The 138,870-nt window shown below is 38.4% G+C and overlaps 5 protein-coding genes across 8 annotated transcripts; 2 read left to right on the top strand and 3 right to left on the bottom strand.

The window, feature by feature from the left end:
* The first annotated feature begins 38,713 nt into the window (after positions 1 to 38,713).
* Positions 38,714 to 41,672, top strand: LOC124208647 (trophoblast glycoprotein-like). 2 transcript variants are annotated; one of them, XM_046606496.1, is made up of 7 exons: positions 38,714 to 38,811; positions 39,530 to 39,585; positions 39,662 to 39,940; positions 39,999 to 40,570; positions 40,634 to 40,725; positions 40,796 to 40,880; positions 40,987 to 41,672. In XM_046606496.1, exons 3-7 carry the CDS (start codon positions 39,712 to 39,714, stop codon positions 41,173 to 41,175), a joined length of 1,167 nt encoding a protein of 388 aa, XP_046462452.1. In that variant the 5' UTR covers positions 38,714 to 38,811; positions 39,530 to 39,585; positions 39,662 to 39,711; the 3' UTR covers positions 41,176 to 41,672. The 2 variants fall into 2 exon arrangements, with proteins under 2 accessions (XP_046462452.1, XP_046462451.1); XM_046606495.1 differs by lacking the exon at positions 38,714 to 38,811 and having other exon boundaries at positions 39,530 to 39,940.
* LOC124208644 (E3 ubiquitin-protein ligase listerin-like) lies at positions 41,124 to 47,510 on the bottom strand. The gene is made up of 12 exons (XM_046606493.1): positions 47,370 to 47,510; positions 46,504 to 47,308; positions 46,405 to 46,439; positions 45,931 to 46,335; positions 45,230 to 45,867; positions 44,906 to 45,153; positions 44,108 to 44,838; positions 43,009 to 44,036; positions 42,408 to 42,938; positions 42,104 to 42,343; positions 42,019 to 42,043; positions 41,124 to 41,952 (listed from the first exon to the last, which is right to left on the bottom strand). Exons 1-12 carry the CDS (start codon positions 47,415 to 47,417, stop codon positions 41,725 to 41,727), a joined length of 4,962 nt encoding a protein of 1,653 aa, XP_046462449.1. The 5' UTR covers positions 47,418 to 47,510; the 3' UTR covers positions 41,124 to 41,724.
* On the top strand, positions 47,491 to 48,766 carry LOC124208648 (dynein light chain Tctex-type 1-like). The gene is made up of 5 exons (XM_046606497.1): positions 47,491 to 47,601; positions 47,680 to 47,750; positions 47,843 to 47,868; positions 48,091 to 48,230; positions 48,513 to 48,766. Exons 2-5 carry the CDS (start codon positions 47,718 to 47,720, stop codon positions 48,659 to 48,661), a joined length of 348 nt encoding a protein of 115 aa, XP_046462453.1. The 5' UTR covers positions 47,491 to 47,601; positions 47,680 to 47,717; the 3' UTR covers positions 48,662 to 48,766.
* A 931-nt stretch (positions 48,767 to 49,697) lies between these two features.
* On the bottom strand, positions 49,698 to 54,180 carry LOC124208646 (leukocyte elastase inhibitor-like). The gene is made up of 5 exons (XM_046606494.1): positions 53,578 to 54,180; positions 50,782 to 51,626; positions 50,473 to 50,677; positions 50,213 to 50,379; positions 49,698 to 50,019 (listed from the first exon to the last, which is right to left on the bottom strand). The coding sequence occupies exons 2-5, from the start codon at positions 51,624 to 51,626 to the stop codon at positions 49,833 to 49,835; spliced, it is 1,404 nt and encodes a 467-aa protein (XP_046462450.1). The 5' UTR covers positions 53,578 to 54,180; the 3' UTR covers positions 49,698 to 49,832.
* Positions 54,181 to 56,981: 2,801 nt separating this feature from the next.
* On the bottom strand, positions 56,982 to 64,663 carry LOC124208643 (kinesin-like protein KIF7). 3 transcript variants are annotated; one of them, XM_046606492.1, is made up of 19 exons: positions 64,295 to 64,558; positions 64,025 to 64,211; positions 63,797 to 63,942; positions 63,589 to 63,711; positions 63,337 to 63,508; positions 63,025 to 63,269; positions 62,582 to 62,940; positions 62,235 to 62,518; positions 62,086 to 62,174; positions 61,668 to 62,004; positions 61,398 to 61,567; positions 61,018 to 61,325; positions 60,735 to 60,940; positions 60,401 to 60,651; positions 60,159 to 60,335; positions 59,955 to 60,083; positions 59,736 to 59,873; positions 59,101 to 59,658; positions 56,982 to 58,001 (listed from the first exon to the last, which is right to left on the bottom strand). In XM_046606492.1, the coding sequence occupies exons 1-18, from the start codon at positions 64,352 to 64,354 to the stop codon at positions 59,110 to 59,112; spliced, it is 3,930 nt and encodes a 1,309-aa protein (XP_046462448.1). In that variant the 5' UTR covers positions 64,355 to 64,558; the 3' UTR covers positions 56,982 to 58,001; positions 59,101 to 59,109. The 3 variants fall into 3 exon arrangements, with proteins under 3 accessions (XP_046462448.1, XP_046462447.1, XP_046462446.1); XM_046606491.1 differs by lacking the exon at positions 56,982 to 58,001 and having other exon boundaries at positions 58,976 to 59,658; positions 64,295 to 64,458; positions 64,522 to 64,663; XM_046606490.1 differs by lacking the exon at positions 56,982 to 58,001 and having other exon boundaries at positions 58,976 to 59,658.
* Between the last annotated feature and the right edge of the window lie 74,207 nt (positions 64,664 to 138,870).

The following is a 138,870-nucleotide window of genomic DNA, read 5'->3' as shown; positions in this document are numbered from 1 at the left end:
TCCTCCAAGAATTTTGAAAGGTCTCGCGGCTGTCTAACCGAAATGTAGGCTATTACATTCGCCATTGATTTCCCAATTCAACACGGATTTTTGTTTTCTTTTTTCGTACTTATTTCAAAGAATTTTCTTCCCCTTATCTATGCAAATTTACTATTATTATGTACTATTATATTTTTAAAAACCTGGCGAACTTAGAAAACGTTGAGTAAATGATTTTCATAGCCAAACAATTCTTTGCTCGAGTTACCTTATCGACTGTTTTCCCCCACCCTCCTTCTCCATACATTTTGATTGTATTTTGGGTTAAATGAATCCCTACTAAAATATATTCAAATGGCTACACGCAACAATAATTTATTCGGCTTTCGATTCAACAACAAGTAGAGTTAAAAAAAAGTTTCAATGATTTCCCCCGTAATCTAGACCAACACGATTCCAGCAAGACCAAGTACTTGATAAAATATACACGATACTAATGGAAGCGAAAATCATTATGAATCCTAAAATGTACGGAGACTGCTTCGCTCAGGTCTATTATAATAAAAAAAAAACATAAAAATCCAATGAATAAAATATCCTTTTCCTCCACGATTGCTCAACAATTTACGTGCGAAATGTTAGTAAGGAAAATATGCCAAGAGGATCTTGTCTTCAAGCAAGGCACGAAAATAAATGCAACCAAGAAAAAGAAATGTGAGCAGCTCCAGTCCTCTGCAGCGTTAATTTATCACACACTTGTGTGTGTATGACTAATTTAACTTAATAATGTGTATGACTAATTAAATTAACTATGAGTTTTGTATCAGAATATCGGTTGTCGGCTTAAGTGTACAATTATCGTCTCTTTACCCAATCGAAAATGATGTTTGGAAAATGTCTTTTAGGCGTGTAAAAAAAGATAGACAGGAGATGTACAACAGACAAAAAATTGTAAATATCTGTGACAGACATAACAACACACATGAGAGAGAGAGCGGGAGAGAGAGATCCTCAAGGACATTTCTAAATACTCTGTAATATCCGAAAAATTTAAATGTTTGACGGCCACAGAACACCCCGCCAAGCATTACTGAAAAAAAAATTGGGAAAGCTGATGAAACAATTCAGTAGTTGATTAAAGCGTGAAGCGTAAGGCTGTGCATTTCGGCCAACAAGGCTTGTGGTTATAACAAAAGTTTCGATTTAGAATTTGAAGAAGATTGGGTGTTAGAAGAAACTGAAGCTGTTTCCGTGGAAGTGAATAATGATGCTGTTGAATACAAGGTAATTTATCGTTTTTTATCAAACTTTCATCCTTCCTCGACATACGAACGTCAGCGTGCGCCCCTGCGTTTTTCTCTTCTTCAAGAGTCCCAAGAAGATTTTCTATTTACAGAAAAAGAAGAAGTGCACGAGCATTTGTTGCGTGAAAAAGAAAAAAAAAAGATTGTTGGCTGTCACCGTGCCTTCGTCCGTCGAGGTCACATTCCTAAGCCCGCGTGAAAAAAAGTTTCATTTTCCCGGTTCAAAATGACGACCCTTAAGTACGCTGTCGATGCTAAACTTCGAATTGCGGAGAAAATGTGCACATTGCACACGAGGTAATATCTACTCGTTTTTGTTTACCGCGTTTTGTAACACGAACCAAAAAGAGTAAAAACAAGAAAACAATCAAGACAAATCATTTAAGCCAAATAAGAGCAGCAGACGGTTGGAATCGGGCGTGATGAAGTCGTAACCTCTTCGCGCCGCAAAGGTAAATAAAAAAATGACAAGATCTCCCGTTTATTTTATTTGGTGGATGGGAGTTACTGGAAGCAATAGGCCGTCCAGATGAAAAAAATAGTTCCAGGAATGCCGCCGCCCTAGCTTCGTTGAATTAGGCAGAATTTTTATTTTTTTAAGTTGCAACCCACCGAGCTCTAATAGTTTTATCCTTGATTTTAGATGCGTAATTATTCCCAATTGGCATCTAACTTAGCGGGCAGGTCAAACGAAGTGTTTGATTATTTATGCCTGAAATGCTCGTCGCATACCTCAACGTCTGGTTCTTGACAGCACTTTTCGAATCCTTAAAGTGGTTGCGGATTCCAGTGGACTGTCTTTTGAGACAGTTAAAAAAGATTGGTCTTGTTTTTGCATAACGAAGTGATAAAAATTTCATTTTGCAAACAAGTTTTTTGCCTCCATTTCTCCCAGTTACTAAGATTGAAAATGCCTTTTACCGCCTTCTTAACTCATTGCCTTCAGTCACCATCGATGGTGATTCACAAAAACTTATAAAAAATGGTTTGGATATGTGCAAAATCTATGGATAACTAATGCAAATCATGATAACATGCAAGCATTTCCTCTTGGTGTCAACACTATAGAAAGATGCGAAAAAACAATGACGTCGAAGGTTGGCATACGCGACTTATCGTGCACTGTGGTCGCCAACAACATGGCAGGCGGCTGCCTTTGTGCATGCTTATTGATGTATTAGCTAAGAAGCTCGACTTGTGAAGCTTTATGAAGAAATGTTACTCCAACATCACAGGTTAAGAGTTAAAAGAAAAATTTACGCGTCCTTAAATTCTTAGCTGTTTCAGTTGTAGGATGACCACCAAAATAATAGCTTGAACACCAAAAGACTTTTATTTAACTGCGCAAAGTTGTATTAAGATTTCAATTCTTTAAAATTTTCTAAAAATTCTGATGATGATCGTGAAGTTGAATTAGAAGTGTAAATGTTTATTTTTGTAATTTCTTTTTTTCTTAAAAAAGATGCATTTTTCATATCACTACTTCGACTAGTACCGAATTTGTAATAATTCAGTGCGAAAATGGTAGTCGAATGTGACTAACCTACTAGTTGGTGCCAAAACGTCCGGTAATCGTCCCAAATAATACTAATAAAAAAGCGGTACGCTTAAAAATGCCGACAAAAAGAATAAATTAACTTTGTCGAAAAAACTGGAAAACAAGAAAAGTATGGGAGAATACGGACAGAGGTATTAGGGAGGTATTAGAGGGGCAAGATAAGGGCTGATGGCTGCGATCATTTATATGAATTCACTTCTGACCGGGTGGGAAGAATTAGACAATTCACCATACCATTCGTTTTTGAAATCAGAAAATGTAAAAAAAAAATCTCGCGTAGGTGCATAGAGAAATAAGAAAGGGAGGAAATAAGAAGATCACGTGATTGGCAGAGGCCAGCAACGATTTGTATGTTTTATGTTTTTGTGCACATACGCTATATACACACCCGTTAACAGTGGACGGACTGACGGGGATCGTGAACTAACGCTGTTGAAGACAACTCTGCAGGATCTCACCCCCTCGACTTGAATTTATCTCATACAAACGAAAAGTAGGCGTGAAAACACACAAGCTTACCTCAACACGAAAAATTGCTCAAATAAAGTACTATGTAGACTGAGTCAGCAACCGTGAAAGTCCAGCATCGTGAAAGTCCTGATAACCATGCTCTGGAAGATGACTCGGACCTAAGTAGGACTCAAAGGGATGCACTTGGAACTTCAACAGCTAGGTAATTTTGCAGGGGAGCACGTTTGTTTGACTTTATCAAAATTGTTAAAACAATATTTTCCAAGACTATTTTAAATGTAGTTCTATTCTAAATTCATTTGTTTTAATTTCAAATATAGGGTTTCCGATTTGGAACTTCACAGTCTAATCAACGTTTTCCAGCTATTTGATATTTCTGAAGAAGAGAATTACGAAGGGAGTATTCTGCCAAACTCCTTAAGTATGAACTCGGATTCCTATATTTCTGTAATTCAAGTAGTCGATGAAGCAAGACAAGTTGTTTTTACTAATCTAATTGAAGAAGAAAACATTGTTTTTGCTCTGGATGATGATATCGATGAGGTTCGCCACAGTTCATCATTTCTTGCGTTGAAAAGTAAGTAAAAATTTTTTATATTTCGGGTGTTTATGCATGTAAGGCATTTATATTTGTCAGTTCAAACGTTCTTTATTTAATAGGAGGGAAGGAGCTATCAGTGATTGATATTGGTACTTAATCTAGAATTCAGATTTTCCAATCACAAGTCAAGAGCCTAGAAGCCAGGAGACTGGAACTGGGATTCTGAACAAAAATTAGGAATGTCATCTAAAAAGGTAGATTCAATACAATCCTCATTGTTCGCCTTCAGTAATATTAATGATGATTTCGGGTGAAATTCTAAAACCACCCGAAATCGACATAGGTTTCTCGTTGTGTTATCAGTTTACTTTACAAAATTAATTTTTCTAATTACATAGGAAATTGCTATTTGGGATATTGATCTTCATGCAACCAATATTTTTATTATCTCTTCTGAATGGGAATCTTATGAAGTATAAATTTTTCAAATCGATTCCACATGCAATTGAATCCTAGTAACTGGAAAAAAAGAACATGACAACATGCTACATTTCAAAATATTTTTGTTTTCAGCCGAACGGAACATAGAGGAAACTTATTTGGTAATTATTTAAAAAAAATTCCTTTTGGAAAATAACTGAGGCTTATCTTACTACAGGTGGAAGCTGCATCTTTCTTAAGATTCAAAATCGAAGGAAATGATGAATATTTGAATCTGATCTGCTATGTTTTGAAAGAAAAAAACCAAACCACCTTTACAGTCCATAATTTTAATTCACCTAATTATTAGCAAAGTATTTATTTTCAATATAATATAATACAAATTTGGAATGGTTTACCTGGTTGCCAAACATGGATGTGTATCGGCAGTTGATTGCAATTCGGTGACCAAATATTTCCACTGATTGTTGCTTCTCGTACAACGTAATCTGGATTCAATGCTCTTACCAAAAAATGAAAAGTTAGTATTTTTAAATTATTGGTAATAATTGAGCATCAATTGATGATCAAAGAATCGTTACAATTTCAGAAAAGACACAAGATGCACTTTTGGCTCATAGATTTGCCAATATTATTCAAAATCATAAGTAAACACATTTTTTTAACATAAATGTATGTTGTCAAGTTTTGTTTATTATGAAAGAAAGATGAGTTATTGCATGGGTTTTTTATTCAAAATTGGGGGAGCAAAGCGCAATGCTACATTAAAGATGCTTCTTGTCATTTGGAAAACAGCTCGAGCTGGAGAATCCCTAAACAATGTGGACTGTTCTACGCTTGTGAATGGTTGTGAATGGTACTTAAATTCCCTACTCCTGCTTTCTGGTATCTGTCATTATAATTTTTTTTTACAGGATCGAAAATTTCAGCCAACTGCATGAAGAAGTCCTGAATGACGAAATACGTGAACCAGACCCATTAGAAGATTTTTGCGAGGTTCTCAATAGTTGGCTAAGAATAGTTGGAAAAGAAAGGTCTCGCCATGCCCTACTACATATGCGTGGGAACTTCGGGTTCTGGCCCATATTTGAATTTCATCATGACCTGCCAATGCCATCATGGCTCGGACTTGGCTATAGGTAAGGTTTTCCTACTTTCCATTTCCCTGAACCCAGCCACACCTTTATCACACGAATAATAACACTTTATTTTTTACCACGTGAGGGGAATACGGTAAAGATCGCAAAAAACGTCGCTGCCGCTCAAATGCACAAGATGCTGATGGAAGCAGGATATTATGGCGCAGGCCTTTAATTTTTTCATTACATTTTTTCATTTTGCGTTTAATTTCGCTGTGCGAATGTAAGAAATACAAAAATACTTCTCCAGAAACTCCAGAATCTCACTAAATTTACCCCATTTTTTAACTTTAAACTACCCCAAAACAGTCGAAGATTCAAGATATTTAGTTAATTTGATCTTTGAATAGCTCAAATTTACTTACGAGGAGACTAAATGACTTACGAGGAGTACTAAACGTTTTGTCAGAGCTATAGAATAGCATTTTCACATCCAGATATTCAAAATTGTTTCATCATAGATTTGTTTGCTTGTTTGCCATCATAAACGACGCGTTTAGCAATTGCGCCGTAGTGATATAGGCATGCAAACGCATTGATGATTAGTTCGACCAATACTGTTCCAGCCACTCCTTCCTTCGTACCGAGCCAAGCGAAAGGTTTTATCCATTTAGCTAAAAGTGGCCAGAAAACAAATACAAGGATTTGGTCTGCAAGACCATTTGGAACCATGATGGATAATTCTCCACCATAATCTACAATTCCTTTACAAGTGAGAGTTCTTGTGTCTAAATCAATTCCCTTAACACTGAGCAGTTGCACATCCTGCGTTGACAGGTCTGGAAATCAATTTTGTGTCCAAAAGGGCCAATCAGCGACAGCCTCTTTAAAACACTAATACAAACACCAGTTTTTTTTTCCAAAGATGATTTATAAACTGGAAACGTTTCAGATGTACAATCTAAAAAAGACATACATACAAGTCTTGACTCGTGGTCTATAGCAATAACACTTTGCTTCTTTCGTCTGCTGGTTGAGATGGAACCCTATCCGTGTTACATCGTATCCCTGAGCCCTGAGGGTATAATCTTATACATACAGAAACAAAATTTGTAAAATACCTGGTATAGATTTAAAACTACATATAATACAACTATGATAAGGTACATAATTACTATGATTGTAAACATTTGATTATGAAATTTTTCAAAAATTACTATTTGATAATAACTAACAAAATAATTTTATTTTAAATTGGGCGTTAGATGGCGCCATGTATTGTCTCAACGTCGTCTTCCCTGTCAAAATACTTCCCAAAACTTAGGACTCCCTCTTTCCCCAAAGGTGTGACGTCATGTTTTTTTAAAGGCAGGGTATCAAGTCGATTTAGTAATTATAGGTAGACATATAGTACAGAGTCACACTTTTCTATAGGGGGAGGGGCTTAAGACCGCGTAGAATAAACGGTACATGTATATCGTGTAGTCTTGTATTTTGGTTGTTTATGGATTGCTCTTTATTCGTTGATTTTAAACTGATTGGCGACTTTTCTTTTAAATATTACGAATGTCAATCGTATAATTTAAGATGTGTAGCTAGATAGCTACTTATATAATGAAATATTTAAAAAAAACAGTAGATTAGCAAAGCAAACACTAAATGATGCAAGCTGAGTTTAACCAAATTTTCTGACACTTGGGGATAAATAAATCCTGTGTCTGGTTTCTCCTGTTGTTTTAATCATCTTGATTGGTAAGACAAAATATTTGTGTTTATTCAACATGAATGTTCATGAATTTTTTGTTTGTATAGGTGTCGGTGTCCCATAATCACAATAATAATACAATCATGTACCTAATGTTGGTGATGTGAACCAAGTTATTGTGCTCGTAGGTGATGTGGACTAGTATGGCAAGATATGATGGATGTTGGTTTTATCATTTTCCACTTGTTTAACTGTTACACGGTTCTATCCCATCAAATAAATCAAAGGGGTGCATGAAGATGTCATTAGTGGACATTAAGTTTTATCGTACTGGTAGTAGCTAATGCTATTACTCTAGGTGTCTGTTCCTTTACCAAAATTCAAGCATAGACCAAGTTGTTATTTGTGTGAATTATGAAGATAAGGATGTGAAACTACATGGCTGATCATTATATTATCTATGTTTAACAAATTATATGTTATAATAATATGTTTTCCATACATAAAATAAAATAAACTTAACAACAATATTATACTTACTATATATTAAATGAATAAATACTGATATCCAGGCTATATTTCACAACTTAAGTCCAATCATAATGTACTAATACTGAGAATGAAGATTGAGATGTGAACTTTCCCAGTCGATCACAATAGCCTGTTATATATTTTTAATATAATATAATAATATATTTCCTGTATATAACATATTCATATAAATAAACATCAAATTAATAATTATACTTATGATTAACAATGTATAAAATATATTGCGAATAACTAGATATTATAGTTGGACTTCGCAACTTGTCCCAGCCGCAACAAGTCCCAGCATGGACTATTGAGAAAGAAAGAATGATAGGAGTAGTTTCTTGGCCAATCCTATATTTCCTATATTCAAAATTAAAACTCTTTTTATAAAAACTAGATTGAGACTAGACTTAACTAGACTAGACGAAAAACAGTAGAAGGGAGAGCATAAAAGATAGTGGGCTGTGTAACCCTCCTCTGAAATCTTCTCCGCTCACTATGAAAGAGAACATAATAACTTCAACTTCTTTCATTTCAGTTATTTCTAGATGATACAAATAGAACTGATAAAGGCATTTCCCCATATTTCACAGGTTGAAATCATCGCCAAACGAATCCACTGCCATTCAAGGTGATCTAGTGCTTCTGCGCCACGCTGGCCGATACGAATCCGAAATCGCTGTTATAACAAGTAAGACAAACAAGAAAGAGTGGGTCTAAAACCACAACCGCTGCTACTTCACATGCCACGACTCGTTTTTCAACGAAGAAAATGTCGAGGACGGACATTTGAATTCCGACACTTTTTACGAGTCGACCATCACCAGCTACTGTTCCATCTGCCCGGATCAGTGCAATTTGATTATGCTCTCCATCCAGCCCTACCGTTTGGTGTTGGTGTAGAAGAACACAAAACTATCACTGTTTACTGATATGTATCTGCTGGATGTCCTTTGTATAATTATAAATCTTCCATTGTCCATCACTATCTCTCTGAGCTTTAATCCGACATTTGTTTTTGGCAGTGCTAGACTGCTTCATCAAACATTTCATATCATTTTCTTTAATTGTAAACAAAGAAGACATGTTCTGAAGTTTCACTTGGTTTCCCAAAAAAGGACTTAACTTGAATGGCAACTGATTGGCAGTTTTGGTTGCCAAATAAACATTATAAACAAATAAACGGTTGAAAATAAACATAAAACTTATAAGGTATACTAGTCATTGCTTTAAACTACTTTCCAGAAGCGAACGTTGCTGATTTAGACTTATTCTTTTCATCAGGGGACAGCACACTTTGCTAGCTTTCTAGAAATTGTTTACAGACTTCAATGAAGACGAGAAGAACAACTTTGACTCCAGGTAAGAGCGTAAAATGTTTTGGGTTTGAAGCAAATGTTTTGCCAAATTGTTCTTTCCCATTCTACAACGACACGTTCTTTGTTATCTAAACCAAAACTAATATTTTTCCCACAAATTCTTCTATTTCTTTCATGGTTGATTCGTCAATCCTTGCAAGGACACAAACTACGATCGATACTAAGTAAAATCGTCTTCTTTTCTTATTTTTTCATTGTGGTAACGGTTACGAAGATTCTGTCAACAACGCTATAAGATTTTTTTTAATAATTAAAAAGGAGGAAGAGTGCCGAGTTGAGGACAAGGACGTGATTTCGTTTTAGAATGTATTGAAATTGGGCATGTGCAACAAATAATGCTGCAAGACAAAAATGAAGAAAGAAATGGTCCACTAGACTTACTATTTAAATATGCAATGGATTTTATGCCGACACATTAACATACTTAAAAACAATATTGGGACAGCATCTTTTTGTAGACGTCAAATATTAGCTTAAAATTATTTTTTATGAAAACCTCTTCTTTGATATGTGTATTTGTTGACTTTTGTTTCAGTTGGTTATTGCCACCTCCCACTTTTCACTCTTCTTATTTTCGACCTTTCGGTTCATTAAATAATGTGAACATTTCTTCGCCATTCACTTTAACATTACTACAAACAGATTAAGTTATACGTTAAGGTTTTGAAATAGACTACGTTTATAAATTGGAAGAGAGGACATCCCCCCATTAACTCAACGTAGTCCATGGAATATTAGAAGATCCTCGGTATATTTCGTTTATTTCTTAACTTCAGAAATAATATAAAAATTCCAACTGTAATTAGGCTTCTTTGGAAGAAGGTGAAGATAAAGATTGCAACAGGAAGAAAAATGCGTGTCAACGGCAGAAACGATTAAACCATGTTGAATTCGAGGCAGAACGCGAAAAGAGTAGACTTTCTTAAAATTAAGGGTGAGTTGAGACAACAGGGCCAGCAAAAAAAATTAATTTTCTCAAAAGTCTTGTTTTCTTTTTACTCTTTATTAATTGCATGATGGATTCTGGCCCAACGCCGATAAGCATGCCCTTGTCTACTGCCCAAAATCAATTCTTTCCTTGCCTTCATTTCTGAGTTTTTTATTCCGCTGTGACATTTCACCCAACAATAGCTTGTGCTCTTCCCTTATCTCTTTCTTTTCAATAAAAAAAAAACACAACACAAACAACGATTGGCTTGAATTTTTTTTTTTTTTTTGCAAAGCCCCAAATAAGAGAATGATTCCCGGCAGTGGCGATTGATTCAAGAATTCCACCAAATTCCACCAAAACTCTAACTTCATGCTTTAATAATCATCTCTTTATTTTTAGGTTCGTGGAAAACCTGGCGTTTCTTTATGACAAAAACTCAAGAATGCAATTGTTTGCATTTTTTAACCAGACATAATATAATAATTATAATAATATATTGCACTTAGTAACGCGCACTTTTCCACAGCGTGATCAAAGGCGCAGCTCCATATTTTAAGTTTACACAATACTTTACAACAGTTTATACAAATGACATTGAGAATAGTAAGTCTTCAGCAGCGATTTGAAAGTGGTGATGGAGGAGGATGAACGAATGTTGACAGGGTGGGAATTCCAGATGCGTGTGGCAGCAACCGAGAATGCTCTGTCTCCATAGGTTTTAGTATGAGTACGAGGAACCCTCAGCACTGATGTTGAGGATGATCGCAGACAGACATTAGTGTCTTGCCGGTAGAGCACAAGTAGGTCTTGAAGATACTTTGGCGCATGGCAATTGAGACAGCGATAGGTGAGAACGGCAATCTTGAATTCAATCTGCTTTTCAATGAGGAGCCAATGAAGAGTTTTCAAATAAGGTTTTACCGGATCCAGCTTCCTAATACCAACAATCACTCGCGCAGCCGCATTTTGGACTCTCTGGAGGGAGACAAGGGACTTTTTCAGGAGACCGATAAGTAGAGAATTGCCATAATCAAGCTGAGACGTGACAAAGGCATGGATGAGTTGGGTCAGTGCAGATCGAGAGAGAAATTTCTTGATTTTTGCGATCCTTCCTAAGTGGTAAAATGCCTTTCGACGGATGTTAGAAATCTCAGGCTCCATGGTGAGATGAGAATCAAGGATAACTCCCAGGTTGCGAATTTTTGTTGAAGGGAATATAGTTGCCTCTCCAACGATCAACGGTATAGTGATTGGATCAATCTTCGTTGTGCTGTCCCTTCTGATGATCTTTGCAGATATGACCATCGCGTCTGTCTTATCGTCATTGAACTTAAGACGATTGACCGAAGCCCACTCTTTCGTGTCACGGACACAGTTAGCAAGATCAGAGAAAGCCAGTCGTTGTTCGCCACTCTCAGTGGTCGAGCGGAATGAGCAGTAGAGTTGCTCGTCGTCAGCATAGTAGTGATCCGAGATTCCGTGTGCAGAAGCTATCTCATGAAGAGGGCTGTTGTACAGGGTGTAGAGGACAGGCCCCAGAACGGATCCTTGAGGAACACCAAAAGGCAGAAAAACAGAACGGGACGACTTTCCCTTAACACTGACTGACTGCCTTCTATTGAAGAGATACGACTTAAACCAAGCAAGAACACAGCCAGTGATCCCAAATCGTGCCGTCAAACGATCAAGTAAAATAGCATGATCAATCGTATCGAATGCAGCGCTCTGGTCCAACAGAGCAAGGACGACAGCTTTACCTTCGTCGAGAGCAATCAAGAGATCATTCAGCACCTTAAGCAAGGCAGTCTCTGTCGAATGATTCGCTCTGTACGTTGATTGCAAAGGGACAAGTAAACTTCGTCGCTCAAGGTAAGCAATCAGCTGACGAGCAACCACTCTTTCAAGAAGCTTTGATAAGAATGACAGATTAGAGATAGGCCGAAAATTGCCCAATACTTCAGGGTCCATGCTGGGTTTCTTCCACAGTGGAGTCACTAGCGCCAGCTTCATCTCATCAGGAAATACACCAGTTGAGAGAGAGAGATTCACCAATTTCAACAGTTAGAGAGCTAGGACCGGCAGCATCTCTTTCAAAAGAGAGGTGGGAATTGGATCGCGAGGAGATGACTTAGTTGGGCAAGCCAAGATTAAAGACGATAGTTCGGACAATGTGACAGGAAAGATAAAAGAGAACAATCCAGGATTCCGCCGCTCCTCAGGAATCCAGTCCAGACCTAGGGCATCAAGTCTTATATCTCCAATCTTTTTTATGAAGAAATGGTTGAACGTTTCTACTAGTTCCTCAGGAGAATTGTGAGCAGGAAGACGAAGACTAGAATTCTTCAGAAGGAAAGAGTCGACGATCTTGAAGAGGGATTTTTTCCAGTGTTATCGGCGATCTTGGTGTTCAGAGAAATCAGCTGCCTTAGATCGGAGAGGGCAGTTACTAATAACTCCTTGTCAATCATCAGCCCAGTAGATCTCTTTCTCCTCTCGATCCTTCTAACATTCCGCCTGGCAGTAAGAATCTCTTCTGTCATCCAAGGATTGTCGGGACGGACAGTATAGGTCTTCATAATTGTTGAAGCATGGAAATCAAGGACATCTGTAATTCCTGAGTTGTATTGCTGCAGCAAAGTGTCCACCTCATCAGCAGGGGCAGCAACAAATGGAAGATCAAGAAGGTCTGATAGGAGCAAGCCGCGATCAACCGTTTTTAGTCTTCTCAGTGCTACAGGCTTCCTCGGTCGAAGAGGCCGATTAGCCTTGAGAATCCAATGAACAGCTGAGTGATCAGACAATTGATCAGAAACAAAGCAGTCAGCAAGCAGATGCTCCTCCCGGTGAGTTAGCACCAGATCCAAAGTGTGGCCGGCAATATGAGTGGGATCGAGAACATGCTGAACAAGGTCGAATGATTCGATGAGGGAAATGAACTTGCAGCTGAATGGGTTGCCAAGATTGTCCACATGTATGTTGAAATCACCAACCACTAACAGACGACCAGGAAGAGCTACCAATAGTTCCAGGCAGCCAGCAAACTCTTCCAGAAAAAGTTCAGGCTTAGTTGAAGGAGGCCTATAGACAGTCACAATATTAATTCAGACTGAGTTAATCTTAATTGATACCGACAGATGCTCAAAAGACGCCACTTCGACGTTAATTGAGAGTGGATTGACACGAAGAGTAGAGCGATGTATCAAGGCAACACCTCCTCCTCTCCTAACGTGTCCTGGTCTGTGAATCGCCACGTAACCCTCCGGACAGACATCGCGAAGGATATCATCACCATTTTGTTCGTTCAGCCAGGTCTCTGTTATCGAAAGTAGGTCGAGGTCTGAGATAGTGAGATGATGTTGAAGTGCATCCTGGCAGCTGTTGAGCGAACGAGCATTCGCAAGCCCACAATACAGATATTTCTTGGCCGCTCTCTCTCTCTTCCAGACATGTGGTGACTGCACCAATGGTGCGATAAACCAAAATAAATGAAAATCATTTTGCCACTGTTCGAGTTCGTTGTAATTATTTGCCCCAACATTATGTATTAGATACACTTAAAATTACATATTTTTTAATACTTAGCATTGCTGTATCTCGATCACCTTCACCGCATCGGTGCCATGACTCTTGACTTCCAACCTGGAACGTTTTGAAGCGTACAGAGACATGATCTTTGTTTAACAAGATACTACAGGAGGATACAGCTTATAAAACGCCAGGGCTAGAGTCGAACAGTTTGTAAAGCCTTACGTAAACCGTACTGAACAAGGCAGAATCCAATGGTGGATGGTGCTATAAATCCCCCGGCAGAATGACACTGTTTCCGGCGAACGACCCCAGCCTACTATCAGCCCATCTCTGGTAGCCAGGCTTTTTACTACATATTCGGCTACCAGCGGTAGCCAAATTCTACTTTCCTCTCCTAACCAGAAATTCCAACGAATTCTTAATTAATTCTTTGTTGTCTTTACCATTGGCTTATCAAACTTTATTTGCCAGGTAGATGATAGACATGGGCTCAACTATTTCCACAAAATCAGCTAGCTCATCAAATTGAGATGATGTTGGATCGAATTCAAGTTAAATGATTGATGGTTCAATAGAATCTGGTTTTTTAACAGAATTGGACGATTGTTCGGACCAAAAAAGCATGTGTTTGCACTTGGATTCTAATGTAATGAACTCATATTTCTTTCATAAATGGGCTAAATTTCCCCATTAATTTGGTTTTTCTTATTTTAAATCGTTCCAAACTTTGTTGATCTCTTTTTGAACAACTTATTTTCTTTTATTAGGATAAGCCTATAATGAAAAATGTTTTTTTCTGTGATACACACATACACCTCAGTCAATAATACTCTCGTATCCCCTCGAGCAATTTCGCTTGTGGCGTCACATTTTCCAAAACATAAATAGTAAATATTGGGTTTTTATCCAAAGAATAGAATCAACAGAAATTGTTCGGAAAGCGTACAAGACTTTCTCATTAATATCCGCCTGCCGGTACATATGTATGTTCCCATGCCCAAAATCGTTAGAATAAATTATGACGAACACGAATGGACTGAAACTCAAATCCTCTCCCAAAGATTTAGAGAAAACAGCTCAAGCAGCGACCACCTTTGCTGATTTCTCTACTCCAGTGTGGATGGGCATTGCTGCCACTAGCCCTACTGAAAATCCGACGAAAAATCTTGTACTGGTTGTAAATAAATGCATATAGGACAGACATATGGGACAGGCAATGTCGTCTGTCGGTGATGTATTTGGATGCTAAACGTCATCCAAATTAGATTAAACAAATTTTGCGGACTAATTTGGAAAAGCGGCGGACAAGTTCTATGGTCAATACGAAAAAAGGAGACAAAGAGAGAGAGAGAGCAGCATCCAAAATCGTTTCCTAATTGTACTGGTGACAAGTTCTTCCATAGGTAGGGAAATACCTCTTGAAATTTAAAAATTTCTAAAAGAACAAACTAAAGTGGATTATGAAATCCCCATTATCCAGGAGCCACACTTCATGGATTGATCCTGAGCTTAGAGAGCGACAAGACTTTCCATGATAGTTCTGCTGAAGACACCAATGAACTTCATCTTCCGATTTCGCATGTAGCTGATTTTTTCAAGTATCACTACCTGCTTAATTGGAAGTTAGGATATATGGTTAATTTCCATGGATATCTTAATGGCAATATAGTACGGATTAAAAATATATTTTCTGCAATAATCTAATGAATTAATATTTCTTAATTAATAATTTTGCATTCCATGTAGGCTGCGAATTTAAAAGATCTGAAAAAATATCTGGGATTAAACCAGCGGGCGTCATTTAAATGTAATATGGCTTGAGATCTGCGGAGCAACTAACGACCTAACCTATGGAGTCATTCCTAATTTCATAATATTTTCTGATTATGAGTTGTTCAGAAATAATGTCGAATTTCGTTCGCCCCCATCAATGGAATTCCGGAATGCAAGGAACCATTGTTTGATGGGTTTCTTTCCACAATCGTAACTATTTAAAGGAATAATCATGAATTTAAAATAATTGTTTGCTAAATTACATGAGCTATATATGATATAACACGGATGGTTCCAAATGCTGGAGGCCAGAAGATGCGGGCAGTTCCCAACTAATTTACGGGAAATATTGTTTCTTAAAATTGTCAGAAATTTAAAACATCTGACCTGGAAAGAATATGCCACAAATACTGTTTCGTGTAAAAAAGAAATTAAGAAATGTTTCGTTTATTTCAGAAGTGTTTCTCAATGACTCTCTCTTGTCTTCATTCTATTTTTCTTAATTAATAATACCAATTAATATTATGTTAATTAATATTCTGCATAATGCGTTGTTTTTGTGTATTTTTATTTTCTGACTGAAGGTTCAAATATTTTAAACACAAATTATTTTGATTGTTTAAAGATGTCAGTACAAATCTAGGCCTGATTTCCAGTATAAATGCATTAATTTAGCGAAAATTTTACTAAGTAAAAGAAGACGGAAAGAGAAAATTGATGCCACATAGCTCAGGAATATTCGTACTAAGTTTCGATGGATAGTCAGTGCCAAAATAAAACAGTCAAAAGGGAAAATTCTAAGAGAAGGGAAAGGTGTAAGGCATCGAAGTGCCCCATCCACAGAATAAAGTTGAATCTATCTGATGGGATATAAAAAAGGTGGACTAGTGAACGTTAACGTAAGGTGAAAAAGACATATATTTTTTTAGTTTGTGTGCGTATATTTTGGAATCCTTGTATTATTTCAGAATTTGCGATGAGGGAAAATATTCGTCGAATTTCTCAATTTTGTAGATATCATACATGTTATGTTAATTTATATATTTCCCAGTCAAACTATCTTGAGTGCTACTTTTGTCCATGTCTTTTCATTATTAATTTTTTTTTTAAATTCCAAGTCTTTCGTCTTTGCAATTAATTTGATTGCTAATTTACCTAATTTATTATTAGATATCAAATATAACTTTTCCTTTTGAAAAAGGATAGAGGCAGAGATTTTTTTATTTCTCAACACATCGTGTAACAACATCAGCAACAATTAAACCAAACAGCTATAACGGTGTTTTCCATTCCTGTATTCGTGTGTTTGGCATTTTTGTTGAAGAAGCAATTTTTAAACTAATACTGTATTTCCCAATTTAGGTGACAAAACTTTTTTCGATTATCGCTCGGCTAATAAAGAGACAAGCCAGCGTTGGTGTGCGACGTTATACTTGAACTATCTACACGAAATTGAAGCAATTAAAGAAAGTTATCAACCCGGAGAGAAGTTAACAGAATATCTTTTGAGGATCCAAGCAAACGAAAATGTGGTTATGAATGGTGGATTTAGTCATTATAATGCTCGTGTTAAGGTTAAATACATTTCAAATAATTTCTCAACTTAAGCGAGTAAGGGGAAAATGGCGTCTTCATTACTTTTCTAAAATTCAATAGATTTGGGGAAAGCAAGAGTTTATCTTTTTTATGTTAACATTTAACATTTAATTTTTTTTTTTAAATCCAGGTTTCACAGTGGAATCATTCGGAAGAGTGAAGAAATTTTCTAGAAATGAAGAATTTTTAGAAATGGCCTGCAAACTATACCAGGTGGTGTATTTCCCAATGTTCCCAATGTCCCCCTATAAGTTTTTTTAGTCATCCCTTACAGATATCCTCGCTTTCCTAACTTGCTACCCAACTAAAATTTAAAATCACAGACTATTTCAATAAAATTCACTGCCTGTTTTCTTTTGTGGGGGGGGGGGGGTCATCCATTTAAGACTAGAGTTATTATGGAAGTGGGGTGGCTATACTTTACTGGCCTGAAAGTCCCCTGGTACTGGCCTGAATGTCTCCCGTTCAGGCCAGTGGCCGGGGACTGGCCTGAATGTCGCTGGCCTGAACGTCACTGGCCTGAATGTCACACATCCGTAAACAATGTTTACTTTGAACGGGCTAAAATTGATTTTCTGCTAAATCGAAATGAGCATGACCATGCGGCAATAATTAGATTTCAAGCAGAAGGGGATGTTGGAGGATATCTAGAAGAAGTGGCAGTTGGAGAATTTCAAGAGGAAGTAGGGGATGTAGGTGTTAATTATTATGTTTTTATAGTTAATTTTTGTTTTTCTCTCTTTTTTTTTGCTCCCGTTTGTTCACTATCTGCCCCTCTGTTTTTAATTTTCCCCTCTTTTCTGTCTCGGCCAAGGTTATCGCCCACGGAGATAACGTCTTCCCCCTTTTTTTTCTCAACCCCCTTTTTTACACCAACAAACAACAATGTGTTGAGAACAACAGCGATTTGGATTTCCAAATGATGTTCTGAAAACCCTTGAATGTGTGCAATATTTAAGTGTCGATTTCTACACCAGTGTAAACCTACGTTTCTCAATGTTTCATTATGTTCAAGTCAGCTTTGGCCTAAGGGGATGACCACATATTACCTTTTTGTTTGTTTTCCCCTGTGTTTATTTTTCTCCGGTTTGTTCTCCATCTTTCAAGGTTATCCCCTGAGGGAATAATCTCAACCCATCATTTTTTAGTTCTACCCTCTGTTATGGCTCGAACAAGGTAATCGCTCACGGGTATAACCTCTTCCACCTTTTTTTGTCAATTCCCTTTTTTTCCTCACTCGTTCCCAAGGATGTCTTCGCCCTCTGGCGATTTCATTGCTAAAGACCACCAATATTGTTCATATTTATATATAAAGTTATTTATTAATTAGTTTTCCAAGCACTTGCCATCGGCCTCGACGAGCCAAGCACTAACACACAAAGAGGCTACCAAGTGACCAGTAGATGGTAGGGGCAAATCAACTGCTTCGAAAGACGTACGACTGCAGATCCCGAACATACTGGTTCTGCTCAGCCCAATCTCGCAGAAGCCGACGAAAGGCAAAGTGCTTGTCGTAGCTGAAGAATACAAGGCAGACAGCACGCCGAAAGGTACGCCAGAAGGCCGGGTAGAAGCAGCCCAAACAAACAAACAGTTGAGCATGATTCTTAAAAAGGAAGACGCCCAGGTAGCACACAGAGCTGTTACAGACTCCTGTAACCGATCTGTTTCACGTACTTGTATGTGTAATATCACTGCAATACCATGCAGTAAGAAGTTACACTCTAATAGTAAATGCAGGGCTAATGGCTATGAGTTTAGTTCAGTAGGCTTACTCGAACAACAACAATAGTTGTTTATCCACCGGACAGAGAAGTATCACCTAAATAGGTATAATAAAGACTTGTAATTGGTGTGGGGCCAATCTTGGTCTTGTTACTATCGGAAAAGACCAGTGGTAGTCATATGTAGCAATCAGTTTCGTGAGAGAGACATGTCAGACTGTTTGTTGAATGAACAAGTGTACAACTGTGAAATATAGATCATTATGAAATATATCTACAATTAAATATCGAATTATGGTGTAGTGGTTAGCGTACTGGCTTGTGAACTCAGAGGTTAATGGTTCGATTCCAGAGGGAGGCAAATCTTGTTTTTTTCTTGAAAATCTGTTTTTGGTCTGTAAATCGTGATCCCGTTTTACGGATCTGTCACAGACCTGTATGACAGTCTGTAAAAGTGTGCCACTCCAAACAATTTACAGACTCTCAAAAACAGATCTGTAACAGACCTGAAACAGAGTCTGTGTGCTACCTGGGCGATAAAGTGACTGGTGCCACGCCAATGAAAACTCCGAAACCCCGTAGAAAATCAGTGGTTGACCAACCCTCGAAAGAGTTGGTGGAGGCTGCAGCTAAACAAACGGCTCGACGAAAATGCCTCAGATTTTCGAAAGATTTTTCCCAGACAAGGGTAAAAGTCCTATAACCAAGCCTGTAAATTAGAAGACTCGGCCAAGCTTCTCTTGGGGATAGTAAGGATGAGTTGCTCAAAGAGCAACCAATCCCCGTTCAGTTCACAACTCAGGCCCACACCCCATCGGCTAAAAGACCAACCCAGGCAGCTACCGAACCACTGCCTCAACCGGTCCCAAGAAAATCGGGGCTTAGGATCGACTCAGACTCCGAGTCGTCCGAGTAATGAAGAAAAACAGAAAAGTCTGAAAATTTAAAATCCACAATGAACTAATAAAAAAATTTATTCAATAGCAGGGTAGCAGCCGAAAAAAACAATGTTCAGGGCGGAGAACATAAAAAAGATTGCTTTTCTCGAAAGTCCGTCCTCTGTACAGAACACCACAATACGTTCGTTCCCCCAACGCTCGAGATGATGATGATCATTCGACTACTTGAGAACAGCCCACTCGTTCCAGAATAGTGTTCCTCTCCTGGAAAACTCCTACGGCAATTATACTTTGTTTAATTTTATTTTTCGCCAAGGTTTTTTGTCCTTATCAGCTTTGTGTCGTGTCTGATCCACCCGGGTCAGCACATAGTCAGCGGCAGTTTCCACCACACTTTAAGTTTTCAACACACTGATTATAGAATGTTTGCACCGTCACAGAGATTCAGATAGGGAGTCTTTAACACTTACAATTTAAAATTTTTACAGGAATGCAATGTAGCGTTTGCCACACAAGGGGTCAATAAGAGCGAAGTTTGCCCCAATAAAGATGAAGTTAAAAAATAAAAGCAGAAGGTAAACTATACAGCTATTTCTGTGAAAAGCATAGACATAAGCACCCGGACTGCCCTCAACTTAGTCTTTGGAGATTGCAAACGGGTGGAAAGCAAGAGATGGAAGATCTGCTAAAGCTCGGTAGTTTTTTCACATTTACAATATAATATTAGATCCCTTTTTTAAATACTAATATAACGATATTGTTTTTCAGACATACCAAATTAAACCGTACCGATCTGGTTTGCAGCACCATCAGATTTTACGGATTTCATTTCTGGAAAGTGGAAGATTGATCCCCCAAACTTGAAAGATCCTTGGCTACATTTCGATGTTTTAGTGCAGAATCAAAGTTTCATAAATCGTCGCTCTAGAGTCTACACGGCGAAATACCTGAAACCATCAAAAAGCAGAGTAGAGCTCTTCACCCAAAAAGCCACTGTTGCCCAGCTGGAAAAAGCTGGCACTCTTGACCTCAGCAGCACTGAACAATTTTGGAATTCTGCATTGCCGATGATAGACGAGATATCCGTAACGAAAAAATGGCCAATTTACGTAATTAACAAGGAAGTCACCTTATTCCCAGGCAACAGTCTAAATTACTGGTTCCTATTTTTTATCATTTCTTGTATTTTCAAAATTTTCCCACATTTTACTTCTATTTTCCCTCTTTTAACAGGCAGTCTGCTACTTATGTGAGCAGCATGGTCATAAGCACCCGGACTGCCCAGAACTCAGTCTGTGGAAATTGCAAACGGGTGGCAAGCAACAGATGGACGTCTGCTAAAGCTCGGTAGTATTTCCCCATTTCCAATAAATTTTTAGATCCCTTTTTTAAATTCTAATATAACGATATTATTTTACAGATATACAAAATTCAACAGTACCTTTCTGGAATGCAGCACCATCGGATTTCACAGATTTAATATCTTGTATTGAGAAAGCCTTTAGGCATTGTTCGCCATACTCTGGTGGAGTCTTAATACGCCCGAAATGGAAAATTGATCCTCCAAACTTGGGGGGTCCTTGGCCACGTTCCGATGTGGATGTGCAGAAACAAAAATTCATAAAGCATCGCACAGGAGTCTACACGGTGGATTATCAGAGACCCTAACCCAGCAGAGTGGACCTCTTCACTCAAATAACTGCCGTTGCCCAATTGGAAAAAGCTGGCAGTTTTGACATTTCTACCACCGAAAACTTTTGGAATTCTGCCTTGCCAATGATGAATGAAATAGCTACAACGCAGAAATTGCAAATTGACGTTATCGAAAAGGAAGGCACCTTATTCCCCTGGAACAGTCCAAATTACTGGTTCATATTTTTTTTAAATTTTTTGAATTTTTTAAATTTTACAACATTTCCCATCTATTTTCCCTCTTGTAACAGGCATCTCGTGGCGTTGAAGAATACCTTTACACCATTTCTCAACAATGCTGCGCAAAACAACTGGCTCAATCCCAAATGATTCCAGGGAAAACATATTGATTGATTCCCGAAGATTCTTTCGATTCTTTCTATGAAGAACTAGTTCGAGTTCCTTTGGCAAAGAAGCTTGAAGACTTGGGAGTAAAATTTAAACCAAAGTCAAGACCTACACCCAGGTCAGTTTCAGTTTCAAGTGGAAAAGCTCTGCCAGGACGAGATACCGTTTGCTTAGAACTAAATTTTAGTGATTTTCACATGTGTTTAGGGTGTGGAATCCTGGAAGTATTGCTGACTGCTAGCTCCGGTCTACATTTGGCCTTGCTGCGGATGTCTTTTTTGCCACACTTTCCCGCCAGAAGCCGTTCTTTAGTAGCCGATCTTATCTCATACCCGCAGCAATAGAAGATAATAACCAAGCAACAAACCAGGTAACGCTGGGACCAAAACCAAGGGGAAGTAACGATCCAGCCAGGTCAACTAGCAGTCCCGAAGAAACTTAACATCCAGCCCCCCAAAAAACGGAAATGGAATATTGCGGAGAGCCAATCTTATAAAAGGTTTTGCCTGGAATAAATACAACTGTAATCATGATTGCCCAAATCATGAGCTACACAGCTTGGTAGGTCATCCCTAACAGTTTTGCGATCTTCTATAGCAGCATCCCTAAAATAGTTGTTTTTTTCTAGGCACGTGGAGGACATGAATTTACATAGTGTGATCTACCATCACTAGGGAGCGCCTAAGTTTTGGATTATGTAAGCTATCCATTTCTTCACTTTTTCTTTTTTCACCATCATTTTTTTACTCTTTCGTAGTGTGCCTGCAGCATTTGCAACTAGATTGATAAACCTTTTCAAGGAAGAAGTTCCTGATTTTTATGAGAAATGTGAAGCGGCCGAAAGGTAAGTGACACATCTTAAACCTTTCCTTATATTACTCATGTTATCAATTATTTCTCATTGTTCATGTTAGGCAGAAGAACATTCTCCTCTTCCTCCAAATTCTAAGAGCTGCGAACCCGCGGCGTGCGTGTGTGTGTGTTTGACGTTACAATATGTTCCAGTTGCGCGTCAAGTGAAGCTTATTAGAGATTGGTTACGCTTTTATCGTTCCATTACTTGTGGAACATTTTTGTTGGAAAACTCCAGGAGGTCCTGGCACTTTTGTGTTACCTTACTTGAAGATTTTTTTTTCTTTTCTGGTCGTACACTGTGAACTTGTCGGATTTCATCTTAGTAAAATAGGCAGGATGTTTTTGAAAAATTAGATTTTTGACTTCGTCTCGTTTTTTAAATTTAAATTGAATTTCAATTGAAATGGCCCGCTTGTATTAATTTTTTTCAATTCCCGCTTTTATCCTAAATGAGGCGAATCTTTTTTTCGTTCTCTCATATTGTCGAATGTGCACTTGTTCAATACCCCGCAACTTTGGCTGACAGACACAAAAGTTCATATGAAGTAGTAAGCAAAGGGGGTACCGCTAGAGTTTTTAATTGATTTTCTTCTTTCATCTTTTGCCATCAGCATCAGAGATCCTTTCATGTTTTATTCCCTCCTTATATATATTTGGGCTTAAATGCTCTTTCTTCTCTTCGTATGGTTCCATCACATCGTTTTGAAATCTCTCGTTTGTATTTCCCGCCTCCTGGGGCCATTCAAAATCCTCGGGAAGAAAACGGCGACCGAATCAAATGACCGGTGCACTCTTGCGCGACTCTTTTTCTCGACTTTTATCGCCGACCACTTGTCCACTTGTACCACTTTGTCCATATACTATTCTATTCCACCATCATGCAACTCAAAGAGTCCTTTTACTTATATCAGAGATTGCCCTAATAGTTCACTTACATCTTTTACACTCTGAAATCCTTTTTACTTCTTCCCCCCGTTCTTTTCTTTTGTCCGGTTGTTGTCATCTGTTTAATAGCTCCGCCGTGTCCCAATATGTAATACCCACAAAATAGGCCCAAGTCGCTTATAAATACTCACCCCAACAATTTCACCAGCACAGACACTCGCGAGTGAATGAATAATGCCTTCCGATCGCACGGCGGTAGCAATTTTTTGCTTTTAACCGGCCCAGGGTGAAAACCCATCCGACAAGCCAATGTAATCCGGAGCTGCTGGGCAGTAAAAACTGTCTTCCGCTTTGAGTCGACGACCCCACGTAACTCTGATAAATAGACCAACCAGCGCGATTGGAAACCTTTTTTTTACGTCAAGAAATGGTCCATTCCCTTTTAAAGAGCATAAAGTATGACATTAGCACACACACACACACCCAATGTATCTGTGTGTGTATAAGCGCCTGGACTTGCATAGAAAGGGAAGACCGTATCAAGAAGTTTTCAATACAGATACGTGGAAATGTAGAAGAATGTCTTTTTTTCCTATATGGCAGCCAACCTATAAACAGTAGCGGACGTGACGACTGTGTGTATCGACAATAGCCCGGAATCTATTCCCGTCTTCACATCAGTCAGGGAGAGAGAGAAAGCTGTGAAAAGTGGGGGATTGAACCGGCCAGAAATTTCGTTCCGCATCGTTTCGTCTTATAAGGGCGCATCACGTTGTGTATTAGATTCAATCGAAATCCTCCTCCTTGCAACCGGCACAAAGCTCTCTTTGATGGCCAAAGATGGGTCCCGGTTAATTTCACGCTCGGTTGTGTGTTGTATGTCGAGCAAACGGCCGTCTGGGATTACATGCGCTTACAGTTGGGTGGGGAACGGACCCAACAAAAAGTAAAAAAGGATTGGGAACTGGTGGAGTGGAGAGATGCGCATCAATCCACCGCATCAAAGGGTGTCTTTCGTTTATTCGCTATTACTTGCATCAAACGTATTTAAAATCGTCGGTTTTATAGTTTTTAATATTTAATTTATTTAAAAAAAAATTTCTCTTTTCTAGATAAATGCCTAGATATAATCAAGTGCCGAAAATACGGAAAAATGTTTCCATCGATAATATTGAACCTTATTCCGCCACGAAGCCTTTTAAATTTGAATCCTTTTTGGACCAAGGGTAAATTTTTAAAATTGCTTCGCAAAAACTAATTTAATCATTCTATTTATATGAACTTTAGATTACTGTTAGCTGATCCTAAACAACCGGTATACCTTACAAAATGGAAAGGCTATGACAACAGTTTTAACTCTTGGGAGCCAGAATCTTTTTTTAAGAAAGAAAAGAAATTATTGGCAAAATTCCAAAAAGAGTAATTTAAAATATTTTTAACTGTTTATTGTTTTATTGCTTAATTTTTTTATGTCCTTTTTTTAGTTTCTTAGAAAAAGGTGGAGACCCAAACAAGACGGTAACGGCCGAAATGGTAGCGCACCAATACGACGATAAGGGACGTTCCACCAGAGCCAGCGGTTCAGAAGATCCTCAATCCACCGACAACACTCCACAGCCACTTCCGAAGAAAACACGGTATAGCCTTCGGAGTGTCCCAAAATCCAAAGAGATCCCACAAGCCCACTCGGGGGCAAGTGGTTTTGCACGGCAGATCTCGGAGCCATCAACATGCAAAGAGATCCCACAAGCCCACTCGGGGGCAAGTGGTTATGCACGGCAGATCTCAGGCCCATCCACAAGCAAAGAGATCCCACGAGCCCACGCGGAGGCAAGTGGTTTTGCACGGCAGATCTCTGAGCATGAGGATGATGATGTGATGGGTAATGATGTGGATCAAATGGATGTTGATCGAATTGATGAGATCGATGAGGATCGTCCTCCGAACTTCGTCCATCCTTATGCAAAGTACACCGTGAACCACATATTCAGCAAACCGTCAATCGATTTTTATAAAGATCCTTTGATCGAAGACCTGATTATGGAAAATCTGGTGACTTCCGTAGAGGTAATGCAATCTTGAGGATTTTTTAATGAAGTTTTAAAATATTTTTAATTTAATTGATTGTAAATATTAAATAGGATATTCGTATTGAGCCGGAACATCAAGAGGATGTCAGATTGGAAGTCGATAACCATGATGATGATTCATTGGTAGTCGACGACCATCACTAAGAGCAACAACAACAGCATGCAATTCCAACTACTCCTGCTTCACCAATTCTTCCCCTCGTTGCCGTAGCAGAGCCTGCAGCCATGCCTGCATTACAGGAAATTGCTGCAGCCCCTACGGACAGAGAAGAAGAGGAAGAAAATCTTCAAATTATGATCCAGCTGGCTACTGCTTCACCAATTCTTCCCCGCGTTGCCGTAGCAGAGTCTGCAGTCATGCCTCCATTACAGGCGATTGCTGCAGCCTATGCTACGGACAGCGAAGAAGAAAATCTTCAAATATTGATCCCCCAAGAAGAACGCCTTGATCTTGATCCAATGTTTATCCACCTTCCAATGCTCAACCAAGCGCCGCCTGTAAAACCTAAATATAAACGACGTAGAAATTTTCGCAAATGTGGGAAATGCGGTGAGCGTACTCATCATATGGCTAATTGCCCTAATTAATAAAACGTAGGGGGATATTTGCAAATGATGAAATGCCCCTTATTCTTCCAGTTTGAAATCAATAAATAAGACATAAAAAAGCAATGTCTTTTAAATATAATATTATATATTATATTATAATATTATTTATCATTTAAGTGTATCAAGCAGTGCGTCGGGGACTATGGTGACAATTTTGAATTGAAAATTTTATCAGCGACAGGGAGAATTTTATCTACGAAATAATCTGTCCAATTTGTCATCCGAAAATATCTTGTACCGTTTTGAAACCATCATAAAATGAGAGATACTGAAGAGGAAAAAAATATATGGATCTGTAAAAGATGCACGTTAAAGAACCACATCCGGGATGAAATATGCATAGCGTGTCTGAGCAAGAAAAATACTTCACCATACAAATCTGAATCTCATTCATCCTCAGCACCTCGCTCACCACTTAAGATGGTGTGAATAATCTGGTTCACATAAACTAAACCTGACGAAATATAAATAATTTAAACATTGGACGGCAGTGAAGTGTATCATATTTTTTCTGCAAGCGAAAAATTTTAAGGATACTTGTAAAACCCAGTCGCAGTTTTCAAAACAATTTGAAGCCCTTGTAACAACAGCCCCTTTCAATTTGTAAATCATGATTTGTTGTTCATTTATTTTTTTGTTACCAAACCTGGCGAGCTGTTTAATTCTTATTTTGGTTTTGTTACATCATTGTAAATACTCCTACTATGGATGATTTCTTGTACGTCATTCGTACCATACAGAAACTTATCATAAGTACGAAAAACGAATACGGAAAGAAAATTTGCTAAAAAGTGGGTCATAAATCTAGTTGCAGGGCGATGTTTTTGCAAAATATTCACGCGAGTTTTTGAATATCTACCCCACCATATCAATTGTGAAAATCAAAATCAGTTTTTAAAACTTTATAAATGTATTTAAGAATAAGAATTTGGCATGCAGTAAAAATAAAATACACTTGAGTTTATGTTCACTTCCCTTCCCCTTATGACGGAAAAATTCGACAAAATGAAATGTTTTCTTATGTCTTCAATTTTATCTTTTAACAGAGCTATCTACTGACGACGCTGTCGGTTCATTAACTGAGATACAGGATATAAGACGGAATATACAGCAATGCCGATGTTACAGAATGTGATTATCAAAACATGACATTTAAGAAATCCTTATTCGACAACGTTGCCTATATTGAGCGGGATTAAACATGGAAAGATATTCTAGAGTAAGGACAGAACAATTTGACGTTTCTTATGTCGTCCATGTAATATTTTTTTCTCGGAAATCAGAATAAGTTTGGCGCACCATAAGCGTCACGGTAAAAACGTAAAAAAACAAAAAAAGCCGCAAAGCCATCTAATGGCCAAATTAACAACTATACCTTAAAATGTTTGCTTGTTTATTTACAACAAAACGCAAACAACATTTCCAAAGAAATGTGGAACTCACTTACAATTATTACTAGTAACCTGTTTACAATGAAATGCGGAACGCAATACTCTTATTATATCACGACACGATGGTTGATGTTAGAAAATGGGATGGAAAATGTCAGAAATTTAAAGGAGTTGTTGTCACAAGTTAAGTTCGAATTATTTTGAAAACTGCAACTGGGTTTGTTTGCTTTCTTGCAGAAAAAATATTAGACACTTCACTGCCGTCCAAAGTTTAAATTATTTCGTCAGGTTTAGTTTATGTAAACCGGATTATTCACATCAGCCATAGCCTAGTTTGCATAGCACTCGGGTTGTATAGCCATGTATAAGATGGATATAAGTTAATGGTCTCGGCGAAATGTTGTTCTAAATGTTCATGCATATGACGTTGAAAACATTTTGTTATGAGGTATCAAGGATAATTTAGTAGTTACAGAAATCGATTGTTCAATTATTGTTCAAGAAGGTTCCGAAAACGTGCAAAATATTTTCCGCTGTAATGGAGTTAAAATTAATTGGAACAATAATTTGAAATCCAGAGTAGAAATCATTCGGAGCAACGACTTCGAGTAAACAGAATTTTTTATTGCCCAAGGAAGCGCGAAGCTCTTCCAAAGAGCAATCTTGATTGCACACAATAAATGGAGGATACCTCAACGGTGTTGACACAGTGTATTTAGCCCATTAAAAAAAAAAACTCAGTCCCTCTAGCGGAAACACTGAGCGTTACCCCTCTCCCCATCGGACTATTCTCAGACCTTAAGTCTTGGACCAACCGGGAACTCCAGGGAATAGAGATCAAAATATGAAAAAAAAATAATAAATATATGGTTTGTCAAGCTCAAAACATGGGAGCCGCGAAATAAGGCAAAAACAAGTAAAAATAATAGATAGATGATCTGCTTAGCTCCAAACTTAGGGGCCGCGTAATAAGGCGAAATCAAAATGTTAGAGGAAGCACCGGAGTGATGAATCAACGCAGGCCACGAAAACCACCACGGCGATCACGGAAACTGTAAAACAGACAAAATATTAGCGAGGGCTGGATGTGGGTGGGATTAGGAGACCGTTGAGGTCTCCTCCATTTATTGTGTGCAATCAAGATTGCACAGAGCCATTACGTCAACCTTAACAGTGACTTTAAATCACAGGGCGCTCCAAGAAATTAAAGACGGCCCCAGCCACGGTGGGAGTGTCCAGAGAACGATGATATAATCTTGCAAATGTGGACTGGCTGGACCAACTTGCCGTCGCCAAAATGGAGTCTATGGGGACACCCATAGATTCCGCCTTGGAAGATGCTGCCTCCCGCGTAGAATGAGCGGAAAAATTAAGTGAATTCACTCCAGCTAAGGAAAGATAATCCTTGACCCAAAGGCCAATCGTTGAATCGGAAACCTCTTTATGAGGTTTACGAAGACCAATGAACAATTTTGATTGATTTTCAGCATTTCTTCAAAAATAGGAACGGAAGACATATTGGCTCAAACAATCAACTGGGCAACCGTTTTTTCCGTTTTTTGTGTGAACGACATTTTTTAATCATGAATTTAAAACAAACGAAGCAGATATGGTGGTTGAAATTATTGTATTAAATCACAAAAAAATAAAACTACGTCTTAAAATTATAAGGAAGACTGAAATTGTATTCGCCATAATTAAAGGAATAAAATTCTGGTTTAACGAGAGTTCAAGATGGGGACGAATACACATCGTTGGATTGGTCTGAATTGTGACATAGCGCAACAGAGCATCCGCAAATTGTCTATAGAGCTCATGTGTCTCTACAAAGAATTCCAAGTAGTCAGATCATGAAACATTAACTATCCTCTACAGCTATGTCAATTGAATAGATTTCCTGTTATATTTTTATGCAAAGTTTTGTATCATGTGTTTTTCCGAACTGGCAAGCGAAAGATTAGCGCTCCGTTATTTGCCATGAGAGTTCATATTCTATCGCCCACATGTAGAGAGACATGACGTTTTAAAGTCAAATTGAACTTCAATTCGATCGAGAAAATGGCACTGTAAAGAGTGGTGGCCATAGCAATGGACCAACTTGCAGAGGTCGATCGGCGAGTCAGAGCCAACGTCCGTGCAGTACTAGTCGGGAATGACACAGGAGTACGAGAAGCGAATCATGGTCACAAGCAAGTCGAATGGGGCATCGCTGATTTCGTAAACGCTTGGCAAAGGAGGAGACGAGCTGTCGAAACAAAACGTGTGCGGGAAGTGGGAGCTAAATGCACGCAAAACAGGCGTGTGGGCCTTGGCAAAAAACTACACTCTACGCCTTTTTTTAAATTCCAGAATTTTTTTGGGGAACAATTAATTTCAGACATCAGTTTCAGTTCAGTTTCCGTTACTTCCAACATTTCCAAATAGTCGTCCCTGTCCAGAAGAGTACAATCAATTTCAAATTCTTTGAAGCACTTAAACTTAGAAACACTTTCAGCTTCATTGGGAACACTATCCGGTGGCGAGCAGTAGGTCCGACCGCAAGAAAACTTGAACGTGAGTTAGCAGCATTCCTGCAACTCGAGCAGCTCGTACAGCAAACTTGGGGATGGATTGAAAGAGATGGTAAAGTGCAATTGCAGAAAAGAACAATCTTAATTTAGAGTCCTTGAAGGTCAAGCCCCAATAGCCGACTGGTCTGGTGTCTCGGATGGTATGTCGAGCAAGTCTTGATCGCCCACTTCCAGAGAGATGGTGCACGGGACATAGTTTGGAATGGCGCGAGCTGCACCGATTGACTTCCTTCCAATTTCTACACTTTTCACTGCTGGTTCCCCTTTCTGTCATTTTCTTTCATTTATGGGTTTCCTAAAAAAAACAAATGACTGTTTTGATAAAATTGAAATAAATGTTTGTCTTACTTATTTAGACGGTAATTTTCCTGAACGAGATTGTCATGTTGAAAATATTCTCCAGACTTAATTCATTCATTTTACTTTCAACTCGTTCCCTTCCGTCTTGCTCAACCCCCTTCTTTTGTCTTCAACACCTTCTACCTATTGAAAGGTTTTGTTGTACCTCCACTCGACGCGTGATTTATTTTGATAGGCAGGGTACAGAATTTATTGCAGAAACATACATGGGTTTACGGGTCTAAATGCGAAACGCGAGACTTCTCTAGCATGAGGCAGGCAAATACAAAAATATAACTACAACGGGAAAAGAAGAAGCGATAACCCGACAGAGTGTGACAAGTGAGCAAGTAGAGAAAGACCGGACTGCACAGTGACATTCTACAACGGGTGAGCCAGAAGGACTGAGCTCCAGATTGACTTTTTGTGACGAGTTTTATACCAGTCAAAACTGGGTAAAACGCGGTCATCGACAGTAGAGTCAAAGTTAGCGTGGGTCATAAAAAAGAAGGGGGAATGACTGTTATCGAGGTCAGCGAGAGAGCAATAAACAAACGAGGGGAATGAACTATTTTTGCCGAGAACTAGAACGCTGACAGCCAATCCTTACACTATACCAGATTCGACTGCATTTTTTTATTGTCTAAAAGTTTGTCACCCCTCTCTTCATTCTTCAGTCTGATCTTCTTGCTTGTCTCTCGCAGTTCTCCTTCTCTGACCTGCAAATCTTCTTTTGGGTCTCAACGTTTGGAACAATAAACGCTGAGACTATTCACTCAGACTCAATCTCTTAATAAAAAAGCACAACGTAGGGTTCTAACAAGGTGTACGTGTTTATTTATTTGCGTATACCCCTCTCTTTCTTCCCCACACAAGTTAATCGCACACATTGTCGTTTTTTTCCGACATGTCAAAATAGAGGTTCTATTTTAAAATTAAAACTTAAAAAAGCATTTCATTTTTAAAAACATAAACAGTAATATGATTTATTTTCTATCAGTAAAACTCTTTACTGAGTCTCGTAACGGAACCCTTTAGTTCAGAAATTTCTGTTGCCATCATCAGTTAAGGGTTTTTAGGGGGCAGCAGCGTCTATTGGGTCCCTCTTGGAGGATGTCAGACATACAGGCCCTGCCATACGAGCCCCGACTAACGGGCCAATTTTTTCAAGCAACACGGGCCCAAACTAGATGGCATACAATACGGAATTTCACGTCTAAAATATGAAATGTTACATCTGAAACGTGCATCGAGGAATCAAATATGTCTTGTATCCAGTCAAACGTTTTATTTGTATTTCTAATTTTTTGGGGGGGAGGGGGGTTAAAAGTCTAAATTTTTCCACTCTGGTCAGCGACGTTAAATTGAGTCAATTCACCGAGGATTTAGTGACGAAGAGGTGAACTGAATTCAAGTACTGACCAAAGTGGTTTTACTTTTTCTTCAAATGAGTTTCCTGACAAAAAAATGAAAATTTCATCGACGAATCAAATATGCCTAGCATCTCGTCAAACATTTTTTTCTTTCTCTTTTTTTTATTGAAAAAGTCTAAACTTTTCCTCTCTGGTCAGCGACACCAAAGAACAAAATTCGCCACATAATCCATACTTAGGCAATGAAGAAAGAACAAATTACAACTCCAAAAAATGTGATGGTGCTTACAGTCGCAATCTTAAACGTTGTATTTTGCCTCGCATTTCCAATGCTTCTCAATATCCTTCAGGTAGTCCAGTAAATTTTCTCCAATTCATTTGTCATGTAAAAAATGTAAATGGAAATATACGTTGTAATATAAGTTGTCATTAAGTGGTAAGTCTTGTAGTGATCGTCAAGTTTCGCTTTTCCTCGTTTTTTTTCGTGTTGTGAAATTCCTTTTCCGATTACTTACAAAGATACTTGAGGGAACACATGGGTTTTACAATTCGGTTGTTTATTGGGAAAATAGTGTTTGCTGTGTCTGATTTGAATTATCTTATTGAGGTACTGGGTATTGTTCTCAGATATTTGCTGTTTCTAGTACAAGCTATTTTTTGGCACTCACAATCAGTGTTTCCATCACAATTTCTGCCAAAACACTACCCTTGAAATAAGACACTGCAACGTCACCTAATGGGCTGCCGGTATATCACTCCATTAATTGTAGTGATGGGCCGTTAAGTTTAACAATTTACGAAAACCATTACCGTAACGAAAACTTTATCACGATGTGATTGATACACATCACAGTATGTTTAACGTCATGTTTCTTGAAAGCATTCAAGAAACTTTTTTTGCGTGCTGCCACTATTGAGAGCTTTCTAACATTTTTATGACGAGTTCAGCAGGGATTTGAACCCAGGGCCTCATTACCTCTTGATTGAAGCTTTGACCCTCTCATAATACACCCCCTATCTAATATCTAGTCTTAAATTCTAATCTATAACTAATAATCTAATATTGGAGATGTTTTTATGTGCTCGTCATAAATCACTTCATTGCCTTTTTTCCTTCTGCGCAAATCGGTTTTCAGCAGATCTTAAATGAAAATAAAGAGCTTCGTAGGCAACTCGAGTCTGTATTGGCTACCGCTGGATTTGTTCATGTTGTATTGGCTCCCGCTGCATTCGTTCATGCTGCATTGGCTCATACTGCATCGGCTCCCCCTGCATTGGATAATACTGGATACAACGACAGGTGAGGCGTCTTCTGAGAGGGGAAATCGGTGACGTTGCATGCTGCCAATTTTGATCGACACTATCATCAGAGGACTGCTATTATAAAAAAGCAATGGTAACTACAAGCATTCCCTACCAATCATTACTTTTTAACTACCGAAATTAACAACTGTTTAATTCAGTAATGTACTCACGGTCAAAGACTGGCATTGCACATGAAGTGAACAACACCAACCAACACCCAAAGCCACCCCCTTTTAATGTAGATTCAGTTTGCTGCAAGGAAACGCAGAACATCTGAAACTTGGAACAATTTCCCTCCCTCTGTTTTCCTCCCACTTAACTGTCAGTCAACATCGTCTGTCAACCACGCTAGATTCTTAGCTTTCATTCTTTCTTCCTCGTTCTCATCTGAACTGTTCGTGATTGTCCATAGATGATATCGGGGTTTGAAGACACTTTTGTGTTTCTATTATCTACAGGTATGTCAATTGAATTGATTTCCTGTTATATTTTGATGCAAAGTTTTGTATCATGTGTTTTTCCGCCTAAGACATTGGCACATAGTTATCTCAGGCGTATTACTGTATTCTCAATTTTCTTGTACTAAAAAAACTTTGATACGTTCCTTTTATAAATCAGTGTAAGTCATCTGAATGCTAACCTATCTTCCCCCTTGCCCATTCAGCCCCTGTTTGGGGTTAAATTATTAATAAATCAATTGCTCAGAAACATCCGGAACACTTTCCGACCGACCGTGTTTACTCTTCTGAAGCCACTTTGGAAGGTAAGCTACTTTTAGAAAACCGCCCATTAATATGGTGCGCCGTTGGTAGCAACGAAATACAGACACTTTTCTCGTCATCACCAGCCCTTGTCTGCTATATTCGTCTTCTTAGCAACACTGCCATGTATTCTTTTTGTTACGATTCTTTTTCATATTCAATGCCAAATTCTCCCCCTTAATTTCAGAATAAAACTCTAATTAAAGTAATTATTAATGAAATTATTCGTATTATTATTTCAAGGTTTTTTTTATATTCCCTAATTTTGCTGTTAATTAATCTCAAATGGCGATTCAGCTTACCCATCTCATTCGGCTGAGCTGTTGTGGTTGACTTAAAGGTTTTATTTTCTAATTTAAAGGAGCGCATCAATCACGCATCAGGTATATTTTAATATTGAGTCTTTTTATGCTTTATATAAATCAAATTTGATGTAATCTAGGAATGAGCTGGAAAAGGGAATGAATCGGAAATGTAGTGGTGAAGTACCCTCTCATGTGGAACTTTTCTCAACATGCCAATACAGTTAGACCTCCTTGAAAGGATGTTGGACCACCAAGAAAACTACAGCAACTATGAGCTTTTTTGTGAAAAGCAATTTTATGGAGGAAACCCTACGTATACCAAGAATGAATTGAGTATAAGTACTATATTGAATTTTCAATTGTTATTCTTCTGTGAATTAGTTGTTTGACCTTTATTACAGAAATGCCAGTTGAACACAAAATCATTTCATATTTAGTTTATTGCACTTTTATTTTTAGTTTTAAAATGGAAAAGGATTCCCTGCTGTTTTTCTTTTTGAATTTTGTGATACAAAAAATTTGGGATTTGGAATCAATAACTATTCCCATAAATTTCCAAGCTAAGTCACAGAAAGACAAACTCAAGTTTGTCGAAAAAGCAAGAAACGAAAAGACTGAAATTGGTGTGAGGTATGATTTATATTTATACTTGTAAAAAATGGTATGGTATACTTGAAAAATTTTTCTTTAGTTGGCCTAGTGAAGGTTGTGAATTGTCAAGTCGACCAAACAGAAGCACCAGTACTTCTAAAGAGAATGATAGCATGGCAACTCCGAAAGCAATCATTCTTAACTTTAGTGGTAATGTACCTGTACAAACATTAATGAAAAGGGCTAACTTAATTTGACTTGTTTCAGATGATGAGGAAGGATGTCATCAGCAAACAGACATTTGATGCGAGACTAAAAAGGATCTTTTGGGAACTATTTGTGTACTCAGAAAAGAAATGAGTGACTCGCAGCTAAACTTTGATCATGAAAGAGATCTCTTCATTGAAGAATTGTCGAAGAAAAATGATGTTATTGCTGAAAGGGACAACGAGATTCTAGCCTTAAAGGAGTCCAATCCTGATGTCATTGTCAAAGGTGAAATTAAGTCAGTATCGATATTTTAATTTTATGGTGTTTAATAACACAAACATTTTTTTTCTAGGTCTAAAATATGGTTTGATTTGTCTCAAATCGATAATTGAAACAGCGGTTTCTTCGCCATCACGTACAGTCAGGGTCAGCACAATTTCTCAAAGCCCTTCTTCTAATCAGTTAACGAAGCTGGACGAAGATTGTGACACGATGATATGAAAAAGCATTTTGAATCGGCACTTTCCTACGGAAAGTGTGGAAGTGAGTCACACTTTGTTTTGAACCAAATGTTTTGAAATCCTAACTAACTAATTGTTTATATATTCTTAGTGTCTGATTGATTTTTGTATCTTGTTTTTTATATCCTGTCACTTGTGTACAAGTTATCTTTACAAAATAAAACAGATCGAGTAACAGACTAACAGGATTCCGTTTTATTTGGTTTGGTTCTTTATTTTCTTTCATTTAATTGAATTGAAAGAATTAGCTAAGTTATAGTAGTTACTGGTAGTACCTAAGAATAGCTAGGAAATTGCAATTGCATGGATGCCCATAAATAGGTTTATAAATAATAGCTAGTAGAAGCCTATTCCCTACAGTAGCCTTTTTTAGCTTCTTTTTCTTAGCTACAGTTAGATCATAAAAACGGAGCTCCGTATTTTAAGTTTCTATGCTTGATTTCAAACAGCTAAAAGCATCCTAAAGGGGTAGCAAAAGTTAGTAATTTGTTAGCTAGACTTTTCGTACGGCGGGCCAGATGGGGAAACTATTTTTTTCATTATCTGGCGATGATAAAATCCTCCATAAATATTTTGTATTTCGTTGCTAACCTTAAACCTGACAATAAAACTTTAAAAAAATATACAAAAAAAAACACCATATGTTTTGAAGAACGCTGAAACTAATGTGCGACAGGCATCTTTCACGGAAGCTGACCGACTACGAAAAGGAGCCGTATAGTTTCCTCATGACAATGGAGAACAAGGTCATGGACACCGAGATATACAAATCCGACAACATCATTATTACGAAAATTCTGGGACCTTGAATGTACGCGGGAATCCTGCCAGCTTTGCCAACTCGTGAAAAAGACAAGGATCTAAATGATAAGATGGCTTAGTGTCCGACCTTCTGGTAAGCCGACGTCAACGACGTCAACGTGCATCACTGCTGCTTTGCCACTTGCAAGTTCACATTGCCGACACTGCTATACATCGCTAAAAAAATTCTTGCAATTTGGTTGCAAACTACGCCGTCAAGGCATTTCCGGAAGAACTTGAGACTACTATGAAGGCAATTTTTGCTCATTTCTCCCGAAGCAGCGCCCAAAGAAGAAGTTTTAAGGAGTTTCAAGAGTTTCCTCAAGTGGAAAAGCACGTCATCCTTAGCCCTGGCCAGACAAGATGCCTATCTCTTCATAATTGTGTGAAACGCTTACTTGGGCAGCTCCAACCATTGATTTTGTACTTTACGGCGGAGGTTACAGACGACAAAAGCAAGTCGGCGATCGACATCTTAACTTACTTGAAGCATCCGCAAACAGAGCCTTTCTTTAACTTCCTCAACTATGCCCTTGGTTGCCTCACGGAGTTCAACACGGTCTTCCAATCTGAATCTCCTCTTCTTCACGAGCTCGAAGAAAGGGTCGGTGCACTCATCAAGGATTTTGCAAGCAACTTCATGCTGTTGGACTACACAAGGGCTACAAGCCCGGCCAAGATCGACCCTTGGCTTGCTAGTAAATATCAACCACTGAACAAGATTTATTTAGGTATTATTATTAAATAATAGTTCTGTAAAGTTTCATTGCCAAAATAATCTTTTGATATAGGTCCAGATAACGTGGAGGGATTCAAGCACTTGTCGCCTTCAGATTTGGAGTCCTGTCAGAAAATCTGTAGGAGTTTTTACATCAAAGCCATCCTCCAACTCCAGCAGAGGTTTGATTTCAGCGCGGATTTTTATTCCATTCTGCAGATGCTCATCCCGCAAAATGTGAGGGACCGGAACCCGCAAACGCTTGCCGCAGTTTTCGCCCGATTTCCAGCCCTACACAACAGCTGTGATTCATCGAAAACTGAGACTGAATGGCGATCCCTTTCAGTGATGCCCATCAATGAACTTGGTTTGCAAACCGAAGATGATCTCAAAATTTTGTCTGCGAAAACCTTTTGGCTCTTGGTCTTCAACTTGAAATGTTCAACTGCATGCATATTTCCCAATCTGTCGGTGGTAGTGTCCTACTTGTTTTCACTCCCTTACAGCAACGCGATCGCGGAACGATTGTTTAGCTTTTTGAAGCTGACCAAAACTGATCATCGAGGCGCTTTGAAGGAAGACACAATCCTGGGATTGATGCGTATGAAGTACTTCATGAAGAATACTGATACAAAATCACACTCAGTCCAATTTCCAGATGAGCTCGTTCAACGAGTACTGCAAGTGCGTGCGAACAAAACGCTTGGGGACACAACTAGTCAACCAACCGGTGCGGACGAGCGATGAGAAAGACAAGCAATAAGAAATAATGGCATTTCGTGCACAATGCAGCATTTTATATTCAATTCAGATTTTTTTGTGTTCTTCCCCCCCCCCGTGTGTTCCTATTTGTATGCTAATTGATACAAAATGGTAAAATGTAACTAAATACAAATAAGAAAACCAAAAAAAGGACCGGATTATTTTAGGATAATTACGACTGAGCAAAAGGATAATTTCGGATAATTTGGCAATGTTGTGAGGATAGTCCAAGCCTCTGCCGTGGAAGCACTGTTTACAGGTACAGGTTCCTGCGTAGAAACTGGGACAGCCGCTAGGGGTTCTACGCAGGATAACCTCGTAATAATAATAATACTCGTAAGAACCACCTAGCGGCTGTCTCAGCTTCTAAGCAGGGATACTATACATGTGCCCCACGTTCCGTGAAAATTTCTCCACATTTGCAGAGTACCCGTGGCGAAACAAAAAGTCCCTTTCTTCCCCCTCCCCATTTCCACCCCGCACGCCTTTTTCTCTGTCGAACAGAGGAAACGCGCGCTTATGAGAGGGCGACAACTCGGCGTGGGTGGAAATGGGGGGGGGGGAAAGGGACTAGAAAGGGCCGAAACAAAAAATCTGTTTTCAATTCCCAAATGCGAAATTCAATATGACGCGAAAAATCCGAAAATGAAGACTGTTGTTCAGCTTGTAAAGCTCTTCTTCCCTATCCCGGTTTTAGGGTAAAAGTAGTCCGATTTGGAAACTTTAAAAAGCGCCTCCAGTGAGTGTGTCAGCTACTATGCCCAGCTACTTTTTAGAGCCTAGATGGCTCTTTTTAACGTTTGCACTTCACAAATTCTGACAGGCCCCACCCTAAAATCTCTGAAAATTGGACTACTTTTACCCTAATATATAAGTCTATAGCTCTGCTGTTGGCCTGTTGCAAGTTTGTAATTTTTAAAATTTAAACCAAAAACTAATTTGGCAATGCTGTAAAAAGGATCGGCGATTATCGTACCGATACTTTTTCGTGTATCGTACCTCATACTTCGTTCGATTACCGTTATTGGTATCGGAAATAGTTTTTTTTTACTATCTTATATTTTCTTCTATTATATCTATCTTTATTTTTCCGCTTTATTTAAATTTCAGAATTCGGGAGGGGCGGAGGGCAGTAAGTAAGCAATCTACTTGGTGGAACGATCGAAGTGAAAATTAAATGACTTATCCGCCTCGAATCCGCCTTTTAGTATATTCCATTCCACCATTCCGCTTTCACATTTAAGTAAGTATCCTGCTATCGTTCTTTTCATATGTAAAGTTAGGAATGTGTATACTGACATACTGTATCATGGCCTACTCTATGGTTAAGGCCTGTAGACTTGTATCCACTGCCATGAAGGCGAGAGGCGTGGCCAAATTCCCTAGCCCTGTCCCTGTGAGAGCCAATCAGGCGAAAAATGGAGGTTACAACTTCGCCATCTGGTGTTTTAAGATGTAAATTTCGTTGTAAACTAAATAACAAATTGTTAGATGCCACGAAATGCGTTTTTCCTACTAAGTTCAACAGCAGATGTTGAGGAAAACGACTAAATAGGATAAAAAGGACATGTGCATAATTCCAGCAAAATTTTTCGAATAAATTATTCCGTGAAACACAACCTTTGTTATAAACTGCAAATTAAAAAGATACCTCCCAACCGAGAATTGAACGCCGCGCCGTGGTGTGGTAGCTGACATTGCTATCCATACGGCTACCACTGCTATGACTTCGACGATCGACTCTGAAGAAAAATTTATTATATCTAGCTACCTAACCATTCTAACGAGATAGCAGTATTGAACGACAGATGGCGAAGTTGTAGCCTCCATTTTTCGTCTGATTGGCTCTTGCCCGGGGAAAGGATAGGGAATTTGGCAGATCCTCTCGCCTTCATGGGGCAGGATTCAAGTTTACAGGCCTTAACCATTAAGTAGGCCATGACTGTATATGCATATGATAGAGATTGAGACGTGGGTGTTTCCGTGTTTCCTTGTTCTGTCAATATAAGGTCTTAAAGTAAGTTCTAGTGGTATTATACAGTTCACTGTCATACATGTAGCTAAAGGAAAGTGTGATACATTCAAATTTTTAGTTTGTTCATAACACAAATCAAAGTTAGCATCCCACACATCCAAAACAAAAATGTGTTCCAAGAAACCAGCACCTTTTATTTATGTTTTCTTGATTATGACAATAATCAAATTCTCTTCCGCTGTAACTTGTCCGCCTGATTTCGGAGATCGATGTATTTGTGGAAAAGCAAATTACAATGGCAAGCCAAGGTTTTTGGTAAATTGTACCAACACACAATTCAATGATGCTGCCATGCTTGAAAAATTGCCAATACAAACTGAAGTTGTAATTTTCACAGGTAATTTGTTTACCTGTAATTTTAAATTCACCAACTTTAGCATTTATTTTCATTTTAGGAAACAACATCACTAGTATGCCATGGAATGTATTTGGGAAAATGAATGACTACCCTGATTTAGAAGTAATTGATATGACTAACAACAATATAAAAGAAATTAAAGGAAAAACCTATCACCATGTCAGAAATGTTAAGACACTCATTTTAAATCACAATCAGCTAAATATCACAGGAGACAAGACACATCCTAGAATCTTCTCAAACTTTGTCAACCTAGAATCTCTTCATCTGACAAATGCATTTTCAGAGAGTGTAGACTCCAAAGAGTATTTGGTTGCTTTAGAACAAATCTTTGTTGGTTCTAATTTGACAAAACTATCTAAAGTTCATTTAGAACAAAATGAAATTTGGTCTATCAAAAATCCAAATATCTTCTGCAGTTTACCATCACTGATGGATATTCAACTTGGAGATAATAACATTTCTGAAATGAACTTTAATGTTGGCTGCATTCAAAATCTTAGATTTATTGATCTGAGGAATAACAAAATCCATAACTTATCCAATAATACTTTATCAAAATTTGAAGAGTTACCTGAACAAGGTCTAGGAGTAAAATTAGATTTAATGGTAACTTGAATTAAATATTTTTCTAATTAATTTCAGCTATTAATAATTTTTTTTTTTTTTCAGGGCAATCCTTTTATATGTGACTGCCAAATTGCTGATCTCTTAAATTGGCTTCGGACTACTAAGGTTGATGTACTTGAAAAGGAGTCCTACAGGTGATAAATTGTGATATTTTATAGCAAGAATATTACCTGATGATAATATTTTTTTAACATATGGATTTAGTTGCTATGATGGTTTTCCAGTTTCTAACATCAATCAGCAGTTGTATAATGTGCATCAGATTCAATGTGCTTATGCCCCCAAACAAGTGAGTAATTGACTGAATCAGCAACCATATATTCCATACTTTTCTTATTATAGTTCCTTTCATAGCTGTGTCCTTGTCTGTATTAACTATTTAAACTTTTTTTCAGGAATATCAAGGAACCACAGTTCTGCTTGGAATTCTTTTATTTTTGATGACTTCATTGATTTTAATAATCGGGTACATGAACTTTACCAACGTTCGCGCTAGAACCGTGGCTTTGTGGGAGAAAGTTTTTCATCGAGGTCAGTATACCCACATCCTTAGCAAACCAGAAGAACAAGAAGTTCACGTGTAGACTTATCCTGGCAGCAATTAATAACGCAATTCATTTCATAATTTCCGTCCTCTTTTTTATATTCCGCCCCTTTTTCTCAATTTTGAAAAAATGTATGCGAGCTGATAGATTTAGATTTTTAGGAACACGGACGAGTAACATTAACAATCTTGTACAATCATGACTGATGTTTCAAACTTGGCTCGGTTTCTTGAAAACTGTCTTGTAATAATGCATGAATTACGTTCAAAGCTAATTGCCATATTCCTTTTTCTTTTAAGTGATACTGTGCCTTATTACTCCCAAGTATTTTTCGTGGCTCGATTTCACTGAAAATTGATGTTTCCATTACTGAGTCTTGGACTGAACAACTTCCAGCATACTGTTGCTTCCATTGTTTGTATTTCATTAATAATCATAGATAAATGTCTGAAGAAGACTACCGCCCTATTTTTATAACCTTAACCTTACATTTTTGTATTTCCACTTTACATGAAATACATTTTCTTTGCTTTAGAGTTTGGATCCTTTATAAATGTGTGCACCAGGAAACGGTGCACGGTGTGTTTTCTAGAACAAATTACGACAGAAAGGACATGTAGAATTGTTGCTGGTGCTGAACCATTTGTAGAGACAATGGGCATGAAATTTTTTGCGACATGTTCGACAACTCAATTTTGGCAATTGATAATTCGAACCGTGCAAAACATAATAGCAAATACAACACTCTTCAATGCCTTCAAATCTCTTGTCAACATTTCTTTTCCACAAGGAAAGGCCGTCCAAAATCGATCCATTCTACAATATGATAAAATGTATATAAGTCTCAAAATTCAATGGATGTAAATAAAAATATTTAAAAACCTGTTGCATCAAGAAAGTCTGCAACCTAAAAAGCAAAAGAACATTTAGAAAAAATAAAATAAAATTTAATTAAGGAAATCTTTACTGTAATATCCAGCTCCGCCATTGACTTGCAGTTACTCCCACTTTTCTTCCGGTCTCCACCACAATGTTACCCAGAGGATAATTAGCAGGTAACTGCATAATCAGTTCCATGGAACCTTCTTCATTTAGTTTGTATGTGGCGATGACTTCTCTTGCTGTGGGTCGTACGCGGACAGTCATGTTATCCCAGGTTTTGCTGCAAAACTGCAAGTCTAATGTACACAAAACCGGACTAACACACCTTTTGCAATGTAAAAGAAAATCAGTGTTCAAGAATAGTTGACGATGGATATAAAATATTTTACCGCGAAGTAAATTTCTCAACTAAGCTTGCCGTTCGCTTGTCAGCATTGTTGCACCATCGCCTGACAACGGCAGGAAGATGCCTCAGAGCAGAAGAATATACCATTACAGCCATATTTTGGATGACCTTCTCTGTTAATACAACATTAGGCAAAAATTCTATTTCCAAATCTGCTTGTTGCTGAAAGCTGGCGTGTGGTATGATGCAGAATAAGATGTTCATCAGCCGCGAAATGTGATTGGAGTTACTCAAATACGAAGCATATTGATAGCGCAACTCAGAGCTCGAACATCCGCATAAGCGAAGAATCACATCCCAGCCCAAGAAGTAGCCTATCAGTTGAGTACATTCTTCGCTGTAAGGTTCAGTGGTGTGCAAATCACCGCAACGAAGTTCATCGAGATCCTCCAAAGCGACTTTTTCTAACGGAAGCAAGAGTGCCTGAGGAGGGGGTCGTTCGGTTTTTTCTTCATCGCCATCCACCTCTTCTTTGGACTTTGCCAATTCTGTAGACGTGATTTCTGGGAGTAATCTTAATAAAAAATTTAAAAAAAACAGAATTCTTGAATTATTGAAAAAATATGGTGAAATGGTTACAATACTTAATAATTAATCCGTGAGCTGCAAATTGAATAGCCGAATGTTTAGCTAAAAGGAGAGATGACAGTTTTTCTGCAGTAGGTTGAACAACTTTCATAGGCGCATGGCGAACAGACAGTGCCAAAGTTTCCATCAAATAGAAGGCCGAAAGATGGGAAGGGTTGTTTCGGGACAGTCGAAGAAAGATTGGCAATACAGCATTATAAGTTGCGTCAGAAAACACATCGTTCCATTCTGAAACTAAGTTGGGAGGAATAGCAGAGATTAATTCTTCTTTCTTCTGCTCGACATCAGCCATAAGGGTTCCACAGCTCTGAATCAAACGACTGAGAGCTACAGTAAACGAAAGCAAAAATGGATTGGTATTTAGGTTGGAAGAAGACACTTCCGCCCAGCTCTCTTCCAGTGTTGTACACCATGATGTCATCGAACATAGGATGAAGTCCCACAAGGAATGCACAAGTTTGACTGGGTAAAGTTCAACGACAGTCGACAAAAGCCGAATTATTTCGATAACTGTCCATACCGCTTTAACACTTGAACCCGAACGCGAAACATTCTTCAAATCAAGACCAAAAAGAAAACTTTCGTCGTGTTCCAATTGCCATGATTGTAGAATTTTCATCGATTCAATTAATGCATCCATAGTGTCGTTGTTGATATTGGCCTTCAACTTTTCCAAAAGAAAGCGAATAGAGGTTAAAATTTGATATGATTCCGTCCAGCTGTTCGTTGAAAGGGTGGACAACTTGGAGATTTGAGATAAGGTGATCCTATTTAATTTTTCATCACTGAGGCTTGATAAAATCATTACAACATCTTCTGTTGTTTCGTTTTCCTCGAAGCTTTGAGGCAAAATGGTCTGCAACTTTCTGGCCACTAAACACCAAATCCAACGATACTGGCGGGAGTTAAACACGGTCTTTTTAATTACTTCCGTCTTCTCTGAAGTGGAACAACTGGATAACAAAATGTTGGCGTTGCTTTCCAACACTCCACTCATTTTCTCGATGTCTTTTAACATTGCGTCCTAAATAATGGTAATAGGACATTATAAATAACGCTATAAAATTTTGCGACTGTTAAATTGTGAGTGTATACCTTCGTGCGATTTCTGTTGGTTTCTTGAAGAAGATCAGCGACGGCAGATGCGAAGAAAATGTTTGGAATTATTTCAGTCCGATCTTTCTCAAATGTGTCCTGGTTATGAACCATAATCGATGAGACCACAAATGCAGCGTTCAGAAGTCCAACCCAACTATTGAGCTGAACAGGCTTAAAGTTATTTGTGATTGGAACAAAGTGGCAATAATTGCCACTCATAATTTCTTTCGCCATTAGATCACAGGAGGTCGCTTCTTTCATCCAACCCGTCCATTCGGCATCAGTGAGCAAAACTTGACGTACTATTAAGCACAATGCTTCCGGATCATTCTGTTGTAATTCCAATTCTAAAATATGTTGAAAGACTTCGACCAAGCGTTCAGCCATACCGCATTCCGGGATTGCAAGTAGTTTTCGCTTGATTACAGTGACAGCCGACTGGCATCGACAATGGATGGAGTAACTAGCGCCATGTTTCCACATTTCTAATAGCATACTGAAAGATTCTGGTTGGATGTGCTTGGTAGAGCACAAAACGTCGACCAAAGAGTCAAGCCATTCATCCGATGACTCCAACAGGAAGTTTGATTCAGCAGCAGATGGCTTCAACATGTTTGAAAACTTTTGAATAACAAAAGCGATGGAATCTTCTTCTATGTGCTCATCCCTGAGAATTTCAATGAACGCATTCATGATACCACTTATGTGTTCTTTTGGAAGCAAATGTACTGTAACGAAATAAACTGCATTAATGAAAGATGTTTTGAAACTAATTATCGCGGAGATTTTACCCACCTCGGCTTGACAGTTTCTTAGCATTAAATGCTGCGCGAAGCAATCTCCAAGACACGGCGCAATTTTCGTCTTCGTTATGGAAGTTACCAAAACTCCTGGTAGTGGAAATGAGCAATTCTCCGATGTTGGCACTTTCAAGCCATTCTGAAACCACTTGTTTCTGGGATAAATTTGAGTTCTCAAGTGCAGTTGTGGCCAAGGATATGTATGTCAAATTGTCAAGACTGAGTTCCTCCAAGATCTTGTGCCTGCACCCGTAAAATAAAACACGTATTATATATCCAATCAGTCAAATAACATTTTTAAAAAGTTAGAAATACCAACCTAAGATCTCTATCCACACCATCCAAAATTGAGAGAAACAAAGTAGAGGTATTGTTATCTCGTAATTTTTGAAGCAGCCGCTGGATAAGACACAACATGCTTTCAATCGAACTGGCGCTTTCAACAGCCAATAATCCGCGCAAAATATCTTCACATTCCATCAGAGAAGCGAAAAGACGCAGAGAAGGGTCGCAATCGCCTATTTCACATCGCTTTAAAGCATCTTTGCAGATAACTACGCTCATGTTCACCACTTTTTCTTTGAAAAGAATAGGCATTTCTGGTAGCTGCACAACTGACGCTTCCTGCACTTTGCTATCGCATTCCGCGTTTGCATCAGCAAACCGTAGACGAACGACACGCTTGGTCATTTTTGCGCGGAGGTCCAGTTTGGAGTGAGAATTCATCAACACCAAGATGATTAACGCCACGTTTTTGAACACTGATGAGGATTCAGGCTGCGGAGGTTGAGCAGTCAATGTCTTGATAAAAACCTCTAGTAAATCCCAGAACTCCGTTGCTATTTTTTCCTTCGTCCTGAACCAGGAATTTAGAGTCGTTGACATTTGACGAATCACAGCAGATACGACCGATTCGCTGCATTGCGATTTTATCATTAAATCAAGGGAAGGTATAAACTGCGAATATGAAAAATTCATTTAAGTTTAACAGAAGTTTTAGGAAAACTTTAAGCAAAATACCGTGTTTTTGAGTAGTTCAGTAACGTGAGTAGAATCTTGCGTCACTTCGATTATGTAGTCCAGTAACTGGAAAAGAGTTGAGGATAGAGCAGAAGCCTCTACACTACTGTTGGCAATGTTGCGGCATAAGAGGCCTTGAAATAGTGCCTCAATCACTTGGCGGTCGAGTTCTTCTTTTTCGGTGGAGGTTTTTTTGTTGTCCCTCAGGAGTCGCACATAAGGTACCACTAGAGAACAAATTTTGCTAGCGTTTCCAGAACAAGCGCTTCGAAGAAGATTCAGGAATCTAGGGGTCGCATGAGAAGGGAGGTTGACATAACTTGAAGCATTCTCTACGGTCATCAATATTTTCAACGTAGTTTCCCATAGCGCCAACTGAGATGTTGACTCGGAGTCATCCAAAAACTGGAATATTTAATATCTGCTTTATTAAGAAATATTGAATTTCAATTTATATTTTTTCTTCTAATTTACCTTGAAAACAGATGGCAAAATTTTTTTTGAATTGTCTGTTACAGAATAAAAAGTTAGCATTTTTTACTCAGAAAATTAAAATATAATGAAAAATCATACCTTGTGCAACCTTGGGTAAATAATGGACCAAATTGTATATTAGGCCAAACCATGCTTGTTTGATGATTAAGCTTTTACTTTTTTCAACAACTTTGTAGAGGTTGGCATTTTCCCACACCTCAGTATGACGCGGCAGATTTTTTTCGGCTTCTATAACATCGGATTTAACTTGCTGGAGTAAAAGAGAATAACCACCGATTCCTCCTATAGTAATCCGTTCTTGTTGTTCGTCTGGAAGATTTTCTTCTTTGAAAATAGAATCTTTAATATAATCCATGATCTCGTTGTGACAAAATGATATTGCATCTAATAGTTTGTTGCCAGGGAAGCAGGTCTTAAGTGAATGAGAAGCCAATGAAGCTGCTGGAGCATATGTGTCACATTGGGAAGTGAACCAAGCACCCATCATATCTTTTAAATGTGGGGCTATGTTTCTTCCAAGTTGACTAGTTAACTGTGAATGTGATTTATGGAGATATTCTCTCACTCTTCTATCTCCATCAACAGCAAGGCGAGAAAAAATTCTTGGCCAGAACGGCAGAACACATTTCAGTGTGTCCACAGAATTTTGTTTGCAGAGTTCAGAAAATTCCTGCAGAGCTTTGATTTTTGTTATAGAATCACGCTTTCCCATTTTTCGTAGACTAAGGCGGAAATCTGCTGGAACATTTAGATCTGATGATGCATCCTCAATTTGAGAATTTATCCCAACAATGGGTACATAGGATCCTTCAGGTAAACCACCAAATCCAACAAATTCAGGGATGTGACCTAGGAGTTCTGCACTTCTTCCAGAACTGGAAGGCTAAAAAAAAAAATACAAAATAATGATGTTTAATGTATGACAGTGAGTTTGTGTTTCATACCTTTGTATTGCCTTTAGTTCTTGGTCCTTTTTTATCCTTACCACCCATTATTAAAGAAAAAGTAACTCAAATTTCAATATTGCGTAAAAATACCTGTGTACACTTTTAACGCTTTTAACACAATCTTATCGCACACTGTTTTCGAAAAGCTGTCTGCTAAATTTGGTGTCATGGCAACAGACCATTTGCAGCACCAAGGCCTGACTGGGCAGCAGTCTGACGTTCGTTTGACGTAAGTCTTTATCTTTAGTTGTTTTTTTTTTCTAATTTATTGATGATAGTGTAAATTTGTGTTATAACCTATTTATAGGATACCTTTGATTCTTTGAGTACACACAAAAAATAACAATGATGGAAGATCCGAATTCTCAACCTGAAGAGGTATGACCATGGCTATGACAGTAGTATTTTTTTCTATGTTTTATTAACTCATGTTTATTTTACATTTATGTTGGTCGGTCATTGTCCTGCAGAGTCAGTTCGTTGTTGATGAAGTTAGGTAAGAAGACAATTTTTATCATTTTTGATTTTAAATTCCAACCTAATAAGGCTCATGCATTTCACAGTATCCATTGATGAGTCATCCTTTTTAGGATTTGTGTTTAAGTTGCTACTTTTAAAATAACAAAACAGATTTGTTTGCATACAGTAAATTTCCTAACCCTCCGATAAACTTGCTGATTGATTAACACATTGTTAAAAATAATATATTTTTTCACAGTGCTGCAATCAAAGAAGCCATTGAATCTGTCATTGGAGGAAATACATACTTGCACAATAAAGTCAATCAGTGGTCATCTTCTATAATGGATTGCTGTTTACAATCTTTGGTCAAATTGCAGAAACCCTTTAAATACATTGGTAAGTTCTTTGCAATATAAAAATGCATTATATTGATTGTATCCAATAGGTTGACACTAAGAACATATTGGTGGTAGATTAAAGAAATGTGGTTAAATCATGTTATCTTTTGCATGGTAAAATTAATGGTCAGATTTCATAATCTGTTCATTCGACAATGGAACAAGATTTTCTCTGCACATTTGTATCAAATTTTTAAATTAAAGAGAAAACTCATTTGATTGCTATGGTAGATGTAATAATACCATAACCTAACCATGAATATTTCCATTTGCTTTCTAGTGACGTGCGTGGTCGTACAGAAGAACGGAGCCGGTGTTCACACTAGCAGCTCGTGTTTCTGGGATAACTCAACTGATGGAAGCTGTACTGTGCGCTGGGAAAACAAAACCATGTATTGTATTGTCTCTGTATTTGGTTTAGCAATTTAGGTCATAATTTCGAAAGTGCTTGAGGAAAACGAAAACGTTGTACACTAATTTTTGATTTATCAAAATTGAACTAAAAAGGAAAAATGAATTCATATTAAAAACAAATTCATCAGCTATGAAATTTCTGTATGAAGTATTTTCCAGGAAATTGTGTTGATTTAATAAGAAGACAAAATTTAGTTTTTCCATCTTTCGAGAAACAAATCGTGTAGTTCAAACGATGCGATGCGAGATCGTCCTGTAAGATTTTCTAAAACATCCAGCCATGATTCCAAATTGACATTGAAATTTGAAATGATTATGATCGGAGATTTAAATGCATGAAAATGTGAATGATGTGAAAATACGCGCGTTTACTAGAGGGTTGGGTAGGATAATTCCATATGGACTTGATTTATATTTGAATTATTAAATGGCATTTACATTATTGTAACCAGTTCAAATTAATATTATTCTGGAGTAATTCCTATTGAAATCCGGTAATGAGGATATGCCCAAGTGGGTATTTAATAATGGTTATGAACATTTTCATCCCGTTGTAAAAACCGCTCTACTATTTCACAATCAGATTTTTACGTTGTCCCGTTGCCCCATAGTCCTCCAATATAGATAATTTTGAATCCTATTTATTGTCCAGCTGCGATAAGCGATCGGATTAGTCTCAAGAAATCCGCTGTGATACGCCATCTATCCGTCATAGTCATTAAAACACATAATCATTATTACTATCCATTGCACAAGACCAGAAGTAGCACTGAAATTGCTCGGCTATTTCGAAATGATATTTGATAAACTTTTTCAAACCTTTTCTAGTCGACCGCTTCAAATATCGCGATTTTTGTGAACAAATAAAACAAAAATGTTCTTGTATAAATGAACAATAGATGGCGTTTACTGATCGGATCTTGATCTGGAAAATATTTGATCCTGATTTACGATCGCAATATTATTTCGTTTTGGGGGTTGCTCTGATTCGTAATCAACACTGATTGGTGATCTGCACAGCCCTGCTTTCGTTAGTAAAAACTAAACAAAATGAAACAGTGGAACAAATGTATATACAGAAACATGCACATACAGTCTACAAACTAAAATAAGAGATAGATGTGCAAGGAAAAGATGCGTGAAAATATTAAGTCTCTGCAGTGTCATAATTTATTTAGACACATGTTTAATTAATCCAAGGCTCCGGAGTTGTGATTCTTCCGATAAATAGAAGGATACCACTGTGGTAGTCCCATAAAAAGAAGATAAAGGGATGATCCACTTCAAAGTACTTCTCACCAAAAGCTCCCAATCGATTCAATCCTGAAGTTGTAGACTCAGCCATTCCGTCTTCTTCCACTTCCAAAAATGTTCTGCATCACACAAATTACAAAAGTAAAATTTTATAATTTTTTTTTTATAATGAATATTCAAAATTCGCTGAGCTTATGAGCCTTTATGAAAAATTTCTGTAAGTAAATTCATTTTTTTAAGTGAATTACTAATAAAATTTCGAGTAAAATTTAAAGTTAAAACACGGCACAATTTTTTTTTGTGTTGCCTTACTTGTGAATCACATGGTTTAAGTGAAGTTTTTCACTTGAGATGCCGCTTAAATCTGATTCTTCATTGTCAAAGACATCGTGAATTCCTAGCGCTGCCAAAGTCTTTGTCAGCTCAATTTCCTGCTGCTCCAAGCGGAACCTCGGAAGCCGGATGTTCACTGTTTCATCCTAAATAAAACATCGCAGATCACTTGTAACACAGGACTACGGGACAACTACGGGACATACGAATTTCTGTCAATTTCTGTTAATATTTATTACCTTGAGCGTAGAGAAAAGTGCTTTGATGTTATCAGAGGTCATGTTGGCTTCAAGCTTGGTTATTCCTCGATCGACATCATCCGGTAGAATGATGAAAAAAGAAACCCTCCTAGATGAGAAGGGCAATTCTGCGATCCTGCACTCCAAGTCAGAACTATAGCCCACTGGAATTTTGAATCGTCCAACCATCATGGGAATTTCAAACCTGAACGGCAATTAATAAATAAATATTAGCGCAATTGAGATTTAAGTTTTGTGGCTTTTAATAATTAGATGGCGATATTCTTAGCATTAGATGAACAAAGACACCTTTTTTTCGATGTAGTATAAAAGAGTCCCTTGTCAAAAGTGGAAGCAGGGTCGAATCGAAAGAGCCAGTGGGATCGGAATGCCAGTCCGTTGGCCAGGGTGATCCCTAGCTCTGGGTGAACGGACGCTGGCGCTGCCGTCTTGCGGAGCGAATGCGGAATTTTCTGCTTGGTGAAGTTCCTTGCCCACGAATTGATATTGTCAACGGCCAGCTGCGGATGCCGCACAAAATCCATTGGCTGTATTTGGACGTTGTAGAATTCCTCCAGAGCTCGCTTGTATTTCTCCGAGACGAAAATGCCTTCCTGTTGAAAGATGCCGTTCATGGTCACGAGTATTTCGGCGTAGTAGGGGTCGCTCAATTTGTTGATGACAGTCTTGTAGGAGTCGTGAACGTCGCTGAAGCTGAAATTGTTCAAATGCAGGGCCGAGCGAAGCTGGAGGGAAGTCGTTGATCCGGCCCCGGCGCCCAGAAAGATCATTGAAAGGGCTGTCGACACGCTGTAAGGTGAGAACAGCAAGTTGCCCGCCTCGCCCTCGCTATTGGCCGGGCTTTGGCCGGCCAGGGCCGAGTACAGGTCCAAGGAGAAGGCGAAATGAGAACGCGAAAAGCGTTGGAGGTCCACGACTCCGCTTGCGCCGCCGCTGCTGCCGCCGCCGCTGCCCGTAACTGAGTTGACGGCCTGATGCATCAACGGGCTAGCGCGTGTTGTAGTGATGACACAAACGAAGAGGAAGAAGCAGGACGACCAAGGTAAATTCCATTGCCGATTGTGTGGTTTCAAATAATGTCGCTTCAGCATGCGCAACGGCTTCCACGCTATCAGGTTTTCCATGACTGGCATCTGAAGGCGGAAACAATTGAGAACAAGTTGCCATTATTGTTGTCATTATTCTAATAACTATTACAAAATTCAAAATTTTTATTTGGAAAACAAATGTTAATCTTTCGTGATGGGAATACAACTTTGAATTCGTTTGCGATAAACACTTTTCGTTGATGGTGTAATTTGCATTAAAGATTGAATTAAATGATTTACGCTTTTGACGGTAATTTAAATCGTTATCTCAAGATCTGAAACATTTTAACTGACATTGAAAAAACGTAATTGAATGTGATGGCCACATCTTAGGAAATAAAAATGTCAAATTAAAAATTTTTTTTACGCATTTGTCCGTGATGAGAACTTTTTAAACTGTCATGTCTCAATCATTTGTATCGGAAACGTGGTTAAAAGCTTATTATTTTTTAAATGAGACCCTGGTATTGACTGTCAAGCGCAATTAAGTGTATAATAAAGTTCCTCTTGGATATAACATTTCACGCTTGAGGTTTTATCAATGGTAAATAATTTAACCCCATATCGCAAAATTTTTGATTGGAAAGAATAAGCTACAAATAATCCTTACTACCAAAGTACCAAAGAAGTCGCCGTCCTTTTCTACCATTTGTATTCACAAAACATTATAGGGAGCTGCTGCTGAGACCCTTCGGGGACAAACCTTTTCTGGTGCCACAGGCTATACGATTCACGGGAAGTTAGTAGGTGGCTATTTAAATTTTTATGTGGGTATTTGAAACAGGAAAAATGAATGGAACAGGATATCTCCTTCTGGCCACAGGTAACATCAGTTTCACGATAGTGTAAGGACTAGAGGTAGAACAATACAGCTCGGCACAGCTTCAACACACTTGCGGGAAAATATCGACTGCGAGAGCGAGGTAGCAAAGCCCGGGTCGTTTATTTCTTTTCAGAGCCATTACGATGGGCTTTTCGTAAATGTAAATCAAGGGTCGGTAACTGTCATCGGGGAACTGACGACTGCTAAAAAAACGACCCCACCATAAACAAATGCGAAGATTAGAAATTTTATCGTCGTGTAGGAAAACCCGTTTTTTTCCCTAGGAAAGTGAGAAAATGAAGATGTTGATGGAGCGCGGTTTGTCGACCGCAAAAATAAAACCAATATTTCTTTCGGCCAACTTAACTATTTTTGGCTGTACACAACTGGATCGCTCAAAATGTTCGAAATCCACTTTCAAATAGGAATCGAATTTCTTATTACTCATAGCCGTTGTTGTGTGTTTCAATAAAAGTTCTACATTCGTCTGCCTAGTTAAGCGAAAGGAGTGGTCCAGCTTCGTGAGGCGTATATGGAAACCATCGACAGTCGTGTGGTTGACCTCAAGAAGAAGAAAAATAACAATAAAAAAAAAAGCTCTTGATTTGACTATATATGGACTTTTTACTATTAGCTGCTGCCAGCACGGCGCTCTGACGGTGCCACGCCGTCTGCGCCAACTCGCCGGGACTATACACAGAGTGACTAAGGGGATCACTTGCCGCTTTTCCATTCAAAGCTTCAGGCCAGAAACTCACTAGACCATTCAGGTTTCGTGTGCTTTTGCTTCAGTCCGATGAGTTGCTTGACTTTGGCTGTAGACCCCTTATTTTTATTTTTATTTTATTTTATTTCATTTTTCTTACTCGCAACTTCCTTTTCCCGACTATATTTTGACGTTTTTCTTTCGCTAAACAATAGCTTGTCTGTCTTTCAGACGTCATGGCGGCCATTCAATAATGTCGGCTACGCAAAAGGAAACATGAAACCGTTAGAAAAAACATAGATGGAAACTATCAGATTTGTCTTGGATCGATTGACTATAACAAGAAAGATCATACACTCTTGCAGAGTATAGCAGATTTGCAAAGAAAAGTGACAATATAGTTCTTTAATAATACTGGGCGCTTAATAAGAAAAATGTTTCAAAATAATTAATATAGTCAAACTCACCGGCACATCAGAACGGGGTGTGATGTATTGTGACTTGCGAGCAATCAGCACTGTAACTTTTGAAAGGTGTATTCCACACGGCGACGCGCGGCACTGTAAATATAACCTACAAATCGCTACGATTTCCTTCTAACTGACATTCATTCAAAGGGATAACAAAATGACGGGAATCACTATAGATGGCTGCTGTCTCTGGCCGGAAAGCTTGAAAACATTCAAAAACAAAACCACTTTTCCGTTCGTCGCGCGTTTTTCTTTTTTTGAAGTGTCAAGCTCCTGAAAAACTTACGCGAAGTTCATCGAACGTGAAAGGGAAAGCTTCTCCGCGTGACAAAAAAAAAATAGGGGGAACCAATTCGTTGGGCCCGGAAAAGATGGCAATTTGATTGACAGAACTTATCGTCGGTGCGAGCGGAGCGGGGAGCGCGGCAACAACAACAAAACCGAATCGGTCGCGACCGATTGTGGTGAGGATGTGCATAGAGTGGAGTCGGACGAGAAAAAGGTAAGGTACAATGGCCGTTGGCACAGTTTTAAGGCTATATGCTGTCCAGCAGCTCCGGCAGCTCGGTAGCTACTTACTGTTTTGCTGGGGCCGCACGCACTCTCTCTCTCTCTCTCTCTTTTCTTCTTCTTCTTCTTTTTATTTTTTCTTTTCCTCCCCGTTCCTCTTCTTCCCACCGCACCATCTTCTTCGTCGAGTCGCATCCAGGTTGTGGGTCGGTGACCACCAATCACTGTTGGACCTCCTACATGTGGTGGTGCCACCACGGTCGCTTAGTACCTTCTTCTTCAGCGAAGCATCTCCCTCCATCCCCAGGCACTTCACCTCTCGGCTGGGTCACCTGAGCCCCATGGCCATCACCACCACCACCACCACCACCCAAGTAGTCAAATCTTGCTAAATGCACGTATATATATACTCACCCTTTCGTTGTAGACTTTTTTTTGGGGAAAAAATAAAATTAAATAAAAAAGGAGTCTTCCGTCTCTCACATTTTCCAATTGGCTTTTTATTTTATTTTATTATTATTTTATTATTATTTTTATTTTTTTCCTTTCGGGTGATGTCGCTGACTCGGAGAAATGTGGGCTCCGACAAAGTCCTTTTTGCTCCAGTTAACACACGTCTGGGAAATTTCGAGCATCAATTCCACAGCAACCTTTTTTTTTTTTTTTTGGTTGTTGTTTTTGTTTCCCCCTGCTGGCGGATTGAAATGTTATCAGCCAACTACGGAAATCATGAAGCTAACGTTAATTACCAAGAAAAAAAGCTGCTTTCGTCGAAAATAGAGGGTGAATCCCAAAAAAAGAAGTCAAAACATGACAATAGGAAAATCCGAGATATTATTATGATGATACTATCGTAGTGTTGCAATGTATAGTTTACCATTTGGGGAAGAAAAAACCCTTATTTTTGTTTTCAAAAGAAAGCTTGTTGCTTGTATAGAAATGTCCAATAAGAAACCGGCAACCACAGCGCACTGTTTAAAGGAAAATTAAACCGCCCTTTCCCTTCAGGGCCGGAAGACAGCACGGCCATAGAGCCCTACAGATATATCTGACAAGAAGAGAGAAAAATAACCGAAAAGAAATGTCGGAGCAGCACAGAAAACGGTACATGATTGCTGTTTCATAATAACTACCATCATCATTATTATGAGTTGCTTCATGGCTTAGAGTTCTTTTTTGAAAAGAATAGCTTAGCTATATAGTAGCTCTGCCATCCCAATCGCCGGAATCATCACCCCCTTTCGTAATTTAATGACTGGAAAAGTGATGAAGTCATGACTCTTTATCATGAGAAAAAAGCCGTCGTAAAACAATGTTGCAGGACCAATTTTCGGTTATCAATTTGAGAGAGACGGAAAATCACAAACGGTGTGGATTAATCATGTACGAATTTTCTCTAGGAAATTCAGTCTGCTGTAAGACTAAAGTTCCTAAAGGAGGGAGTCGGCAGCTACAGGGGTTTCGGGAAGAGTTATCAGACGTATCAATCAACCGTAACATTTCGGTTGAAAGATATCTCCTCCTCCCTTATTAGAATAAAGAAGCTCGTTTCGAAAAAGACACCGCACACTTATTTTTTTTTGTTTTTTATTCGAAGAAAAAGGGAAAAATTGTTGCGAGCCATGAAGTTTCCCAGTTGGCAATTGTTGGTCTGATGGCATCGTCATCATAATTCAATTACGAGAAAGTTTCCCAGTTGGCAATTTGCATAATAATGCCACTACGTGGAATACAAGGACAGAAATTGTGAAATGTTTTTGACGCAATCAACTAGTTCAACTGAATTGTTCTTCCATTTTTAACTGATTCGTTGAAATAGCCCCAGAGAGGAAAAGAAGAAGAAACAATTCAAATAATGATGGTGAATAAATGACCAATAGGAAATCGCCATTAACTTGATATAGGATATTCATAGAAACTTTATACAATTGCAAACAATATTTAATGCGGCTTTGAATGTATTATTTTTAGCATTATAAATTTATTACATATTTATTAGCACTATATAACGAGTTTAGTTTTAAATTGAACACACAATTTATTAATTTACTTCTTCTATTTTCTCCTTAAAATTACTCTTGACTTTTGCGGCACAATTGAAATGTAGTCAGTTACATAACTTATACCCGCACGGATTCTTTCATTTCCTCATTTGGATGCGGGAAAATACAAAAAAAAAAAAATTTCTTCAAATTCATACCATTCCTCTTGATCAACCGAAACCCGTTGATAAATAAACAACAACAACAATACTTTTGTTGTATTACCCTTTTTCTTTTGTAATGCATAAAACTTGCGTAATGTGAAAAGCATGTTTGATTTCCCCCCTTATAGTCTTCCATTCCGACGGCGGTGATGTTGCTCTCACATTCACAAAAATAAAAATATGAGCACGATTTGTCAATATAATGCTTATAGCTTTTTTAAACTGGCACGATCGACGCATATTTTCTTTTTTATGTGACATAAAAAAAAGAAAACAAATAAATAATAATAATAAAAAAAATACGAGTGATATTTCGATTCTTTCTGTCTCTCTCCATTGAATCTCACCGACATCCCTGCGCTGCTGCTGTACCCGGATGTCGAAGGAAAAAGGGCTACTCTTTATCTCCAGAATGCAGTTTATTTGTCTCTGCACTCTTACCTTTTTTTTTCTCCTTCTCTTGGAGTGTGTGTGTGCACAGGCCCGTGCTTATCGATGGTAGCCTATACATATTCCGAAAGGGAAGTATATAGCGCTATCGCAGATTATTCGACGCTCATCTCTTTTTTTTCTGTTGTGCTAAGTGCCAGAAAAACAGCGAGCGAAATAAACCCCAAAAAGCTTCACCCGATAGAAACAAGTATAAAGACTTTTGGAAAGAAAAAAAAAACGTAAAATTAAGAGTATATAATAGAAAAAAAAAAACAGAAAACGAACAAACAGATGAGAATGAGGAAACTTGGAAGTCAAAGGAAACCGCTTCGCAAGATCAGAGATAGCCGAAGCGATACCGGGAAAGTTAAGTGGGTTTGAGCGTTCAACGTTTTTCCATAGGCCATGAACAGCAGCGGCAGCGATCACCTTTGTCCGAGAGTCTGAAAAAACCCCGTCAAACGCCCGGGTAGTAGTTGGGGAGTTTGGGTGTGATGTCACAGTCTGAATGAACTTCCCCTTTTTTTAAATGCTGAATATAACAAGGGGCTAATCTTTTTTGTTTTTCTTCAGCGTAACGAATTGGAATTCATTCGCTAGTCTAAGCTGTGTTTTATTCTTCAACTATAAAGTACAGTATAGAAACCCTGTGTTCATTTCATTGACGTCAAGGCTTTCAAAATACAAGAATTCTTCTTCTGCGAATGAAATTTGAATATAACCCGGATCTACCGGACCATCCTTTTGTGCTCATTGCCCCCTGAGAACGCTGAGTGGCGTACACACAACCGTTAGCGTCGGCTGGCGCGGAAACATTTCTCGTCGCAGCCATTTCTTATTGTCGCTTGATTTTCTGCTGTTTCATACACAAATGCTTAATTGCTTCTATGAAAGAAAAGAAAAACGTACTACCTATACACCAGCGACGATAACAAAAGCATTTCAGCCATTCAAAGGAGAAATATAAAACAAAAAGATAGACGACGCGCCGCATGATTCAACTGTAAAAGGATCCTCCTGGAGAGTCACAAGTTTTGCATTATTTTTGTTATTTTGGTTATTTTTTCCTTTATTTTTTTTTTCTTTCAAAAAGAGAATAAGATAGCTCTATTGCCGCTGCGTTGCGATACATCAGCTTGATTGGACCATCGGTCTTGTGTCCTACGGCTGTGAAGCGGATCTTCATTGCTTGCATTCTGGGCATCGATCACGGGGCCCCTTCTAAACTGCGCCTTTTCACATTGCCACTCTAATAAGGTAGTGGGCACCATCCCTGAAAAAAAAAAAAACCAAAAACCAAAAAATCAGTCAACTGATACCCCTCAAAGAATTTCAAAAAGCTGCAATTTGCGAAAATTCCTTGTGGCATTGTCCCCATTTGATTGATTTATTTATTTTGGTTTTTGTAACTTTGCTATTTTGATTCAGTTCGATATGAAAACACATAGAATCATTTGAGAAATACACCCACGAATGAGTCATGTGTGCTCCAAAATTGTCTTCCGCGTCCAACTGATTTTCGTTAAAACCATATTAGGAATGAATCCATTGAAGATTCTGGGCACACTTGACTGTCCACCCAAAAATAAAGATGCCGTTCGGAGATGTGAAGAAGATGTCTTGGAAAACGTTTTTCTTCTCCTGCTTTAGCCAGAGTCGATTTTTAGAAGCTAACCCCAACGATTGTTCACTTTTGGAACCCACCCATGTTGTGTATATACTTACATGTCGTGCCAATTGTAGAGTGAAATTGATGGGGGCCTCTTTGCGAGATATGTGCGAATAGACGAAGAAGAAAAAGCTCAGGTGTGCAACAACGCGCAGTCACGAACTGAGTCGAAAGAACTCTGTACAGATTTATTGGCTACGGGTCCGGTGTGATTGGTCAATGTCGAACTAAGTTGGCTGCTTGATATTGGTTTCTAACTGTGCAGCTTAAAAACGTCTATCGGACGGTGGGGGGATTTGTATGGGACTCGGCAAAGGGAGTGTTGCGCCGTGTCAGAAGAGCACCTGGGCAGTGCCGACGAGCTTCTTTTCAAACCACCAGCACAGTCTCACCGTGAGTGATGAACCTTGTCTTTGAAACCCATCAGGTCTCCTTGTCAGCTGTCACTGTCCGTTTACCACATCCAAACGTGAGGCACCGAACGTTGCAGGTGTGTGCGCCGACGAAACATTCCGATACGCCAATGAACTGCACCAAAGCTTTCTCCCCCCGCCATTGATTCGTCAACCATCAGATTCAACATTTTCATTCACGTTTAATCGTCGAAAACTCGCACCTGTTTTCCAGTCAAAATTCATGAAAACAAATTTGGAAGACCAACGGACAAATGGTTATTACATTTGGCTGAAAAAGCAAAGCAAACCGAAATAAATCAGCGATGGCGGCGTTTGGTATCTCTCGTTTCGGGTTGGACCGTCTGCTGTTTGATAATGAGTTTGTTCTTCTCTCGCGTTACGGTCGTCGTCGTTTCCGGCGCCGTCTGTCGACCCCGCATGCGGTGCAGCCCTGTAATCTTCTGATGCAAGGCCTGGACAGCTTGAAGACCCAACAGACTAGGAGTGCGACTGCTGCAAGCACTTGGCGCCAGCTCAGAAGTAACGGGCACCACACCTGAGACGGTGTTGCTATTGCCTCCCGTTCGATGTTTGGGCGTGACGCTCAAGAGGTCACGCAGCTGCCTTCGCAAGTCGCGGCTGTTTTGGTACTCGGACTCGTCGTCCAGATGACTCAACTTCCCGTCGCCGTCGTAGCCGCCGCCGCCGCAGACGCTCGAATCCTGGTCGAGTTGCCTTTGAACCGTGGTGGCTTTGGGCTCGTAATGTCGCTGGTGCGACGGCTGCCGCCTCTCCATTTCCAGCTGCGTGTGCTTCAACGCCGCCGATAATTTGCGGACGTAACGACTTTGATCCTCGAATTGAGCCTGAAAAACAAAAATATCACGAAGGGAAATGTAATTTAAGGAAAAAAAGATGAAATATAATAAATCAGCCGTCGTACTTCCAATTCCGCAAACTGCTGTTCCATCTTCTTTGAGCCTTCCCGCAAATCAATCACTTTTTGAAAATATTTACAAAGGAGAGAGCGTGTTTCAGTGTGCGTTAAACTCATGAGTCTACACAGCAATCCGTCCTCCGTCTGCCAAAGGAAATAAATATGTATGAGCATGTAAAGTGGCTCGTGACTTGATAATGTGTTTTTTTTTCTTCCGACACTCACCGAGCTTTTCAATTCGTAATGTCGACTGCAAATAACTTCATTCTTGTACTCGATCGCTGCGTCAACAGCTTCAATGGCTTCGTCCAACTCGAGCATGCGGCGTTCCTCGCTGGCATCCAAGTCGCGCCCCTATTTTTTCGTGAAAATTAAAACAGGATGAGAATTTGGCATTCATCATATTACAATTCGGGACTGGACTTTTACCCTGTGCTGCCTTTCGTCGAGTTCTTGCCGTTGTTGAACCAAAGAGTCTCTCGTGTGTCTCATTTTACGAATCTCTTTGCGAATGGCCTCCTTGTCAGTGGGATTATCATTTCCGGATATCGACTGTAGGTCGGACAGCTTATATTTAAGAAACGAACTGCCTGATGTTTGAACGATCTAAATTTGATGGAAGAAAAGGGTTAGAATTGTTACGCAAGATGTGTAATTAGTAGAACAATTACTTTATCATTTGACTCCATATCTTTTTTCCGCTTGCTTCCTACATCGCCGATGGAACTTGTGTGGCTCTTTTCGGTTTCGCTTTGATTTTTCGATTTGTCAAGGGCTATTTCCCTTTTTTCCAGTATACTCTGCTTCTCTTCTAGTTCTTCGGAGCGCCACGTTATGGCTGTACGCAGTTCGACCAAACGTTCCTCCTCTGCTACCAGCCAGCGCCACTTGTGCTCCAATTCAGATTCACCAGGTGTGCCGTCTGCGAGTCCAAACAAAAGAAAATTGCCGTGTTATTATATAATATGGGCGAATATTAGATTATTATTATTTTTTTAAATCTACCTTTATCACTGCAAAGTTCAAGGAAACGCATTTCGGAACTAACTCGTTGTTCCTGTAGCTGACGTTCAAGTTCAACTATACGCACATGATCCTTTTCTATTTCTTGTTTCAACTCTTTTTTCTTCTCGTTCTCTTGACGAAGCTGCTCCTTTAGAACCGATTGCTGGTCCTTCATAATGGACAGACTTCGCTCCAGTTCGCCAACTCTAAAATGGGAATAAATAAAGTACCATTAGTTGAGTCAAACGATCCATAGAATTTCACAAATGTAAAATGCAATTACTTCCGAGGAGCCCGCGCAGTTAGATCTAGCAACTCTGCCATGTTTTTTAAACAGTGTTCAAAGCGTATAATCTCAGCCCGCTGTTGGCCGATTGTTCGTTCACCGTCAGTGACGTTGTCGCTTTCTTGTTCGATGGGACTGCTGCATTCATCACTGTTGTCTTCTGACTGTTTCCTATGGCGGGGTGGAATATTTAGATCGGATTGATGAGGGACCCTATCCTGCTTAAGCGATTTCTGAATTTTCTCCTGGTGAGTTTTTGTCTGTTCGTTTTCTTTGCTGTCACGAGTAAAATCCACATATTCCTCCTTTAAAAAGAAAATAATAATAAAGATAGTTAAAAATTACTGGGGAGATCAACGTCAGATCGGCAAGCTAACCTTCAAAGAAACTGTCCGTTTGAGCTCCTCAAGGGTTTGGTGAGCTTTTTTAAGTTGTTTGTTCGTTTTCCATGTAAGGAGTTGTCGTTTTTCTGAAATCTCAGCAGAATGTCGCATTTCTCGACATGCATCGTCTTCCGCATCGCCTCCGACTTTCAGGCTCCCTTCAACTGCCAAGAAGCAACAAAGATGTTTAGTGTTTAAAAAAATATAAGATATCATCGACTATAGGTTGAAAATTCAAAACTGATTCAACTACTTAGTACTTACTTGGATGATTAGATGATGATTCATTATTTACAGATTCTGGAGTTGATAAACGAGTTTCACCTATTAGAGGCTGTTGGTCTACTGCATTTGAAAGACCGAATATACTAACTCTTCGACCAGTTCTTAGAGGTTTCGGACTGGTATTCCCACTTTTATAATTGCTAGTTGATTGTTCGCGGTCAAATTCAGCGTGTTGAGATAAATCAATAGGATTTGATGCACCCCATTCTAAAGACGTTGCGTTATCATACATTGACTCGATGCTTGAGATTAAACGGTCAGTTGTTTCTCTAAATTGCTGCCTTAATATATCCAGTTGCTCCGTAAAGTGAGACCCCTAATATGAAAGAAATTATACGATATTTTCATTTTACGTTTTTTTATGTTAAACAGAATGCTGCATTATTCCCGTTCTTACATCAGATGACGAGTCTATGGACGACCGATCATGCCTGTTACTCAGTTCAGAAGAAAGTTCACGGGTTGGAGTGGGCTCGGATACCTCTTCTACAAATTAATATAATAGTTAAAACGACTATCACACGCACACACTAAAGATTTAGTTACCAATGACATGGAGTGTTTTAGATTCACCACTGGTGTGAAATATGCTTGTTGTGATAGGCAAGTCTGTCAGGTGACTGCCATCGGTATCACTCTGAATTCTGTTTCGCGGTTTGATGGTTAACAAATCGGGATCAATACAGTTTGCGTATTCCTCTTTCAAACAAAGCCAAGATTCTATTTTGTTTTTGGTGTCATTTCCAAGCAACCCAGATGCAGCCAACTCATTTAAAAGTGTTTCGGCGTTGGTCACCAGTAATTGCCACTGACTTGCTGCGAATCGTAATCTATGGGAAAGAGAAATGCAATTGCTGAATGAAAGCTTCAATTTATAAATTTAAAAGTCTGACCTAAAAACTTCATCTCCGTCTGTTTGTTCAGGATCATGATATACAGATCGATTTTCTTCATTGTCCCTCATAGGATTAGCTTGACAAGTAAATGGAGTTTCATTCATTTGAAATTGCGGAATGTTAGGCGGTGACACAAGTTCCGTCACACCAGCCAAATTAAAAGGGCGAGCGTTTATGCCCATTGCCATCAAAGGAATATTAGCTATCGGTGTAAGGCGGACATTCGCTACTGGGCGATTACAAATGTTTGCTGCCCTTGATGCGAACTTCAACGTATTCGTCGTCTCTTCCAAATCAGAAGCCGAAGGAGAAAGGCACACAATCATCAAGGTGAAGGCATTACCACCCAGTGAATCCTACATGAATAAATTTAAATGCACAGTTAGATCGTAACCAAAAGAGAGAGTGAAAAAGAAATGTTTTTGACAAAATAAACACACTTTCAGAATGTAGGTTAATTTCGAATCCCAATAAGGCACGTGGCTAGCTTTTCTTCTAGGATCACCCAATGCAGCCGTGACATTACTTAACGCAAGAAGGCCAGAATTAATGGAAAATGGTTCCTGAAATCCTGTTAGTTGTGTATCGTCGTTTCCATGATTACTGGTAACACCGAGGCCAAGTCTTTCCGATCCAGCCAAGTCGACAAAATGGAGTTTAGAACACACTTCATACAAACATCCATCTGAAAGAAAATATGTCAAGTTTCATTGAGAAAATTATCAACAAAAGAATAAAGAAAAGTAGTCAACCTTGTGTCCATGCCTGTTGCATATAGAGTGTGAAAATTCCATGGGATCTACTTGAGAGTTGATTTAACATGGGCCCAGTATGTCTTAAAGCCAGACCAGTTTCAAGACAGCTAAATACATCATCAATGGTATGACATTCCATTTGTGTTGCTCCAGTGATGATGATTTCTCCCTAAATTCAATATGTAATAATTATAGCATTGCTATTATCAGCAATTTCACATTTAAATTTTTTTTTTTTTTAAATAATACATTTTGATCTTCTTGTACAGTAATTTCACCATGAAAGGGTTCCATACTCAGAAGATCATGAATTTCTTCATCATAGATTTCTAAATAGCTTGCTTGGATAGAGATCTGTCTTCCGGGGTATTCCTAATTAAAAAAAATTCCCAAAATATCAAACAAAAACCAATTTAGTTATTTAATCTTCACATATTTATTACTTCAAACTGTTTACTTTAGCTTTGTAAAACAAGTTACGAACAGTCCGTGGAACCATACCAAAATCAGATTCATTCATGGTGTAGAGCAATCCAGGTCCAAATATTGTAAATGTTTTCCCAGATCCAGTTTGTCCATACGCTATTACAGTTATGTTGAAACCTGACATACCAATACCATATAAGATGACGTTAAAAGTATAAGAAGTTGCATAACAGTTCTTTTCTTAAATTATTTAACAGACCATCAAAACAAGCATTGACAATTGGCTCGACATATCCTTTGAATATTGCCTGTTGAGGACAATCAAATGGGAGAACATTGCCCAAATGAAATAACCGATTGTTTCCCAGCACAATTGTTCCATGGGATGGATCAATTTGAAAATATGGTGTTGGTAAAACATGATCAGTTGTTTGTAGTGAACGAATCTAGTTAAATTTCAAAAATTGTGAACAATGGGTTGAAATACAATTACTTAATGAAAAAAAAAATGGTTAAAGTTCTTGTTTACCCGGGTTACGAGTTGAACTCGGGCTTGTAAATCCCTGTCTTGACTAGCGCTGAAAAGCATCACGACATTGATAATACAGTTAAGAATAGTTCTTGTTGGATAAATTAACCAATTAACAATTCGGATCGCACAACTGACAGTAGGAAAAGATGATCACACAACACCTGACGTAATTGTATATTATTATTTTCAAGGAAACAGAAACAACAACACCTTTTCCCTTTTACTTTAAATGTCAAAAAAAGAAGGGTGTCCGTAAAGTGCAGGGTGCAGGTGCAGGTTGGACGGTGGGTAAAAAGCGGAACCCGGAGTGCAGGGGCCCTGCACTTTCCCCAACCGAGCGGCTCCCTTGGTAAAATACAGGTTTAGAATTCTACACTAAAATGCAGGTTAGGAAAAGTGCAATGTGCAGTGAAATTTTATGTTTGACTGCCTTCAGTCAGTTATTATCCATTTGCGTGTACTTTTTATTTATTGTCTACACTCTGTTGCGCGCTGAATTATGAGGGCCCAAAACCGCCACTTTTTCAATATAAATTTTTTTTCAAAATATCAATACATAAAACAGAAAAGAATATAAAAATAAAAAAATTCAATATAAAAACTGGTAAAAAGTATTACATAAAAACCAAAAAGAGTAATATAAAAAACAAAAAGTTAATATAAAAACCAAAAAAGTCAATATAAAACCCAAAAAAAGTTCAATACAAAACTCCAAAAAAGTTCAATATAAAAATGGCAGCCACCTAGTGGTCAAAATAATAACTTCATGCCACATCTAAACCTCCACTCAACCAACCTAACCTGCACTTTCTGTGAGCAGCATTTGGGCCTGCATTTTACCCACCTACCTGCACGCCGCACCCTGCACTCCGGGTTCCGCACTTTACCCACCGTCTAACCTGCACCTGCACCCTGCACTTTACCAACACCTCAAAAAGAAAGCGCAGCGGCTAGATTTCCAAGTTTACCATTTTTTAATGGCAACTGCTACTTAGCTTTGCACCTTACACATATTTTAAAATACTCGACTCCGTCATGTTGTTCGTCGTCCAGGACAGCCTTTACCTCCCACTCCTCGTCATCCATTCACTGCATTAATCTAAAAAAAAATGGAATTATTAGGAAATTAAAATTGCGAAAAAAATTAATCACGATTACCTTTGCTTTTCAGCTTCAAGAAACTGTTTAAGTTTTTGAATGTCATCATTCTTTTAGCGGAACTGCTTACTCATTTTTCTCGATTGTTCGAAAAAAGCATTGTACATGTTGACCTAAAAAAATTTAATATTAGAAATAATGACATTACACAGTAAAAAACAATAAAAAAATACCAATTTGGCCATGCCATTCTCCAATTGTTGACTGGTGACGACGTCTTCTTCTTCAATTTCAGCTACTTCCCCTACGCCATCGTCCACATCTTCAACATCCATACAAGAAACTTCTTCCTCTGCTTCCTTGAAATTTCCAACAGGCAAAGTTTCTAGTGCAGATACAGGTACAAGTACAGGAGGTTCAAAAGTAGTTCTTTCATATGGAATATAAACAGGATCACCTATTCCGTAGTGAAAAATTTGAGGATATGTACATTCCTAAATTGTTAACAATAAGAAACGTTGTTCAAGTAAAAAATAATAAAATGAAAGAAAACATAAGAGATATACCTTGTGCATTTATCGAAGCCACATTCGCTTTTGAATACCAGTTTCGTTGAACACTTCATACAAATTCTATCTATTAGACTGACGTATAGACGAAACACTGAAGTCCAAGTCCAGTACATATTCATTGTCTTCAGACAAATCATCAGCTCGTAGACAATGATAATTTGCGACCATAAATTTGTGTAAAGCATCACAACCCTCCAAGGTTAATAAAAAAACGTTTTATCATAAAATACTGATCACTTAGGTCTTGACGTTGATCAAGATTAAAATTCGATAAAGATTAAAATTTCCCCAAGATGTTGGTTTAGTTCCACAAAACGCTCTTCTTGTTGACAAAATTTGTTCTTGACCTTGGTAGTGCTCTCCACAAATTTCTCGTAATTCGAAACCTATAAAAACACAACATTGAATATAATAACCCAAAAACAAAAAAAAAATAACTTACCCATAAATTACTTACAAGATTAACGTAGCCATCCTCTATATTTCGGTAGTGTTTTTCTATTTGGTCTTCTTTCGCATTCTCCGTCGGACACCTTTGCCAAATACACCTCCCCATCTTGAACTTCGCTGCTCTTGATGAAGCAATTGATTGAAACGTAAATTAATAAGGTAAATTAGATACAATAAGGTTCATTATTGCATGTAAACATAAAAAAGATCTATCGCAAAGATCCCTAACACCAACTTCGCAATCAAATTCGTTGACTGCCTCTTCATGGCAAACAATGGCCGCATCTGCAACCGCAACACCGGCAACAAGAGCAACAACTTCAGAAACAACATCCGTATTGAATGGAATCTGTTCCGCCGGCAACTCAATTTCTTGTCCGCAACGAATTATTTCAGGAAAAACATTATCCTACATTATTGACCCCCCCCCATATTTAACAGAAATGTACATTAATACTGTCAAATTCCTCAAAAGTAATTAGAACTAAAAATAAAAGTAAACAATAAAAAATCATACCTTATGAATTTTTGCATGGCTCTTAAACCCCGATTCGGATTTGAATACAGGTCGTGTAAGGCAGATGGGGCAGACTCTGTCGATCAAGCAATTTTTATAATGATAATTGAACTGGTAGTTTTTCTGGATGCTTTCCCACATTTTTCATAATTTTTGCAACGGAACATTTTTAACTAAGACTGCAAGATGATAAATTTGTGATCTATAGAAAAACCTTAGAAAATTTTTTAACCCAACAACTTTTCCACGTTTTTTCCAGCTAACAAACAACACGAGCTTATAACGGTAGCGTCTAGCACTACAGATATAAAGGAAGTAAACAAACAAAGGTGAGGTAGAAAAACTTAAGCTGTCACTTACCATGAAATATGAACAGGTGCCTCTATTATCATCTTCTAGTGTAAACGTAATGGTTAGCTTGTTAATGGTGAAAAGTTTAAAATGCTTCCTTGATAAATGACAACAAAAATGTTTTATTTGTCCCAAACATTCATAATTAAGTATTGTGTAACAAAATAGCCAAACATACAATCATTTCTCTTTCGCCAATGCCAGTTTAGCATGTCAAATTATGCCTTTGAATATCAGGTTTCAAAAATTTTCTACCAAATATTTTGTTGACATCTTCAAGATAACAAGAGTAGGAATTCAATATTCCAAATTCATATCGACTACCATATTTCACATAATTCCATAAAGGATGGATTTCTGAGTTGATGCAATATTACTGGGTTAGAGTCACTTTCCGTTCTTCAATTACTATTTTTGTGTAATTTCGTAGAAAGAACAACAATTTCTAAATTCATTTGGTTCTCAGGTAATTGTAGCTGTTCTTCAGAGCTCTGGGATCTCACTGAAGAAGGAAAACAAGTGGCTAAAGATGGTAGACAAGAAACTCAAGTTTTCGATGCTATCCCATCTGCTGAATCTACATAAGCAGAAATTGTAGTATTTTGAATTTAATCGTTAAATGTTAGAAACATTTTGGAATTTTTTAAAGTTCACTAGCCAAAAGTTACTGAAGTGAATTATTAATTCACAAAAGATACAGTACCCACCACAGGTATTGGATCACCCCGGTCCAAAACAGGCGTTTTAATCCGCGCGAGATAGGCCTAACGGTGTCTCGCGCGAGATTTTTTTTAAATACTTAGATTGGTCGTACGAAGCTTATTTTTTTACAGAAAGATAAAGAAATATTCTTCATCTTTCTGATTTTTAATTTTAAAAAAGTGTTGATGTTCTGTATTTAAATTCATTGTTCATAAATATTGGATCACCCAAAAATTTATCGCATGGCTTGTCCCTATACCCGCGGCATATTTTTAGGGTGATCCAATATAGATCCAATAAGTTTGCTGCTCTTCGGAATTATAAAAGAAAGTTGCTCTTCTTTCAAATATATATTTCTTCTTTTGATGAATATGCTTGTGTTCTTTATCTTTGCATTCTTCGTATTTTCGGGCCAAAGTTGCTGATGGTATTCCAAAATCCATTGAATAACCATCAATACTTCCACAATTTTCCAAACTATCCCTTTCTTTATTTCATTGTCATCATTTTTTATTTCCTCAGGAAAAATGTTTTTAAAGCTCTCTTTGAAACGTTGTTGCTAATTTATTTTTATCAAAAGCAGCTTTGATGGCATCTCCCCGCTACGAAATGCATCAATCGCAAATTCATTTTTTTAGCCAATTTGTTTTCTCACAATTAAGATTTTATCTATCTCGCAACGTTTTCTTGGAGTTGCCATATTTATTTTCAACGTGACTGATGAAATACCACTGATTAAATCTTGCAGAGCGTTTTTTTTATCGTTTTGCCATTATATCCATATCCATAAGTACGGATTTCAAACTTCTAACCAATGTTTTATATTGTAGTTTTGTTTGTCAGGTGTTGCATTTGTTGTCTTGTTCCACTCTCCATTATCTTTGTTTTATTTACCGTATTGTTTTCATTTGAGAGAATGTTCAGGTTGCTTCCTTGTATGGTAATCTTTTCTATTCTTCGATTTGAATGCGTAACGATTCTTTTTGGCAATGTAAAATTACGTGTACGTTGTCTACACTGTAATTAATTAATTTGGAATTATGATTGACAGCTTTCGAGTTATTTTTAGTTTCCAAAAGTCTTATTGTTCCTGACTGTCTATCAACATGTTCTTCAACATTTGAAAGTGGCACAGAATATCAATGACGGATACAGAGTTACAATTAAGATTTTGTTTATTTGTTATGACCATCTTTTTTTGTAGAATAGGTGGAAAATCGTAATCGGTTTGAATAGTAATTTTGTATTAAAGATTTCTTATGGTTTATTGAAGACGAACAAAAAAAGAAAATGCACGAGAGCAAAAAAGTAATTTTGGTGAAAAAATGGAATATTACGCATCGTAAGAACGCTGGCTAAATCAAACTTTGAAACTATGTAGTCTGGACTGCTGAAAAAGGCGTTTTTTTCCAATGTTCACCAAGTTTCATATTTTCTTGGTCTGGAAAGGGCATCAGTTTCTTCAGCCTACAGCGTTTCTAGAAACAAAGACTTAAATTTATCTGACCAGCCACTAGGTAAATTAGGCCAGAAATATCGCTGTCTTAGTTTCTGTGTACAGAATACTGTACCTACCTTGCGCTTGAAATTACGTACTGGATTGTCTTTTTCTTCACTAAATGGCTAAAAATTGTATTTGACTGCACTTATTCTGAAATAGTTAGTTTACCAATATGGGGAATGATAGGGGCGGGTGGATTGAGTTTCTTGATGATTTGTTGTATAGTTAAACGACAGTTTCGATGATTTATCATCAGATAGTGATGGCGAGGAGCATTTCAATGAAAATAAAGAAAATTAGCTGCAATAATTTTTACTTTATTAACTTCTAAAGGACGTTCTAACTCATTTCCCCGATGACAAGGTCTTACGCATTTAATTTTTATTTGACCGTGAGTCAATCTAATTCATGACAGGTGATATTCTATAGGTTATTTAATGTGATTAAGAATACAAGAAGTGAAGTAATCTCGCGATTTTTTCATTTAGCTTTTATTATTTTTTTTGGCACCGGAATAGGTTACCGGAATAAGGCTATGCGCAATCTCACTCGACTGGACATGGTGCTTCTTACTTTAAAGTTGTATGCAACGGGTTGCTTCCAAACCTTGGTTTGCAATGTTCTACGTGTCAGCCAATCAACAGTGACAAGATCGGTGTCAGTAATGTCTGCTGCGTTGAGTGTCAAATAAAAGAAACATACCTTCTTACCAGAAAATCTCTTGGGGGTAAAATACTAAGATTATTTGGCTACATGCTTTACATCTTATACTTAGACCAAGAGGAGATAAATGTGAAGCCATCGAATTTGGAAAAAGTGTTTTTTTGCGAGAAAATGGCAATGCCTATACGCCGTTTACATGTTTGTTCCTTTTCCCCATCTCAAACTAATTATTACGGTATTATTATTGACGGTGATAAAATTGTAAAATAAATTGTATTGTACCTAAACTTTCATCTTTCTGAAATATACTGGTTATGTTTATGTTGCACAACAACTCGTTGCATGATTGAACGTGCCTTCGTATAAAACAAATAATTAATGTTCTGCATTCAGAAATTTGAATGAACCCAACTGGTGTATATTGGTAAGCAAAATTTTATTTCATTTTGTTTTGCTTTTATTAAAAGTAAACTAACAAATTATCATTATAGGGTTAGACTACTGCTGCATTTCCTTCATAATAATAGATAGAACGTGTAGTTGGATGACGACTGGGCATGATCGAACATCAAGGTGAAAGAGAAATGGATCTGCCACAAACGGTTCTTGGTACCTTTGCAACCACTACAGATCGAAAATTGGCACTTGGCAAATCGCAGAAAAAACGTTTGATAAGAATATTTTTGGAATGAACTTGATGGCATTTATTGCACAATACAGATAAGTACATAAGTCAAATGAAGACAAATTAAATTTTTTATTTTAGTTGTAAGTTAGTCAAGAATATTTTACGGAAACTGGACGAGTATTTTACGAACGAACAAACGAAAGAACGAATATTCTACGAACTGGAGAGCCAAAGCGTTGGCCTAGTCCACGGAGACCAAGTTTAACTGATCTTGGCGTCAAAGTCGGGAAAAGGGTCCAACGCGTTGCCTGATTCCATGTTGGTCATACTTTTCTCTTCTCCCTCTTCTTCTCTCGGTATTCTCTGTTGATTTTTCTCTAAACGAATAAAAATTAGGGAAAACATTTAAATTGGAAGTATTTGCATTATAAAACATTACAAAAATTAACACAAAAAATGAAGTTTAGTACTTAACTTTATATATATTCATTCACCGGAAAAAATAAACAACAATGAACCTTTTCCGTCCTTCCGGTGCCCGGACGTTTGGGGAAAAACGAGTGAAAAACACAAACCAAAAAGGGCAGTAGTTGGAAAAGAGAATTGGTACAAGAGGGCACGTATTCCAGCTCCTTTTATATACTCGACGAGATCGAGTCAACATCCTTTAGCATTCTCTTTTATTTTCCATTTTAGTTTGATTTTACTTCTATCCCCGGATTATTTCTTTTTCTCCTTCTCATTCTATACAAACGAACGGATCGCATTGCTGGCCAGTTAAGGGGATCAAGCGGGTCCGACATGTTTCTGCTCGAATAAGCGTCGACTAGTAGTGTGTGTGTCGGTGTAACATCACCCACCAAATATAACACAAGTCCGAATAAAAAATGGCCCTGTACTCTTGTTTGCGGGATAGGACAGTTTATGGTCATTTAAATGCGTAATCGGGTGGTCTTATCCGGTTTGAAACGATTCCTTATTATTTCAGGGTTGGACTCTGTGTTCCATCGAGCGAGAAAATGTCAACCGATTGTTTGATTTTTTTCTGTTTGAAGACGTCGTTTTTATTTGAAAGAGTTCTTTCACCTTTTTATGAATGTATGAACCAAACGAGTCTACACCGAACGAAAAAGTCGAGAGAGTTTCGTATAGTTATGCACAGTAGCTGTGCATATTACATAGGAATTCAATCTGGCGCTCGATCTGGCGTGTGGATATGTAGCGCCTACTTTACATAAGACAATAGAAATGAAATCCAAATAATAATAATATATATGTATGCTTTTAAATTAGGGAAAAAATTTCTCTAATATTTTCCAATTTGGTATGGAACAGAGAACGAGAAGATGGGATGTACTTTCTTCTAAAATGGAAAGATTTAAATGAAGATCAGAATACATGGGAGCATTGCTCCAACACTGACTGTGTTAAACTAATTGCTCATTACTGCAAAAGGTTTCACTCTTTTACTCTAGTTTCACTGTTATTTACTTATTTCTGTATTATCAAGCTAGAAACCAATAGTACGGGAAAAGACCAACAAAGAGGAAGAGGAAGTTGTCGGTGGGAAAGAAAGTTTCAAAGAACGCTAAGAAAGAGGGATCCAGAAGAGAAAGGGGATCGAGTGTAATGGTTGAAGGAGAAGAAATGGTAGCACAAATGATAGTGAATGAGGCAGGTTTTGCAATGGCAGAGAGAGAGGAAGTTGGTATAGTAGAGGTAGATTTGAATGGGGAAGGATTAGGTGTGGCAAGATTGGATGATGGATTAGGATTAGGTCAGGTAGATAATAATGATAGGGAAGTAAAAAAAGGGGCAGAAATGTTAGTGGAAGATGTAGGTTCATTAGTGGTAGAGAAAGGGGCAGTTTATGGATTAGAGGAAGATTTGGAAAGGGAAGGATTAGGTCAGGCTGAGGAAGATGGGAACAAAGTAAATCTTGAAGGAAAAAATGGAAGTGCAGATGAAGATGGAGTTTTTTTGCAGAAGCGCGAGATGAAAGAGATAAAGAGATGGCAGTGGGTGTTGATGTTTATTCCTATTCCAAAAAAGGAAATAGAAGTAAAAACAATAAAGGGAAGAGACTAATGAGAAACTATAGATGCGGGAAATGCAAGAAGAAGATTCATCTGTGAAAACGTTGGTTTCTGAATCTCCGACATTATAAGACTTTTCTTTACGATGGGAATCATATCGTTGTTTTTGTCGCTGTTGGACCATTAGAAGCTTATGTTTGACTTGTTCACGGAGATATGGAACTTGATGTAGTAGGAAAGAATCGTTTGGTACAGAAGGGTTGGGGTTATTTCCTAGAGCCACGTCGATTGGTAAAAGTAACAAACGTAAACAAATGGCGTCATAAAAAATAACAGCAAGGGGTGCTCCATTTATTTTTACCGTTGCAGCCTTAGGGAAACCCTTGGCGATTACTTACTTTGTGAAGAAGTCAACGACTATTATAACATGACGAATCCTAAAGAAGAAAGGAGAAAGGGTCCAATAAAATCGTTGTTCGTATGTTACAGTGGCTGTGTTCGAGTAAATGGGATCAAATGGGGTCAAAGGGTGTCAAATGGGGTCAAAGAAAAGAAAATCCAATTTTTTCGGTACTGTTATTTGTTTCCTTCGAACGGGGTTAATGGAGCCTGGGAATATTATACGATGCATATTGCCCGTCTTGTTATGGGCCGCCGGAGGTCACGTGACGGCCGAACAATTTTGACTTTTTCTTTTTTGTCTGTGTGTTTGTGAAAAATGTTGTTGTTCTTGCCGGAGTCTTGCCGCACAGGCAATTGTAATTCTCGTAGTAAGATTTTTACGCGTGCACACAGCAGAAACAAACACATGAAAAGAAACAAAAGAAAAATTTATTCAAGTACAATATTTCACGGGTAAAAAAAACTTTACCAACTCAACGTTGTTCCTTGGAACATGTTCGAAAATTTCACACGGGTGTCAATGCATTACATTAGAATGGTATTGCCCATAATATATTGCGATTGAACTTTATGGCATATAGCTATATTGATCTTCGGAAGTTTTCTTAAGGTACTCATCTTAATTGAGCTTCTCAATTTTTTTTAAGTCAAGGGAAACAGTGAACCGGTTTTGGGGTTGTCGCAACACCTCCTCATACAGTAACTACTAAAGGCTTTTAGCATGGCGTCGATTTCCATGATTTCATGGAAAACCGATTTCTCTATCTATGATATGTTAACGGTGGAAACGGGCTGTGTGGAAGAGTTTCCTCAGGAGTTTCCTTTTGGCCTTAGAGGCCGGGTTGTTCTTCTAGCTTAAATGTGGAACGGTCATCTGGCGCTGCAATTATTGGCCCAAAATAAGTTCCTTTCAAGGACTCGTCCCGCAGAAATAGCAGACGAAAAGCCTAGCAGACTACAGTTCGTAGACCTTCAGTTAATAGACCATGCTGCAAGAGAGACTGAGCAAAACTTTACTTAAAATATTTGCGAACCTTTACATCTGACGGATGAGCGGGTCCAGAATTCGTGTCAGGTGTTTGCTGCCGGTCGATTGCAACATCGGAAAATACGCCATCTTAAACAAATTTGGAAATGGGGGGGGGATGAAGTTAGTCCGGTAAACATTTAAAAAAAGGTCGAAGGAAAAAGAGAGAGATAGAGGCAGAGTGATGTAGATAGTTGCCGTTTGTCGCAGGGACTCTGCTACTTGCCACTTTCTCCTGCAACATCACACGATCAGACACCTTCACAATGATCGTTGTCCATTTGAGGAAACGTTCCTACGGCAAACAGAAAACGTGATCCAGCAGCAAATGAAACGACATCAGCCAGTTAGTAGCGAGAAGAGACGTTCAAGAGAGCGAATGGTGCCAAAAAATTATGGTGCCACTTTGCAAATGAAGAAATAAAATAAAAATGAATTTAAATTAAATAGCAACCAATAATAACTCAATTTTCCGCCAGTTGTTTTTTAGCAGCAACCAGAAGTACATCCAATTTTTAAATTAACATAAACCTTTTTTACGATGAATATTCACTTACGATCGTTGATGTTTTGTTCTTCTCGTCAATAACAATGGAAAGATATTTAGCGATTAATTGCACAGCTACAAAACGAATTGAAATAGGATGAATCGTGAATTATTCTTTGGCGATAGTTTTTGTTCTACATATGGCACCGTGATCCTCTTTATCAAAATTTCTCGACTACTTGATCTTCTCGTCAATTAAAAAACCATAACGTGAAGGTAGTTTGAATTTCACAGTATTCAGGCGAACATATTCATGACTTATTAATTCGGCTACCGGCCACACGTCGTTAAAAAGGGCTTGAGCCTCTTGGCTGTCACTTTTATCTAAATAACCAATGGATGGAGACAATACAATTACGAGAATGGACTTAACACACAACCTAATCCATCATCTAGATACAGTATCCCATGTAAAAAAACACAAATATTATAAATAAAATAGGTTGACCCGAGTCTGAAGAATGAGCGATAGAAGATTGATAAGGGGTCGAGGTTAGGCCTACATGCTAGTTTGTTGCAGTCAGGAAACGCTGAGATACAATACCTATGGATGTATCAAACATAATTTTTTTTTGTTTATTTCACGCCCATAGTGCGATGGCCTTTGCTCTGCGATTGCCCTCGTGGGCTGTAAGGGATTTGTCGCAGAAATTCTTAACTGTGACTGTCATGTTTTACCTTTGCCTTTTTTTTACCGTCCTTCAAGTCTGTTAGGAGATATACCCAATCTTTTGGGTAGGTGTAGCTTTGTACATTTAGTTCAAGGGTGTTACTTTCATACTTTGCAGCTACTTCACTAATTTATCATTGTCTTTCATTTCCAAGGGTGTTTTTGAAGGAGGAGGAGGAATCAAAAGAAGAAGCAAAAGAACAAGAGGAAGTAGCAATTGCTGGTCCCAGCAATTCACAAAAGAGGAAATTGCGATTAAAGAAAAAAAGGCTCTGGCCACAAAGGCTAAAGAAAAAATGGATGATCTTGTCGACGAGTTATTGCTGCATTGGAACTCGGGTAAGTAACTCTCAATCACGTTATTAAATTAAAACGTAATTTACATTGTTTTTATTTATAGATGATGAGAAAAAAAGACCACAGCATTTTCCCCAAAAACGGTCACTTTGATTGTCCGTTAATTTCACCATCATCGCATTGTTTTCTTGCACTATATTTTGAAATTTCTTGCATTGAATTCACAGAGCATCAGCCAGTCTTCTCAGAATGGTAAAATTCCGACAATTCCACCCGATGGACGGTGCAGTGGTGGTCGCGACCCTGATATTGGCATTGCAGTTGAACGGGAAGGGACTAAGGGCAGTTCGTTGCACACTACCCGACACTCTTCACACAGTGTCGGGTCAGCAGGAATTCCTTGTCAAAGGTTGTGTGGCAGTGTCCTAAAGAAACGAAAATCTATACTAACGTTTTCCGACTTGAAGAAAACTTTTTGGAATGGAATAATGCGTCTAGGAGTTACGGACGTTGAGGTTGGCTTCAACTGTGCGACGATAAGTTTTTTAAGATGCTGCAAATATTTGATACGCATTAACCATACTTGCAATTGTCTGTAGGACTCTATCAATCAATTTCTCTGTAAATCAAATATGCCAACATCTTTGCGAATGGTGGATATAGTTTACCCGGACACTTATGCTGCTTACTTGCAGTCAGCCCCCGGCTCGATTGGCCATCGCATCATCGTGTTTCAAATCACGCCCGATACTGCTAATGACATACCTGCCTATAAACGGGTATACGACTCTTTGAATGAATTATCCACGTTTGGAATTATTCACAACCACCAACACCAGTGCCTGCCGCCGCTATTCCATACTTTATGTGTCTTTCCTCTGGGCATAGAAAAGCTTATTCCGTGTTGTCTGAAAAATTACGTGAAACGGCGTAAGTCTCCGGACAATACTCCAACCTCGGAGTGCGTCCAGCTATTAAAAAAAAAAAAAAAAAAAAAAACGGCGTAAGTAAATTTTTAAATTTGTTTTCGAATGGTAGTAGTAAATTGAAACGGGTATACTTATTTATTTCGATTTAATATTAAATGCGACTTGTTTTTTTATTTTGCCTCACTTTACAGCGTTTCACAAAGATCGGAATGCAGATTACTTGATGGCTGTTGCGGTAGTCCACAACCCGCTGTTTGACAAATTTCATAACTTGTCGCTCGACGATTCGGCGGAACAATTGAAAGCGATCGATGTTAGCCAAACGGCAGGGGAAAACATTGTACCTACGGAAGAAGTTCCTCGTCGTGCAAAAGCTTTGCGCTCCGCTGATTTTTCCAAAAGAAGTCAGACTGTTCAAAAGGAAAAAAAACATAAAGTCTACAACGCAAATACCAACAAAACAGGAATTGGAAAGTGTCACAGCTAGTGGGCGAATAACGCGTTCGAGCACCAGAAACCAGCGACTTCCAGGACTGGCTGCGTTAACGACATCCACCACCTGCCACAGCAACGAAGACTTTGCCAATGCCGATGTAGAAAAGACTGCAATTGAGAATTCTAAAATAACAAAAGTAGAAGATCACGAAAGTATTCCACCGGGTTACGTTGCGGCTCCGCCTGCAGGGGGAATGAATGCTAAAATTGCAGTGCCGGAGGTTGGACCTCCACCCCCTTTCGGCCCTGTCGGGGGATCTACTCCACCGGTTAACGACCACAAACTGAAGTCCTCTTCCGTCACCCGTACGTCTTTCAACCAAGTAAAGGGAACTTTGGGTGAGAAAAGCTTCGGAGAAGATCTTCGGCAACCTCCCACTGATGCAGTGCACCCAAAAACTCGGCCCCAAACAGGTGAAAAACCCGCAAAAGTGGTAGTGGCCTTCCTGCCGCAAGCCTTATCCGCCAAAGTAAAAGACGAAAAACCGGCACGTGAGTTTGTTGCAACTTCGCGTGCATCGGGGCCGTCATCAGAAATTGTGATGCCGGAGGTCAGACCTCTACCTCCTTCCGGCTCTGGCTGCGGCTCTACATCACGTGTTGGCGTCCTGAAAAAGAATTCCTCTACCGTCAGCCCTAGGTCTTCCAGCAAAGCGGAGCAAACGCCGGGTGCGGTGAGCTTCGCAGCAGCTTTACAGCAATCTGGTTCTGCCAGCGAAAAGGCACCATCGACGACATTAGCAGAGAAAGCCCTTACTCGGTCATTAACTGGGGAAGGGAAAGAACACAAAATACCCGGCGGAAAACGTAAACATGGAACAAAAGATAAGAGTGTTCCCTATGAACCAAAATTGTCCAAGGTGGACGACGACAAGACATGTCGAAAGAGAGTGTCGGAGAGGAATGTCACTAAAAGCCCTCCCGCTAAAGTTTCGAAAGCCAACCCCCCGAGAATGAAGAAAAAAGGTCGCACGCGATAGAAAGACTAGGTAAAGCTCTGATGAATGGCTGTGTGGCCGGGAAATTTTCGGTGACGGAAGCAGACTGTGTCCGGGTTGCGGAAAAAATAGAGAAATCACTATATTCTCTCTACAACGAGAACTGTGGCGAAGAGTACAAGCGGCGTTACAAGTCTCTCGCGGAAAACCTTTTTTTTTCGATAACATGAATTGGAGTCGCCAATTAATGGAGGGGCAATTGTCACCCGGTAATGTTTACAATATTTTAATCGTCTTTCAACATAGCCTAGTCTTGTTTGTTTGTGCTAACGTTTTTTTTTATTTTACGTTTTGTAATTTTTTTTATTCCGCAGATGCCTTGTTGAGTATGGAAATGTGTCAACCGGAAAGCAAAAAAAAACGGCTGCTGCGCGCCAACAGCAAGACGAAATGCGCCCCGATTCTGAATCTGCTGCTGGCGGCCAGTGCCCGGTAAGTCATCACGCTGACCGCGAACGATCTGCACCTGCGTCAAAGGACAACCTTACTCCGTCATTTACTGGGAAAGGTAACATCTGAATTACCATCTGGCAGACAGAAAATCTTCCCAACCGCGTCGGAAGCGGACATTTCGAGTCGCATGGAAAAATGTAATGGCGTTTGAAGTAACTGAGTTCCAACTTGGTCGCTAAATTTTTGTCGCAATATTTGCACGCCACTATCGCTGACTTGCAGTCCATGTCAATAAATAAATCTAGATTAATGTGTTCTCTTAAATGTTTTGCGTTTCTTTGAATAGTTGGGAGAGAGGGCGAAGATGAGGGTTTCCTTTACGGTAAAATGGACGTGGGTCAAATTTGTTACCCAATACCCGACGAGACAGGTTTGTTAAATTTTTGTTTGTTTTGTTCAGCTGCCAAATCAACGGCTGAAGTAATCCATTTCATTGTTTCCTTTAATTTTAGACTTAGACCCGCTTTTGCCAGAAGAGATCACCGTCACCGGCCACGTTGGCTTGTCTTGGCCTGCACTCCTCTCACAACCTGTGGGCGACACCCAGTATCTCTGCAACGCCCAGGATTATGGGCAATCTTCGGAAAACTTTGCAACCGTAACAGCTAACAGTTCTAGGCCGTGGGAATACAATCAAGAATGCACAGTGCAATGCTGCATTAATGATGCTTCTTCTAATCTGGTAAAAAGCTCGAGCTGGTGAATCTTTAAATAATGTAGACACTTCAACGCTTGTGAATTGTTGTGAATGGTGGTTAAATTCCCTACTCTTGCTTTCCGGTATATTTTATTATTTTTTAAAGGATTCAGCAGTTTAGCCAACTGCATGAAGACGTGCTGAATGATGAAATACGCGAGCCAGAGGCATTATTCTTGATGTATAATTCAATAGATAAGATCCGCTGCGTAGCGGATGCGGCGAGGATACCTCCAGCGTGACTCGAGCCCGCGAGAGGAGTGCTGGAGATCCGAGCGGCTAAAGAGCGGAGCCCGCGCTGCATAGGCAACGTTGCCAAGTGAGAATATATATTTTTTTACGCGTTGATTTACATATTTTTGGCAACACTGTATGGTGAGAGCCAATCAGAATGCTGGGAAAAGGGTCGCCGTGATTACGTACTACTTAGTATATATTGCCTCGTAACCAGACTTAAACTCGTGCGGAACTATGAGTCAACCATATAAGAATTTTTTTATTATGATGTAGAAATGTTTTGTTATAAATTTGTTATTTCTCGTTTTTATTTCTATTGGTTTTCAATGTATATTATATGGAATATTATGGACATAAGTAACCGAGTTACAACGCTGAGCCAAATCTTTGTAGCTATCATATTTTGTTTTCAGTTTTTTTTTTACTGAGTCTTCTTTTTGTGACGTGCCAAAACAGTTTTTGAACTCACAAAAAACTACATAATTTATAAGTTAAAAGAGTACCAGAAACAAATTATCACTGGTTGATAATTTAATCATGATTATTTAAAATTCTTTTAATGCCAAAGGAAGTGAAGAACACATTAGCATGTACACAAATAAATTTATCAAGTCTTTTGAGGCTCATGGGGTTTTTCATTTCTCGTCATCTGAGAAAAGAAAGACACGTAGTTTTAAAATGTTGAGAAAATTATGAAGAACTTACTCGAGTTGCAATGGAGAAAACAAATCCTCGGCAAGATCGTCGACATCGTCTTTTCTGTTTTTTGAACATTGCCTTCTTCAACTGGAAGCGCAATGTTCTTTTTTGATTAATTTGATTAAATGGTTAAATTGAATACAGGCTGTAGTAAAGATTCAAGATAGGAGATAACTTACTACTTTTGGAGAAATTCCAATTTCTTTGAAGTGACGATCGTTTTACCAGTCCGAGTGAATGGAATCGACCCATCCTGACTGGACACTGCTGCCTGAAGTGGATGTAGACCAGATCACATTCTTCTGTTTCGGATGCTTCCTTCTCGTTCACCTGTTCAATCCCTCGGTCTAAAAAATCAAAAATTAAAGCAAAAATTAATAACTGCAATCCTTATTTAATGGTGATCAGAAATCAAAGGAACAAACCATAGTAGGCCACTTTAGGCTTGGGGTTCGTGAGGAAACCCAATCCACCGGAGCTGACGTTTTCTCGGCTTCCTCCAAACCCTCCAAAAACTCACCAAACTCCTGACAGAATCAAACGAGAGGGAAAGTTATACAATCAAAAATAAGGTATTAGCCAGAGGTTTACTTCATCAAATACCGACATAACTCAAGCCGAAAATAGGAATGGCAGAAAATGGCTTACTTCTTTTTGTAAATTTCCGTCAACTGGAAAAATATATCCATTTTCCATCCAAAGGGAAAAACAGTGGAATGGATCTATCGTTGACTGCACGCCCTTTACTCCGTTCGAACAATTGGATTAGTTTTTTTCCTCCATGGAGTTCTACGCTTGTTCCGATGTATTGGGGAAATTTGATGTCTGATACGTTTATTATTATAATATTTCATTATAAAGGATGTCTGAAAAAAGTAAAAAGAAGAAGAAGAATATATATAGAGAAAAAACGTGCTTCCTGGATGTGTAACTGCTAATAAATAATAATGATCATCTTCAATCCATCATAAATTCAGATCGTTCTGGGCTTTGGTAATGGTGTTGAGAAAGAAACAACCACTACTCACTACACAGTACATACCTATGGGTCCATGGTATATGGATGGTAAGCGAACTCCTGAAATACATCTGGTAAGGCTTGGTGACCAGTTTTTGACTACGAGTGTGTAACAAACAGTTGTTTTATACCCCTTGTAACATGACACATCTAGTTCAAGAAGCATGCAGCTAGTAAAAACCATGGCAAATTTGTTCGCCCAAGTTTGAGCGATGGTACTAGTATAGTGATGCTACCATTCGAGAGCATGGTGTTTAATTCTCCATAGGGTGAAAACATTTTATTTTCAATTATAAAAAAATCAACAAAGTATTAAGTCATAAATTGTAACTTTTTTAAAATTACAAATATTAAAAATCGTTTGCGTTCTAAAAAAATAATTTCAAGTTTAACATATATCATTCCGACAAGTTTTCATTTCTTTTCCTGCAGCGAATACTCGTGTGTCAGTGAGTATGTTGGTGTGTATCAATTTCGGCTGTAAACGATGCACAGTCAAGTTATTCGAGAAGCCGCTTGGAGCACTCCAGTCTACAAGGGTTTATCGGGCTCAAAAGGCAGGAGTTTGCTTACCATCCCTTATACCATAATGTGTTCGACATCTTTTTTAACATTTGTTTCCATCTTGCAACTGAGCCGTCGTTGGAACTGCTAGAAGAGCCTTAGGCATAGCGCCCGACTTTTTCAGACCAATTCAATCCGAACTGACCCCCCCACCTATCCACCCCCTACCCCATTCCCAAAACCCACCCAGATAAAGCGAGGGACAATGCCGGAGGCTCTTATAGTCTAAATCTCGCAGTAGCCAACCACTCGATCACCGATAGGCCAGCTACTATATCGCTCGCTAGAACTGTATGCTGAGATCTGTTTGCCGGAATCCTTTCTCGGGCCATTATTTTTGAATGAGCGTATATTACTTTTGAATGAAGAATGTATTTTACTTGATCCAGGTTAACAGATCAATTATGAGTTAGTCATTTCTGTTCAGAAATTGCAACACATTTATAATATCTAAACCCTTTAAGTACTAAAAATTATGTTTAAAAAAAATAATAATATAAAAGTTGCCAACCAAATTGAATTCGTATAGGCAATTTTACAAATTCGAACAAGATAAGTATGAATTAGAGTTAAATATGTATTTTTTAACATGTTGAGACTGGGAAGAAAATCCAAACACTCTCGAAGAATATGAATTCCAACAAAAATCCATCTTCTTGAATTGAAATCCTCGCGTAAAAGAGTAAGATTGGTCTAATGAGTGGCCAATTCGAGCTACATAGGATCTACGTCATTGCCACATATAACGTGATTCGTGTCTAGATACGAGATATACGGATGCTTCCATTCGCCCTTTAAAAAAATTTTGAAACAATTTTCACATTCAATTTCCAACAAATATATTGAATTGTCGAACAAAGTGTTACAATAAACAAACTCAACAGCCAACATCTGAATAAATTTATATAATTTGTGGTTTAGACGGAAACGTTCGAATTCAATGAATTTTTAAAGAATAGTTGTTTGTGGAGAACGTTGTGGAACAAAGGATTCCAGGGCTTTTCTATCTGAACAAAGATTCACTCGGGAAAGTGTCTGCAATGACAAAGAGTAATAACAATTATTGCTAAGAAGTCAAAATGCTTTATTGAATTATAATGTATTATTTTTTTGAAAATTTTCCACATGTAGTGCTTTTCGAGGTGGAATAGAAGTTTTGTTGCATCCAATAATTTGCTTTAAGTCATCAATGGATAATTTTCCAATATTTGAATCTCCCAGACAAGGCTATTCCGAGAGAACTTAATTGGCCAATTCAAGCTTCTTCTATTGAATTTTGGTTAACCATTCATCAAAAGTCCCTCTTGATACAAAGCGATCGATGTATGCGTACGGCTTTCTTTTGCCTGATAAGGTATTTACTCTGTTCCAATATGAGTCGGCAAAAAAATGGGGTTACCTCCTCCGATTACCAACCTATGAGGTTCAAACCAACTCCACCACCAGACAATGAAAAAAGTAGCACATGAGGGACAATTCCTTTAAGTAGGGATACGCCTAATTTATCGGGGTAAATAAAAATTCATAAATAAACTGCCGCTCACAAGAGAGAAGGGGTAAATACAAGCTGGGTTCCGTGAAGTGTGCCAAGTCATCTGAAGATCTTAATTCCTGTGGGAACCGCAATAATCCTTATCTATTTGAATTCTAGCCATGATGATCGGCAGGAGAAGATTCTTAGATCCACAGAGGCCCCCGCATGAGCAATCCCAGCCGAGAGGGGGGGGGGGTACACGGTTCACCCTGTCCCAGCCCCTCTTTCTACTGCCACATACACTGTCACTCTAAAGCCGCTTGCACATTAAGAAACGAATTCACTTAAACTAAACGATTCGTCTACCGTGAATATCTTAAATAAATGTATCCTTTTTATCACCTAATAATTTTTAAAAAATTTCTTACAGATGTACCCAGGAGAAGACTGTCACAGAAACCAAAAAGAACGTGTCGTAAAAATAAAAAATCCCTGTCTAACGAGTTAGCTTGAATAAATTCATGTTGATCGTATGTTGATGAGGGGGTAGCGGGGGATAGGTGTGTACGCTGATCAGTGATCACTGAATGCCACTTCCCGCAAACATGCAGCTTTTGACTAACTGCCCAACGAGAAACACGACAGACAATTAACCTCCGGTAAGTTTTAACATTCCTTTTGCTCAATCCATAATAATCTCGCAAGCAAAAATCATATTGGGAAGAGAGAAGAACCAACACAAAATCTCAATAAATTTATGTAATCTGTCAATTAGACGGAATTATTCGAATTTGGTCAATCTTTAAACAAGTGTGTTGTGTTAATAGAAACATAATTAAAATGTTTGCTAAAATATACAATCATTGAAAAATCAAGAATTCCTGGGCTTTGCCAGCTGAACAAAGTTAATTTGTTTTTTTCAATTATAACGGCATGTTTGAGTTTGTTGAATGAGTTCTTTTTTAGTTGGACTAGTTTCTTCACATCAAAAAATTTCGTTCAAGTTATCAATAGATAACTTTCCACTACTTAAATGTCCCGAGAGAACTTCGTTAGCTAATCTCAACTTCTTCTCTTGAATTTTGACTAGACCTTCTTCCACAGTTCCTCTTGTTACAAAGCGATGTACGTGAACGGTTTTTTTGTCCAATACGATAAACTCGGTAAACCGCTTAGGCCTCCAGTTGTGGGTTCCAATGTAAGTCGGCCAAAAATATATGATTACCTCCTATGAGGTTCAAACCAACTCCACCAGCAGACAATGACAAAAGTAGCACCTACAAAGAGTTTCTTGTTTCAACATTCTTTTACCAACTAAAAACAGTAAATATTACCAGTGTTCCCTTTAGATTGCAGCTAAAATCCTCAACAATGATCACGTCATAGTCAGCGCTAAATTAATAGACCCTACTTTCAGACACCACACCACCAGGACTGATTTAATCAAAGTGGACCTCCACTTCCACCTCCGGGCAGAGGTACTTTCATGGTTTTAAGTTTATATAATGTAATTTAAACTATAATTATTCGGATCGGTACACCGCTTGAGGTGGTCCATAAACTGGAACATAGGGAACTGTACGCTACTGAACGTTTTCGTGTAAAAATTTTTTTGAATTAAGTCATAAATCACATGGGAACTATACGCAAATGAATGCTTTCGTCTTCTGTATTTTTGTAGAGGTTATTAGAAGAAGTTAGTAAGGCTCCGGTCACTGACTATTAATTGGTGTTTTTGTGATTTTGCACTTTCCTTTTCACAGAATTGCGAAAAAAAACTCGTTCCAGCCTCTAGTGGTTTTTGGGTTTTTTTAGTCATAAAATATATATAAATTTAAATTTATAAAACTAACTTTAATCATTCCGCACATATATATATGTCTACGGTGGGTTTTCTTGTGATCGTGCGATGCCCTTAACGTCAATTGAGAAGTAATACAAAATCTTTTGTAAAAGAATATACCCAGCATATAATATATAAATATGGTGAAATTTTTCATCACACCTAATCTTTGTTAGATATGGACACCAAAGACCATTAAAAACAGATGGGATTTCTCAATACCTCCGGCCTCTTTGAACTTTAAAAGGTGCCTCAAATTGTAAACCTTGAATTACAAATATTAAAAATTCCTTATTAAAATTACATTTCTTATTGCTACAATTTTAAATGGTTTATCAGCGCAATCAAAGCAATTTGGTATTAATAAATGCTTACATGGTTCGAAAATTTTCCAGTGAGTTTGCAAGGTGAACTAGACGTGTATCAAACATTGAGTTTTGAATCGAATGGGAAAAACGATCGACAATATTATAAAATCGTTTAGCTGGTAGATAAAGTCCTGCCCCTTATCTGAAGTGTTTGTCAGAATCGGATAGTAGAGAAAAAATTATTCCATGATGCCCAACTTCCCCAATAATGTGTATCTCGTATTCAATATTGGTCTTTGTTTTTAGATAGCCTAATATTTTCTTTAGGAATAAAAGGAAATTAATGTTCATATAAATAAAATATTTTTTTTTTCTGTGTGGGGGTGGGTCTATTGTCAATATAAGGATTTTTTTTTGTTTGGTATACAAATGCGTGGGGTATACAAGGCACGTGTTATAAATATAAAGCCGAGTGAAACACACAGAAGAAGACCAATGGGTCTATCTCCCGGATAGTTGGAAACTTGTATAGAAACATGCGCAGAAACAAGACTCTGATATGTGATGTGTTAGCTGTCAATGATCGAAAGATCATTTTCATTATCTGGCTAAAGGCTTAAAAGGCTATTTTTTTAGACGAAAAAACACCTGCTCCTCTCTTCACTGATAGTATCAGTATCAGTGTGATCAGTCTGATACATCGGATATGGTCGACCATTTAAAAAAACAGTCATCTGCTATTATCGAAAAAGAGGTTATTTGGTTCTAATTTACTTTTTTCTAATTTACTCAGCACTCATCAGTTTCCACTATCACCGAGTACCTTTTTAATGATAACAACAGTGTGGCATGTGACATTTGGGAGGACAAAAAGGTTTTGATACTTTTCTTTTTGTTCCACATTTAGACAGACGTCACGTCACATGAATTCACGTGACGTGACGTTATTGTCTGAATCCATCTCAACCGTTCTTTGTTAAATTTTTCATATTTACATTTAAGGATATCAATAATTCTTCTCCACCACTACGACTTATTCCTTCTCCAATTCCGTACACCTAAAAAAGGGATGCAAGTGCTGCAGGTTAAATAGGAAACAATATTTTATAATTGAACACTAGTGCTAATGACATTTTCATTATTTCATGTTTAACAGGCTACTACTTTTGCAAAAGCAAAAATAGCTCGAGAGGCTTCCAATTCAGCTACCGATGACGACTTTGTCGAAATGTTTTAATCTCCTTCGCTTAGGCAGCTTTCTACAAAGAAAACGGTTATTACTACCAAAAAAAGAACAAAGTAATTCACCAACAGCCAATAGTCACCCGGTTATCTACTCAGAGCGCTTAACATTCTCGTAAAAATTAAAAACAAGTTGTTTACCAGTAGAAAATTTGTCAACTAGTAAACATGTTTAGAACAATTCTCCCTAAGTTCTGAATAAAACTGCCTAATCTTCCTTCCATGCCTTTGTTACGTCATTATTAGACGCAAAGAAAAAAACGAGTTGTTTTGACGTGTGGATTTGCGTTCGTGCGATTTGCTGCTCATCAAGTGGAGTTTAATTAGCTTTGTTTGTTAGAAAGTGTTCCAACTGTAATGATGGGCATCTATGTGTGTAAAATTTATTTATATAGCGCACTTATCATGCAAGCATGCTACAAATGACGCTGAAGTACAGTCGTCAGTTATTGGGAAAAAAAATTTCACTGGGAAAATGCGATACGGAGGATGTAAGTCTTTAGTTTCGATTTTAAAGAGCCGAGGGTGATCGAGCTAGCGATGGTTGGTGGGAGACATTAAGAAGTGTAGGACCAAGAAAATAGAAGGATCTTTCGCCGTATGATGCAAGACGGGCACGGGGGACCAGGAGGGAGGAAGTGCTAGAGGACCTTAAGGATTGTGCTGGGGTGTAAGCGGAAAGGAGAGAAGAGAGATAGACGGGTGCGAGTGTGGGAGAGAGACGACAGCGGAAGGCGAGAGTTGTGGCTTTGAAATTGATGCGAAGCTTGACGGGTAATCACTTTAGTTCCTTGAGGAGTGGAATGGCACCGTCACGCTGTATCTGCACAGGATGAGCTGGGCGGCAGCATTTTGGACCCTCTGTAGGCAAATGATGGTTTTGTCCGGTAAGCCGGCGTACAGGGAGTAGCAGTAGTCAAGGCGTGACATCACGAATGCGTAAACGAGAGCTTTTGTGTCTGACTGGTCAAGGAAGCGACGAATGCGGGCGATGAGCTTGAGGTGTAGAAGGCTGATTTCGCGGCACTTTTTACTTGGCGCTCCATTGTAAGCCCAGCGTAGAATAGGACTCCGAGGTTGCGACATTTGGTTACCGGGGAAATTTACAAAGAGCCAACTGTTAACGCGGTGTCAAGGAGGAGGTAAAGATTGTTTTTAGGCGCAGCGAGGAAATAGACGGTCTTGTCGATGTTGAGTTTTACTCCATTTTCGAGGTAGAAACGCTCGCAGTTGAGGAGAAGAGCACCATTTGGAGAGAAGGGAGAGAGAGGTGGTGGGCTGGGATGAAGGAGAGGGATTTTTAGCAAGAGGTAGTCTAATTCGGGCTTGAGTGTCGTCAGAAAAACCGTTGATGATGACGCCATCGGTAGCTGTCACTGAAGGAAGCTGGCAGATATAGATGGTGAACAGAGTCCCGCCCAGAACTGAGCCTTGGAGAACTCCGAAACGGATGTTGATCGTATGGGACGAGACGCTGCCGATCTTGACAACTTGAGTTCGGCCACGAAGGTAGGACGTGAACCAGCTAAGCGCTGGGCCAGTGAGGCCACAGTGTCCGTTCAGGCGGTCTAGGAGGACGTCATGGTCGATAGTGTCGAACGCGACCGACAAGTCGAGGAGGACTATTGCGGTTCCGTTTCCGTCGTGTGCGGCCCGTAGCAAATCGTCTTGTAGGCTTAGAAGAGCTGTTTCTGTAAGATAGTTCTGCCGGTAGGCGGATTGTTGGTCTGGCAGTAAGTCGTGGCGGGAGAGATGGTCGCTAAATTGAATAAAGATCGCCCTCTCGATAAGTTTTGACAGAAAAGGGAGGTTAGAAACTGGTCTGTAGCTGTTGGGGTCGTCGGGATCAAGATTTGGTTTTTTAAGTAGGGGAGAGATGGAAGCTTGTTTCAGTGCACTGGGGAAAGTTCCAGAGGAGAGAGATAAATTGAGAATGGCTGTTATCGGGGAGACGAGAAAATCGATAAAACGCTTCAGTAGCACGGTTGGAATTGGATCGAGGCAACAGGACTTATTTTGGTGAAGAGAAAATTAGTTGGCGGACATCATCGGTGGTGATCTGGCGAAAATCGGCTAGGCGGGTAGATGGATCAGCGACTGGAGAAGGTATGTGGGGCTGGATGGATGGATCTACTTGTGAATGTGACTTCATTCGTAGTTATTTAGGCTCTGGTTTTATAGTTTTATTCAATCATTTTTTGTCTGTTTAAGTGGTTCTAGAAACGTCTTTTTATGATTTTTATTACAATACCTGTTATTTCGAATGGAAAAATTGCTCCATTTATTCAATATACAAATGGAATTATTGAATGTCAACAAAAAAATGTTCAAGTAAAAAAAAGATTCTTCGATCCTCTCCTCGGAAGGCCCGGAAGCAGTTAGAGTCACCGTAGTGAGATGGGATTACTTCATCGCTTACCAAACACTCATAAAGCCGGATAATCCCATCAAACATCTAAACACGCGATTCACTGGCATCAACGAGAATGATGTGATCCACGTACAGACAACCATCAGGTTAATTATTGTTTTTTACATCACATTTATGTAGAACATGTGCAGTATATATATAAGATACTTATGTATTTTGTAGTTGGATTTTGTAACATCATATGTATTAATATGAAAACATTCCTATTTCTTCTTCACAGAGACGTCCAATCTGTTTTGCTGAAAATCTTTTCCGATAAGACTATTTGAATCGGACATGGTCTCTACAAAACTTTACGGGTTTTGCGGGTAATAATTGATGCCTTTTACGATATCCATTTGTAATTTAATTCTTTTTTATTACGTTCGTTTTAGTTGATTCACGACAAAGTAGTGGACATTAGCCGTATGTTTCCGCAACCAACAGAACTGGCCAACGAAAAGACATTATTGAAATTATGCTGTGTCTTTTTGAACAGGAACATCAAACATAACGGTATTTCTTTATTTATCATTTTCCTTCCATTTTAGGTTTAGATAAATATTTTCTTTTAATTCAGGGGACACTTCAAAATTCGCAACTGAGTGCATGGATTTAGCACGGTGGAAAATCAAGGAAGATTACAAAGATATTATTTAAAGAAGCATGAACAGAGGTCTCCAATTGCATTTTATTATTTTCATTACCTTACTCAATTCAGAATAATGTTATTATAATTTAGAATCACTTTTTCTTGTTTCATTTTTTCTCCTCCCAAAGTTTGTTGTTAAAATCATGAGTTTTCCCAACTGTCTTAATTTTTTCTGATTGTTGTGCAATTTCGCTCTTATCTTATTGATTACGATTTTTTTTTTTAATTTGAACTAATTTCTTCGTCAAACAAATACATAAATTCTTTTTAAAAGTGTTACCTACAACCAATTGTGAAATACCATCCAGTTCTGAAGTACCCAGAACTGCCTGTCAAGTTCTCCAACCCACAAAAACTTACTTCATTTCCATTATAATGAAATTGTTCGAACTGTTTCTAGATCTTGATCATAAGCTTGCCTGTGACTGAGACATCATTATGTCATGTCAAAATCTCCTACCCAATCCACTTCATATTTAGTCATTATCTAGTTTTGTAACGTTTGGAAAATATCCATTGTAACCGCCATTCCATTTTACAGAAATGCTAGAGGATCACACACCACACTATTTAAATAGAATAGGTTTTAGGTTTTGTCGGGGAATATGTTCAAAATTGTTGCTTTTTATTGCACAAAATTTTCGGTTAAATTTTTCAACAATTATTTAGTTTTTCAAAGTTTGGACAATGGCCCCTTGTAACCGCTATTTCATTTTACAGAAAAGCTAGAGCATCATACACCGCACTATTCCCATAGAATATGTTTTAGGTGGTGTCAGGGACATTGTTAGCGTTGAAAACTTTATTTTCATTTTTTAGAATTGCGTTAGACAATTTTATTTTCCAAATTGTTTTTTATTTAAGTATGTCAATCACTCTAGTTGCTTATTGTTCTAACGTATTCCAAAAATTCAAAGTACAGACACACTAAGATGTCTTTTAATAAAATTAGAAGAAAAGTTTTCGGTCAAATTATCTAGTTGGTGCATTTCTGATTGTACTTTATGAATGCACGAAGTAAGATTCTTCTGCTTGGCTGCGCCCTGGTAAGGAGTGTTGTCCCCCTATTCCCTAACTGCGGGCCTGCATGCAGAAATGCCTGCCTGCCTGCAAAATTGAAGGAGAAAACGTTGGCAATATCTTAAATCTTGTCTTTTTTTGTATTTAAAATTCATGCTTAATTACGAAGAACGACTCATACATAGTATTTTTTCTAATATTTAATAATGGCGCTCACAAATATTGTTCAAAACAAATGCCCTGTGCCTAGAAAAGGGTGAATGATGACGACTACTACCAACCGCCATCGCACATTCGAATTTCATTAGGTTACCCTTCGGGTGAACGGGAATTCACAAACTACTCGGGAAATTTCTCCCTAAGCAACTTCCGCAGCTGGTCGCCGTACTTTGCGGCTCCGCTGAAAACGTTTAAAAAATTACGATACAAATTTTGAAGACAGAGTTCAAATGAAATCAACTAACCTAAGACAACTCAACGCAATCCAATGTTAGTCTTCGCCGTGGTACATGTAATTCATAAAATTCCAAAAATAGAGGTTCTCGACGTGCCAACAGGTGAAGCTTTGAGCCTTGTGGAACAGCAGGTGAGTAGACGTGATGCCGCATCGCGTGGCTGGGTCCTTTACGTATGGTTCAAAGGTCCTTTTCAACTGCCTTGAATTTCTGGGTAAAAAATGTAAAAATATACCTCACCCGTTGTAGTTCTGCGTAAACAGCGTAGAGGAGCGAACCAGTCGTTGCCACCTTCCGGAATTAGTGACACATTGGAAACGTAGGCATGGTTTGGGCACCTTCACAGCGAAATTTTGAAATAAGTCGAGCAAAGCTCGCCAAAGCTCTGATTTTTTTTTTACTCATCATTTTCATGAATAAATTATAATATAATATATTATTGTTCATTGTTCATTTTTCTCTTGCATTGTAGACACTCAACTTTCCCCTGTACGTTTTTCTACGATTGATGTTCATGGTAAAATCCCATTTCCGATTGCGACGCCACGGGCCATTTCCCCAAATTAGCGTTGCTATCTGGATTTCGGCTCTACTTAGCGTCTCACATTTTCTCGGTGGTACGCCATTTTGATTGTTTTTTTTGTCGCTTGTTCTCGTTGTTTCCTGCACCTTTACCTGCGAATGCCCCCGTGATGGAGTGAACAGTCACTGTTTGGTGGCGAGATTGCGATAAACTACCAGTGTAAACTGGTCTGCCACGCATTCGTTTAATCATCTTCTCCCGACCCATGCTTTTCTTTGCTGCAACTCCCTTCTTCTGCACGGCCTGACGAGGCAAACCAACATGGGCTTCATGCCTTTTCGCGGATTTTTACTTTTTACTTTTTTTAATTTTATTCACTTTCTCAATGCTCTCGTTCTAGAGCACAGTTTGCTTAGTGGTTCGATCGTTTTTTCCCCTCCGTTGAGGATGGTCGAGATTTAAAACTTCCCTTCCTGTGCAATTTTTATTGTGAAACTGTAGAGGGCAAACTGATTGTGTGACTTATTTACGATGGGAATGATCCTGATGTCTGGTAATAATTACTCTTCTTTTTCGCCAACTTAATCTAAGTCTGAGTAGTGGGCATGTGTTGATGCATTTCGTGTGCAATGAAAGAAAGGCAGAAAGGTAACATTCAATGTTTAAACTAAAATGACTATGAACATGTGGCATACTTCTCTAGTTATAAAGGGTTAGTAAGCCTATTCAAATGCCTATAAAGTACTTGGTTTTAAAACCTCCTTTTCTATTTTTATTGAATCACAGGATTTGTCTTCACTGTTGCTGTCTGGAACCTGGAAACACCACAGATATTCTTCTGGCCTTCACTGGCTAACAAGAGGGATGTACATCTCCTCCTACTTCTCAGCTGACGTCCATGATGCATCTGTTCTCATGTGATGTGATGTGCAACCAACGTATTATTGAGAAAATTTAATAATAATTTAAATTGCGGGGATAATAGTTCTGAACCAAACATGGTGCAGTTGGATAATAAGCAAAAAAAAAGGACTCGTACAATGGCTCAATTTGTAATACGAAGGACACTTGATATTTCAATAAAGAAAATGATTTTTTTTCCCCAACACACTTGGACTCATTACACGTCCGTACTTGTGTTTGTTTTAGTACAGGAATGTAATACTTGAAACTCTTCTCTTTTTTTTATTTATTTCCGTCAGCATCTACAAGAAATAATCATCAACCCCTTGCTACCAATGATAAATTCATAAAATACTTCCTTGGTTTTTGGCCAGGTATCGTCTTGTTGTTCTTCTTCCAACTTAAACAGAACTGGATTTGGAACCTCGTCTCGTCGTCTCCCCCTCGTCTTGTTCTTCTTATTCCAACTCCAACAATTGTCTGTGTGTGTGTAAACGTCTTGGAAGACGAAAAAAAATTGCTATTTGAATGTGATGGTTATTTGCAGTCGTAATCCCCGCCTGCAAACGTAACCCAGCAATAAGTTATCTCCGATTATTACAATAGTCTTTGCTATGTAACACAAAAATGTGATTCCTAAGAAGTAATGCATAACAAATGTAAAGTTTGGTCTCAATATAGATTTTTTACTTTATTTCGTGTACCAAAACATTACTGGTTGCAAATGATAGACCATGGTCTAACCTAAATATAAAATGTAGATAAACCCCCAAAACATAGTTTTTCCCTTTACCTCCCTAATTATCTCAACTGGAAGTGATAGCAGCGCTATATGTATTCCTGGTAAACGAGCCCCTTTTCAAACATAGGAGTTCTTCTTCCCTACATCATTTATACCATGCTAACAACACTGAAACAACGAAAAATATGCTTTTGCAAAAAATGTATTTATCAATAAAAGTTTTATTTAGAGCCGAAACTATGGAGGCTTATAAACTGTGGGGAGGGGAAACGAAAAAAGAGCGAGATCGAAGCAAAAAAAAATACTGAGTATCATTACGCTGGCAGTTTTTAGAGGAATCTTAAATTTCCACTGCGCACAGAGTGTCGGGTAGCTCGCCACGAACTTCCCCTGATCCCGCTCCCTTTTTACTGCAAAAAAAGAAAGACCACTAGGCCGTCCATCTGGAGGAATCTAAAATTTCCACTCTGCACAGACTGTTGGGTAGCTCGACACCAACTTTCCTAATCCCGCGTCCTGGCCTTCTGAATAAGTTTACAGATTACAGCATTGCTACTTTTTTGAATTCATCACTTTTGCATGAGTTTTGAAAAAAGCTATTGTTTTTTTTACTTACACTTACACTAGTTTTCTTTTACGTAGTTTTACTTTAAGATTTAGAATAAAGGTTTCCTGCGGAATAGATAATAATGAGTTAAAACACTATGATCAATTAAATTTTTGTTTTGTGCACACTGCACAGGTACTATTTGATTTTGAAATATATGGAAAGACTATTGGAAAATGAAAGATGAGTAAACTATCACTCAACATTTTTTTCATTACTGTTTTTTATTAATTTTGCAAACTCAAACTTTGAGCAACAAATGTTTCCGCCAGTGAAAATTTTCGGTAATCTATACATTGGAAAATACTTGCTCCCACCAAGATTCGAACTGACAAACTCATACTTCGGAATTCTTTGATTATTAAGTGAACCCTAACCATCTCACACGTAAATACGTTGCTATAGTTGACCCATATTTATTTCATGTCCTCCCCAACAAAATAATTAGTTCTGAGAAATCCATATAACAGTTTGGCAATGCTGAAAATGTTTTATTCTTGAGATGGTTTCACTTTCGACTTCACTTTCAGCAACGCCATTGGTTTTCAGAGATCACGTGACTAAAACTAATTCGATCGAATACCGACTGGACGCACCCAATGAATCCTCACACGAAGCAACGTTGCCAAATGAGAATATATATTTTTTCCATTGATTTGTATGTCTTTGGCAACACTGTATGATGAGAGAGCTGTATCAGAATGCTGTGAAACTGGCACGCACTCCCACTGAAGGGTCGTAGTCCACCTGTAGAAGAGACCAAACTGCTCGTCTCTAGGGTTGGATTCAATTTAAGCACGATTGTGGGTCAATTTTTTTGAGGGAAACAATTAGGGGTGACAAGATGACATTTTCTTAGCGTCGATGGCATTCTTCAAGTAAATGGAAATTGGCATTGGAAAAGGAAATGAAAAATAAGTTGGCAGATGAAACGGACAAGGAAAAGTTTTCCTTGTCCAATTTGAAAAGACATATTTATTCCTTACCCGTTTCATGTGCCAACTTATATTTGATTGGCTTGTATTTTCTCAACCATTTTTTTGTTGTTTCTGTACAGTGGTTGAACTTCTGCTCGAGGTAGTTTTCAATGCTTTTGCGTCTATCGTTAGTTTTTCCTCCATTCGTACCGGGGTACACTTTCTCCATCGCATCTATAGATAACACAAATGCATCAAATTCAAAAAGCTCCCCCCATTTTCTCTGATGAAGTTTCACCCTTTTCGTCTTTCGCCTTTCGGCCCTGAGGGAAAAAGAGGGGGTATAGGCAGCACGAAAAATGGTGAAAGCGTTCTCCTTTCTCTGAATAACAAGCCTGACTATCAAGGGATGTTTTGTCTTTTTTGCCATCGAGAATTTGTTTGGCGTGGATTTTACTGGCTGATATTTGCGGGAACCTGGTGGATTGAGGCGAAGAATATGTTACTTTTCTCGACTTCACAATCGACCGTGTCTCAAAAAAAAAATAGGTCAGAAGGAAAAAGGCGCGATATAGACACACGTAGCACCGAGAAAAATCTCGTTGACATAAAAGGAGACCCGTCGGGCCGTCGCCGCCATCTTTTGCTCCTGTTTTGCTCCTTGCTCGTTGGTCGGCTGCTGTTATGTCGCTGCAGCCCAGCAGCAGCAGCTACTGGCAATACATTGTGATGTGGTGGGGGTGGCATTGGGCGTGAGATCGAGCCTCCCCAGTTAGACATTTCTAGTTACCCTTCAAGATGTAATAAATTGCTCACGTCCTCTTTTGGATCCTTGTCCAATTTTTCTTTTATTCGGACATTTCCTCAAGATGAACCAATGCAGCAAACACACACACTACTGCGCAGCGCACACTCTCTCTCTATATATATATTTATACACTATAGGACGTAGTTCACTTTCTTTTTAACGCAATACTTCACTTTAAGAATTTTATTAAGAAGAAACAATTCCATATGTAACCAAAAAATAACATCATCATATGTAAACCATTCCTGTCTTGTGAAGAAATTTTAGTTTGCGAGACTTAAGTTTCAATTTAGATCGGAGTTCTGAACTTTTTTACTTTTCGGTTTTGCGTCATTTGTGTTGCTCGTTTTGCCTTGGGGCTCACTTTTAGTTCGTTTGTGTTTTCTCCCTTGTGCTTGGTTTTGGGTTGGACACCAAGAAAGATGGGTGAGGATGGGTGGTGATGGTGGAGAGAAAGAGAGAGAAGCGCATTGACACAATCAAAACACATGCTAGCATCATCCTTGGGTGGTGTGTGCTCGTGTGTGCACCTTTTTACAGGCTACGCTGACCAATGGCAGAGCAGCAATGGCGTCGTCCTTTTTCGTTTCGACGCTTCTCTCATCTCACGCGTCGTCGTCGCCGTCGCTATTCGTTTTCTTATTCACTCAAGAAAATAAGAGTTTAAGAGAAGAGAATACGAGTTTTTTTAATTAGCATTTATAAAAAAAAAATTATTTGCAGTCAAGAGATTACGTAGGTATTAGGACACTGGTGTTAGGACACGTTAGGTGTTTAAGACAGGAAAAATGAAAGGGGGCCTTGCATAGGCTGTCAATCAAGACAGAATTTTAATAAATTATCGTAAATTTGTCGTGTCGAATCCATTTCATTTGTTTTATTCGGCAAGTTCGCTGAGTGCCAACTTACAAGCCGTAAGTTTTGCATTTCTCTTCGACGTTCCGGCTCCAATGAAATCGTTATTGTCAATTGATATTTTACAAGAAAATTTCCCATTTTTGAGAGTAGAGATCCTAGATACATAAATTAATTAAATTTAAATGTGCTGATAGTATTAAAGAAAATTATAATAAGTATTTTACTCGGTTATCATCGCTGGCTTTAATTCTTGCAAGATTTCATCAGCTGGAAGGGAGTAATGATCTGGAATAGTAAAAATATTAACAGGTAGAAGTAACAGGTTTTTTTTCATTTGGTTTGATGTGCACAAGTCAAATATAGACCTTATTAGTATCTAAACGCGCCGCTAGGGTGTCGGCTTGACACAAACCTTAAGATACTAATAAGGTCTAATATGAGAAAGAGAATCGGGAGCGTGGGAATTTCATTAGTTACCGTATGCATGGCGAAGAAAAGGATTGAAAGATCCCAAAACCGCAATCCTGGAAAAGCCAGAATCTTTGTAGATCGCTCCTGCCACGGCTTCAAAAAGATCGGCTAAAACACCGGGCACCACGAGCGATTCGGCCGTCGCGTAACCATTGTTAGGAGTGGCTTTCAGTCGCAAAAAAAACTGAAAGAAATAAAATTAGTTTATTATTATTTATTATTATTCCATCTCTTCTCTCTTACTCTGCTGGCAAACGGGTGCCCCTCTTTTTGTTGACGATCGGCGAATTCGTTTACCCTTTGTTGTACCTCGATTGGCGCTCCACGCAAATCTTTATGGAAGCCGAATTTCACGGCCAAAACGCCAAAGCAGTCGTTGGAAGTGAATGCTGACCGAAATCGTGAAAGGTGCGAGGGTCTATATTCTTCCGAGTAGTCAAAGAGGTGGGTCGACACCAGTAAACCTTAAATAAGATTTTTTTTTTAAAGTCAGTGTAGTTAATCGTTGGTACAGGCAGAGCAATAGACTCCTGGTCTTTTCACGGCTGTGTTGGCTTCCCTATCTCGGTTTTAGGGTAAAACTAAGCCGATTTTCAAAGATTTTATGGTGGAGACTGTCTGAATTTGTGAAGTGGAAACGTTAAAAAGAGCCATCTAGGCTTTCAAAAGTAGCTGAGCGTAGTAGCTGACACACTCACAAGGGGCACTTTTTAAAGTTTCCAAATCAGCTTACTTTTACCCTAAAACCGGGAGAGAAGACTGACTCATCAGGAGCTGATGCTGCCTATCTAGCTCCCACCTCGGGAATCCCATCTTCTCCTAATTCTCCTTCTACGCTTGTTAGCACCCCTGGATCTATTCAAGGATCCGTCAGGCAAGTCACACCTCAAGGAACGCCGGTTGGTGAACACCAGCCGGCTCCTCTGAAACAATTGTCTAATACATTACAATAATACATTAACTAATACATTGACAAATACCACTACTACCTATTGACTCCTCTGTCAACATTGACAGAGGAGTATCGTTAGGGTGAATATCGTTAGGGTTCGAGCTCCCGTAGGCGGTCAGGCAATTCGTGTTCTTGGACCCAGCGGACAAACGCAGATCATCCGCGCCAGTCTCGACCAACCAAGAATATCTTGAATTCAAGCCTAAGCAGCTGCCGCTGCCCAAACCCGAAGACTTCCCAATTCTACCAGCTCAGCAACAGGCATCCGAATGGTTCAGCCAACTCTTTTGGCATCTCAAGGAGTACGTGAATACCTGTTCCTCTTCCGGGGGTATTTATAAAAATAAAATCAACATATAAACAATAAAAACAAACTTACGAATTTTCTTTCATTAGACGATTCAGACCGCAGCTGGCAAGCAAATTATTTTACAAAAATTAGGTCTGGCTGGTTTCGGGGGAAGCCTCAATTGTGAAAACGAGCCTGTATAAGCCTTGTTCAAGCAAAGCCTAGTTCCGTAAAAACAGTACAAGGTTCGCCCAAAGGAATAACGCAGGGTACTACCATCGTAAAATTGGTGGGCCAAGGGCAAGAGTACTTTTCTCCAAGCTGGACAACAAGTAAGTGCAGTGTTGCAAAAAAAGAATAATAAAATAGTAAACTGAGTTAAGATTCTTTATTTTTGCCGATGCCAACTCGTTTTTCTGTTCTTGAGCGCTTTTGAATCCCAACTGACGCTCTTCTCGGCCACTGCGAGGCAAGCATCCTCTGGCAAAGACAATGGAGGGAGAGAAAAAGTGGAGCTGTTGTCGGACGTTTGCCCAACATTCGGCCCCTTCCTGACAAAACAATTTTTTTTTGGGGGGGGGGGGGAGACGAGAGACGACAAACAATTAATACAAGCACTCAACATTTTTTGAGGCGTACTAAGGTACTACTAGGACCCCTTTTCTAGTAGTGTTTTGGTGAATGCCACTATGAGAGTACTAACTAGTATTGGGGGAACTAACAGCTCTTCGTATCTCCAGGTACTAAGCCTTCGTAAGGTACCCACACTAAGTTTGGAAACACGACGAGTGTTTCCGTGCTTTTAACACGACAGCTTATGGGCCAGAGTGTTCCCCTTTTTTTCGCGATAACACGTTTGAGTTATCGCAAAGAAAAACTAAAAAATCTTCTTTCAGAATAAATAACATGCTTTCACCATGATTTTTTTGAAAAGTTTGTGAATAGCACTTTCCTCGCAAATTAATAGATTTTAAGTTTAGAAACATTGGCGCTTTCGCAATATGTTTCCATACTAAAGGGTGTGGCACTTAAAAATTTCCAAAATTAAAAATTTGTCAATTGTTTTATGAAACTTGCACAAAAGATAGATGACATAGTCATCTACAATTGGGCAAAGTTTCAAAATTTTAAATGAAACGATAATTTTTGGCGATTTCTTAAAGAAAAAAGCTGATTAATTTTCGTGGTACAGGGGTGAAGTCCTTGACGAGGGAATGCAGAAATACATCAAAATTCATTTCTGATTATTTTATTGAAATTGAATTCAAGTTGTAATTCAATACTCAAGTGATCGGCAAACATTCAAAGGAACTAACAAATAAAGCACCAACGTTAGCACCACAGTGCTTAACTATTTAGAAAGACTGCATATGCAAAAAAATACATTTCCGATACCACAGATTTAGGATAATCAGTATTAAAAGAAAACAAATATGAAAAAAGAACATATAGAAGGCGGTACTGCATGCAGTTTCGCAGTCAATTAGCTCAAAGTCTACGATGAAACAAAAGTGATTGTGGTTTTCAAAAGTACCAAAACAAACAATAAATGGCTGACTCAAATGTTTTAGTTTCTCTTCTACAAAATTTTCCAGATCTGTATTTTACTGCAATGGAAAATTCAAAGAATAATTAAATAAATTACTAAAGTAGTAATTTGTATAAAAAGGAAATACCTTCAAATTCAAAACAATAACTAGTTTGTAGTTAATCCTAGTGTTTTCGCAATGTGAATCCGAGGAATGATCTTAGCACGCAACATTAGATATTTCAGGAAAGCTTTAAAAAAGAAGAAATAAGTGGCGGTGTCCAAGTGATAATTTAACATTTGTTAACTTTTTTTGTCGTCTGGTGTTTCTGGAATGTCTAAATTCTCATAGTGAGCAAGCCGTTCAAACCGTTTTGAATATTTCAACATGAAAGTTGACACATCGGGGAAAACTGGATATTGGTGTTTAAAATCATTGGTAATCTATTTGAAAACAAGTTCATTTGGGACATTCCACGCCAAAAAAACCAATCGATGGCACTCTTAAAATTCAGATTTTGATAATTAGAGTGTGCATTGAAAAATACACCAACAATTTATTTTCTAATTTTGAGATTTTTCATTTAATTAGTTTTAGAGTTATTGCAATTTCAAAATCACATTTTTTCATTTTAACATGAAGTCAGAAAATTTTTTAATTTTTAATTTTTTCTTCTTCTTGTCTCTATTTTTCACTCGATTGCCATTTTAAAAAAGGCATTACATCTTCAGCAGAAAAAGTTAAAATTGCTTCGCTACTGATTGCCACTTCGTCAAGACTGGTTTCTGACGATGGTTTCACACCAGCATTGGAAAGACCGGAGATGTAACGAATTAATTTAATTGGTTGGCCCAAGGATATTCCTAGTTTTATTAGATGACCATAATCTAGCGAAGTAAATACATCTTCGTCTATGTCATTTTCTGCGAAAAATAATAATTTAGGCAAGAGATAATTTACAGTTAAATATGGAACCGTCCTGTGAGCATTTTCAAACTGCTCAGACAATCAACACATTCGGCTGACAGATGCAATCGTCACTTTTTTTGGTCTAAACGATGGGGCGAGGAGATACAAATGGCACATTAGAATATTAGTCAAATTTTTTCAAAATCCTAAGAGGTTCACAAACGGCACTAGAGTCCATTGAAGTTAGACATGACTCAGCTGTTGTCATCTCAACTTCAAACGAATAAAAATATTCTTAGAAACATATCGTGTTAAATTTTTGTTTAAACCATATCTCAGAGTCCAATACCAAAATCTTTACAATGATCAAAAATTCAGAAAGAGAGTTTTGGTATTTCATGAGAAAAACTGTGGAGAATTACCGAGTTTTCTCTGTATTCCATCCCATTTACTCTGGCCCAAGGACAATTTTTTACGACATCGCAAGATTTTCAATTCTTTCGTCATCTACGTATCAATCTCCCTACACAGTTTTGTTTTCAATTGTCCAAGTGTTTTTTTTTGTATTTAAAAGATCTTCGTCTAGAATTGCATTGCAGTTTACCATCTGTAATGGGTTAGAAACAGACAAGGAGATATTTTAAAAATTTAAATTAGCTTGAGCAAGCCTTTTTCCAACATTGTGGTACGCTTCATAACGCGTACACCAGTATCTCATAGGTGGTCCCTGTTCTCTGATTATCTGCCCGTAATGCACCGTATGATGCATTTTGTTGATCACTTGAACATCGGGGAACGCCAGACGAAATTCTTCAGAATAACTGGATACAAGCATTTCTAAAATTACTTTGTGCTCCATCGTTACAACAGGTGAAAATCTTATATCCATAATGTTTCTCAATGTGAAAAAAATGGCAAAGTTTATGTTTCCTTCGGGAACTTTGTCTCCCTGAACGGCGGATAAATATTCAAAAGGCAGAATTTTCGCCCACCTCTCTGGTGTGTCTAATAGTTTCCCTGGTGTCTGATTATTTGGTCGGAAACATTTGCGGATCGTGTGTTAGTTAAGGTTTGTTAGTGAGATCATAAAACTATGTTCTGGAATTTTTCGATGCGACTGTTAAGTAAACATGCGTCAATTCCAAATTCGGGAGAGATTAATGCAAATGCTCTGTTAACGTTTGTGATAGTAAACGAGATAATCTCTTCACTAAAATCATACATTGAATCTAGAAAAAAATTCTCTGCATAGTGAAAATAACGACTGTAATTTAGAAGACTGCAATACTTAATAACTCCCGTTTTTATAATTTCGGCAATGTTTCTGTTAGATGCTATCACTGCTTTGCCATAGTTTGTTCGATTTCGTAAAACAAGCTAATCGATACTACTTTTGAAATTGATGTCTGCACGCTCCATCAAGAAAACACGACACAATTTTTTAGCTGAGGGACTCATAAATCTGCCTAATTCGGGAGCACCTTTCTTTTTTCTTCAAGATGGACACTAGAGTTCCTGGAATGCGGAAATGGGGTAAATCAGAGACGTCCAAAAGCATCCCATCGTCCGATTCCAAGTCATGCAACTCCAGCAGAAACTCATGCAAAAAAATCCAAAATTATCCTTAACAACATCCATTGTCTTGGAATATGCAATGCTACATATCAAAAGGATGTATGTGAGCTAGTTGCGACAGCAAACAAGGAAGAAAGTTTAAAATAGAGAAGCAAAACATTACGAGTTGGTGGATTTATGTTTTACAATCAAACGGGTTACACACCTCTAGATCATCATTAAAAGTTTCCATTACAAGTGCACGTGGAAATTCTTTAAAAAGCAGATGATTCAGATAATGGGCAGTATCCATATGACTGCGCATTTTTCCGTCAGTGCTAGGCTTTTAAGAGAAGTACATCGTACGAAAATTAGGATTAGAAAACAATATCGACATCGTTTGTCTAATTTGAATATAAGGAATGATTCTTTGATGTTAGGAAATACTGCGAAAATGATTAGCCCATCTACTTCTTTACAATGACAGCAGCTTTCTTGGAGACTTGCAACCAAAATTTTTTACATAAAACGCAGTTCTGTTGGTTTTTGGTTTATATTCAAGAAGGCATGCTTTAACAAACACTACACATCATCAGGAAGATTACTAGTTCCATCAAGAATTATAGCCATTTTACTCGAAATAAAATTTTAAGACGCGTTGGAGACGTTGTGTTTAGTCCTAAAAGCCAAAACCATCTTACCCAATTGATGTTCCCGTTTGTCAACTTCATCTTTCTCCTCAATTGGGTAACATAGACGTGATCCAGACCATCATTTACTTCACTGTCCTCTTTCAAAATTACTCACTACAAATTTGGAGTTCGTGGCACATCATGCTGATAATGCACCAGCTCACAATTCATCAAATGATAGCGAAAACTATTAAAGGTTAATAATTTTGCGTTGCAATTAATTTGCACAAAACGTAAAGGGGTGCTAACAGCATTGCTATTCGTGTAACCATGCACATTTTTCAAGTGTACTACTAATTTGCTTTACTTACCTGGAACGATAGACTTACGTAAAAAACAAGGAAAATTTATTCTTGTGGTAAACATTTTACGAGGCATGATTCAATCTTAACTATACTAGCCAGAAATATGTCTACTCTACATTAAGTTCTTAGGTTCTTAAATGTTATAAGCAGTGCAGTAGGGTAGACTTGAGAATGCCAGGAGACCGGGTCAAGAGGGAGAGTAGGGAAAAATAGTAGATTTTAATAAAATTAAAATAGTTTTTAGTATTTTATTTAGATACATGTCATCTATAAAATCTGAAAAAAAGTTAAACATCTGTTAAAACCTCTTATCTCATTGATGCGGTTATGAATGTAGATATTGATGCTGGACGTGACAAGGATAAAAAATGATTGTTGTGAAATTAAGGTGCATCAATGTTTTCCTCTTTCAACAACAGAAACTTTAAACTGTACTTTAAACAAAATTTGCTTTTTCCATAACTCATCGCGTGTTCCTTGATTAGTACAGTCTCTTAAAGGTATTTCAGTTAAATACTACTGGTACGAAGGCGCTTAGTACTGGCTTCGTAGGTGTGTTAAAAATTATTCTTACTATCATCGACCCACAAATCGATAAACAAATATTTGGAGGGAGGCAGGATATTAAAATATTTTCGGTTCAACAGCATTTCCTCGCAAATGGCACTAATTCTTAGCACCGGAATCCACCATAGCCCTCAGATCACCGATCCGAAACACGTCTGCATTGATGAATGGGCTACCTTTAGATTCAGCTATCACGGGGACGATCATATTCATTGCCGGCCTTGCCCCGTTAGACCGGATGTCCCGTTTCCCGCAGCTGTCGAAGACTTAGGCCAATTAGGGTTTGGCAATGGGCAGTCGCGCGAGATATGGCCGAGATTGCCACAGTTATAACACTGAACTACATCTCTCGGAAGGTGGGGGTCGAAGGTTACTTGTTTTGTGTGTTTTTGTGTCGAATCAAAAGTGGTTCAAGGTTCACCATGTTGTTTTTCTGCTGGCAAACGTTGTGAAAAACGTTCCATCCATCGTTGCTCTTGCAATTGACCGAGATTCAGACTGTCGAGTAGCAGTTGAGTTACTTCCACTAAATTTTCTTTCTGGTAACATCGTGGACCAACGAAATGGAGGGCGTTGCAACCTTCTTTCGCCTTTTTTTAAACGTCAATGTCGCGTAATCGAGCAGCATTTCAACCACGTCAATGAATTGTCTTGTTTGTAAAATCGACACACCAAATGAAGGTCGTTCCACTCTTCATTGCTGACCCAGTTAACGTCGACTATGAAGGATTTCGGATTCCCAATATCTTTCATTTTTCGCTTACCAAAAATTCTTCGCATACTTAAACTTAATTCACAGGCGTAAAAAGTGGGCGAGTGTGTTTTTATAGGTCTACGTGTCGTGTCGTAAATACGTAACTAATATTTGCATTAGCGAAACATCTATTTTTGGGTTTCAGACTCCTCGGGGTTGATCTTTCTTAATGATCAGATTAGCAATTTTGTATTTATTGTGGATTCTTTTTGAGTGAAAGATCGAAGAGATGATCTACCATGTAATTCCAATCCCGAGCGATGCTGAACACGAACACAGAATCACAGAGACGGAATAGTCGCCTCGCTGCCATCGTGGCGACAGTGTCCCAATTTCTGCCGTCCATCACCTGTGAAAGGTCACTCTTGATCTGATTTGGCTAGTACCTATCGAAAGTGCGTAGTTAACGTCATCACATACTCTTATTAGGGAAACGAAGATTACTTACCGGGATCGAGGACCATCGCACCAATACCAAACGAGACTACACCCAACAGTGCGTCATCCAGTTCAAGTCCTAAGAAGCGAAAATTTTTAGAAAGCAAAAAATACGAATCTACATCTTGCGGATCTACATCATCCGTATCCGAAGTGGAAATGATGTCTAACTCTGACTCACACTTGGACGAGTACTTGGAGAAGTCCTACTATGTGTTCAAGGTAAGATAACTGTTTTTTTGTTGTTATAGAATACTCGCATGTAATTTCGTCGCAAGGTCCACTTCTTTTTTAATCATCTATAAAGTATAGCAAATCTTACTTTTGGGGGAGACCGCAGAACGGTTTTAATCTGTGCCTCCCCAAAAACAGTTTGCGAGAATGTGTAATCAATTCAACTAGACAAGCTGGATCGAACAAAGTCATGTAAACAAGAGGTTTATAACATTTTCTTTAACGTTTTTAGATGTCCACATCTATGCCGACGGAACGTTCAACCCATTCAAGAGGGGAACTTGAATTCACCAAGATTCCTGACACATGTAATCTCCCAAATCCACGGAAGGAAATGCTTGCTCGATTTGAGAGCTGCCAAGAGCCACAAAATTCGTCTACACCCCCCCCCCCCCTGATTGTTGCCCCTACTCCTAGTACGTCGTCATCCGCTGGAGCAAAGAAGAAGCGAATTGTCCATGTTCCGATTGTAAAGGGTTGGCTGACCGGCATACCGGAAGCTTCTTCACCGGCGAGTGTTGCGCCTGGTTTTCCGTCTGGTTCGCACCCCAACTTACGTACGGTTTCAATGCCCCAGCCGTCGTCGTTGGAACAACCGTTAATAACCGAGGATGTCTCGCGTTTAGCAGTCGACGGGGTCTCAGCTGAATTAACTCGCATTACCGAAAAGTCCAGCGAATTCCAACCTGATTCAATGTAAGTAAATCTATATACGATATATATATATATTCCTGTAATAACGCTGAGTGCTCTCCCGGTTCCATGACGACATTACCGTACGACACCACGCCGAACAACAGTACAACGGCCGGAAGTGTTTCGTTGGAGACTGACTTCACGCCGTACGCTTCTGTCTCTTGCCCTGCTGTGGTTATCTCTACATCAACCATAACCGAAGTAGAAATGAAGGCAAACTCTGACTTGAACATGGAAGAGGCTTTAGAAAAGTTCAAGGTAAGATAATTTTTTTAATGAAACACTCGATTGCATTTAATTTCTGACAATTTTGTGTAGGAAAACGGTGATGTTATCACGGGCAATGAAACAGCTGACGATTTGAGGCAGATAACATCTGAAGACGTACCTGATCCTAGTTCACTACCCTTGGATCTTAGCGCTACACCAGTGGATCTTAGTGCCAGCCGTCCTCGGTCTTTAGCCATTCATCCAAACCTGTCTTCGGGCAACGCGACTACTTAACCGGCTGATTTGTCTCCCGTTCAGGTTTTTTTAGACCATGGGAAAAATCTGTCGTCGACGAGGATTTGGAAGAGTCTGCCCTTGTATGCAAGGTGAGAGTTCAATCTGTGTAAGTAAAATTGGCACATGTATTAATTGGCTATAAATTTATATAGGGAAACGGCAATTTAAATAGCTCAGCAAAGAACAAACAACGACAATCACAACGTACCGTTTACTATCATTGCCCAAGTTTATGATAGAGCGGTTCAGGATCTTCCAAGACCAGATAAATCCACATCGCCCAAAAATTCCTTTTAAATTGGGAAATCGGGTGTCACGAAACGTCCGTCAACAGCAAGTGGACAGACTGATTGACGAGACGATCATCTTCTGCACGGACAAGGAAGAAGCATACAATAGAGCCGTTGAAGAGGAGACTGCTGCTCATAAGATGTTATTATTGGAAATTCAACTAGATAATTCTCTGGATTTGTTCACGTATTGACAGCTGGAGGTTAAGTACCATGACTACATTGCAAACTGCATCTGGAGCATCCAGTTGGACATACAAGGTACAAAATTTATTTTATTACAACTTCACGATTATTTCTTTTCATTAATACTGAATGTTTCTCATATAGGCGCAACTCTCTACAAAGAAATGGGACGGTATCTCCTTTCTTGCGCTGAACTTGATGTGCTAGGATTCCCACGTCCGGCTGCAGATGGGTGTGGCTCAGCTGTAGTAAATCCCACACTACAGTATGCTTGGTTTTTCAACAGCGGCACCAAGCATCAACGTCAACAGCAGCACATATCATTCGACTTATTTGTCCAGACAATTCCAAAACTACCTCCACTTGACGGGATTCACGGTGTCTTCGCGTTGGATTGCGACATGTGCAATGATTTCGAAAATTCGACAACTACAAAAAATGAAATTTTGCCAGTAACATCAAGTAACATAAACATGGACCACAGAAATAAAGCTGAAGACGAATTTCGTCAGGAAATGAATATAATATGAAAAAAAACACTAAATCGCAGAAAACATCATTTGCTGTTATCGAACAAGAGGTTTCACAAAAATTTTTCTATCTGTTTTATTTGGTTCTCATTTACTTTTTTTATAATTTACTCAGCACTCATCAGTTTCCACTATCGCCGAGTACGTTGTTAATGATACCAACAGTGTGACATGTGACATTTGCGAGGACTAAAAGGTTTTGATACTTTTCTTTTTGTTCCACATTTAGACTGAAGTCACGTCACATGAATTAACGTGACGTGACGTTATTGTCTCAATCCATCTCAACCGTTATTTGTTAAATTTTTCATATTTACATTTAAGGATATTGATAATTCTGCTCCACAGCTTCGACTTCCTTCTCCAATTCCATACACCTAAACAGGGATGCAAGTGCTGCAGGTTGAATAGGAAACAATATTTTATAATTGAACACTAGTGCTAATGAAATTTTCATTATTTCATGTTTAACAGGCTACTACTTTTGCAAAAGTGAAAATAGCTCAAGAGGCTTCCAATTCAGCTACCGATGACGACTTTCTCGAAATGTTTTCATCTCCACCGCTTAGGTAGACTTCTACAAAGAAACGGTTATCACTACCAAAAAAAAAAACAAAGTAATTCACCAACATCCAATAGAGTCACCCAGTTATCTACTCAGAGCGCTAAACATTCTCGTAAAATATAAAAACAAGTTGTTTACCAGTATAAAATTTGTCAACTAGTAAACATGTTTAAAACAATTCTCCCTATGTTCTGAATAAAACCGCCTAATCTTCCTTCCATACCTTTGTTACGTCATTATTAGACGCCCGAGAAAAAGAGTTGTTTTGACGTGTGGATTTGCGTTCGTGCGATTTGCTGCTCATCAAGTGGAGTTTAATTAGCTTTGGTTGTTAGAAAGTGTTCCAAGTGTAATGATGAGCATCTATGTATGTAAAATTTATTTATGTAGCACACTAATCATGCAAGCATGCTACAAATGACGCTGAAGTACATTCGTCGGTTATTAAAACACAAAATTTCACTGGGAAAATGTGATACGGAGGGTTGGTCTTTAGTTTCGATTTTAAAGAGCCGAGGGTGTTCGAGCTAGTGATGGTTGGTGGGAGAAAATTGAGAAGTGTAGGACCAAAAAAATAGAAGGATCTTTCGCAGTATGATGCAAGACGGGCGCGGGGGACCAGGAGGGAGGTAGTGTTAGAGGACCTTAAGGATCGTGCTGGGGTGTAAACGGAAAGGAGAAAAGAGAGATAGACGGGTGCGAATGGGGGAGAGAGACGACAGCGGAAGGCGAGAGTTGTGGCTTTGAAATTGATGCGAAGCTTGAAAAGTAATCATTTTAGTTCCTTGAGGAGTGGAGTGGCACCGTCACGCCTGTATCTGCGCAGGATGAGCCCGGCGGCAGCATTTTGGACCCTCTGTAGGCAAATGATGGTTTTGTCGGGTAAGCCGGCGCAGAGGGAGTTGCAGTAGTCAAGGCGTGACATCACGAATGCGTGAAAGAGAGCTTTTGTGTCTGACTGGTCAAGGAAGCGACGAATGCGGGCGATGAGCTTGAGGTGTAGAAGGCTGATTTCGCGGCACTTTTTACTTGGCGCTCCATTGTAAGCCCAGCGTCGAATAGGACTCCAAGGTTGCGACATTTGGTTACCGGGGAAATTTACAAAAAGCCAATCCTTAACGCGGTGTCGGGGAGGAGGTGAAGTTTGTTTTTAGGCGCAGCGAGGAAATAGACGGTCTTGTCGATGTTGAGTTTTACTCGATTTTTGAGGTAGAAACGCTCGCAGTTGAGGAGAAGAGCACCATTTAGAGAGAAGGGAGAGAGAGGTGGTGGGCTGGGATGAAGGAGAGGGATTTTTAGCAAGAGGTAGTCTAATTCGGGCTTGAGTGTCGTCAGAAAAACCGTCGATGATGACGCCATCGGTAGCTGTCACTGAAGAAAGCTGGCAGATATAGATGGTGAACAGAGTCCCGCCCAGAACTGAGCCTTGGGGAACTCCGAAACGGATGTTGATCGTCTGGGACGAGACGCTGCCGATCTTGACAACTTGAGTTCGGCAACGGAGGTAGGACGTTAACCAGCTAAGCGCTTGGCCAGGGAGGCCACAGTGTCCGTTCAGGCGATCTAGGAGGACGTAGGCTGTTTCATTTTTGACTTTTTTTTGAAATTTTGGGGGGACGCTCGGATTATATGTTCTTATGATATAATGAGACTATCCACCAAGTTTGAGCTAAAAAAAATAAAATTTGATATGCGCGCCTGTCGATTTTCTCCAAAAATTGGCATTTTTCCGCATTTTTTTTCGAATAACTTTTTTTCCACTAGTTATTTTTTTCACGACGCTTGCACATAAGTTTCTAATCTTGTTATAGACCTGCACACCGAATTTCATCAAGATCAGAACAAATTATATATGCGCGCCGAGCCAAAACTCTATATTTCCTTGTTACATTTGAATAGGTAGGCAAAAAACGTTAACAGACAGATAAGCCAGACTTTTTAGTAACATCTATTTTTTTTCTGTAGTTTTCAACTACCTGCAACAGAAATTCCTGTTCTTCAACAGAAAGCTTTTATCTTACACCCGTCCACGAACCTTCCCACCCGGAAAACCAAAATTCCCTGTGATTTATCTTAATACCATTGATTACCCCAAGCAATTACTTGATTTCATCGGACCAAAGAGTTGGCTTCTTTAAAATTTATTGAATTTAAAAGAGGAACGTCTCGATTGGTTACAAGCTCCAGTTTCTTTTTGGGAAAACATGTTTGGGTACCGAAGGGTAAAAATAATTGTTTGATCACTATAGAAGTAGTCAATGATTGCGCGGAAAGAGCTATAAAATTGATAACTGACTTTAAGGAGGCTACGGCTTCTGTTGAAGAACAGGAAACAGAAGAGTAGTTGAAGACTACAGAAAAAAAATTGATGTTACTAAAAAGTCTGGCTTATCTGTCTGTTAACGTTTTTTGCCTACCTATTCAAATGTAACAAGGAAATATAGAGTTTTGGCTCGGCGCGCATATATAATTTGTTCTGATCTTGATGAAATTCGGTGTGCAGGTCTATAACAAGATTAGAAACTTATGTGCAAGCGTCGTGAAAAAAATAACTAGTGGAAAAAAAGTTATTCGAAAAAAAATGCGAAAAAATGCCAATTTTTGGAGAAAATCGACAGGCGCGCATATCAAATTTTATTTTTTTTAGCTCAAACTTGGTGGATAGTCTCATTATATCATAACAACATATAATCCGAGCGTCCCCCCAAAATTTCAAAAAAAAGTAAAAAATGAAACAGCCTAAGGAGGACGTCATGGTCGATATTGTCGAACGCGGCTGACAAGTGGAGGAGGACTATTGCGGTTCCGCTTCCGTCGGCGGCGACCCGTAGCAAATCGTTTTGTAGGCTTAGAAGAGCTGTTTCTGTGGAATAGTTCTGCCGGTAGGCGGATTTTCGGTCTGGCAGTAAGTCGTGGTGGGAGAGATGGTCACTAGATTGAATAAAGATCGCCCTCTCGATAAGTTTTGACAGAAAAGGGAGGTTAGAAACTGGTCTGTAGCTGTTGGGGTCGTCGGGATCAAGATTGGGCTTTTTAAGTAGGGGGAAGATGGAAGCGTGTTTCAGTGCACTGGGGAAACGAGGAGACGAGGAGATCGGGGAGACGAGAAAATCGATAAAACGCTTCAGTAGCACGGTTGAAATTGGATCGAGGCAACAAAACTTATTTGGTGAAGAGGAAATTAGTTCGCGGACATCATCGGTTTTATGATTTTTATTACAATACCTGTTATTTCGAATGGAAAAATTGCTCCATTTATTCAATATACAAATGGAATTATTGAATGTCAACAAAAAAAAGTTCAAGTAAAAAAAAAGATTCTTCGATCCTCTCCTCGGAAGGGATTACTTCATCGCTTACCAAACACTCATTAAGCCGGATAATCCCATCAAACATCTCAACAATCAATTCACTGGCATCAACGAGAATGATGTGATCCACGTACAGACAACCATCAGGTTAATTATTGTTTTTTACATCACATTTATGTAGAACATGTGCAGTATATATATAAGACCCCTCTGTATTTTGTAGTTGGATTTTCTTACATCATATGTATTAATATGAAAACATTCCTATTTCTTCTTCACAGAGACGTCCAATCTGTTTTGCTGAAAATGTTTTCCGATAAGACCATTTTAATCGGTCATGGTATCTACAACACTTTGCGGGTTTTGCGGGTAATAATTGATGCCTTTTACGACATCCATTTGTAATTTAATTCTTTTTTATTACGTTCGTTTTAGTAGGTTCACGACAAAGTAGTGGACATTAGCCGTATGTTTCTGAAACCCACAGAACTGGCCAACAAAAAGACGTTACGGAAATTATGCCGTGTATTTTTGAACAGGAACATCAAACATAACGGTATTTCTTTATTTATCATTTTCCTTCCATCTTAGGTTTTGATAAATATTTTCTTTTAATTCAGGGGACACTTCAAAATTCGCAACTGAGTGCATGGATTTAGCACGGTGGTAAATCAAGGAAGATTACAAAGACCTTATTTAAAGAAGCATGAACAGAGGTCTCCCATTGCATTTTATTATTTTCATTACCTTACTCAATTCAGAATAATGTTATTATAATTTAGAATCACTTTTTCTTGTTTCATTTTTTCTCATCCCAAAGTTTGTTGTTTAAATCATGAGTTTTCCCAACTGTCTTAATTTTTTCTGATTGTTGTGCAATTTCGCTCTTATCTTATTGATTACGAGTAGTATTTTTTTTTTATTTGAACTAATTTCTTCGTCAAACAAATACAGAAATTATCTTTAAAAGTGTTTCCTACAACCAATTGTGAAATACCATCCTGTTTTGAAGTACCCAGAACTTCATGTCAAGTTCTCCAACCCACCAAAAGCTTACTTCATTTCCATTATAATGAAATTAATGGAACTGTTTCTAGATCTTGATCATAAGCTTGCCTGTGACTGAGACATCACTATGTCATGTCAAAATCTCCTACCCAATCCACTTCACAAGTTTCTTGGTTAAATTTTTCAACAATTATCTAGTTTTGTAACGTTTGGAAAATTTCCATTGTAACCGCCATTCCATTTTACAGAAATTCTAGAGGATCACACACCGCACTAATTAAATAGAATATGTTTTAGGTTTTATCGGTAAATATGTTCAAAATTGTTGCTTTTTATTGCACAAAATTTTCGGTTAAATTTTTTAACAATTATTTATTATTTTAACGTTAAGACAATGGCCCCTTGTAACCGCTATTTCATTTTACAGAAAAGCTAGAGCATCATACAACGCACTATTCCCATAGAATATGTTTTAGGTGGTGTCGGGGACATTGTTAGCGTTGAAAACTTTTTTTTCATTTTTTAGAATTGCGTTAGACAATTTTATTTTCCAAATTGTTTTTTATTGAAGTATGTCAATCACTCTAGTTGCCTATTGTTCTAACGTATTCCAAAAATTCAAAGTACAGACACACTAAGATGTCTTTTAATAAAATAAGAAGAAAATTTTTCGGCCAAATAATCTAGTTGGTGCATTTCTGGTTGTACGTACAACAGGTGAAGCTTTGAGCCTTGTGGAACAGCAGGTGAGTAGACGTGATGCCGCATCGCGCGGCTGGGTCCTTTACGTATGGTTCGAAGGTCCTTTTCAACTGCCTTAATTTCTGGGTAAAAAATGTAAAAATAAACCTCACCCGTAGTAGTTCTGCGTAAATGGAAACAGCGTAGAGGAGTGAACAAGTCGTTGCCACCTTCCGGAATTAGTGACACATTGGAAACGTACGCATGGTTTGGGCAAATTCACAGCGAAATTTTGAAATAAGTCGAGCATAGCTCGCCAAAGCTCCGATATTTTTTTATACATCATTTTCATGAACAAATTATATTATAATATATTATTGTTCATTGTTCTCTTGCATTGTAGACACTCGACTTTTCCCTGTACGTTTTTCTACGATTGATGTTCATGGTAAAAATCCCATTTCCGATTGCGACGCCATGGGCCATTTCCCCAAATTAGCGTTGCTATCTGGATTTCGGCTTTACTTATCGTCTCACATTTTCTGGGTGATACGCCATTTTGATTGTTTGTTTGTTTTTGTCGCGTGTTCTCGTTGTTTCCTGCCCGTTTACCTGCGAATGCCCCCGTGGTGGAATGAACAGTCACTGTTCAGTGGCGAGATTGCGATAAACTACCAGTGTTAACTGGTCTGCCACGCATTCGTTTAATCATCTTCTCCCGACCCATGCTTTTCTTTGCTGCAACTCCCTTCTTCTGCACCGCCTGACGAGGCAAACCAACATGGCCGCCATGCCTTTTCGCGGGTTTTTACTTTTTACTTTTTATAATTTTATTCACTTTCTCAATGGTCTCGTTCTAGAGCACAGTTTGCTGAGTGGTTCGATCGTTTTTTTCCCCTCCGTTGAGGATGGTCGAGATTTAAAACTTCCCTTCCTGTGCAATTTTTATTGTGAAACTGTAAAGGGCAAACTGATTGTGTGACTTATTTACGATGGGAATGATCCTGATGTCTGGTGATAATTACTCTTCTTTTTTTGCCAACTTAATCTATGTCTGAGTTGTGGGCATGTGTTGATGCATTTCGTGTGCAATGAAAGAAAGGCAGAAAGGTAACATTCAATGTTTATACTAAAATGACTATGAACATGTGGCATACTTCTCTAGTTATAAAGGGTTAGTAAGCCTATTCAAATGCCTATAAAGTACTGGGTTTTAAAACTTCCTTTTCTATTTTTATTGAATCACAGGATTTGTCTTCACTGTTGCTGTCTGGAACCTGAAAAAACCACAGATATTCTTCTGGCCTTCACTCGCTAACAAGAGTGATGTCCATCTCCTCCTACTTCTCAGCTGACCTCCATGATGCATCTGTTCTCATGTGATGTGATGTGCAACCAACGTATTATTGAGAAAATTTTATAATAATTTAAATTGCGGGGATAATAATTCTGAACCAAACATGGTGCAGTTGGATAATAAGCAAAAAAAAAGGACTCGTACAATGGCTCAATTTGTAATACGAAGGAAACTTGATATTTCAATAAAGAAAATTATTTGTTTTCCCCAACACACTTGGACTCATTACACGTCCGTACCTGTGTTTGTTTTAGTACAGGAACGTAATACTTGAAACTCTTCTCCTTTTTTTATTGATTTCCGTCAGCATCTACAAGAAATAATCATCAAGGACCCATTGCTACCAATGTTAAATTCATAAAATACTTAATAATACATTAATTAATTTAATATATCCACGTGAGAAGGAGAACAAGACGATTCCTTGGTTTTTGGCCAGGAATCGTCTTGTTGTTCTTCTTCCAACTTAAAAAGAACTGGATTTGGAACCTCGTCTCGTGGTCTCCCCCTCGTCTTGTTCTTCTTCTTCCAACTACAACAATTGTCTGTGTGAGTGTAAACGTGATTGAAGACGAAAAAAATGCTATTTGAATGTAATGGTTATTTGCAGTCATAATCCCCGCCTGCAAACGTAACTCAATAATAGCAATAATAGTAATAATAATAGCAATAATTTATCTCCGATTATTACAATAGTCTTTGCTATGTAACACAAAAATGTGATTCCTAAGAAGTAATGCATAAGAAATGTAAAGTTTGGTCTCAATATAGATTTTTTACATTATTTCGTGTACCAAAACATTACTGGTTGCAAATGATAGACCATGGTCTTACCTAAATATAAAATGTAGATAAGCCCCCAAAACATAGTTTTTCCCTTTACCTCCCTAATTATCTCAACTGGAAGTGATAGCAGCGCTATATGTATTCCTGGTAAACGAGCCCCTTTTCAAACATAGGAGTTCTTCTTCCCTACACCATTTATACCATGCTAACAACACTGAAACAACGAAAAATATGCTTTTGCAAAAAATGTATTTATCAATAAAAGTTTTATTTAGAGCCGAAACTATGGAGGCTTATAAACTGTGGGGAGGGGAAACGAAAAAAGAGCGAGATCGAAGCAAAAAAAAATACTGAGTATCATTACGCTGGCAGTTTTTAGAGGAATCTTAAATTTCCACTGCGCACAGAGTGTCGGGTAGCTCGCCACGAACTTCCCCTGATCCCGCTCCCTTTTTACTGCAAAAAAAGAAAGACCACTAGGCCGTCCATCTGGAGGAATCTAAAATTTCCACTCTGCACAGACTGTTGGGTAGCTCGACACCAACTTTCCTAATCCCGCGTCCTGGCCTTCTGAATAAGTTTACAGATTACAGCATTGCTACTTTTTTGAATTCATCACTTTTGCATGAGTTTTGAAAAAAGCTATTGTTTTTTTTACTTACACTTACACTAGTTTTCTTTTACGTAGTTTTACTTTAAGATTTAGAATAAAGGTTTCCTGCGGAATAGATAATAATGAGTTAAAACACTATGATCAATTAAATTTTTGTTTTGTGCACACTGCACAGGTACTATTTGATTTTGAAATATATGGAAAGACTATTGGAAAATGAAAGATGAGTAAACTATCACTCAACATTTTTTTCATTACTGTTTTTTATTAATTTTGCAATCTCAAACTTTGAGCAACAAATATTTCCGCCAGTGAAAATTTCCGGTAATCTATACATTGGAAAATACTTGCTCCCACCAAGATTTGAACTGACAAACTCATACTTCGGAATTCTTCGATTATTAAGTGAACCCTAACCATCTCACACGTAAATACGTTGCTATAGTTGACCCATATTTATTTCGTGTCCTCCCCAACAAAATAATTAGTTCTAAGATCTCTATATAACAGTTTGGCAATGCTGAAAATGTTTTATTCTTGAGATGGAATCCTCACACGAAGCAATGTTGCCAAATGAGAATATATATTTTTTCTGCGTTGATTTATATGTCTTTGGCAACACTGTATGATGAGAGAGCTGTATCAGAATGCTGTGGAACTGGCACGCACTCCCACTGAAGGGTCGGAGTCCACCGTAGAGTAGAGACCAGACTGCTCGTCTCTAGGAGTGGATTCAATTTAAGCACGATTGCGTGTCAATTTCATTTTTAGGGATACAGTTAGGGGTGACAAGATGACATTTTCTTAGCGTCGATGGCATTCTGAAAGTAAATGGAAATTGGGATTGGAAAAGGAAATGAAAAATAAGTTGACAGATGAAACGGACAAGGAAAAGTTTTCCTTGTCCAATTTGACAAGATATATTTATTCCTTAGCCGTTTCATGTGCCAACTTATATTTGATTGCCTTGTATTTTCTCAACCTTTTTTTTTGTTTCTGTTCAGTGGTTGAACTTCTGCGTGAGGTAGTTTTCAATGCTTTTGCATCTAGTTTTTCCTCCATACGTACCGGGGTACACTTTTTCCATCGCATCTATAGATAACACAAATGCATCAAATATACTGTACCTCGCATTTGCTGAAGTTCTTGCTCCGGCAACGGAATGTAGATATCCTCACATTCTTGACGTTTTGTTGCCTTTGACGTTTTTTTGTGGATTTCCACGTACAGAGGAGAATAGAGGTGATTAATGAGAGCTCTGGTGACAGCTCTCTCTCCTTTGCAGTTCCCTTTTTTTTGGACCTTTGACACCCTGTGATCTCCAATGACAGCTCTAATTATGGGGAATGCATCCTAAATATATAAAAAAAATTAGTAAATTAAAATATAGTAACAATATATTTAATAAATTTCAATATTTTACCTTCAATGCCTCTAACCCACTTTTCTCTCCGTTTTGCATTTCCCGTGCAACCTCTTCTCGATAGAATTTTGCAAGATCGAGGCCTGACTTTTTCTTGATCATTTTGTTAGTTACAGTCGATGAGTTGTTTAACATTTCGAACTGAGTCAAATAAAGCGTTCCAATTTATGAGCACAATAGATTTAGATTAGCAAAGCAGAGCCCAGGTAGGCGAGCTCTCCAACTTTAAGTCTTTAATTAAGTTACCGACTGAAGTCTGGGATTTTTTTTCCTGTGTCGGTTTAGCAGACATCATCTAATTCGTTATTCGCATTCGTACGCGTACGCGTACGGAACGCATCGTACGGGACGCATCGCGGTAGTCGGCACCGGCGGAAGGAGGTTCATCAGAGGAAGATTCATCAAAAGACGATGACATCAATCTCCTAGGTCGAATCTTTCTTCGTACCTTTGGAGATTCATCATCATCCCCATTAGCCTATATTGAACAAAATGTAAATAGAATTAGGAAACCAATATGACGTGTAAGTGAAATCTAATATATACAGTACCCACGCCAGGTATTGGTTCAGCCCGGTCCAAAATAGGCGTTTTAACCCGCGCGAGATAGGCCTTACGGTCTCTCGCGCGGAATTTTTGTTTAATACTTAGGTTAGTCGTACGAGGTTTATTTTGTATTAATGGAGGGAGGAAACAAAGAGTCTTCTGGTCACTACCATCTGATTTTGCGTTCAATTATGGATCAACTCGACTGATCAAACTCAATGGCCACCCTCCAAAGAGAACGGCGTCGCAAAGTACAATCTTAACTTTTTTCTCCCTGCTGTCCAGTTTCCTTTGCACGGACCTCCGCCTTTAAATTATATATTCCGGCGGTTCCGCATCGACATCCGCCTATTGCAAAAAGTCAAAATTTCAAGAGCCTCGCTTCAACAAAAGCCAGCCCTTGTAAGCGCCTTACCACTTTCACGGTAAACGAAAACAAACATCCTAATTAAATATTAAATTTAACCCGCCCAACTTCTTTTCCCTATTTGACTTGTTTCCTTATTTTTTCTTAATTTTTATTCAAGCAGATTATTTATACATACAAATATGGAAGAATCCGCCAACAAGACCGAACGAATGGACGACACTGAGTCTTCGGGGATCTTTCACATCGTGAATGTGCCGACAACACATTCGATCCAGCCGTAAAGTTCTGATTACAACGCCATGTTAGACGAGATCGATCCTCTTTCTACGACGAATCTCACTTCAACTCTCAGGTCTGTAAAATGATTTTTGACTGCATAAATAGGATAATGCAACCTTTTTAACCTGTAGAGTACATCAGTCCCAAATCCAACGAGCTTTTCTTTGACCGCTCTTGAAGAAAAAATCGGGCACAAATTCAGAAACAAAAATTTGTTAGGTCGCGCAATGACCCACAGCACAGCGAACCCCAAAAAATGCCCATCTAAAGACGGAGAAAATTTTGAGGTTTTAGGGGATGCCGCCTTGGGTAATTTTTTCGCTATGGCTAGAATAAATCGTATGCTAATAACATTTGAATTTGAATTTCGATACCGTTGTTTTGGACTTGCTTCTTGATTTAAACCCTAATTATAACCAAGGACAGCTTTCTCTCTTGAAGTCGGCCATTACATGCAACGCCACATTCGCAGTAATTGCCGTCAGAACGGGACTTCATCTGCTTTTCCAACACAAACTCCCCGCAAAACAAATGGTGGAACTAAAAAGATTTGTAGCCCACCAAACTAAAAACAATCATCTTTTTTTCACGAAAAAGTAAGTAAATTAGCTATAATTAAAAAACAAACAAAATCTAACTAATTTTCTCATTATTTTAGGACCTTGTCATTATCCCTTCAGCTGAAGGAGACCGAGCGTACGAAATAGATTACCCCAAGATATACGCCGATGCTTTTGAGGCGCTGATTGGCGCGTCGCGCATTGATTGCGAACGGGAGGACAGCATTATCCATAGAGTTGTCTAAGATCTCATGGACGACGTTATACGTAAAAGATTTCAAACTAATTTATTGAAATTAGATAATATTTTTTTTAACAGAGAAATACACTAGAGAAGTTCCCATCTGTCCCTTACAACGTTTCCGTCAAACTCCTTTAAAGGTCAATTTCCGGTAAAAAAAAATTTAAAACAAAATGGGTTAATTTTTTCAACTTTTATTTTTAGGGGAAAGACCCAATCTGCCAGACGGGAGTTTTCATGTTTTGTTGGACGTTCAAAACAAGCAATATTTCCATGGTTCGGGACCATCAATGAAAGCTGCAAAAACTGCTGCCGCCAAGCATGGAATAACAAAGATGCCCTGGGTGGACTTACGAGCCGAAAACAGAGCAAAAGAAAAGAATCGAAAACGAACTTAAAGTGAGTTGCAAGGCGAAACAAGCGGGGAATCATCTAAAAAAACACATAAAAGACGCAAAACAGCAAGTAAAAAAGCTCCGTTCCGCTACTTCCTAGCTACTCCAAATTGAATAACTTCTCGCACTTTAAAAATCCTTCACAAGACAGGAGTGGATGTTACATGTGGAATTGTAATGATAATTTAATAATTTGTGTACATGGGGCGACCGCCATCTTCTTCCCGCTTCTTCCTTTTTACGTTCTTCTGGGGAAGAAGAAAACATTTTTCTTCTTTAATAAAATTCTTTGAGTCTCAATGAAAACAGAAAGGTAAGTGTTGTCTTGTTTAAAGTATTGTCTTGCGACCCCGTTCTCTTTGTTGTTGTGGTGTTTTACCCCGATGGGGTAAATTTTTAAAATCCATAAAAACAAAACAGATCCGAAATTCAAACCATCCACACGGAAACCGTGTGGATGTTCCACCTCTTATTTTTTTACTCTTTTTTTAAATTTCCCAATCTTATACCCCCCCCCCCCTCCAACTATATCTACTTGCATGTGTACATATTCGTTATTATATTACGGAAGAACACTAGACGCATTGAGGAGACGACATTTCAAGGTCTCTTTTGTCTTTTTGGGTGCCAACATCAAAGGAAAGAAAATAGGGAAATAAGAGGCTCCGTTGTGCGACGACAGTAACACAACAATCACGAGAACCCAAGCAAATAGCCATAGGAAATGAGAAGAGGAGGAGGAGGAGGAAAAAGAAAACGAATGGCGACGGCGACGACGACGCGTGAGATAAGAGAAGCGTCGAAACGAAAAAGGACGCCACCATTGCCGCTCGGCCATTGGTCAGCGTAGCCTATAACGAGGAGCACACACGAGCACACAGCACACGCGGATGGTGCACGCCTGTGTTTTGATTGCGTCAATGCGCTTCTCTCTTATTCTCTCCACCATCACCACCCATCCACCCACTTTTTCGACAAAAGAGTCGCGAGGAAATAGGAGGACAACATAAAAGAAAATGGAGAAACAAAAATAAGAGACGTTGGGAGAGGGAGAGCGTCAACGGCATGCCCTTCTCGACAATCCAAAAGACCAAAACAGAAAACTGCAACCAAGTTGATATCACATGCGACGTGCAACACTGTCGTAATAATAGTGAGCCAGTAGTGATACACTGAGCTACACAGTGACATTCTGCGACGGGTGAGTCAGAAAGACTGAACTATAGAATGAGACTCTGCGTCGGGTTTTATACCGAAAAACAAGGTCAAAACAAGTCAAGGGAAAGTGAGTAATAATAGTTCAAGAGAAGGGGAAATAGATAGGTCACAACAGGTCACAAAAGAGAAAGGCAATTGGATCAACTTTGACCCAGATCAAAATAGAAAGGCGTATCTCAGAATCCTTACAGTGTGTAGGGGAGAATGTGAGATTACATGCGACGGGTGTCCACCCGTTTCGGCACTTTTTTCGGCACTTTCGATTTTGGCGTTTTTGGCACCCATATAAAACGCTTGGTCCCCCCTTGTATTTAAAATCTCCTCGTTCATTAAAAAATCTTTCCGTTTCGGCACTAATATTCTCCGTTTCGGCACAAATTGTGTTTTTTTCGGCACCAACTGTGTCCGTTTCGGCACAAAAACAAAAAATTATTTTTCAAGTAATCTAGGGGTGATTTTCATTTCCTCCATCAAATTCACCACGTCTACCTCTGCCTCTCACAACCCACACAGAATCACCACTAACCTCATCATCAACTCCTCCAGAAAAGTTTGGGAATGTGTTTTGTGCAAAGAAGTGGGAGACAATATTTTAAGGCAAATAAAGGAAATAGGCTACTTCTAATCTCTGAAGTCATCTTAAGAAAAAAACGGGTAAAGATGGTAAAAACGATTCTGATGATATGAGTTTAGACTTCCGAGTCTAATGAATGGCCAGTCGTCTCATGTAGGAATCGAACCCTTCTATCCCGCATATTAGTCGAATGCTATGCCACTGTGTCATGAGTCCCTATTCAGCTGAACGAAGGGCAAGTAGAAATCGTACCAAACTTACTAAATAAGACAAAAAGATGTATATCTCATTTCCGACCTTACGATTACACCATTCATTTTTGCATGGTTAGTTATAAAATATGCATCTTAGTTATAAAATGAATTTCGTCTAATACAGTTTATTATATCAGAGATTCAAACCCGGATGTCCCGCACTCAAGCTGAATACTATGCTTACACGCCAAGAACTCAGTTCAATTCTAAAGAAGTACGAGAACAGATCGCGCCAATTTTCATTTTTACCGATACTGAGCAGCAATATATCTGAAAATATAGATATAAGATATCGATACATCTGAAATCTGAAATTGACGATAAATCGCCATCCCTAATGATAATGAGCAAATAAACTTTATGAATAAATAATCTAAGATCTGAGAAATGTATATAGCACTTGATAACAAGATTCCTTCGGTAATGTCCTTCGGGAATTTTTTAAACGTTAAAGAGACAGAAAATCAAGGTTAAATAGTAGATAAATACATACTATTATGTTTGGAAAATTTTGTTTCCCTTTATTCTCTTAAATCAATTGATTCTTATTAACTAATTGACTAATAATCTGTCAATATTATCATAATATTCGTAATATTCGAAGTCGCACATCCCATAATATTATGAGTGGTGCGACTTAGGTGTGGCGGAGGCTTCGCCCCGCCACCCCACGTCGCACTTCATGTTTAGATTAAGTTAAAGTAACACTTATTACTATAGTAACAATACAATTATGTCATGCGGTCACATGTTGCATTACATGAGTCTTGGCTAATAGATAGCGAGCTACCATAATACCCATTTTTCCCCTTCTATTAATACAACAATGATGGTCTAATGGTCACCAATCCAGGCTGCCATTCGCATGGTTCGGGGTTCGAATCCCGTTCAAGTCGGGAAAGAAAACTAAGTTTTGCGACGACGTACTTCCATTTTAAATGGCTCGTTGGAAAATTTGTTCTACAGTTTTTTTTGGCATTTCACATTTACACCCCAGATAGGAATTTCCGTTCCAACGCAAAATCGTCTTAATGGGATGACGGGCGCAGTGTTATCTGTACACTGTATTCCCAAGGAAAGGAAAATGGTTTCAGGACCGGTGACTATAACGACGGAATGCTTTGATTGAGTTTCCTTATGGAAGCTTGTCTACTAGAGACTATATACCCGAAGCCAACCTCATTTACTATACCAGCTGTCGTTCTCAATTTGGTAAAATTTTTGAAAAAAACTTAATAATTTCCATGCAAAAATCTTATTTGCATTCATTGATAATGTGTTTTCCCTCTACACAGCCAAAATCACCGGTGATTCCAGCGCTCCAGCCACAAACTGCGAATATTTTATAACCGCTACGATCGTCATCCAGATTGAAGTTAACTTTGCCTTTCTATCCATCGTTGGGGCCTTTATCTAACCGTGGCAGAGGCGAACGAACATTCTCCAACAATTTGATAACAGAATGGTTTTTTTTCCTGAGCGGAGGTTTTTTCTTTTCATTCCGCCCATCCAATTTTCTCAATCAATTTTTAATTAGAAGATTCTTTTGTTTTAAAGGTAATTGGAGGAAATTTGTGATGCTTTCTTCTGAAGAGTCAACGCCCACGCCATGGATGAACGAGGCCAATGAAATCGTTTCGAGGAGGACGAGAATGAAGTTTTTCGAGTTGAAGGTATTGGATCTCATTGAATTATTCGTCTTTCATAATTGATTTTCTGTTTTCTTTTTCAAATTCTAGCGATTTTTACCATTCCAGACGAAACTTCGTAGGGCTATTACATTTGACCCCCTGTATGCCTTGATATACTTTGAAATCTTTCCTGTGGGATTTGTACCTTCGCCTTCTGTCTGCCACTACTCGCCATCGAGTTGACCTTCTCCTGATCGAATCTTACTTAAACGGTTTCAATAAATGATAAATTAATGGAGACATTAAAATAAACCAGCGTTTTTTTTTAAATATGTTATCACGAATATATAATCATGAATGATGAGCAAACTGAAACTAGGCTGTTTATGGTCTGTACATTTTTAAACTAAATCAGCTGTAATAGGTATGAAAATACAGACTTTGTGTTATATATAATTCCCAGGTATATAAAACTTGTTCGCAACAGAGTTTACACATACGATTCATTAAATGTATGTTATCGACATCTTACACATAGTCTGTATTACATGGCTGCTACAGCTTACTTTTTGCGCTCATTATAGCGAGTCAAAACAGACATGGGAAACAACCCTGTATCTGGGCTGAAACACAATCTGTGTGCCCCCTGGGAGACTATATATCTCGATTTCAAGCATTTGGCCAAGTAATAGCATGACATATTACAAATATCCTCCTTCAAGTAAACAGTTTACTTGTACACCAATGAATCTGTTTTCCATATAAATTTATTGAGGGACAGAAAGCCCAGAATTTTCTTTCAATAATTTTCTCTTCAATGACAGATAAACATTATTAATTTATTAAATGACTATCAACTCACAAAATCTGTTAAAAATTGTTGAAAAATCAAACAAATTTGAACACAACAACAACATCTATGAGGTTTCATTTCCTGAATATTTGGAAAATCCTATTTCTCTCCCTTTGATACTACCAATATAAAAATTCCGGTAACATTTTGACATTTAGTGAGTGAATCTTCAATCTACATTTGAAGTTAATTTTTCCGATTACAAAAGCTTGTTTCCTTTCAAAAGGACAAATCTATCGTTACATCATTTTCAATTAAACCTCAAACCCTCAAATGAACCTATTTACACCGAGTATCTTATTTTTTTTTCAACGAAATTTTTTGGCAAAATTCTCAAGGACGCCGAGGATTACACAATGGGCAAGGAATGATGGTGGGCGTTTGGTGGAAAGGAGTATAAATAGCGATTATAACACACATTGAAAGGCAGGAACACCAAGACAGAAACGGAAAGATCGGAGGAAGGGCATCCAAAGTGTCGGGGTCAGTAGCCCATTTTAGTTTTCTTATTGAGAGAACAAAACAGTTGTCTTATTCTGTGCTAATATTTTGGAACGTTCATCTAATAGTATTTTTTCATTAACAAGTGGTATTAACTCACAATACGCACATAATTATTCAAATACAGTATTGAAAACATTGTAAATTATAGAAATTTCTTGTAAAAATATCCTGGGTGACATCCCCTAATTGGGGTGTTTTATTCTTTTGATGGGATTTTGACACCTGATTGATTAAAATGAATGATTTTGTTAAGAATATGTTAAGAAATTTACCTCTATCTTTAATAATTCATTACACATGAAACGTAAAGAAAAGCAAGCTGAGATGGAGGTATCAAAATCTTCCAGTAACATTATTTGTTTTTATCCCGAGGCAATGATGCATAATTTCTACATTGGTCGAGAGAAAAAACTTGGCCATTGTTTAAAAATAAAACCATACCCATTCAAGCTTTGATCCATCATTCATTCAAAAATATTGTCTTTCTGACAACTACAATCAGTTCAAATGGTTTGCGGATTTCGTTTTTTTTTCAACTGCTACGATTTTATCGACACAAAATCTGTGACCTTTTCGACTCTAACGATCGAGTAACAACTATTTGGCTGTTATATCCATGAAATCCGGTTTAAAGAGATTTTGTGTTCTGATCGTCATTTGAGGGATCGAATTTATCAGTTTGCCAACGCACAATCTGCCAGCGGGCATCAGTTTACGCACGAAGTATTATTATAATTAACAAAAAAATATTGAGAGTGCGTTTTACTTGAATGAATAAATTAATTTTTGTCTTGTGTTTTTGTTTCTTAGTATTTTGACCTTGTAGAATCGGACAATCCGTGCGTCGTACCATCATTTCTCTTGGTACACGAAGCCTCTAAAAGAACTAGGAGACATCATGGAAGCTATTGCTAGAGCAATCTGTTGACTCGGGGAATTTTACAGAAATTGCCTTGAATGCTATTCCCCATTTCTTTTCAATTCTGGTAAATTGGTCTTCTGTACATATTTTCACGGTTTTCCATTCTTTGTTCTCATGAATAAACTTTGAATATGCCCAAGGCCACCCCCCAACATTTGCGTACTCGGCAAAACGTTTTAAAATGTGTACAATAATGTTGACACACAATTCCCCAAAAAAATAAAATGCTATTTGAAAAATGGTTGAATAACAGAGCATTTTTTTTTATTTTATCATCTAGTGCAATAGGTTGTAACAGTAATATGTATCCGTTTACAAAAATCATCCAATTTATAATATTCTGGTGGCAAAATTTCTTTAAGAACAACAAGTTAATACAAAATTTCAAAAGAGCACCATTCGCTTGTTTTCCACTTAATTAAATACATTAACAACAGCGAAAAGGACGTAAAACCTTGCTTTTTTACATTATTTTGACATCAAATGCCATCTATAACGTTAGCAAAAGAAATAAAATATGTCTTGTCGTTGCATGTGTCGTCGTCGTCTTTTCCAAACCTCATTCAAAAATAATGCAATAAGACTGAATTATAAATCATGCCCTTTGACAGTATAAAAAAAGGGTAGCTGGTAGAGGGCACTAAAAGTTACTTTTACCCCCATAACATAAAACAATGTTTATCTGGTTTTCCTTACATATTCATAAGATCACTTGCTGCTTCATAATCTAAATTACTGGTTTCGTGACTTCTTTTTCTGTAAATTTAATTAATTATAGATGAAAACTCTTACATGTCCATCGTTTTCAGCCATCTCCTAACCCTGGAAAAAAGAAAAACCATATTACCCATAGAATTTCATTACAGTTAACATTTTAGAGCTTGATAGAGAATCAGAAATACCGATCAAGAAAACAATTTTAAAAACCTTAATATTATTCATGATTGAGTGCGCAATTTCTTTCTTAAAAACGCTAATTTTCTTCCACAAAAAAGTCTGAATAAAGTATTTATATCGGATTTCTTGATTTCCGACAAAAAATTAGGTAGTACGCCAATAAAAGAGCTCTTCAAATACAACTTTCGATCGATTACTGCACAAGTCATTGGCCAGATAGAATACTTTGCATTTGATTTAAAAGGTTTGACTTGACAGGATTGAACAACATGGAAAAATTATAAGGATGCATTCTATTCGATATCTTTGCTAACAATGGTATGCACTACCTAGTTCATGCATTTTTATTCTTCTTTATTTATTATCTGATTTGGTTTTTAGGAAACAATGGAGAGCCCATTACTCATGATACTTGGGTACTGTTGTTGCTAAAATATGACGATCAAGAAACACAGACTGTTTGGAAAACAAGAACGGATACTCAACCCAAGACCAACAATGGAGTAAAATCAGAACTAGACTCCACCAGTAAATCGTATAAAATTAGCCAATATGTAAAGAAAGCAGCAAGTTCGAACTGCCTCAACTGAGGCGCATCACCTGTTTAACGTCAAACTGACAGGACTTGTCTATGTTCTGCATATGAAAAACTGGTTCACACCAAGACTGTCAAACACAAGCAGGTATATGTAAGGGAAAGACAGTCTTCATGAAATGCTTCCAACTGAATTTCAAAAAATGTGGATTCCTTCTAGATAATAAGTATTAGTATGTATAGTGTTCTGTGGAAATTGATTGCGACATGTGCAATGATTTCGAAAATTTGACAACTACACAAAATGAAATGTTGCGAGTTACATCAAGTAACATGAATATGGACCACAGAAATAAAGCTGAAGACGAATTTCGTCAGGAAATGAATATAATATTGGAAAAAACCTCTTAATCACAGAAAACATCAATTGCTGTTATCGAAAAAGAGGTTTCACAACAAATTTTATATTTATTTTATATTTTTTTCTAATTTACTTTTTTCTAATTTACTCAGCACTCATCAGTTTCCACTATCGCCGAGAACGTTGTTAATGATACCAACAGTTTGGCATGTGACATTTGGGAGGACAAAAAGGTTTTGATACTTTTCTTTTTGTTCCACATTTAGACGGACGTCTAAATATGTTTTTTTTACAGGATCTGTTTTCCCAGACAGGATCTGGGTGAGAGACAGCTGTATTGATATCGTCAGCATATGCGCTGATGAGGACAGGAAATGGAAAGGTCTGTCGGGGAGATCGTCGATGAGAACGATCCAGAGAAAAGCAGAGAGAACGGATCCTTGCGGGCAGGCAGTAGAGATGTTGATTGTGATTTCAGAGGAGTTGGAGGTGAGGGTTGCTTTCCATTTTGATAGGAAACTGTGGATGAGTTTAACGAGATAGGGGGGGGGGCAGTCTTTTGACGCGAGAGTGTCTATTATCGCTGGGTGCCAAGCGGTATCAAAAGCAAATTTAATGTCTAAAAAGGCAACTGCCGTGACTGATTTTGTCATAAAACCTGACTTGATGTGATTTGTCAGCTGATGAACTGCGGTTTCTGTCGATCTGCCAGGGATGAAACCATGCTGATTGTCGTGGAACCAGTTGCACTGATTGGCGTGCCATTTGAGTCTGCCAAGGATGATTTTTTAAAGAATTTAGCAAGAATGTTTACTACACTTATTGGGCGGAAATTGCTGAGGTTGGAATAGTCGCTTTTGTTTTGCTTCGAAATTATATGAACCTTTGCGTTTCTCCAGCTAGCTGGGAAGTAGCAGGACTCGATTCAGAGATTTAGTAGAGCTAGGAGCTCCGTAAAGATGAACGGGAGACATTTGATTATGAGTTCGGCGTAAAGACCATCAGGGCCTGCGGCAGACGAGATTTTTAAAGAAGACGTTGCCAATGCTAGTTCGTTGGATGTTATGGGTTCCGGTGAGGAAAGAAGGGGCTGTGAGATAAACTTTTTCGATCGTTCCAGACATGAAAACTGGGGTGGAGACGTTGGTGGGTCTCCCGAAAAAAAAACAGCGAGTAGCAGTGTTTAAGAATCTCCATCTGATCATTTACAGTGATGCCGTTTATTATTGCGGACGTTTGCAGGTGCACAGTAGCGTCTTTCTTGGTGATTTCTTTTAATGCCGCTTGATGGTCGTTATTCATGATTTGAAGAAAGCGGATCCAGTGTTCTTTCTTTGCCTTTCTTATTTCTCTCTGATATGTTGCTTTCGCTTCACGAAAAATGGCTTTGTTGAGTGCGGTGCGGGAATCGGAGAAGTTGCTTTGGCTTCTTCTAAGCTGATGCCTAAGAGCCCAGAGTTTCGGTGACCACCAGGGCATCTTTCTTTCGAGAGTTTTTTTTTGTGGTTTGATGGCAGCAGAGCATACGGCAGATTGGAGGTGATCTGTGAGCGTACAGGACGTGGTGTCGATATTCGTTTCACAAGTTGTCTGCGGGAAGTTGATGGTGGGCGTGGCCGATAGATAAGACGTGAGAGTTTAGAGATTAATGTTGGCTAGTTTAGGGAGAGACTTGCAAGAGGAGAGATTAAGTTTGGGATAATTCGGTAATGGGGAGGAGCTGTGTGAGATCGTGTAGGTGATGTACGGGTGGTCTGATAGACTTTGGTAGTCCAAGAAGGACCATCGGGAGCAGGATATATTGTCGCCAGTGAGAGTGATGTCGATAAAGGTGGTGTTAGATGGGATGAATGAAAGCTCGGAGATTGGTCTGTTGGCGACGCTCAGAGGAAGGCGAGAAAGAATGTTGGTCAGCTCTTGTCCCTTCTTGTCTTCGAATCTGCTGTTCCATAAAGGGTGCTTAGCATTGCTGTCGAGGCCGATGATGATATTTGGAAAGAGGTACGGGTGGTTCAGTAGTAAAAGAGATAACGCGCTGAACGGCGAGGGGACTGATGGGCGAGCATACATGGCTATTAGATGGAAAGGGCCTTGGGGGTTGGAATGGTGATTGCTGTTATGCAGTTGTGAGAGAGTGAGGTGATTAGCGTGCCATTGAGACAAGATTTAGCGATGATTGCTGTGCCAAACATGTAGTCGCTTGTGATATTGTGGAAACAAGAGAAAGCAGGTGGGACATCGGGTAGAGAAATTGTTTTTCCATACGCTGCACGGAGACGTAAGGTTCTTGTATGATTGCAGCATCAATTTGTTTGTCGAACAGAAGTTGGGCTAGCGATGCTGAGGCTAATTTTCTGTGTTGAAGATTTATTTGGATTATTTTTAATTGACTCGTGATACCTGGATACTTGTGCATCATTGTTCAGTCCTAGAACGTAGTTTTTTTACTGCCTTAATTTGTTAGGCGCAGAGTGGGTTACCGGCGCAATGTTTCCCTTTGCAGTGGCAGCAAGAAGGTGGGTCTTGACTAGTGCAGGATCTGGTGTCGTGATCTGAAGCGCACCAACCACACCTTGCGGCTGAAGCGGTGCACGTTTTGGTGACATGACCGTGACGTTGGCAGTTTAAACAGCAACGAACCTCCCTGTTCCAGTCTAGTTCGACCGCGTGGAATTTTCTTCCGAAAGCAGATACATTTTGGCGTTCGATGATTCTCTTCCTAGTGGAAGCCGAATCGAAGAGAAGCTTGACGTGTCCGACCTCAGGGTTTACTTTTGATTTAAAAATGGGGATTTTTTTTTTGAGACTGGAGCCGATAAAGTCATTCCTTAGTACAAGTTCCTTGTGTAAAGTGGGAAGATTGGAGACATTAATATTGAGAGCGATAGCCGGGTAAAATATATCCTTCGTATGGATCGTGCGCACAAGATTAGGCTTTGCCTCAAGGATCGCTTTGGCTCTGCCGCTCTCAAGCGCACTTTTATATGATGCATAGACGATGTTACCTTTTTTTGAGAAAGTTTTTTTAACTGGTCCCTTTTCTGCCGAGCCGAGGATAGCGTCGAGCTCTTTGAGATCCATATCTGTCGCATTGTCACTAGTGCTTATTATTAATGTTGAGGCGTGATTGGGTTGATTCTGGCTGACCGGACCAGGAGCATGTTGGATGATGGGATGAGTCGAGATGGAGGTGAACATCTTATCTGCGAAGGCAATTCTGTATTGGTCGAAGGAGGATTTGGTGGAGGCGAGCTCACCTTTGAGCGAGTTACACTCTTGGTCGACGACTTTGATTAAATCTATGGCTTCGAGGAGACGATCACGAAGTTCTTCCCAGTCTTGGCTATCAATGTCTGAAGCAAGCGAAACGAGTTGTTGAGGGAAGGAGATGATTTCCGTTTAGAGTTGACATCTTTTTGGTCTAGGTGGCTTGGTTTGTTATTCTTGATTTTACAGGTGTTGCATTTTTTGGCGCGTCCGAAGACTGCTTCAGTGCATCCGTCAGCGTTTGTGTGCCAGACATAGATCCGAGGAAGTTGGAGCGACCTGGTTTGTTGAGGAGAGGGGAAGAGAAGGGGTAAGCCGGGTTATTTTCGTCCGAGACAGTTCTGGGTTCAACGATCGGAGCGTTGTCGTGCCCGCCAGGGTGTCGTTTATTCTTCTTAGAAGGTAGGGGATCCTTTGTAGACGGGGCGTGATTTGCGGGCTCAGGTGCTCTTGGCGGCAATGGGAGAGAACCCGAAGGCGACTATCTGGGGGGGGGAGTCTTGGCCTGCTTACGTTCGAATTGAAACAAAGAAAATGTGGAGCTAGGTAGACACGTCTTTGCACTGTGAAGTCTCATGAGAAAGTCTATTTGAACCTTATTTACTATATTTTAAGTTCTAACATGTTGATGCTATATTCTTTGTTTCTCCACCTAAAGAAAGGTATGTTGAGTGGTTCACGGCAATCTACACGGGGGTATATTTTGCTTCGCCAGAGTTAAAGGTCAAGGTTAAAAAAGAATCTGGAGGTAACTAAACTAGTACCTTAAATTTTAGAGTTGAAAATTTACTAATCTTGATTCTTGATTTTATAGATTTCTACACTAGTGATAAGGATTCCGTTGGAACGAAAGACCACTGGAAGCAACATAAGTAATAAGTAAAAAAGTAATAATAAAAGTAGTAATCTAATAACACAATTATTGCAGCTTTTACATATCGACACAAAGAAGGAATGCCCCTTGTTTTTATATAGGTGCGTTGTTTTGCGCTTTCCCCTGTATCGTTATTTATGGAAGTGAGTGTACAACAAATCCATTTCTAGCCCAGAGATCTTCTTCTCAACTTATGAGCCATCTTATCACCATCAAGAGTATCTGCTCATCCAGATTATTTGATGTAAGATTTGAAGTATGTGGCCATAGCACCACTAACAAATGAATGTAGGTTCTCATATGGATAGCCTTCATTAAAGTCGACTAACTGAATCTGCGATACAATTTGCTGGTCTGCTTCAAGGACTACTCCGCGTTTAATACATACAATACTGCAAAAGAAATCAAATGAGACTATATTAATATGATTTACATAGAGTATGATAAATTGAATGTACCTGGTCATTTTCGAACAAGTGAATTGTACATTAGTAGATATGTAAAAAGTTATATGTAAGCTCTTTATCATCCTAACTCTCACCACTTTGGTCTCCTGCAACAGCATCCTCAACTAATATTTCAAGAAGAGTTTTAAATATAGAATAATAATAAAAAAATATGTCAACTCTATGAACAATGAGAAATGTTAGGCATAATGGACTTGCCTTTGGTAGAGCTACGCTGAATGAAGATGGCTCCTGTCTGAAGATCACTAAAAACTTTAAAATTGCTTCCTGGTGAGCTTTATCTTCCCCAATGCTGTTTCAAATGCCTGTGATGTTAAATTATCTTCTTCCAAGCAAACAGGAACAGCTTATTTTCTCAAATACTTTAGGAAGTTGTTGACATCGGATATATATAGCTACTGCTTATACTTGGCCACAGTCCGAAATGTCGGTCATTTCCAAACTATATTGGGGTTGATTACCAACTGCAATCATACTTTCGTTAATTTTGTTGTTTTTTTCGCCAAGGTTTTTTGTCCTTATCACCTTTGTGTCGTGTCTGATCCTCCCTGATCGGCACATGGTCGGCGGCAGTTTCCACAAACCACCAACATCTAAAATCCTACAAACTATAACAGCTTAGCAGAAAAAAACGTTCCTTAACCTTCACGATCCACCACCCAACCGGAAAAGTGGAACAGCAAGACTTATTTATAAACTTTCCATGTGGACTGTGGAATGTCGTGGTAAGCTGCGGAGTAGAATTCTTCCTCATAATTCTTCCTCTTGTTCGTTGCTCCAGCATTTTTCCGGTCCACGGAATATTCAACATGGTGGACGTTTTCACACGTGGTCGAATTCAACCGCACGATATGACTTGGAAAATTGAAGTTTTTTTTCGAGGTTTTGCAGGCCTAACACTGCAAGACACTCAGCCCTCATTCGATAATATACAAAAGGATTTCATATTTTAGAGCTATTTATCAAATTTATATTTACGTTATGTTTAAAAATAGTCATAGTCTATTTTAGTTAGACGAGACCATAGACATTTTTCGTGAATTTGTAAATCAAGATTTGTGGTTCATAAATTATTTTGTTACCAAACCTGGTGAGATGTTAAATTCTTATTTTAGTTTTTTTTTACATCATTGTAAATACTCCTACTATGGATTATTTCTTGTACGCCATTGGTAACCTATAGAAACTTATAATAACTAAACGAATACGGAAAAAAAATTAATAAAATGTGGGTCATAAATCTAGATTTTGTTTTTGCAAAATATTAACGCGAGTTTTTGAATATCTACCCCACCATATCAATTGTGAAATTCAACCTCAGTTTTGAACACTTTTTAAATCTATTGAAGAATAAGAATTTCATACGCAGTAAAAATAAAGTATACTTCAGTTTATGTTCACCTCCCCTCCCAAAATCACGAAAAAATTCGACAGACTGAAATGTTTTCTTATTTATTTAATTTTATCATTTAACAGAGCTATCTACTGACGACGCTGTCGCTTCATTAACTAAGATACAGGTATCAGGCGTAATATACAGCAATGCCGATGTTACTGAATGTGATTATCAAAAAATGATATTTAATATATCCTTATTCGACAACGTTGCCTATATTGAGAGGGATTGAACATGGAATGATTCTCTAGAGTCAGGACGGGAAAATTTGACGTTGTAATTTGTTTCTGGTAATTCAGAATAAGTATGGCACAACCAGCGTTACCAGAAAAACACAAAAAAATAGAAAACCGCAACGCCATCTAACGTTCAAATTACCAACTATAACTTAAAATGTTTGCTGTCTATTTACAACAAAACACAACATTTTCAACAAACTGCGGAACTTTTTTACAATTATTAATTACTAGTAAGCTGTTTAGAATAAAATACGAAAGCCCTCATTTCCGGGCATCAAGAAAACTTTGTTCATAGAACAAGCCAAACAGGAATACCGAACCTACAACAAGGAGTCCACGAGTCCACCTTGCCTTGTTTTCTTGAAAGTTTGTATTTCTTACTTGCATTATGTGCTTCTGGCATATAATGCGTATAGTGTAGGCACCAAAACACGTCACTCAAACGCACAGTTACAACCTCCCCAACCTTTATTTAAGAGAAAAAACTTCCGGTTCAACGGGAAACTCTCTTTAAATGTCCATTTCTAGGATTCAGTGTGGGAGAAGAGGTCGTTTTAAAGATTGTTAAAAGAGCATTGGAGAAACACGCAGAAGCTTTGGATATTCAACGTTTCCAGACGAAATGCCTCAGCGATGAGGTCAAATTTGAGAAACTTTTCAGGTCTCAATACACCTTGCTGATGCAATTCACGCCCAACAACTATTGGAGTTACATTTTCTTATTTGTGTCACATTTTTTTTTTTTGGTTTCACGTTTCAAAATAAAATTACACGGTAAGCAATGATATAATCCAATATCCGGGTGAAGATCACACACTTCCGTCACCAAACGACACTCTGGCGCGTGGTCTTGAGCTGACATCATGTGGACAACTAACGTTTTGGGGGAGACTATTTGTTGCAATCGTTTCAGGTTCAACAGCAATGATCTACTCGTTTTATTTGACATTCTTCTAATCCAATGAAATTTAAATTCCTTCCTTGAAAGGGCAGAAAAAGCTCGTCAATTGTCACCACGAATATATCGTCTTCACATGAATAAAATTCAGCAAACATATTCGAATCACAATCAAATTTAATGGACAATTATTTAATTTGTAATGCTTAATGGGTCACATAAAGGACGAACATTAGAGTCAGGCCCAGACATGTTTTTACATTGGGAAGTTCTTTCATAAAATGCGTGAGTGGTAAAAATTAAGAGAGGCGTAGGCCTACTTTGTGCTTCGAAAAACAGAAATCCCATGTGTTTTTTTGTTTGTTTTTTTTTTACTTTGCTGGCTCAACCAACCAAATTATGACTGGAAAATATATAAAAAGGGAGTTAACATAAGGAAAGACAAATTTCTTAATAATGAAAAATTTTCTTGGATACAAATGGGAAAAGAAAACGTCAACAAAATTTCATTGCTGTTACTATTTCATTGTAAATTGAATTACTTGACATACAGTAACATTTAACAATTCTAGTCCATGTTGTCCGCCTTTGTTGATTTTGAGAATTCTTTACGGTTCGCGAGCAGAGTTGTTAATGACATCTATCACAAAACCTGTATGCTGATCTGAAATGGTTTTTGAATCTTTCAATAAAGAAGCTACTGCCTGCTGCTTTAATGCTAATCCTTCAAGGCCTTCAATGCTGTAGTATGATTATATCCATTATAAGCAAATTGTACAGATGGAGTTGTATTACCGGGGTAGTCTACTATGGTACATGTACAATCAGGATAAAAAATTTTCACAGATATTTATAACAGAACAAAATTTGAATCGCGTCTTGCACAAATAAAAATAAAATTTATGACTAACTACTCTCGCCTAACTTGCGAAATTTCTTTACTATTCAAAATTGACAAATTAAATTAAATAACAATTATAATAAACTACTTAAATTGAGTGAAATAAAACAAATACTGTATCCTTCTAACGATAGCTAGTTAACGATGTCTCTCAGTCTAGTTTAATTCTTTAAAAAATTCTTCGTTTTTCTCCATATAGTCAGCTTCCGATTGTCGTAAGGTTCTGTGTTATTCAGGGTTTCAAAAAATTTGATGCGCCATGGCATAAAATAAACAATTTCTGAAAAGACAAATGAAATTTCTTTAAGTTAGTTAAAGTAAACAAGCAGTCGAAATCATGAAAAATTTACCATAAAATTTGCTGGGACTTCAATCAAAATTAATATTTAGCTGTAAAACATGTTATCAACTGCTGCTCAGATAGCAAAAAGATTAGATCAGTTGTAACGCAGGACAGGAACCCATCGTAGTGAATCACTCCATCTGAGCTAAACTTGGCAATCTTTCGATCTACATCTTTCTTTCGAATCAAACTTATTGGTGTTTCGTTAACACCTTGGTTCCAACAAGAACTTCTGCCATACTGTCAAATCAAACATTTGTTTTCTGGACAACCAACACCTTTTGCTGAACTTTTTATCTTTCTGTAGTAATGATTTTGTATGTTTTCCACAACATGATTAACGGAGAGAGAACTATTTCACCCCGAAAGTTATTTGGTGTTTTGGCTGCTGTCGCCGCTGCGGCAATCATCTGTTATACAAAGTTTACCAAACATCGGGGCTAGGCAATCGTCCTCTAGGCTTCCAAAGTCAACCGTAGATAATTCCGAGTCAGGAGTGACATTAGGGTGTCCCATAGACAAAAGAATATTCCAAAAGATGATAGACCCAACTAATTTTACCAATACCAACAACACCCCCCCCCCCCCAAATTGACGAAATTAAAAAAATAGTTAAAAATGAAATATCTCGCGAACGGCAAGAAATATTAGAATTCTAAAAAAACAGCCAAATCCGGAGTCAAAAACTGGATAGGTTTGTATTTTTTTTAGTATTTTAGATCCCATAGCGGTGTAATTCCCCACGGCGACTCCGTCCACTCCATCATGGCCACCGCTGAGGACGTCACTCCCTGATGTCAATCCCTGACGTCACTCCCTGAAGTAAACCCCGACGTCACAACGGGACTTCAAGCGAACTCAGCAGCAACGAGTCAGCACTCTTCCTAAGCCTGGACCGGCTGCAATGCAAGCCTGGACCAGTGGCCATTGCAAGACCAGACCGGCTGCTACGACGACCCAGACCGACTGAAGAAGCGCTGAAACGGATCATCGCACGCAATATAAACCCCTCAACATATATCTTGTCTCTCTTCTCTTGGATGCTCTCTCTTACCCAGCACTCTTCTCTCTCTTGTACTCCCTTTACTAGCCACACGAGTAATACATATAGTCCACCATTCCAAGTTTTCCTTTTTTACAACCTGTAAGCCGTGCTTACAGCGGATTAAGAAAAAGGGGGGCCATGAATTCTGTCTGTTGAGTGTTGTATTGCTTGTTAAAAATTCAGTTTATGCTGAAATTTTTTTTTAACCTACAGCGATTTTTAAACGTCACCTAATTTGTCATATTAGCTATACGTGTGCAAAATTTAGCTTAAAATTATTGAAAAGTAAGGTATCCACTAATGTCTTTTATTACTAACCATGCAGTACTTGCGTAAGCCCAGAGCAGGCGTGGAGGCCTAATTAAGAAATAATCGGTTCTGTCACATACCAAATACCTATTGCTGGTAATACTGCTATTTTTCTAAGATCCATTCGTCTGTTTGAAAAATTCTCAGGCATTTCCTTGGACGTTGTAGCGACGATGGAAGTAATTATTCGAATTCCATGTGCCGCTACCATATACCACGAGTTTTGGAAATCTTTTGCAATTTACTGCCTTGGCTGATGAAATCTTCAATTTCCTAAATATTCATCATCCCACAAGTTTGGAAATAAAGAGGAAAATAAAGATTACCAACAAGATTATTACAATGATGAGGAGGAAGTAGAGGAAATAATAGAAGAAAAGAGAAGTAGATGAAGAAGAAGAGAAGAAAGCATAAGAAGAAGTAGAGGATGAAGTAAAAAGGTAAGTTATCTTAGTTTTAGGTTTTTTGTTGTGTTTTATTAAATCAATAAAATTTTAAATTATTTTAAGTAGTCTTTTATCTTGTTTATTCTTTAATAGAATCATTGGTAGCCGGAAAAATATACCCCGACGAAATGGGACCGGCCAAAAGGACTTGACGAAATAGGACCGGACGAACTAGGCCCATTTTTTTAATTTTTTAAAGCGGTACTACTTCTCCGTAATAGTGGGAATATTTCTACCTTTTATTTTTTCGTTCCATAAGGAACTCCAAAATTAATTTCAACAAATTTCCGACCTATAATTCCCATGAGAATGCTGCTTCAATTCTGAATTGCATACTTCAAACAAAAATTTCTGAAGCACGAAACGAAAATTACTTGAATTTACATGGCTTTCATGTCGGGCCACGTTTCGAATTGCGGTCAAATACAAATGAAATATTATGGTGATTCCACATTTGAAGGTGCATGGCCTAAACGTATTTGAGTAGTTGATTCAATTTCTCATGCCGTATATAATCAACTCGTCAAATTAAAATGTCCAAAGAGTTGCAGCTCAATGTATTCAATTAGATTTCCCATTCATGTGTCTTGATAACAAGGCAAATATGATTTGGATAACATACCATGGAATAAGTGTAAATTTAAGGGTGGAAGCATTGCGATGCATGCACTTCGACATGATAAAAAAAATAAATACTAAATTTTACCCGTATGGCATAAAGTGATGACGGCATAAAGGTCAAGGATCAAACAACGTTGGCCGAAAAAAATATGAAGAACATATGTGAAAGAGAACTGGATATTTGATGCTCATCCCACTGCTACATCATTAGATTAAGGACTAGGAGTGAATAACTACTGGGAAATCAACTATAGTTTCATTCTAGAAACAGATAAACAACGAAGAAAAGTAAGAGTGGGACAAGCCACAAGTGCATGGAATTCTAAAGTTGCAAGGAAAAATTTTCCACTCTTCCTTTAATTAGCTTCTGATATTATGGATATTGATTGAACTGACCTTTTTGGAGATCAATTTTACGAATTAATACAAAATGTTGCATCATCAGATGGTACTTTAATTTTTCCTATGACATTATTATGTTATAAATCAAAAATATTTTTTTTTTATGATTTGTTTCTTGGAAAAGACGTTGACAGCTCACATACTTTACAGCAGTTGCTAATTTTTCTTCGGTTGGTTTGTTCCTACTACGAATGAAATGTGGAGTGAAAATTGACAAATAAGAGCATCGACGGAGAAGGAAAACAATAAAATAAAAAAATGTATT

The sequence above is a fragment of the Daphnia pulex genome, chromosome 12 (assembly GCF_021134715.1).
Source record: "Daphnia pulex isolate KAP4 chromosome 12, ASM2113471v1".
Lineage (NCBI taxonomy): Eukaryota > Metazoa > Arthropoda > Branchiopoda > Diplostraca > Daphniidae > Daphnia > Daphnia pulex.
This window is presented reverse-complemented; position numbering and strand designations above follow the sequence as displayed.

What these genes read in the sequence shown, in the direction of transcription:
- LOC124208647 (XM_046606496.1), top strand. Translation starts at nt 39,712, where the DNA reads ATGTGTTCCAAGAAACCAGCACCTTTTATTTATGTTTTCTTGATTATG. An exon ending in GAGTAAAATTAGATTTAATG is followed by an intron (nt 40,571 to 40,633) that starts GTAACTTGAATT and finishes TTTTTTTTTCAG; the next exon opens with GGCAATCCTTTTATATGTGA. An exon ending in GTGCTTATGCCCCCAAACAA is followed by an intron (nt 40,881 to 40,986) that starts GTGAGTAATTGA and finishes ACTTTTTTTCAG; the next exon opens with GAATATCAAGGAACCACAGT.
- LOC124208644 (XM_046606493.1), bottom strand. Translation starts at nt 47,417, where the DNA reads ATGGGTGGTAAGGATAAAAAAGGACCAAGAACTAAAGGCAATACAAAG. An exon ending in GCTCACGGATTAATTATTAA is followed by an intron (nt 42,939 to 43,008) that starts GTATTGTAACCA and finishes TTTTTTATTAAG; the next exon opens with ATTACTCCCAGAAATCACGT. An exon ending in AGACTTTCTTGATGCAACAG is followed by an intron (nt 41,953 to 42,018) that starts GTTTTTAAATAT and finishes ATCATATTGTAG; the next exon opens with AATGGATCGATTTTGGACGG.
- LOC124208648 (XM_046606497.1), top strand. Translation starts at nt 47,718, where the DNA reads ATGATGGAAGATCCGAATTCTCAACCTGAAGAG. An exon ending in CGAATTCTCAACCTGAAGAG is followed by an intron (nt 47,751 to 47,842) that starts GTATGACCATGG and finishes ATTGTCCTGCAG; the next exon opens with AGTCAGTTCGTTGTTGATGA. An exon ending in TTCGTTGTTGATGAAGTTAG is followed by an intron (nt 47,869 to 48,090) that starts GTAAGAAGACAA and finishes ATTTTTTCACAG; the next exon opens with TGCTGCAATCAAAGAAGCCA.
- LOC124208646 (XM_046606494.1), bottom strand. Translation starts at nt 51,626, where the DNA reads ATGCCAGTCATGGAAAACCTGATAGCGTGGAAGCCGTTGCGCATGCTG. An exon ending in TATACTACATCGAAAAAAAG is followed by an intron (nt 50,678 to 50,781) that starts GTGTCTTTGTTC and finishes ATTGCCGTTCAG; the next exon opens with GTTTGAAATTCCCATGATGG. An exon ending in CACTTTTCTCTACGCTCAAG is followed by an intron (nt 50,380 to 50,472) that starts GTAATAAATATT and finishes TGTTTTATTTAG; the next exon opens with GATGAAACAGTGAACATCCG.
- LOC124208643 (XM_046606491.1), bottom strand. Translation starts at nt 64,354, where the DNA reads ATGCTTTTCAGCGCTAGTCAAGACAGGGATTTACAAGCCCGAGTTCAA. An exon ending in CCATAGACTCGTCATCTGAT is followed by an intron (nt 62,005 to 62,085) that starts GTAAGAACGGGA and finishes CTTTCATATTAG; the next exon opens with GGGTCTCACTTTACGGAGCA. An exon ending in AACGGACAGTTTCTTTGAAG is followed by an intron (nt 61,326 to 61,397) that starts GTTAGCTTGCCG and finishes TTCTTTTTAAAG; the next exon opens with GAGGAATATGTGGATTTTAC.